The sequence below is a fragment of the Haliotis asinina genome, chromosome 3 (genome assembly GCF_037392515.1).
Source record: "Haliotis asinina isolate JCU_RB_2024 chromosome 3, JCU_Hal_asi_v2, whole genome shotgun sequence".
NCBI lineage: Eukaryota > Metazoa > Mollusca > Gastropoda > Lepetellida > Haliotidae > Haliotis > Haliotis asinina.
Genome location: NC_090282.1, coordinates 6,387,762 through 6,509,657, shown reverse-complemented (window position 1 = coordinate 6,509,657; position 121,896 = coordinate 6,387,762). Strand labels below are relative to the sequence as shown.

At 40.0% G+C, this 121,896-nt stretch overlaps 3 protein-coding genes across 3 annotated transcripts; 2 read left to right on the top strand and 1 right to left on the bottom strand.

Moving 5' to 3' along the window:
* Positions 1-506: 506 nt before the first annotated feature.
* LOC137277372 (sorting nexin-27-like) lies at positions 507-52,387 on the top strand. Its single transcript, XM_067809076.1, has 14 exons — positions 507-790; positions 8,831-8,913; positions 17,346-17,494; positions 38,655-38,847; positions 39,254-39,324; positions 40,285-40,386; positions 40,824-40,902; positions 41,413-41,573; positions 42,233-42,322; positions 45,177-45,326; positions 45,565-45,693; positions 45,858-45,920; positions 50,976-51,008; positions 51,305-52,387. The coding sequence occupies exons 1-12, from the start codon at positions 528-530 to the stop codon at positions 45,915-45,917; spliced, it is 1,530 nt and encodes a 509-aa protein (XP_067665177.1). The 5' UTR covers positions 507-527; the 3' UTR covers positions 45,918-45,920; positions 50,976-51,008; positions 51,305-52,387.
* A 14,494-nt stretch (positions 52,388-66,881) lies between these two features.
* LOC137277371 (osteoclast-stimulating factor 1-like) lies at positions 66,882-94,887 on the bottom strand. Its single transcript, XM_067809075.1, has 8 exons — positions 94,765-94,887; positions 92,197-92,243; positions 91,534-91,648; positions 89,988-90,079; positions 88,883-89,002; positions 88,111-88,189; positions 72,969-73,058; positions 66,882-72,095 (listed from the first exon to the last, which is right to left on the bottom strand). Exons 1-8 carry the CDS (start codon positions 94,814-94,816, stop codon positions 72,037-72,039), a joined length of 654 nt encoding a protein of 217 aa, XP_067665176.1. The 5' UTR covers positions 94,817-94,887; the 3' UTR covers positions 66,882-72,036.
* Positions 94,888-98,850: 3,963 nt separating this feature from the next.
* Positions 98,851-119,904, top strand: LOC137277370 (serine incorporator 5-like). The gene is made up of 13 exons (XM_067809074.1): positions 98,851-99,016; positions 102,316-102,483; positions 105,607-105,785; positions 106,078-106,154; positions 106,276-106,369; positions 107,202-107,251; positions 107,944-108,114; positions 109,251-109,346; positions 110,177-110,393; positions 110,826-110,880; positions 111,268-111,304; positions 112,325-112,463; positions 113,624-119,904. The coding sequence occupies exons 1-13, from the start codon at positions 98,993-98,995 to the stop codon at positions 114,123-114,125; spliced, it is 1,809 nt and encodes a 602-aa protein (XP_067665175.1). The 5' UTR covers positions 98,851-98,992; the 3' UTR covers positions 114,126-119,904.
* Positions 119,905-121,896: the final 1,992 nt, after the last annotated feature.

Sequence of the window (121,896 nt, the reverse complement as noted above, 5' to 3'; positions counted from 1 at the left end):
GAAAGATTAGTATACTGTATCGTGAGCTATGATATCATCATGACACCCTAAGCTATAAGCGAGGACAAAATACAGCCTGTACTGTATATCGTTTCACGTAAGGGCCAGTACACGTCATACTCAAACGTCAACATTTCATTCGTACTACATAAATTACTTTACTCCTACCATTTTGGCACTTTTTACATTCTACAATTATTACATTTCAGTCAATGATTCATCATTATTTGGACTTGCTGTTTCTTGTGCGGTAAGCGAGAAATCATTAACACGAGGCATATATTGTCTTGTGGCAATATTCAGCAACCCACTAGCATAAACTTGCTATTTACACATTTCTGTTAGTGTCGATGATGTAGAGTGTTGGCAATAAAGCCACTTGAGACATTAATTTCTGACAGAGACCATCATGCAATGACATTCAAGGATCGCTATGTTGCGGTACAGGTCAAATAATACAGGTGACCTGTAATGTTGTGTTTTGACAGGAGTTAAACCGGAAGTACACAATCAATCACGTGACAAAGATGGCGGACAGTGGCGATGAGGGGAGCTTGCCCTCCCCTTCAGACGATACAATTTCAACCGCTGTTTACGGTCCTCGAATAGTACATATTACAAAGACAGAAACAGGCTTTGGTTTTAACGTTAGAGGACAAATTAGCGAGGGAGGGGTGTTGAAATCTATTGCCGGAGTACTTTATGCACCCCTCCAACATGTGAGTGCAGTTTTGGAAGGAGGGGCAGCTCAGAAAGCTGGGATACGTAAAGGAGACCGCATCTTGGAAGTGTGAGTGTCACTTTCCAGTTGTTCATTGCTCACTAAACACCTCTGTTTTCAACTTAAGTTGAATATGTCACTCATTGTGTATGTTGACAGGGATGTTGTTCTGATGTGACTCTAATGATAATATTATGCAGGTATGGTTGATCTATATTTTGACAGCTGATGTTGGTATTTACGTTTGTTAAAAGTGTTCTAGGGCAAGGATTCAGACTGTTCTAAGTGTAAATGTCATAAAGATATTTTGGCCCTGGTATTTTAAATGGCTGTATCAAACTACATTAGTGTCAGTATGACACTGTAGAAACAAGATGATTCTTATGCACACTTAGGTAATCTGAATGTTTGTCTTATTCTCTATGAAAAGTGTTTGCATTCACCATGGAAGCAAGTGAACCATTTATTTGGTTTATGATGCTATAATTCATATGATCAGAGACATAGTGAGGTAATAAGTTTGTGATACTCTGAATCAACACCAGTCCCGTTAAGTCCATGGTACTATAATCAAAGAAATACAGGAGAAAATATGTTTTCTGTGTTCGAAATTAACTTTTTTTATTTTATAGCAAACACATGCTACCTGGTTTAGAAATAGATAGCAAATCCAAATGCATTCCCGTGCTTCAAATACTCAGTAACACCCAGAAATTGGCCAACACGTGATGTTTATCTCCTCTATAGTATCTTTGTTTGTATTAGCAGGTGACATTTTATTGCTCTTGCGCTTCCAGAAATGATGAATGTTGATTATCAAACCTATGAAGCAGTAACGTTATACTTCTGCATATGCACACTGAGCTGACTGGTTCTCTGTCACAATTATGCAATTATTGTGATGTGTAAGTAACCAAGAGAAGCTACGATGAGCATTTTTTGAAAATTAAATACCAGTATTGGTAAGTTTACAAGTGAAAATGCATAAGTGGAGATCTTTCCCTCAAAGCATTAATTTTGAACCATGTTCATGTATAATGTCTGAAAATGTTTGCAATGATATCACAATGTCAACCTTCTGTTTGCCTTGGTTAAGTATTTTGATGACAAATTCCTCCCAAAAATTATTTATTTGCATGTTGGATGAAAGATGTTGATTTTTGTCATCAATCATTCCAGGCTGGTTGAATGCCTTTGTAATACAAGAAAATCTAATAATAACTTTAAGTAATTTTGCAAAATATTTATGAATGTTGATAGGCAGTGCATTCATGCATTATATGATATGTTAATAATAATAATACAGATGTCAAACATTGGTATATTACCGTATCATGACACAAAATGCCTTTCATACACGTCCTGTATAGCATGCAAATATATTTCTTAATTCAATACTAGGAAAACTTCTTTTAATTGTTGATTCTGCAGGAGCAGGAATCAGTTCTTCAGCAACATAACGTTACATTACTTCATTTGTACAGCTTCATTTGTATCACCCTAATATCCAGAAACCATGCCTACTGGGTGATATTTACATGAATGAAATTTGTGCTACAGAAACCACTTCATTTATCCAGAAATCTAGACCTGGAAAGTGAATTTCATTTACCAACAGTGCCAAAGTCCCACTTACCACATGGCATCCACACTTGACAGTGTTTGTTTTGCCATTCAACACTTGGCAGTCAGCTATTCCACACTACTGAGCTTATGGTCATAATGTCATGAGAGGGGAGGGAGATTATTCCATTCTCAACTTTGGACGATGAAAATGTGTAGGCGACCTTAAGACATGAATATCTGAATAGGTCAAGAAGCAAATTTAAAAATATCTTCACTCTTATTTTTACACACCTCCTACATTTTGTTCTAGCACTATGCACACACACACAAAGCAAAATGTACACACACACACACAAAACAACACACACATATTTTCTTATACACATTACACAACACATGCACACACATATGCACACACAGACATAACACAACACACACACACAACCTTTCCGAAAGTTGTTGTGAATATTGTTACTTAATCAAATAACACGACTTTGGAACAACAGTTGTTCCATACATGGTAATGGCTTCAATTTTGATTTAGCCCAACCACTAAATGAAGGTAGTAAACTTAATTGTTTGGTAATTTAAAGTTTTATGGTAAAGCAAAAATGTTTTATTGGACAAGTTTGTCACCACATCTGTTAACCTGATTTCACTGAAGGGTTATAATATAATTATGCTGTTTATAATGTAATGATATCTCTTGCCTCACTAGAATTTGACATGGGAGATAACTGAAATTCATTCAGCTGCACAGTATGTTTGAGAAAATGCATGTGTCCAGTATAAGATATATTACACTAGCAGTGATAGTGTCATATATTGGGAATGTTTTTGGAAATTGTAAACATCAGCTAAAAAGGGGTGTTGATTTCTGTTGACTACCATAGCAGGTTAATGCTTGACAGTTGGATGTCAGTTTAGATTGTCATGACGTCACAGGTAGAACACTCTGAATTCACATAAAATAAAGTACATATGACTTCTTATCTCTAAACAGTCAGGAAACAGACTTTAGATGTGTAAATGTAGAATTACGGCTGTTGTTGACTATTTATGGCGAAGATTTGATAAGATTGTACAAGATTAGATAAGATTGTATCTCACACATGCATGCATACACAGAGATACTTATTATTATTCCTTATTTCCATATTTGTGCTGATGGCTTCATACTTGACCGTATGTCTGTTATTCATTATGTAAACCATTACATGTCCAGTACATATTGGTTATTATGCATAGTTTTGCCTTTCTTCTGAACGTAATAAGATGTTATTGACTTTCTTCCGTTTTTGCCATATGTATATATCTGTATTTCATTCTGTAAACATTAAGAACATCATGTAACATGCCATCATTTGTAATGACTACTTTATTAATTATTGTTTGTCTTATTGTTTACATTTCTTATCATTCTATTTAGATTTCTTCCCTCAAATGAGATTTATGTCTGTCTGTCTATACTGGCTTTGTTGTCATATTGGTGTCAGTGACATTCCCCCCACCACAGACTTGAGGCAGAATATCAGCCTCTTTGTGATCTTTGCACTTCTAGATTAATACCCTGTCTGTTAATTGTCTGAATATGATAAATGGTGCTAAGGCATCAGAATAGATATTAGATGTGCACATGCATCTTCAAGCAGGGTGCATTTAATAATAAAATAGTTATAATCAATTATTGAGGTATATTTATTATATGGCAGTATATTTTATTACATTTACAGTGTCTGTTTATCAACCACATCTGTTTACAAACCTTGTGCCACAACAAACACAATTCGTCCATTTCCAACGTCCGCATCACAATACACACATTTGTACCCCTTGTGTCACAATACATGTATATACTACAATGCATACAATACATCCATTTAAGACAAGACATACCCTTGCAACCCTTGTATCACAATGCATACAATATATCCATTTATGACAAGACATACCCTTGCAACCCTTGTATCACAATGCATACAATACATCCATTTATGACAAGACATACCCTTGCAACCCTTGTATCACAATGCATACAATGCATTCATTTACAATCACTGTATCATTGGTAATGTTTACGTGCAAGGCTTGAATAATAACAGAAATTGGTCTGCTAGCTTATGCATATCCTCAAATAGCTTAATTTCACAGTGCCCTCTGACATACATGCTCTCTGGCTTACATTATCTTGTCTTTGTTCTTTGAAATAAAAACCAAATGATTTACGTCTATGATTCATCTGGAAAAACAAAGAATATCAACTCAAAAAGGGTTGTATACAAGCCTATAGTATGAGTAATATAATGTCATTTCCCCACCTATTGTCACATTCCAAATTGCAACATGTCAAACACATTGTGGTATTTTTAGTGATAACTTCAACATGTAAGAATAGCAGGCTGCAAAACCATGAGCTGAGTAAAGTTGTGCTTGTTCAAGTATATAAGCTAATATTGTTCCATGTAGAAACCTATTGGTTAAAGCGTTCACTCGTCATTGCGAAGGTGCGGGGTTCAATTACCCACATGGGTACAATGTCTGTCGTCTGTTTCTGGTGTCCTCCATCTTGATATTGCTGAAATATTGCTAAAGGTGGCATGAAATCATCCTCACTCACCCACTCATCTCATATAATAACTAAATCTGTAGAATATGATGCTTATGTTCAAGCTAGTCCAAATGTTATTTCATCAAAGTATTTCTTGTGTATGGATAATTCATGATCCTCAGAGGCATAATGATGATAATGTGAACTATGAGCATTTTGACTCTACATAGACATAATCTAGACATTGTGTATAGGATGACCTCTTACTATGGTAATCTACAAATGAGATATTGTAAATTCACTCTAATGGACATTTCAGTAGCATTGTACTGTGGGCGATGTGGTTGGTTCACACTTTAACAAGGAAGAATATCAGATGTCACAGCAGTAGACAAACCTCAAAATCTCCAGCATCGAACATGTTGAATTTCAGCAAAGTGCACGTGACTAAGTGAATGTACCTGTACAACCTGAAGCGAGTGTCATCCACATTGCCATTACTTTCACTATGACATGCATCTGTCTCTCCTTGTTATTTCTGCTGGTTATACATAATGATCTGAAGTGATGGTTTGAAGACAATGTCAGACAGGAGGAAGGATGCTGTTTCGTAAACATAAAGAGGATGTGTATGTCAGTTCTGTTTGCATTCACAAGTCATGTCCAAAGGTTATCTAACACCATTTTAAGTTGATTGTTGTGTTACCACATGAACTGCTGTTACCATAGTTAGGCTGACTAGGCTGAAATTAGTCAGTGTCTAAAGTCTAAAGTGTGTTATTTCAAAAAATCTCTTCGGGTTTTTCCTTAGTTCAGATCACAGTTCCGTAACCAAAAAACAAAAACAAAAAAAACAAACATGACAAATGATGAGAAGACACTTTCTCCTGAAAGTCTGTCACATGGTCCTAGTTTGTGATGTAGGAATGTGTGTCACATGCATTTCTCAGCCTTAAATTAAAAGCAAACAAGGAAATGTCTTTTAACAACTGTTCATTTGTTGAATTAAACTCTTTAGCAGTTTAACAGTTTCTGATATTACTTTATTCAGTGTGGCCAAGTTGTTTATTAAGAATAACATGCACATGCTATATATACTTCAGTATAACTATAAAGTCTGGTTTCCTAAACCTGTCCTAAAGTAGAGGTTGGATATCTATATGCTCATATGTAGATCACTATTGTCTGAGTCAAGTAATGTTTAAGATAGAAAAGCATACGACTGCTCTTTAATTAGTTAATTAGTAAAATATCAGCTGTCAAAGTATAAACATCAATGTCATACAGAGGAGTATTTTCAGTGTTAATGTACTCATTAATGCAAAAAATAATCAATCCCAATGCCGTAAACAGATTTCACTAGGCATAACCAGCAAACTTGATGTTATGTACATATCCCTTTGGACACTGGAAAATCACTGACAGAGGGTGTTCATCATGTTCGTTAAAAGGGCAAGCATGTTGAATCCTATACTAGTAGATGTATTTTTTGCGCAGACTGTTAAACATGTTAAAGCAGGTGGTGTCCATACCAACACATTGATCAAATTTGTGGAATATATCACTATAATAATATTAACAATGATGAATTCAATGGGAACTCTGAATGTGTGTTTTGTGAAAATGGAATGAAACCAGTATTATTTGGATGTGTTCATAAATATATTAAGCTCATTGAAAGATTTTTGTAGTTTCTTTTTTTTAATATTGTAAATATGACATAATTATGTAACTTGTGGGAAAAGGTGTCCTTAAGGTTGATAACCCAATACATTTCATTTTTAAATTATATATGTTTCAAACAATGAAACCATTTTCACACTCACTTTAGAATGTGAACATCGTTGGCATTTTTGTCATTGACTAATTTCCCTAGATTGTTTAATGAGGCTTAATGTCTCTAGGTTTAATTACTCCACATAGGCAAAAACAGAAACACCCCGACTTGTATGTATGTATATACTACTTTGGGATCATCTCATGACTTCAGCCATCAGTCTGTCATCAAGTACTGAATCTGGCATTGAGTATTATATTTCTCTGCTAAATTACAGCACTGTTTGAAATCCAAGGTCAAGGGACTTTGTCATAGCTCTGAAGTTTTAAGCTCTGAATTTAGCTGAGGTCCTTAACGGGGGTGGGGGCTGGAAATAAGCTTATTATTGCTCATGTACTCTAGTACAGTGGCACATGTAAAATCACTTGCCCTGATCATTTTTCCACTGTCCCGGCTGACTTTCTTGTTGATTTTTTAAATAAGCAACGTAATTAACATTGGAAAGTCAAGTGGACTCTGGTACAGCGTCATATACAAATTTGCTTGCCCAACAGAAAAAAAAGACAAACACTGGACTGGGATGTTGGGCAATTTGTCATGTCCGCACCTGTCCTAAATCCTATACCAAATCAGGAATCTCAACCCCTAGTTGAGACAGCTCAAATCCCCCAATGCCTGATTTTAATGATGGCTGAGTCTTTGCTAAGGGATAAACTAAATGATGATAAGGGTATCAACGTCCTTAACATAGGAGGATAACCAGTACAGCTGCTGGTCTTTTATAGAAACCTTTCGATGTTCCAACAAAATCCATGATGTATTCTTAATAACTAATAAAAATTGCCATGCAGACTAGTCCAAGTCCAGTACAATATGTAAATAAAGTTCTTCTGTAACATATCTATATGTTTAGGACTGGAAGTTTTGTTGAAAGACAAGGTTTATCTGGCTGTTGGTCTTCAGGGCTTTGCAGCAGACAGATGAAGTGTCACATTGTATGTAATAGTTACTATTGATGTAAATCCACTTAATGTGGCCCTCAAGGCGATTTTGGTGAAAAAGTTCCTGTTACCTTACTCTTGTTGTGTGAGGCATCTTAAAGGATTGGATGGTCAGATTCTGGATGACTTGCTTCACATGATCAGTGCGAGACAGAGTTGGTATGAATCACAATATCAATCATTGGTTTGTCTGGGCCCTATAGGATTATTATCTGATTCCTCATGCTGATAAAATATTGCTGACTGCAATCTTAAACAAAAATCAGATTGAAATATTTCTGTAACCAGATTCATTAGCCTCTGGCATTTTGTGGATAGTAGTTTTTTATCCTGATAAGAGAAACACCATAGCTTTAGAAGTTTCTTTCAAGTATTTAAGATTAAATGTTTTTTCTTATTTATGCTTCATATTGAAAGAAATCCTTTACCTTCAAAGCTGTGAAGTGCATCTTGTCCAGTCAACAGTGCTGTATACTATGCATCACATGCAGTGCATTGTAGCAGTCATTGTGCTCTGACCTTCCATTGAATATACCAACTTGTACACACTACTTGGTAGTCTCTTAAACAACATTTTCCAGGGATGGGTGTAAAATAACACACAGCAGATATTGTTGTGCCTAGGGTAGTTTTATTTATCACCATGTGCCATATTGACTTGTATCAGAGTATTACTCATTTTGAGTTATTTTGCAATTCATCATTGTCACTTTGATACAGATGGACTGTAATCTGTGTCTGCAGTGCTAACAAGCAGTACTAGGGCTGTAATGATGCATCAGACTATCGATGGATTGCAGTTGTTGAATCTCCGAGAACAATTAAGCAATGGTTAAAACTAAAACCTCCAATTCATCGACTATAGTCGATAGTGTGACTATAGTTTAGTGATTACCCTCTGTTGATAAATACACAGTGTAAAATACAGGATGTTTGGGTGGAAACTTGCAGCTTCATTGAGTTTATATCTTAACAGTTTACTTGATCTGGGTTTCAAATGTCTTGTCAGTTATTAAGAGAGATTTAAACTACTTCAACTTGCTTTTATTTTATATGAACTATACTTTCATTTGGGAAATTACTTTTGAAACAATTGAACAAGGAAAAAACTATTGCAGTAGTTGGTCACAATAGTTGTTTCCCCGTCAATAGTCACCCTGACTGCTACCCTAATTGGTTGTTTCATTGCTTCATATTGCCCTGATTTTTTCTTTCAGGAACAATGTGAATGTAGAAGGCTCCACCCACAAGCAAGTGGTTGATTTGATACGATCTGGAGGGGATCGTCTAACTCTGACAGGTGAGCAAAGGCTTAAAACTATGCTGACATCCTTCATCCGTGAAGATCTGGGTTTGAATTGGTGTTCAGGCAATTCATGCTTCTCAGAAGAGGCAACTAACAGGACTGAGTGATCAATCACTGATCAATCACTTACTGCTTTGGTTGATGGTATTGACACATTTCATTGTATCCCAATTGCACAGATTGATGCTCATGATATTGATCACTGGATTGTCTGATCCAGATTCATTTGTTTACGGACTGCTGTTATCAAACCTCTGATGCTGCTTATTGTATGAACAATGGTCCAGGCTGCAGCTGTTATATTACAGTAGGACAGCCTTCAATCACTCGTTTGAAGACTCTTTCTCTAGGATTTACTAACTGTTCTTGTGCGTAAAGATAACATATAAAGAATACTTAAGATACTCTTCATTTTGATGGTTTTAGAATATAACTGAATATTGCTCTGTCATACGAAACTCCATTATTTCAGGGATGTAGTTTCTTTGAGGTCCATTTAAAGTCAGTAAAAATTGATTAATTGGGAATGTTTTTCACTATCATGCAGTCTGCAAATTTAGCCATTAATTCAAAGCCTAAGTCTCATAAAATTCTGTTTTTGGTCCAGTGGGGTCAGAAAATACTCTCTGATAGTGCTAAAATGTAATTAGGCTTGTACTAAATGTAACTTATTAGCTTGTGTATTTAAACTTCTTTGGCCCAGAATGTGGTAAGTGATTGAAATATGTCAGCATGTGATGTAAATAGGTCATTTTCTTTCATGTCCCCTGTGTTATGAGAAGATACGAGTATGGGGATCTGATGGTCATAATGACTACTGATAATGACGGACGTCAGTAGGAGAGGGGATGGCAGTTCTTACTGTGAGCTGATTGAGTTCTTGTACATATTCTACCATGATAGCCATGAGAATATTGGTTTGAAGCTTGCACTATTTAGGAGTATTGTCTAGACCATGTAATCCAGTCCTGATTACAGACAGGTTGTGTTGGAAATAACTTAAAAATCAGTATCGGTCAGCATCATCAACAGAAATAGTTAATGACTGTCGATGGAGTTTGCTTCTGTTGTGTTGTTAGTATTGTATTGCTTAAGGTGATGTTGGGTATTATGGCCGACAGCAGTCATGACAGTCAAAAGAAGCTTTTAGCTTTGTCATTATGTTGGTTTAGATGAAACAGTACCAGTCATCTTAGGATATTGTGGTAGAGATGTCTGGAATGATGGGACCCTTTGTGTCTATTGATCATGTTTTCCAAAGGTAGCACCACATGGACAAGATCTTTATCCTCTGGAACTTCATCCCACCATAGATACATGTGTCCTACAGTGCTCTTCAAAGGAGTTTTGAGAGCCAAGCCAATATCAGCGCTTGCACATGTTTGATTCATTCTTTGGAAAGAAAGACAACAGAGGTTAATCTATTCTACCATTCCTAGGTCATACAACACACTTGATAAAGGGGTATTAGCCCCAAAACGTTGTGTGTAAATAATACAAAGTTCTAAATGCCTGTCAAACATCATGATGGCAGGATTAAAGAGAGATCCCAGTAGACTGGTGAATGAAAAGAGAGTTATACACATTTCTCTGAAAATGTCCTTATTTTGAACATTGTTGTGTTTTGTTTCTGCTGTCCCTTTTGCCAAGATTGGTAAAATATGTTCGAAAAGAAAGAATGTGTAGAAGAACTTGGGAATACAGAAGGAAGAATATACGTTTGACAGTGGTACACATGGTACCAGTAGATCATTTTGTGATAGAATACAGTACTGGAGGAAGAGTGTGTGGTAGAACATTGTACCTGAGGAAGAATGTGTGGTAGAACTTAGTACTGGAATTAGAATGTGTGGTAGAACTGTAGAACATTGTGCTGGAGGAAGAATGTGTGGTAGATCATTGTACTGGAGGAAGAATGTGTGGTAGAACTTAGTACTGGAATTAGAATGTGTGGTAGAACTGTAGAACATTGTGCTGGAGGAAGAATGTGTGGTAGATCATTGTACTGGAGGAAGCATGTGTGATAGAATTATGTGCCAGAGGAAGAATGTGTGGTAGAACATTGTAATGGAGGAAGAATGTGTGGTCTAACTGGTAGACCATTGTACTGGAGGAAGAATGTGTGGTAGAACGTAGTACTGGAGGAAGAATGTGTGGTAGAACATAGTACTGGAGGAAGAATGTGTGGTAGAACATAGAATAGCAGGAAGAAAGTGGGGTTGAATAGGGTGAAGGATCCGATAAAAAAACTTTCAACATTAGGAGGAACACTCCCAATAATGTGAGTTGGAAGAATGTGTTGAAGAATGTCGTTCAGTAGGAATAAAATGAAAATAACACCACCACCCCCGAAACCCCCCCCCAAAAGCCATGCTATTACATACTGACTTTGAGAGGCATTTAAGAAGTTGTAAAGATGAAGGAGAACCAAGTTTTATGGATAGTCAACTTATTTATCGCAGTAAGTGCAATGTTTTGGTGTAGGTACTAACACTTTTATCAAGCAAGTTACTGCTTTGGTGTTTAGTTATCATTATCTATTGAGGAAAGTATTCTGTGGAATCAGGGTTTCTGATTGGTTCATTTTCAATAAAGTTTGTCATCCAAAATGTTCCACATAATGTTTTTTAATTCCAAATGGACACCGAAGAAAGTTGTTTCAAAGTTAATGAAAAGATGAAAATGTCCTACTACCATTTATCTCTGACAAAGTCATTGTACATGGCCAAATCCCTTATTTCCTTAATTGAGCTGCAATCAACCTGTTGTTTCCAGCTAGCAAATTGCTCGGGACTAGATGGTTTTTGGATTACGCACATGGTATTTATTGATTGCCAGTCCCATGTTCAGTTTAACTGCTGCAGGTTTTCCTTGTACAAGTCAACATCTCCACATCTGTGTTGCTTGCAACAGGATTGCCAACATTGGCAACATGGCATGTTTCCATTTTCATGTGATCTGATATAGATTATATATATCTTGACAGACATCTTGAATACTTCATTATCTTTGTCAAACAGTTATTATTTTGATTTGTAACATCCAAATGTCACCTCAGAATTAGTCACCTCAATAATCAAAGGTGAAGTCACTTTTGTTTTCATGATTTAGTTAGTTTCTTTCAAATTTAATTCAACTTTAGGTGACAGATGTGCTTGCATTTTAATCTGTTTATATTCCTGTATGAACACTTCACCTGCTTAAATCACATGCAAACATACTGAAGGTTGGAAAGAAATTAAATTACTATGCAACTCAAGGGAAAGCACTTGACATTTTCAGTCAACCACGCTGTAATTAGATAAATCTATGCTGTATTTGATTTGAGTTGTTGTTTGTTTAATTCTATACTTCAAGGCCACAAGTGAAAAATGATATTTTTTACTATACAAAAGGTAAGAGAACCTGAACTTGGATAGGGATTTTAAGTGTTAACAAACTTTTCAATGACAGACATCTTATGAACGCACCACCATTTCTCTTTATCGTCACCCCGAAAGGCAACACATGGGATACACCACGCAACAGCCACATACATGTACATGGGATGCCATTCCTGATTTTGACAGTTTTTGAGGTTGATAAATAACTGTAGACCGTCCACGTATATTGGTAACCCTCATCCAGCAGATGTATGCATTGTCACAGATCATCCGTCTATGTGTATTGTACCTCATATCTTGTAGGAATCCACATTGTCACAGATCACCCACCCATGTGTATTGGTAACTCACATCTTGTAGGAATACACATTGTCACAGATCACCCACCCATGTGTATTGGTAACTCCCATCCTGCAGGAATACAAATTATCACAGATCACCCACCCATGTGTATTGGTAACTCTCATCCTGCAGGAATACACATTGTCACAGATCACCCACCCGTGTGTATTGGTAACTCACATCTTGTAGGAAAACACATTGTCACAGATCACCCACCCATGTGTATTGGTAACTCCCATCCTGCAGGAATACAAATTATCACAGATCACCCACCCATGTGTATTGGTAACTCCCATCCTGCAGGAATACAAATTATCACAGATCACCCACCCATGTGTATTGGTAACTCTCATCCTGCAGGAATACAAATTATCACAGATCACCCACCCATGTGTATTGGTAACTCCCATCCTGCAGGAATACAAATTATCACAGATCACCCACCCATGTGTATTGGTAACTCCCATCCTGCAGGAATACAAATTCGCAGTCACAGATCACCCACCCATGTGTATTGGTAACTCCCATCCTGCAGGAATACACATTGTCACAGATCACCCACCCATGTGTATTGGTAACTCTCATCCTGCAGGAATACAAATTCGCAGTCACAGATCACCCACCCATGTGTATTGGTAACTCCCATCCTGCAGGAATACAAATTCGCAGTCACAGATCACCCACCCATGTGTATTGGTAACTCTCATCCTGCAGGAATACACATTGTCACAGATCACCCACCCATGTGTATTGGTAACTCCCATCCTGCAGGAATACAAATTATCACAGATCACCCACCCATGTGTATTGGTAACTCACATCCTGCAGGAATACAAATTATCACAGATCACCCACCCATGTGTATTGGTAACTCACATCTTGCAGGAATGCACTTTGTCAGAGATCACCCACCCATGTGTATTGGTAACTCCCATCCTGCAGGAATACAAATTATCACAGATCACCCACCCATGTGTATTGGTAACTCACATCTTGTAGGAATACAAATTATCACAGATCACCCACCCATGTGTATTGGTAACTCCCATCCTGCAGGAATACAAATTATCACTGATCACCCACCCATGTGTATTGGCAACTCTCATCCTGCAGGAATACAAATTATCACAGATCACCCACCCATGGGTATTGGTAACTCCCATCCTGCAGGAATACAAATTATCACAGATCACCCACCCATGTGTATTGGTAACTCTCATCCTGCAGGAAAAGAAATTCGCAGTCACAGATCACCCACCCATGTGTATTGGTAACTCCCATCCTGCAGGAATACACATTGTCACAGATCACCCACCCATGTGTATTGGTAACTCTCATCCTGCAGGAATACAAATTCGCAGTCACAGATCACCCACCCATGTGTATTGGTAACTCTCATCCTGCAGGAATAGAAATTCGCAGTCACAGATCACCCACCCATGTGTATTGGTAACTCCCATCCTGCAGGAATACAAATTATCACAGATCACCCACCCATGTGTATTGGTAACTCTCATCCTGCAGGAATAGAAATTCGCAGTCACAGATCACCCACCCATGTGTATTTGTAACTCTCATCCTGCAGGAATACACATTGTCACAGATCACCCACCCATGTGTATTGGTTACTCTCATCCTGCAGGAATACAAATTATCACAGATCACCCACCCATGTGTATTGGTAACTCTCATCCTGCAGGAATAGAAATTCGCAGTCACAGATCACCCACCCATGTGTATTGGTAACTCTCATCCTGCAGGAATACAAATTCGCAGTCACAGATCACCCACCCATGTGTATTGGTAACTCTCATCCTGCAGGAATACAAATTCGCAGTCACAGATCACCCACCCATGTGTATTTGTAACTCTCATCCTGCAGGAATACACATTGTCACAGATCACCCACCCATGTGTATTTGTAACTCTCATCCTGCAGGAATACAAATTTGCAGTCACAGATCACCCACCCATGTGTATTGGTAACTCTCATCCTGCAGGAATACACATTGTCACAGATCACCCACCCATGTGTATTGGTTACTCTCATCCTGCAGGAATAGAAATTCGCAGTCACAGATCACCCACCCATGTGTATTTGTAACTCTCATCCTGCAGGAATACACATTGTCACAGATCACCCACCCATGTGTATTGGTAACTCTCATCCTGCAGGAATACAAATTATCACAGATCACCCACCCATGTGTATTGGTAACTCTCATCCTGCAGGAATACAAATTCGCAGTCACAGATCTCCCACCCATGTGTATTGGTAACTCTCATCCTGCAGGAATAGAAATTCGCAGTCACAGATCACCCACCCATGTGTATTGGTAACTCTCATCCTGCAGGAATACAAATTCGCAGTCACAGATCACCCACCCATGTGTATTTGTAACTCTCATCCTGCAGGAATACACATTGTCACAGATCACCCACCCATGTGTATTGGTAACTCTCATCCTGCAGGAATAGAAATTCGCAGTCACAGATCACCCACCCATGTGTATTGGTAACTCCCATCCTGCAGGAATACACATTGTCACAGATCACCCACCCATGTGTATTGGTAACTCTCATCCTGCAGGAATACAAATTCGCAGTCACAGATCACCCACCCATGTGTATTGGTAACTCTCATCCTGCAGGAATACACATTGTCACAGATCACCCACCCATGTGTATTGCTAACTCTCATCCTGCAGGAATAGAAATTCGCAGTCACAGATCGCCCATACACATTACATTTAGCAATGAAAATGTCTACACAATTTCAATTATCATAAGTTATTTATTACATCGCTGATACACAAAAAGGTGAAGATCTTGACAGAACTACAGGTTTCCTGAGAAGGATGATTTAGGAAAAGTGTTGTCATCCTGTTGTTTGACTTTTAAACTTTGAAGTGGAATCTTGAGAAGTGTATTTGTACATTGTACATTTTACACAAATACACCACATATCAGAAGGAATGCTCAGTATTTGTGAACACTACATTACCATCAGAATTTCTTTCTGTCATGTCTGTTACATGATCACATAAATCAAACACAACTTGATCAAACTATTTTTGTTTCATTAATTAATTTCTTTTGTCCTTTTGATTAGAATTTACTGAAGCTTGAAAATTTCAATGATGTGGACTTTTGAAAGAATTTTTGTCAATAATTCACAATATCCTTGTGTTCTGATCCTGTGTATGGAGGTACTTCAGCATGTATTTATTTTGTTCCTCAATATTGTGGTTGCCTCTCATTGTACATCTGTTGGGAAATAATGCAAAACACATGTTTTGGATAATAGCAGTAATGTTATATCATGGAATTCGAAAGAAATATGTTTTCTCACATTAAACTTGAAGCTTATGATCATTTTATCATGTATGTCTCAGAAATGCCAACTGTTTTGATCTGGGTGGGCCATTATGATCTTTCCAGAAAATTCCACTGATGAAATTAAGTGAAACATGTTCTGGGAAATATGTTCTAAAAATGTTGACTTTCTTGATTAAAATTGCTCCTCAGGGTGGACTTGTATTCTGTCAAATAATAATTATTGATAATCACTATTTCACCTTGAAATATTGCTTCAGCTTCCTGTTAACCAACAGGTTTAGATCCGGGGTAGAATAGGCCTTCAGAAACCCATGCTTGCCATAAAAGGCGACTAAGTGACCGAGGGGATTGGGTGGTGAGGCAAGCTGACTTGGTTGACTAATGTCATCAGTTCCCAATTGCACTGATCAATGCTCCTGCTGTGGATTGTGGATTGTCTGGTCCAGACTCATTTATTTATAGACCACCACCATATAGCTGGAATATTGCTGAGTGCGGCATAAAAATAAACTCATTCTCTCACTCATTTCTGTTACTAGTGTTAGCCTGATTTTGTCTGTCAATCCAAATAGTAAACTGAGGGCCTGTGGCTCCACATTTCAGTATCAATTAAGGCTGAAATAAGACTTATAATAAGTGGCATTTTTCCTTTGATAAACTGTTTCTTTATTTACAAGATCATTAATTCTTCATTGATAACACATATCAAAATGTGAGGTCCCTTCAGACAAGCTAGACTTTGACAACATTATGTTCTTGAACCTCTGGGACATCAAGATGTCTCTTGATTTGTAACATTTGAGAGCATGTGTTTGTGAAGGCTAGTATTACATAAGTGTTGCCTGATCGCCATTAAGTGGTAAGTGTTACTTGATCAATTTTGAATAATAAGTGTTACCTCAGATTATCATTAAGTATACCTGTTACTTGATCATATCAGCATTTTTGTATATTGTAAATGGGTTTGAGAAGGCGAGTATTACATTTGTGTGTTATCTAACTGTCATTAAGTAGTAAGTGTTACATGATCGTATGAGCATGTTTTGTATATTGTAAATGGGTTTGAGAAGGCGAGTATTACATTTGTGTGTTACCTAACTGTCATTGAGTAGTAAGTGTTACATGATCAAATGAGCATGTTTTGTACATGGACCATGTGTTAGAGAGGGCAAGTATTACATAAGTGTTACCTAGTCGTCATTTAGTAGTAAGTGTTACATGATCCTATGAGCATGTTTTATGCATGGAACATGTGTTAGAGAGGGCAAGTATTACATAAGTGTTACCTAGTCGTCATTTAGTAGTAAGTGTTACATGATCGTATGCACGGTTTGGATATGGCACATGTGTGTTTTGTTCCAGTGATATCGGTGCCGGAGCAGGTGGCGGAGAAACTGGAGCCAAGTGATGACTCCTCCGGACCATCTTATATTGACTACTCAGAGCGACGATCTCTTCCCATTTCAATACCAGACTATCACACAGTAGAAAAAGATGGAGAAAAATTTGTTGTAAGTATTTCTTTTGTGTACTCACACTCAAAAGTAACAAAAGTCAGGTTTTCAAGCAATTTCATAACAAGTGTATGCATGATGCCCACATGTTCATTGGTGTGGTGCGCTTTGGTGATTCCTTCTTTTCATGTGTTTCTGCTCGAGCCTTCTGAAATGCAACAATAATTTTTGATAACACCATCAGACTTCACTGTAGGCCAAAAACTCATATCAGTTTATTGTTCCGAGCTTTTTTCATGTTAAGTTTAAAAAAAACCTTGTGTTTCTTATGCATATGAGTATATTTATTGTACCGTTTTCCAGAGTACTTTATGAACATAAGAGTAGTCCCACTCAGATATGGAACCATTACACCCATGACCTTCATTGTATACATCAGAGTTAGTGTTCCCCCTAGGGTTGAGAATGGGCAGGGTAAATTCATGGAAAAGGGCACTTCATAACCTCAAAGGGCATGTTGGTGAGGATTATTTGAAAAAACAACATGTGTAAGAAGTCAAATTGTCTTATAATTTCAGTTCTGAAGTTCGTTTTTACTCTTCTCAGTTTGTATTTTAAGATTAGAATTTGAAAAAAGCATTTCAGATCTGGAAAATACACACTCGCCATAGTAAATGATTGCGATTGAGGTGAAAAACGGCAGGGCGCGAAATAAAAAGGGCACCATTACACCCATGACTTTCATTGTATACATCAGAGTAGTCCTATTGAGGTATGGAACCATTACACCCATGACCGTCATTGTATACATCAGAGTAGTCCTACTCAGGAATGGAACCATTACACCCATGACCGTCATTGTATACATCAGAGTAGTCCTATTCAGGTATGGAACCATTACACCCATGACCGTCATTGTATACATCAGAGTAGTCCTACTCAGGTATGGAACCATTACACCCATGACCTTCATTGTATACATCAGAGTAGTCCTACTCAGGTATGGAACCATTACACGCATGACCGTCATTGTATACATCAGAGTAGTCCTACTGAGGTATGGAACCATTACACCCATGACCGTCATTGTATACATCAGAGTAGTCCTACTCAGGTATGGAACCATTACACCCATGACCGTCATTGTATACATCAGAGTAGTCCTATTCAGGTATGGAACCATTACACCCATGACCGTCATTGTATACATCAGAGTAGTCCTATTGAGGTATGGAACCATTACACCCATGACCTTCATTGTATACATCAGAGTAGTCCTACTCAGGTATGGAACCATTACACCCATGACCGTCATTGTATACATCAGAGTAGTCCTATTCAGGTATGGAACCATTACACCCATGACCGTCATTGTATACATCAGAGTAGTCCTATTGAGGTATGGAACCATTACACGCATGACCTTCATTGTATACATCAGAGTAGTCCTATTCAGGTATGGAACCATTACACGCATGACCGTCATTGTATACATCAGAGTAGTCCTATTGAGGTATGGATCCATTACACCCATGACCGTCATTGTATACATCAGAGTAGTCCTATTCAGGTATGGAACCATTACACCCATGACCTTCATTGAATACATCAGAGTAGTCCTATTGAGGTATGGAACCATTACACCCATGACCGTCATTGTATACATCAGAGTAGTCCTACTCAGGTATGGAACCATTACACCCATGACCTTCATTGAATACATCAGAACCTGCCAATAACCCAGTGGAATCATTGTGAAAATCGGTCTCATCAAACACAGGTGGTTTATAAGCATTGACCCTGAGGATTGAGTGTTCAAGTCAGAGGAATTGGTTAGTGGTATGTCATCACATACTACCAATTTGATCAGTGGGTTTCCTCAAATTTTTTCTGTCTCAATTATTTACAGGCAGTCCTTTTCTACCTGGAATACTTCAGAGTTTGGTTCAAACAGAATTACTGTTAACTCTGTCAGGATTCCAGGACTGAACTCTATCCATGTGCCCATTCCTTGTCCTTACTTGTTGGTGTCAAGGGACTCTCTCAGCTAAGACCTGACTGGCTTGATGACCTTGTCTGTAGACAATATGGAGTGCTTCTCACTTAGTCAATCCCGAGTTTACAGAGCTTCAGATTGCCAGGGGCTTGGGGCATTGACTACTGAATACAAAAAATGATTCTAGCAGTGTTTGATACCTAGCTCTGTCTTTGATATCTGGTTTAACATTTCCACATGTTTTGCATTACCGGCTTTCATTCATTCTGCAACAGTGTTGTTGGTTTAGGGGTTTACCTCTGGCACCATTAAATCTATAACTTTGACAACAGGATGAAAATAGAGTTTGCCTGGTATTATGTCATGACAATGGTTCATTAAAACCATTGCTCATTGTAAGCATTTGGTCTAAAATATGCAAGTGGTCAGGACCAAATAATTCCTTATGCCTGATACTAGTGATAGTTCATTAAACCCTGTGTTCGTTATGTATACTGCTTCTGTATGTATTTGAGTATATGAGTGTGGTGCATGCCCTCATAAGAAACTTTTCACAATCTCTCAAAAGAAAACAGATAACAACATATTTTGGCAAAATGGCTTCACATTAAGATGTTAATTCCCCCAACAGACAAGCTTGACATACATCATTATCTGCATGCTATCTCTGAACACCATTACACTATGATGAGTCTGTGTTCCTTGCTCAGGCACGGCAGTTGACAGGTGAGTCTGCTGTCTGTAATAGATTGGAATGTAGCGCAGTAGATAAGTTTTATCCTAAGCACCATGTCAAGCTCTGGCAACAGTTTCAGTGCAAATCAGAGATTACTGAACAGGTACTTGGGAGATGGAACAGTGCTTCCTATATCAGCAAGCCAGGTAGATTTGCCTGTAAGTTTTCCTGTCCATATTCCTGTGTTGACATGGCTTATTGATGATAGGCAATCTATTCTAGTATAATACATAAATGTCAAATACGAAAGACACAGACCTCAAGGAGCCCTGTGGTTGGACATGGTTTTTATGAACATGTAATTACCTTACAAAACATCCTATATTTCTATTGTTGTTTCAAAGTATACTTCAGCATGCCTGTCCATCATGTCTTTTGCCCTGAAGTAAATTTAATAGAACTTATAAAATTCTCAACACTAAGAAATAGACTCAAGGCTGTGTGTTCCGTGGCATGTCATTTGACAAGGACAGGCCATTGTAAGTATAAGGATCTCCAGTGACTGACATGAGGGTGTGATGTCACAGTGTCTGACTTCTGTTATGTGGGCCATACACATATCTAAGCCTTACTTGTTGCTGATACATGTCAAAAACTGGTTTGTTTATTTCAAGGACTGAGATTTGCTTACTCTGTTAAACTGAAAAACATGTTTGTCCAAATCAAACACTGCCTCCCCTGAACTGCCTCGAAATCACTTTCTTAGAACTTTTTGGAAGGAAATTGATCATAATATGTAATGTCCCTTTGATAACTTTAAAAAAATAAAGTACCCCTCAGGCACTATCATGTAATCTAAGCTCGACACTCAGTAGCAGCTTTTGATTTGTAACAAACTTATAAGCTAGGAAGGACAATTGAACCGGTGTGCCACAAGGCCATGTTCCTCAATGGGATTTGGCTGTCACCTTTAGTTTGATGAAGTTCCTTCTTGTAAATTTATCACTTTCTGATTGCTTCACTCAATATAGTTAAGCAAAAGGCTAGTGTCATAAAATCATATTCTATTTTTGTTTGGTTAGGAACATTTGGTGAACCATAATGTTGATATTAGTACAAACACACATTTGAAAATGATAATGGACAGCCAACATTTATAAGTACCTCCAATCGGACCTCCAATCGGAGCACTACACAAGTGATGAATCAGGGACCCCCAATCGGAGCACTACACAAGTGATGAATCAGGGACCCCAAAACGTAATTACTGAATATCCTCTGAAGTCAGAATAAATGGATCCAGGTAAATCCCTGTCCATATTAACCCTGACTAAGCAGCACCAATGTGATGGGTCTCTACGGAGCCCCAGCAGGGCATGTAATGGATGACATGTCACACAATTTCTTCCATTATCTTGATTATGTTGCTTCTCAGAGTTCTATCGGTCAGATCATAATGATGTCATTTCAAGATTTCCAATCTGTATCTCATATTAAGTAATGGGATGGTAATAATGTTCAACTGTTGCTGTGACCACTGCAGACGAAGAGAAAACTGTTAGTGCCATTCAAGTATCACAAACAAGTAAGATATATGTCTGGGCCAGTTCCTTCATTGGGTGCTCATTGCCTTGAGACTCAGTCGCAAATTGTTATTCGTTCCTTGAAGCATTACATTCTTTGAAATTTTGCAAAAGTATTTTTGCCAGTAAACATGTGACACACATAGCGAGAAGAATAATGAATCAAAGGTCGTTGCAGCATGACATACAATGTTACTGTTTGATCAATATAGGTGTCTGATGATCCGACTTCAATTCCAAACAGTCTTACTGTAGCTGGAAGAACTCCCGCAACAAATGTCTGGCTGCAACTCAGTTAGGCATATTTGAGGTAATTGTGTTCTGTAATTATCTCCAAATGGGGACAAGTTGTCTAGAGTTCGAATTGCGCTGATAACTCTCTCAAACAACAAATGAGGCAGAGCCCACATGATTACGAATTTTGTATTAAAGATGCTGCAGATCTGTGTCATTGTTTTAGGATGATACTTTAATCATTACTCACTATGCCCTAAGGTCAAATTCTTGCTGAGTTAATGGTGCTGATGTTTTGGAACCAACCAGGGGACAGATGTTAAACATTATCTGTTTTAGACATAAGCATATTGTCCTTTACGACATAAAGCAAGTTGTCAGTGTTGTCTCAGGGTATTGATCTAATGTTCTAAGTTCTGGTAATAATGTGTAATTTTCTATCAGACTGCTAATGCCATTATGACTTAGTCTTATTGCCTCCTCTGGTTCTTCGCTACTTGAGCAAAGTCTGAAAGAAGGCTTACAAGTCAATTCTTTCATTGAAGTATGTATCACATTTCTGATGCCTGTGCTGAAATATTTGATTGTATATACACTGTGTAGAACTGTATTTCTACGGCTTTATGCTTTGTTTTTATGACATAATATTCCCTAAAATGCTCCCCTCATGTAATTGGTAAGCATGCTAAGATTGAATTACATCCTATGAAGCCATGCTTTGTATGTTTTGGCTGTGAGGAAGTGTGCTGAAGTGTTAGCAAATACTGAAATATGATGGAAATTGATTCATTTGATTTGTGCACAGTCTTGAGTCATGAAGTGCCACAGTGCTTAATCAGGGCTAAGCATGACTGAGCTGCCAAGAGAATTGAATTACAATCTCATTCACTGATTGGAGTGAAGTCAACAGGTTGAAGTGGGGATCATAGACTAACATGAAGAATATGGCCCTCTCTGCAGCCAAGAATGGGGGGTAGTTAGGGCTAGGTGCCTGGGATTCTCTACTGACGCCATAACTCTTATCTTGTATCATCAGTACTTCAATGGCAGTTTGCCTCATCATGAAGAGGGATGATGCTAAAGTTGCTTCTAACAAATAACTTTTTCTATCAGCTGTTGGAAATTATATACGTGAATTCTTGAATTTTATATGGATTTTGGTTGGATTTCTGCACTCAACCTATCTTGAGACTAATGTATATTTGAAGGAAAAATTGTCTGGTTGTCAGTGTCATGATCAACTTAATGTTTCATCATTCAGTACTTCAAAATGAATTTACTGCCTTCATTTAGCCCACAGTGGCTTGCTGTGTTGAATTTATTTGAATAAATGTCCTTAGGGTCAATAGACAGACATAATGGGAATTCAGAAGGAAGGAATTCAGCATATATAGTCAGCTTCCCAACTTAACACAGTGATCAGGTGGTCCTGGCTTGGTTTAAAACCAGTGCATGAAGGTTTGCTAGGGCATTCCAGCTAGCTACATTCCTAAATTTAAATGATGAAAGGATTTCTTACAGTCTTCAGTGGTATTTAAACCCTACTGTTGAAAGTGTTATATACCAGTCTTGGAATATAGTTACAAAAAAAAATAGTTTTTCAAAAATACTTTATTGTCAGTATCTAGGAATTAGAATAACAAACATGTCAAATAATTATGTAGTTAAGTTCAAACATTTTCATGACATTTTTTATAAACACTACATTGTCAGCAGTGCCAGTCAGATGACTTCAGCCAACTTAACCCCCTGGATGCCACAGGGACATATATGTCCTTCCTCTACATACCTCACTTGGAAGTCGAATAAAATTGTAAATATACCACACATATATAAATACTTCAGAGTTTTAAATTCTGCAGAAAATTCCCAGTTTCTTGATACCATCCACTATTATCTCAGACCAAGCTAAAGTGCTTAAAATCGCCTTTCAAAATAGGCTTCATCATAAATGTCGCCATTTTTCAAACTGTACAAAATCGAGATTCACAGCGTTATTTGCAATATGTTTTGAAATGTGAAAATTGGATAATTACTGGGAGTAATGAATTTCAAAATTAGCATATTAATGATCACTGATATCAAGTTTTCATGTAACCAGGAATGATAATTCTCAAATGTCACCGATGTACCCAGAATCGGTTGGAATGTTTTCGAAAATACACTTACACGAACGCCGAAGTGCGTTTTCCGCCATATTGGATAGTGTTTACAAAATCACGTTTCGAGAAGGCCGGTATTGAGACGCCTATAACATCACGTATACTTCATAGTTAGCTGCGAAAAATGCATAATTGAATTCCCCAAGCATCTTAGAATCATATTACAAATGGTCTTTGTCACCAATACGAACTGTCTAGACAAAACAAAACGAAATATACTTTGTATGAAAAAGAACGCTGTGCTTGAAAGACAGCGCTTGACTGAAATGTAAACAAAGAAAAATTCCAATTTTACACTGCGTAGCATTTTGGGAAATTTTACAACATCCAGCCGTCTAATCATTGCTTACAGTCGCTCAATACGCTTAGTATATTCAGGGGAAGAGTATCATAGCAAGAAAAAGCAAATTGAAAATAGATACAATGAAAGCATTTGGTAATTCATAAGAAACTGTCAAACTTTTAGTGCAACGTTACGCCATGACTTACGCAAAATCACGCAGAACGACAACGGTACTTATCGGCATTTCTGGCTTCTTCCGTCATTTACAGTGTAAACGATGAGAACATATAACAATACACCGGTAGTCAGAATAATTCTGATTACTTACATCTCACATTTATATACAAAAGTCCTCGCAAAATCCTGTGTACCCTTCTCAGCGAAGCCGCCATTTTGAAAGAAGTCAGTCATCGGTAGTGATGTCACACGTCAACATTGTTGCACATATTAGGCAATTTCTTTGAGGTGAAGGTCGGTTAAACAAGAGTAAACACAATGCCCATACCATTCCGATTGCACTTTTAGTATTGTGATGTATATTTTGCTCATCGTTCAGATATTTTTTCATGAAATTGATTTCAGTATCTACATATATCCCTGTTCAACACCATATCATGTGTGGATATAAGGTATCCGTTTTTATTCTTTGAAAGCTTTTGATTGTTTGAATAGTATTTACATGGGAAATTGACTCAGTAAGTGTACTATACCACATTTTAAGCCTCTACACAAGTGTTGGAAGATCACACGTAGCCATTACTGCAACATGTGCTTTAGTTCCCGCAATATTCGATACGTTGGGACAAATATTGCAGTTTCATATGAACAGGTTAATAAACAGCGATTTAATTCCAACTTATAAGTAAAACGGATAATATTAATGAAAATGATTTGTACATTTTATGAAATGTAGGGGCACACATACTACTATTTGAAGGAATTGTCTTGTTCACTGTATTGGTTTGTGTCGTTTTTATAGATAAAACAATTATGAAAATTAATTGACCAGGTGCGAGTTTGTCAAAACGTTTCATGATTCATTATGGTCTCTGCACCAACTACATTTTCCTGGAGATTTATTCAAATTCTGAAGCAAAATTGCTGATGTGTCATTAAGCAACATTCAGTCTTTGTTGTATGTTCTAGGGGTGGCGGGATAGCCTAGTGGTTAAAACGTTTGCCAATCACGCCAAAGACCCGAGTTCAAATCCCCCACATGTGTACAGTGTGTTAAGCCCACTTCTGGTGTCCACGCCATGATACTGCTGGAATATTGCTAAAAACGGAGTGAAACTAAACGCAGTCACTGTTTTGTGTTCTGTGGGTTTTGCATGAAACATCTGCAGATTATCAAGAAAAATCAACCCAAAATATGCAGAAGATGTCGGTAAAAATCCTAAAATGGGATTCTCAAAGTTTATATCTATCTAAATATACTTGAAACTTATGTGATGGCTTGGTCAAGGTGAGTTATATTTGGTTAAAAACGGGACATAGAATAGAAGATGTGATTTAAATACACATCATTGTATTTCATGCATTGCTGCACAGGAGTGTTGATGTAACTTTAAAAATATCCCCATTTGAAACATGGTAAAAATTGTTTCCCTATTGGTCTGCCTAGGGCACAGTGTAATCCTAGATCAGTCCATGTGATTGTTCACTGCCTGACATACTCGGGAACAAGTTGAGGAGATTTAGTTTCTTGTTAGTGAACTGATATGACATGTGCCATGGTGGGCCTATTCAAACATTAGCTTTGGTTCTTATCAAGGTTGTAATTCGAAAGATATTTAAACCTGGTAATGATTTGACTGAAATGACTGTGCATCATTAGTTGAATACACATACTGTGATTGATATAGATTGTGATGAGGTAGCTCAGTCTTTGACAGTGTTTGATAAAGACAGTTATTTGACATGGTTTAGCTAAGATGTACTGCATATTGACTCCAGTTTTCTTGTGCATTAAAGACTCTCAAGTCCCCTTTGATAACAACATCTGTATATTCTGTATTTAGCCCAAGAAGGTATCTGATTTCTTTAAAAATCAATTTTGAGTTTCTGAAATGTTCTGAGTCTGACTATGGTGAATTTGATCCTAGATATGAGTTTAATCAGGGTCTGAATAGATGGAACATGTGAAAGTCTTTCTCTATTCACTGGAGCAAATAATTTGTTTGGAGCTGGGACTCAGTTCTCAATCACACTGGCTCAGTGAAGAGAGAGTCCCTTGTTGTGAAGTGTTATTAGTTGCAAGATACTGATCACTTCTTTTCAGCTGGGATGTATACCGATATCTCATTGCTTCTGCACCTTCAAGGCGTGTGGAGTTTCAAGCATCCTCTGCTACATCATATATTGGACACACCAAAACTCAGAGGAGTTTCAAGCAGTTTCGCACAGATAACTACATAATGACTACTGGATGGTTAATCAATGCCCAAATTTGCCCAAACAAGATAGAGCTTCAGATGGATTTGAATGCTTCTTGGCCATGTGACCATTACTGGGTGTAATGATGGCTAGTTAATGCTGTGAAACCAGTTCTGCCTGTAAATGAAATGTTATAGCTTTGTCCAGGTTTCAAAGAACCTTGATGCAATATGATGTCAAGGGTTAAGAAATTGTCCATATTTTATTGAACATGTTCACAACACTCTCCCAACATACAGGCCTAGTTATTGTGTTTGTCTGTTTCCCCTTTGACTCAGTCTCAGTTTGGGCAATTTGGGTTAGTAGAGGTGTCTGGCGCTGGAACAGATCCTGGGAGTTGGAGAAGGTCCCCAGCAATCCAGTCTGGGCATAACATGCAACCAGTTAGATTAGTCAGGGAGGCTTGTTTGATGACATTCATGCCTGATGCTGTGGATTCTCCTAGACAATAACATTAACAGGACTGTGTTGTCCAGACTGAAGAATTTTCATGCCATCTTTACATACTTGGATTGTATTTTGCATTAAACAACAAACAAAAACACAAACACATAAATCTGAATCAGCCTCTTGTGGCACAAATCAACATGGAGTAGTCTTGTATTTGTTGATTCTATTCCATGTTCATGTTCTGAAATAAGGCTGTGAATCATACTGAACAAATTCATCATAAGGATGGTATACGTAAAATAATTCTGTTCATTAAACTGATCAACTATTTTACAATTGTCAGTTGATGTTTAATGTGAATCACTGGAAGGCCAACCTACCATAAATGCTAAAATTTAAGTTCATGTTTTGTCGCACCTGAACAGTGCTGATTGCCAGGTGTTATCCAGTATCAAGGTGACACTATTATTGATAACCCCAGTTAGTTTTATGTGTGTATAAATGAGTATGTATGTTTGCTGTAGTTAATCAAGTATTTTCATTATAAGCAAATGATTTCATCGATGGAGTAAAGTTCAGTGGAGAAGAACGATCATTTAAAGGGGCACTAATGCGGAGCAATTTCCGTGGACTGGTGTAAACTTTTGTTATTGCTTTTCTCCCGTGAGTACCCGGATGATATCCCAGAATTCGTGACTGGTTCGTGACCTCTGCTGCGCAGTCCGTAGGCGCAACTGATAGTTTAATTATAGACAGATCAACTGAGGTGAAGTCATTTTTTACTTCATTACAAATGTATTATGAAAACAAATGAAACACTTTGAAGGTTAATCATCTGCCAGTGGTAGAAATGGTAAAAAACTATTAGAACGGAAAAATAACGAAGCCAAAGTACGTCTCTATATTTTTCCTCATAACCCTAATTAGTTTATTGTCATATTTGTATGATTCTGAAAATTAACAAAAGAACACACGATCTGCTTATACTCATAGTAAATTTCTAACATAACAGCAACATTTATACATTGTATAGATTGCCAATGTGGATCCTATTTCACACACATACGCGATCTAGTGTCTGTTTTCTGTCATACAGATTCTGCTGAATGCTACAATAAATACATTAAAACAAAATGCAAATACTGAATGTAAAACAGACTAATTTTATAGCAACAATGTCAGGCTACTACCTTGTTCAGGAGTGTATCCATCAATATCCACGTAAAAGAAATCGTATTCCATTCATCTGCAGCTGGTAAATAATCCTGCTCTGTGTCGCGTGTCTTACAACTGTCTCATTTGCGAAAAAGTAACACATCGTTTCACGTCTTTCGTTGGTGAAAACCAGATAAACCTCTCATTGGTCTCCCAAGATAGCACACCTGGCAACTAATTGTATGATGTCCACTATTCTAAGTAATTTAGTTAACCAATAACGAGCAATCAATCAATCAACGCAAGGGTGGTTAATTCTTTGAAGGGAGGATGTTGTTTTTGCACTCACACTTTACGACAGGGTGTTGTCATCTACACACTCTGCCTTTTGACAAATCCGCTAGAAGATAAAAGAAATTAATCAATCAGTGTGTTATCGGTTAATCCTTTGATCGATGTTTGCTTTTGTAACTCAGCTGATAAAACCTCTTGCATCACTTACATGCACATATTACATAACATACAATACATTTGCCATTACAGACCTTAATTTATAATGTTGAGTATTTACTCCAGACAGGAGAAATGCCAAATGGGAACCTTTGTTGAGTAACCGAAGTGGTGTTACTACTAATTATACCTGTTAAAAAATCATTAGGGGAATGATGACAAATAACACGTGTATTTACACCATCAAGCGCGAGTTACAGCAAGGAAGATGTAATCTCTGTGTCGCATGCAGCCTGAAAACACTTATGGGCCGAAACTGTTTTGAGGATACCAACGGAATTTCGTTATATAAGGAATACACACTGGCATTTGCTGTGTACCTTGGTAAATAGGTGAAATAAGGGGTTTTTACGTAAGAAAATTTTCAGATTTCTCTACCAAAGGCAAAGTCATCTTTTTTTGTTTACGAATTCAAATAAATCAACTTTGTGTTTTTATTATCATAAATAAGAAACCATTGTAGCTACCATAGTTACCATAATTTACGTATGATATTTGCTATCACAGCTCAACCAACACTCAAAACTACCTAAATATAAAGCTTTGCAATCTTCCGTACTGAAACAAATGGCTTGCTACGTGCCTGTAGACATCATATTTTGATGTAACATGATTAAATATCGAGGTTAAAAACGCAGAAATAGGATCAAATTGGATCAGTAACTATACCATCCAAGCATCCTAAAAGTACTACACTGCTGGGATATTTGGTTACGATCGGACAAGGAATACCATGGATATTTTTAAACAAATGGCATATGATGGGCATCCGGCCTCCTGACTGTTTAGGTGAAAAAATTCTGCTGATATGGACAGGAGCCCAGTTCCTTTGTCCGTCACGGTCGAAGGAGCGGGAGCTGACCAAATTGCTGTTTGGTTTCGTAATTAGACCGTTGGCGAGAAACATTATTCGCTCCGCATCAGTGCCCCTTTAATTACATAGATATGCTCAGAAGATACTTTACTGTCCCAAATCTGTATCAACTTTTCCCAGGGCATGGCTGTATTGTTGAAAAAACAAACTTTCTACTAATTATGAAGATAAACCTGTTTTGTTTTTTTTTGCACTAACAACAGGGAAAAAAGGACAGTGTTCTAATGCTTGGTTTTTGTTATGGCTTCAATACACTCTTTAAATGTTCTTTTCAGAAATTCAGTTTTGAACAAATTTAACATTTTGTTTGCATTTTGGCTGACAGGAGCCCTTAGGTCAACATTCAAATAAAACAGGTTTCTGATTAACAGGTGTGTTAACCAAGAAATTAACACATTGTTCTCTCACTAGTAGTTTTGTCATTGTATAAGTGCACTGTTGTAAAACGATCACAGGATGAACACTATGTACCATTTGGCATGTCGGCTGTATCCAACTATTATTTAAAGGTCAGATGCAACGTAAACACAACTTTGCAGATTCTGGTACCTTTCGATATGCAGTTACCAAAACAAATCATAAAAAATGCCAATTCAACCTATAAAGTTGAAAAAAACGTGATGAAAAAAAGCCAGCGAAATCGGAGTTCAAACGTTTCACTAAATTCCCCCCACCACTGGAGGGAAACTGGTTTCAACAGCTGTGCTGCGCTGCGTCCATAACGCATGCGCAGTGAATAGGTTCGCGGAGCTTGAAACAGTATGCATGCCCAGCGTTTGAGGTCGTGAGCAGTAGTCTTATCTTGGTTGTGTACACAAACAAGTAAATAATCTACTCATTACGTAAAACAACTTGTTGATTGTGGTAAGCAGTCTCTGTCTCAGAGAAAGCTCAGTGTCTGGTTTATTCACACCTACATGTCTGCCTGCCTGTCTGCTAAAGACAACATACAGTACACAGCTTCAATCATTGACCATGTGCAATTTGAACTTAACACCTATCAGACTATACGACATAAAGAAAATAAGTTGATTTATGACTCGTGCACCCGAGTCCCGTCTCTGCCACATTATGTAATTAGGCACGTGTGATACACATGGCATGTTTTTATGTCTGGGTTGCAAACAAACTACATTCATTTTTTTCGGATGACTGGATCTGACGGAAACTGGTTCAAACTCTTGTCAGTTTCAAGTCCTGCTTTGTACTTGGACGAATGACAGATTCCAGCCACGCAGTAGTTTACCATCTCTACTGACATGATTTTTTATTGGATCGAGTGCAAATTTAGAGAAGGTGTATTTTCAAAACCCAACATCTCTATATACATTCTTCATGGATAACGACTTCTTTTAGTGTATGTGATTTTGTTTGACAACAGTATATGAATCCATACTGAAATGACGCATCAAGTACACAAAAAGAAGTTGCTATCCATAAAGAATCTTACTTTCTTGTGACTGGCTATACTTCTAAAATGCCCATCAAACACACAATGAACCCTCGGCACATCAGCAAATGAAACAGCCAATCGGAAGCCGTTGTTACACTTGAGTGCACATCCACCCGCTATGACTGGGTTCGGTCCCCCGAGGGCTTCATTTCGGGGGAAGTAAGCCCAAGTACAAAATATTGCACTTTTGAATCGCGATTGTACGCTTATAATTTTGTTTATTTGTTTTTTTTAAAAGCAGCAATGTATATTATATGTCATGAATAAGTGATAAATGTGTTTTAATTATGTTTTTTATTTTTTTGTTGCATGTGACCTTTAAGCTGTAGGACTGTACTGCAGAACAAAAGGACACTGCCTGTAATATGTTCAGGTAGATGCTGCCTTGCAGTACAGTCAAGTAGACTCTGCTTTGCAGTACAGTCAGGTAGAAACTGCCTTGTAGTACAGTTAGATAGATATGGCTTTGGAGGACAGTCAGGTAGACATGGCCTTGTAGTACAGTCAGGTAGACATGGCCTTGGAGTACTGTCAGGTAGACATGGCCTTGTAGTACAGTCAGGTAGACATGGCCTTGTAGTACAGTCAGGTAGACATGGCCTTGTAGTAGTCAGGTAGACATGGCCTTGTAGTACAGTCAGGTAGACATGGCCTTAGAGTGCAATCAGACAGACATGGACGTGTAGTACAGTCAGACAGACATGGCCTTAGAGTACAGTCAAAGAGACATGGCCTTGGAGTACAGTTAGGTAGACATGGTCTTGGAGTAAAGTCTGATAGACCTGGCCTTGTAGTACAGTCAGATAGACATGGCCTTAGAGTACAGTCAGACAGACGTGATCTTGGAGTACAGTCAGACAGACATGGCCTTGTAGTACAGTCTGATAGACACAGACTTGCAGCACAGTGTGCTTGGAAACAGTTGAATATTGTTCTTGTTTTTTAGAAAAGACATCAGTTTCATATGTTGAAAGTGTTGGGAACAAGCATGAAAGCCAGTCCATGTTTCAACATACCGGTAACCCTGTTTAAAATGGTTATAGATTTTAGGGGACTCAGGTAGCGGTGAAATGCTACACTTTCAGTACGTATTGCTGTACAAGACCTTTGGTTAACTCAACACATAAGAACTGGATAGCAAATGGCATGCATTCCAGATCTCATGCAAGATCACTCAGGTTGATGACAGTTTTGCCGAATGTTCACATCTATAAATAACACTTATTTTCAGGTTAAGTTGTCACATTCATTGCTGACCAGTTGTTGAAACATACAGAGGTGTAATATGATGTGTATCAGGTAGATCATTTTGTTAATGACATGTTATTATGAATGAATTGTTATTGCTTAGAACTCATTCCATCTTAATTCCAAAGAACATGTCTGTGTAACATTAATTCAGTTGATAAGTATGAAATGTATTAATTTGGAATAGTTGCAATGCTAATTACAAGATTCTAAGATAGATTTGCTAAGAAGATATTAGATGTAAGTAAGTTTTTCCATGTCACATGACAAAATGTACCTCCCGATACAATATGTTCTCAGTAAATCCAGTGTTTATGTTTTACTTGATGCTTATTGATAAATCATGTGTGCTTGTGAGAAAATTAGGAAGTGAGTTTTTTAATGTATCAGATAATATTTGGCATTTATTCTGAAGTTTAATGTATTATACCAATTGTATTGGATAATCCCAGAGGGAATTTTATATCTACGATATGTAACAACTCGTCTTTAATGCAAATGATATGTTTACATAATGTACACAGTTACCGTAGGTATAACATGATTAAACAAATGTTTTTCATTGGAAGTAGCTGTGAAAGGAAGCCAGATACTGATGTCTTGCTGACTTGTAGATCTAAGTAAATGACATTCAAGGCAATTCCTGACTTACTTCCAGGAAAATGGCCACTGTCGAGGAATGCATACACTTGGATAACATGATAGTAGAAAAGATATAAAAGACATATCAATTAATACCATTAGTTGCCACCATGCACCATTCCATAAAAGAATCAAGGCATGGTCATGGCCCAGTGAGTTTTAAGTGTATGTTAATCAGTGGAAGGAGCCCTGATGTCCAGTGATCACAGTCACTTGACAATTATATCATTGTTTAAATGATTTTAAAAAGTCAGCCACACAGAATATATTTATCATCTAAAAACCTGATCTTAGTTGGCTGCTCTGTTTCAAACTGGTATTTGTATACAAATTACCGATACAGGTGTTTTTTTGTCAGTTTCATTCTAAAGCAACAACAACAGCTTTAAATCATTTGAAATTGATCAGGGACAAAGTTGAATTCTTTGGATTCTACTGATCAACTTGATGGATTAGTTTCATGAGAAAAAAAACCCTGTGTTTCCTGAAAAAGGCTTGTTGGGATGGATATTTCAAGAAGAGCTATTGAATGTCATGCTGCAAATCCTAATTTGATTTGTATTGACCCAGTTCCTGAATGGAAAACATAAAAACTAATGCATTTTGTGAGTTCAAACCATTTTGTTTGTCTGATCTTAGGGGTGGTGGGATAGCCTAGTTGTTAAAACGTTCTCGTCAAGCTGAGGACCCAGGTTCCGCATTGGCACATCTACAAAGCGTGGAACCCATCTCTGGGGCCCCTGCTGTGATACTGCTGGAATATTGCTTAAAGCAGCAAAGAACTAAACTCACTCAAGCCCTCTGTGAGCCTAAATTCTCTTTTTGAATGATCTGGGATAGACATTCTCATTGGATGTATTGGTAGACTGATAGCTAGTCTCTGAGGCCTGTGACTTGCTTCATTTGCCTGAAGCTTTTGTAATCTAGACTTTCTACATTTTTATCCCCCTGGTATGTAATGCAGGGGGATATAGTCGACACCTCGCTTGTCTGTCCGTCCGTCCGTCCGTCCGTCAGTCCGTAGTCATTTTGTTTCCAGAGCATAACCCAAAAACCAATATCAAGACCAAACTTGATGGATATGATAATCTGAACCTATGGTTGTGCCTTATGCTATTTACAGATTTTTAGCATTTTTATTTTTTTTTTGTTTTCCCATGGAATGTTTTGGTGTTAGTCTAATGGTGGGATGGGCTTTGTTTCTGGAGCAGAACTAAAAAAAATGTTCAATATTTTTCTGCCAAACTTGGTAAATATATCAATCAGAACCTGAAGTGGTGCCTTTTACTATTTACTTTTTTTTGTGATTTATTATTTTTTCGGTTTCCATGAAAATGTTTTGGACTTTGGAGAGGTGTGTTTCGTGTCTGGAGCAAATCTCAAAAACTTTGTAATATCTGTCAGCAGAACTTGGTAGATATGTGTAGCAGACCCCAAAGTGGTTTACAGGTTTTTGTGATTAATTATTTTCTGTTTTTCCGTGGAAATGTTTCAGACTTAGTCTCAAAATGGAGGGATGGGCTTTGTTTCCGGAGCAGAACTCAAAATCCGTTCTTTATTTTTCTGCAAAACTTGGTAGATATAGCAATCAGAAGCTAAAATGGTGCCTTTTGGTATTTGCAGGTTTTTGTGATTTCTTATTTTCTCGGTTTCCATGGAAACGATTCAGACTTTGTCACAAAAGTGAGAGGTGTTTTTCGTTTCCGGAGCACATCTCAAAATGTTCCCAGTATCTCTCAGCAAAACTTGGTAGATATATGTGGCAGACCCCAATGTGGTACCTTTTGCTATTTACAAACTTTTGTGATTTATCATTTTTCCAGTTTGCATGAAAACGATTCTGACTTGGTCTGAAAATGGGAGGGATGGACTTTTTTTCCGGAGCACAACTCTAAAACTTCTTAATATCTTCCAGCAAAACTTGGCAGATATGTGAGGCAGACCACAAAGTGGTGCCTTTTGCTGTTTTATTTTTTCCGGTTTCCATGGAAACAATTAGGTCATAGTCTTAACAATGGAAGGATGGGCTTCGTTTTCGGAGCAGAACTTTAAATCCATTTCATATCTTTCTACAGATCTTGGCAGATGTATGAGACAGATCTTGAAGTGGTGCCTTTTGCTGTTGACAGATATACGACATTTATATTTTTCATGATTTCCATTGAAATGATTCAAACTTAGTCTAAAAACATTAAGTAACTGTCAGATGATTTGTCCTTTCAAATATGTAGGGGCTGGGGAGATATGTCATCTTCTGATGACTCTTGTCTATACTTGCATGGACTTTCTTAATTATGTTTGCTTCAGGGTCTGTGTTACAGACAAAACATATTGGCTGCTTATAAGTTTATTTACTCTATGATAATTTAACCATAAGACTTTGTGTTTTGCAATATCCCATCTACATCACATCCATCTGTACACACTATTCAATGAGACCTGTTCAAGTGAGGTGGACATTGTGACCACCTTGCTTCATTTGTTGCTGTTATGATATGCTGTGTGTGCCCAGAATCATTGTGGTTGTCACACCATGGAGGTTCAGGGTTATCCCTAGGTCAGCTGTGGTTGTCGGAAAGGATCCTGTATGGACCAAGTGGTCAGTGACTAGCTTGATTATTTGACTTTGACAAGACCACATAATATCAAAATCTGTACTGTCAGGTTGAAATTTGCATCATATATAAGATGTCGTGATATAACTGGATTATGGCTGAGTGTGGGATATATTCGCGTACATAGTGAATACTTTGGAATGAGCAGCCAAATGTACTGTGAAGAGTTATTTCCCTTGGAACCTGCTTCCATTACCAGCCTTGTTAGTGTACCCTCATAACCCCAGTTATGTGTCCAGGGAGATGTGTCTGTTTTGGAGAGAAAATACCCATGTTTATGTTTTCATAATGTTAACGGTTTAATGAAGAACATTCAAATGACTTTGGTGAAGTACAAAAGCTTGTGACTTGGGTAGTTTATTATCCTGCAGTTAAGGATCAAATGTCCTATAGATCTGGTGATGCCATGGTATCTGTTGTTTGTATCCAATGAATTACAGGAGTTGGGTTTCAGCAGCTTAGTGTTTGTCACCTGATACATTGTTGCTATGATACAATGTAATGTATATCAGGACTGACAATGTATACTCACAAAGGCATTTCTTATCTCATCATGGCGGAGATAGAAATAAATCAAATGCTATATTATTTCAAATTAGATCAATTTGTGTCTGTACTTTTTGTGATTTGTCCATAAGAAGGGAAAATAGATTTATGGTTGCTTTTATTACTATTTTTGAACTTGACCAATGGATGGCCTTGCCATTGATACATTGTTATTATAGGATATTATTATTATTATAGGATATTATTATTATTATAGGATATTTATATAGCACACATATCCAGGCAACTTGTGCTTACTCAAGGCACTGACATATATCCCCTTGATCGTCAGATGTCAATATCAACAGCCCATCATATTATCAGTCTCAACTCCCTGGGGAGTAAACAACTCTTGCTGCCTCTAGGCCCACAGTGTTATTTGTAGCTGTCTCATGCTATCGAGGTACCCATTCACAGCTGGGTGGACTGGGAACCATAGTCACAATACTTTCTCCAAGTTTAATGCACATTGCTGTACCCGCAACTAGGTTTTTGCACGTATTCATGTGGCCACTATCTGGTCATATACCAACGGATTCTTTTTTAAGTGGACAGGGTTGTGTCCTGTACACTAGGGGTTATGACAATATGGAAAGAGTCTGCACACAAAGTTGACTCCAAGGTTTGTACACCCAGTCACAGGTGGGCTTGATCCTGACACCTCAACCTCATTGGATCACTGTATAAGTTGGAAGTTATCACATCATGTCTCTTAAAATACAGGGATTTATCAGTCCCGAGTTGTATGCAACCTTACAAGGGACTGATAAGACCATGTATTTCCCAAGACATGATGTGATAATGCATTTATCTAGCCGAACGTTTCTGCTAAATCAAAAGAAAACAATACACATCAAATTGACTTGTTTTTTGCTTCAATTTCATCCTCAATTATGGCCAAGCGTTTCCTTGCTGCCATGTTGACACCAGCTGATCGATTGACCTGACTGCAGCGCACGTTACTAAAGGTTTGGCGATACACGCTTTTCTCACTTCACTAGATCACCGAGGCGTGGCGGGATGACATGACATTTGTACTCCTGCTCGTGGATCATGACGGGTGTACATGGTATTTTATCAGAGTCACGTGAACCAATCAAAACTCAACATTCTAACATGAGGGTGGATAAGTACTATTTACACATTTTTGCCATTAGGCTAGTTCTGTCTGTTCATTTGTTGTTGTATGTTGTATTTTGAAATCATCATAAACCCTAACCCTAACCCTAACCCAAACCCTAATGTAATGCGCAGCCACCCATGCTGTCGAAGAATGATGGCATGATGGCTTCTAGCTGATCACATTTTGTGTACTTTTTATCCCCAGCTGCACATTTACCTGGGGATATAGTATTAGGCTTTGTCCATCCAAGTATCTTAAGAACATTGGAGATGTTTGGATGTTTCTTTTCATATTTGTTACCTTTATTCCTCTTTCTTATGAGAAAAGTCACAGTCAAGTTTTGCGACCTTGACCTTCATTTTAAGATCACAAGGAAACTATATTGTTTTGCCCTTGTCAGCAAGATGTCTGAAGAACTGTTCATTGGATTTTCTTCATATCTGACACGACCCGTGAAGGTCCTGGGTAGAATAGGCCTTCAGCAACCCATGCTTGCCAGAAAAGGCGACTATGCTTGTTTTAAGAGGTGCTCAACAGAATTAAGTGGTCAGGCTCACTGACCTGGTTCACGCATTTCATCAGTTCATAACAGCTCAGATTGATGCTTTTTATCTCTGGATTGTCTAGTCCAAACTCGATTATTTACAGACGGCCACCATATAGCTGAAATATTGCTGAATGTGGGTAAAACTAAACTCACTCTCTCACTCATATTTGACACCAAGCTTCATGGAATCAAGGTGCATGGCCCAGTCAATTTTGGTGACATCACATAATTTTCAAGGTCACAGCAACACTTTGAAGATTTCAGCATGTTCACCTTTATGTTAAGCTTAGTAACAATGCTTGTTACTGAGGAATTATGTCGCCTTAGTAACAATGCTTGTTACTGAGGAATTATGTCGCCTTAGTAACAATGCTTGTTACTGGGGAATTATGTCGCCTTAGTAACAATGCTTGTTACTGAGGAATTATGTCGCCTTAGTAACAATGCTTGTTACTGGGGAATTATGTCACCTTAGTAACAATGCTTGTTGGTGGGGAATTATGTCACCTTGGTATCAATGCTTCTTTCTGGGAAATTATGTCACCTTAGTAATAATACTTTTACTGGGGAATTATGTCACCTTAGTAACAATGCTTGTTGGTGGGGAATTATGTCACCATAGTGACAATGCTTGTGTTACAGAGATTGCTAGGACCCTCAGGGCTGATATATGGTTTAGGTTGTTTTAGACATACTAGGTGTATCTTTTCTACGTAAGAACCAGCCTCCTTTTGTTTTTTCCAGGTTTACAATATCTACATGGCCGGTCGCCACTTGTGTTCCCGCAGATACAGGGAATATGATGCCCTTCATCAGAACCTTAAAAGAGAATTTCCCGACTTCAACTTCCCCAAACTTCCTGGCAAGAAAATTTTCCATTTGTCAGAACAGCAGCTTGACCAAAGACGACGTGGACTTGAACAATACTTAGAGAAAGGTATGCAAACGCTTGTGTATATTATCTATTTGTGAAAGAAATACTGTACATGACTCACTCACAATACATTTAATCATTAGTACATTTAATACGTTTGTATGATGTTGATCTTTGGCAACTACATGTTATTCAGAACAAAATGCCTAGGTTCTTTGCATCTATTCAGGTTCCTCATTTGGTATTTAGATGCAGAAATCTGGTGTATGGCAATGTTCCCTTTGTATGTATTCTTATTTTCAAACAAAATGCATTCTCCTATTGTAACTGTTTTACTATGTATCTTTATGTAAGAAATGTTGGTGGACCAAGCTCAGAACTGCTACAGTTATTTCGCTAAGGGCAGACCATGTATTCCTCCTCTAGGTATTTTGCTATTCTCATAAATTGAATGTGTTATATGTTCTAGTGTGTGCAGTACGGGTGATTGGAGAGAGTGAGATTATGCAGGAGTTCCTGTCTGCCGATGGAGGGGAGTCCGTATGTATCAGCCAAATATAGCTTGCAGTATTTTACAAACACCAGTAACTGATGCTTTTCTCCTCCCAGTAGCTCTAGATGACTCTCCTGCAATCACTTCTCTGCCCTAGTATCATGGGGCTTTGGTAATTTGTCTCATCAATATCGGTATGGCTGCTGTTGCCTGGTATAGCATGATCATACAACAGTAGTAATGACTAAATTGGTATCTTGTGTTTTTACGAGTTCATTTTGTATTCTGTGATGGGCATTCTACATAACATGTAAAGCCCAAGTTGGTCACTTATGAGAACTTTGCAAGCAGTAGGCGCATTAAGAGAGTGCCCCCTTGTCTTTCATGATGGATCAGTCATATATACTAGTTTGGGATCACAGACAGGCTTGAAACAATACATGTATTATGTTTGCTGGCACCAAATACATTCTCACTTAACTAAGAGAAAAATTTCTGCATCATTTCAGTGTTGCCTCCCACACAAGCTTGATTATTACTGAAATCCTGTTTTAAATATTCTTCATTCAGGACAACTGTCAGCAATGTGTTGAATGTGATTGACATGACCAAGTCTGTGCAAAGTTCATCTATAATAAGAATATCTCGACATTGAATTTTATCATTGCACAGTACTGCAGTCAGGGATTTTATCCACTTATCTGTTGCCTTAAGCAAGTAAAAAAATTCACCTGGTAAGATTGGCTCTTGAAAATCCAGACACTGACTCAAAGATCTACTGAAAAAGACTTCTATTTACAGGATCAAGTCTGTAGCAGTCTTCAACTTCTGCTAGTGCGATGCCATTCTCGTAAAATTCTGTCAGGACAAGTAAAACCTCAGTTGACAGTAATGCCCATAGATCTAAAATGTCTTGAAAATGCTGTTAAGAGGTATGTTTGTTTAAGGAGATTTGAAGGTTTTATGCACATGCAGCAGTTGACACTGTACCCAATATATGTGTCCAGGATGATGCTAACAGTGAAGTGGAACTGAAGGTGCTGCTCCCTGATCGCAGTCTGTGTGTGGTCACTGTGCATCGGTCTGACAACGCTGATGATGTGTACCAGGTAACTGCAGCAGACGTATCAGTCTGGAGACCATTGTCAATCATTTGAAGACTTGATTAATTAAACATTTCAGCATTTGCCTATAATCCTTCTTTAACCAATGGGAGTAGACCTACTTTGTGTTTAAATTAAGGCATTGACAGCTGATATGACTAATTGGTTGATAGACGTTTCTTTGAATTTGAACATAGCAGGTATCTTAGGTGAATAATTATCAGTACCAACAAGTGATTAATTTCAGTTAATGTTATTTTCTAACTTGCTATGTTTTCTTGTAAGGGAGATAACTTTGGGTTATGTTTTAGGTTATGTTTGGTGTATGTAAAGAAGAACGTGTTTAGGGAAAATCTTGTGAGGTACATCTTGTGACACATTTTGTAAGGGAGATAACTCTGTTGTGTATGTTGTAAGAGAGATAACTGTGTAATGTGTTGCAGGCGGTAGTGGACAAGTTACAGTTGGAAGAGAATGTAGCAGCATGCTTCTACCTTTTTGAAACCGTTGAATACAACTTTGGTAAGTTTGGATTTTAAGTTTGGTGAGTCCCATGCTTGAAAACCTAAAAGTCTTAGAAAGTGTTGCAAGCCTTTCATGGTCATACTAATATATATTCTTCAACTTTGACAGTTGTCATTTCATTTTCTTTTAATGCTGTATGGTATAATATCTTACATTATGCTTTGTCCTTGATTCGAATGTTAAATAGCCTCTATCTGTTTAAGACTCCAACATGAAACGTGGTGAATTAGAGCATTGTTTGCACAGTTACCTACCTGAAGCAGCTGGAGTGTAGACAGTCTGTCTAGTAATTATTTATTAGCGCTTGGCTCTTTCACAGTGTAAACAAGTGATGCATTCATTACATTCTTCTACAAATAAGGAAGTCATTTACTTCTCAGTCATGTGAAGTAGGTCTTCACAGTCATCACAGAGTTATTTCCCTTTTTGACAGTCTCTAAACACATCAACATCATCTCCAAACAAATGTGGCATATACTCATGCAAGATCATTTGTCTGCATTACAGAGAGAAAGCTGCAGCCACATGAACTACCCCACAACATCTACATCCAGAACTACAGTACCGCAACCGCCACATGTATTGTCCTCAAGAAGTGGGTGTTCACACTGTCCAAGGAGATGATGCAGAACGCATGTGAGAAGGCAGTTAGCTTCTTGTACTGGCAGGTAGGTCACACTGGTACATTACATCTATTACAGCTTACAATTAGAATGGAGTAACATTATACCCCGATGACTGGAACCATTTCTAAACTATCAGTCACTGGATTACTTGGTCCAGTTTTGATTGTTTTCAGGACATCATCATGTAGCCACCATAAACACTCATAAAATAGGTAGGCAGTGAACAGACTTATGGAATGGATGAATAAACTCCATATACTTTTGTAGACATGTACTTTGTATTTAAGTGATATCTCTTTGTCTTTTTATGTCTGTTAAATATTCTGTATCTATTCCATCCCTCTCCTATCATTCACGTGCAATGTAGGAACTGTTGTAGCTGTGTGATGATCTTCATCAACATGACAAATGTACTTAAAGTCACAAAATGTAAGAACGCAGCCAACTAAACAGGTGTCGATATGTTACAATATTCACTCATTCATACGTTGAAACCTTGTGATATATTCATAGCTTTGATGATGAGGTAACTGTAGGTAACTGTGCTCATTTAAACATGATCTGTACTACCTGTTGTTAGACTTCCAGTTTTGTGAAATCAGAGGTTGCACAGCAGGTTAGATGGGAGTTTTTGTGTGTTGGTGATAATATGCCTGACTCTGAGTCTTGTCACTGACTGTTATTATTTACATTGTTCTCAGGCAGTAGATGAAGTGAACCGAGGACAGATAAAGACTGGGGACAAGTTATATGAGTTGAAAGCATTACGAGAGGCAGCAAAAGCTCATGAGGTAAGAAATATGTTTTTAACTCTTATGATTTTTAACTCTTACCTGAATGATCTTTTTCCCCTTATCTTCTCACTGTCCTTGACATATGTCAGCCCCTCCTGGATTCCACGGCAAATTTTTAAGAATTCCGCGGCAAATTTAAGCAAATGCTGTACCCCATTTTTCAATATTCTGCACAACATTCTATGGTTAAAACTTTTCGAAAAAACAACATAAACATTATACAGACCTTTATAGTTTAATCCTCAAACACAGATATAAAGGTAAGTTGACAGTATGCATCACATCTTAAGTAAGTTTGATGATAATGTACCAACACCTTTTTCTGTGTTTGAGGATTAAACACTTGCTGAAAGTTATTTGTCTCCTCTCAATCGTAACTGTGAAGCAGACGAACAACTTCCGGTTTCATCCAAATAACAATTATATAATTATGTGAAATCTAAAATAATTTCTATTTTCAAAATGATCGATTTTGAGAACGTAGTTGCAGTGTCAAATTCATATAATTTTATTTGAAACATGCCTAAAACTTATTTTATTAATAAAATATCATTAATCGTAATTATTTTGAAAATGTTGTCACAATAAATATGTCAGTTCATGTAACTGATCCTACTTCTGACATTAACTCTACCTTTCGTTTCGGCTTTCAGTCAGTTTTGACTCTATTTTTAAAATAAGCAAATTCTGCAGCAGAAAACTGGCAAATTCTGCACGAAAATGCCTTTTCCGCAGACCAGATGTTTTTCTCCATGGAAAGGTAAATTCCGCGATTTTTTCTGCACCCTGACATATCTTGTGCATGTTCTTGTCCCTGCCATATCTTGTTCCTTTTACCTGACATGTTTTGTTCCCATTACCTGGCATATCTCGCTCATGTTCCTAACATAACTTGTTCTTGTTCTGTCGATGACATATCTTGTTCATGTTCCTGTCCCTGACATGTCTTGAAGTGAGATGTGTTCTTTGTGAAAAATCAGATATTGTGTGAATGAGAAATAATTATTTACTTAGTGTCCAGGATTGTGATACGAAAACCCCTACTTCAAATTCAAGGAAGTCAGACATAATAACATGGTTAGAAAACAATAACGTACCATTTCCACATAACACAACAAAACCAAAACTTTATGAAATCATTAAAATCAACAAAAGAGCACCTGGTGTCTAGGCTAACTGCCCCCAGGCAACTGCCCCCGCCAACTGCCCCCTGGCTATCTGCCCCCCATCCATTGTGCCCCACGGACAACTGCCCCCTTGGCTAATTGCCCCCTGGGACAGGAGCCCCCATAATAACAACACACCAACTAATACATGTAATTGATAGCCCTATATACGTAAGGCTAAGGTTAAAGTTAAAGATGTGGAAGTAGTTGGTCATCTGCATGGTCACACACATGCACCAGACTTGAGAGAAGCAGTAGTGGCTAAAGTGAGAAATGACGTTAAACGTAAGGCAACTGACACTTTAGAAACACCCCAAAAGATTCTCACACAGAGCGGAAACAAAATGATTATAACAGATGGCAAACGGGGCATGGGGGATGGACGGGCGGACGGACAGACGAGGCGTCGACTATATCCCCCGACATACCAGTACTGACTTAATAGTCCCAGAGGAACTTACACAAACTTTGCAGGGAGAACCCTTCCTTCTGTATGACAATGGTGCTGAGCAAGATTATTATTTTCCACTGCCAGAAATCTATACCTCCTCTAAACGTCATCTACATGGTTAAGTGATGGTACATTCCAGGTTGTTCCCGAACTATTTTATCAACTGTACACAATACATGCTCTGTCCAATGACCGTGTTCTTCCCTGTGTATATGGCTGCCCCCTCAACGAAAAACCTACCGTGACAGTGCCAACAGACTTGCACGCGTTGTTGAGGTGTATGACTCCATGCACATTTTGGAATTTTTAAGAACCATATCCCACAATCTGTCCTTTTAAATGAATTGATACTTGTATTGAATCTAAAGATTATGTATTGTGGTATTATAGAGTGCTATAAATAAGAATAGCATCATAACATTTAGTTTGTGTGTTTTGTTATGATGGGGGGGTGCAGTTGTCTGGGGGGCTATTATCCCGGGGGGCAGCTGTCTGGGGGGCACAATGGATGGGGGGCAGATAGCCAGGGGGCAGTTGTCCCGGGGGCAGTTAGCCTGATACCAGCACCTGAGTATAAAAATTGACCAGTATCTGAAATCACAAGGTCATGATGTCTTACATTTGCCCCCTTATCATTGTGATTTGAACCTGATTGAACTGATCTGGGGTATCATCTGACATTGCCCGGAATACCACAACGTTTAAAATGATTGACACTCAAAATCTAGTCCATGGCTAAAATTTTACAAGACACATGGAAAAAATCAGTTGAGAAAGTTAAAATGCTGTGGAGCATCAGTACTGGCTTCAAAGAGGTTTACAACAGGCAACTATCAGTCCTGTTATCATATGAGAGCACTCTGATGACTGACAGAAGCAACTCCATGTCCGATTCAGGAGCACAGTGTGATGACTTTTGAAATCAACATCACATGTGCCTCACTTACCTGACTGTTACCTGAGCTACACCTATGTCACAAATCTTGCATTGTCAAATAAAAATACTTATGGTTTGTTAAACGAATTCTGTATTTTTTTGACAAAATTCTGTAGAGTTGGTGTGTTTTTCCTATTTACTTTGGCATTAGGTTGAGTTATTTACGATTATTTGTTTTTGAGTTTTTGCAATTCACTGGGGAGATGTTGACTTAAATGGGCTGTCCCCGACATATCTTGTTCCTGTCCTTAACATACCTTGCTCCTGTTAATTGACATCCCTTGTTGCCTGTTGCAGTACCTGAAGGTTGTGCGTCACTTGGATGGATATGGGGAGGTTGTGTTTCCCCACTGTGCCTGTGACTCCCGCCGAGATGGTCATGTAATTGCTATCATTGGTCTAGAAAGCTTCAAGTTGCAGGCATGCAAAGATGATGGACAGCCAGAGGTGAGTGGAGGGAACAGATAGGGAACCCCTGTGTTAGGTATTAGGCCAAATACTCAGATGTTACCGTGATTAGGGCAGATGTTATAACCTATGTGGTTGGAGCAAATGTTATAACCACTGTGATTTGGACAGATGTTATAACCACTCTGATTTGGATGTCATGTACAATTTTGAGCAGATTTATCTTTCCATATGTATAATTCATATGCATCTCCTAAATGCTGATGTCTTTTTTCAGTCACAAGTGATTGAATTCTCCTGGAAAGATGTCCGGTCATATGAAGTTGATGAGGAAGGAATGTCCTTTAACTTTGAGTATGACAGACCTGGGAAGAAACCGAGGATAGTCAAAATATTTACACAATATGTGAGTAGTTGTACATTTCCAGTGTCTTCAGCCATGATGTTGCTGGAATATTGCTAAAAGTGGAGTATAACCAAACTCACTTACTTTGCCGACTGATTATCTCTTTTTTGTCCCGCGGTGATTAAAGTGCCTTTAACTTAATCCATTTCCTGAATTTGTTTCAGAGCTATTTTATGAGTGATTGTTTTGATCGAATATATGAAGAATTGGACTGGGAGAAATAAGTTGTGAGTATTCGTCTTTTCATTACATGTACTCGGGAGATATCATTTATCTAAGGTGTGTCATCTGTGTAAAGTCTATATACACGTTTGAAATAGCTGAATTGTAATGACTTTATGTTTGATTTGATGTTCCCTGGCTCTGACAAACTGACCGATATTGAGATTGAGTGTCAGAAATGCTATATTTTTCCTTATCCATGCTTAATTGTTAATTGTTTACAATTAATTTCCTCTTCCTGGCGAAGGTAGTGGAACACCTGAAATCCCTTGAAGTTCCCTTCTAAAAGAAGAAGATGTAAAATTCACACTCACCCATTTATTACCTCCCTTCCCATGCACATGGTCAGCTGATCGGCCATGACACTTCACTTTCTCCCTATTGCCCGACAAGGGCAGCTCGAGGCATCCAGGGTCGTTATACGGCGATAAGTCTTTCATTCTAACTAAATTTGTGTTGTATGCGGTTTTTGGCTTGTTTATATATACTATTATTGTACAAATTTGTGATAATTGTGCTTTTCTCTAACACATATTTCATCAACTGAGACTTTGTCTCAGTTGATGAAATCATGTTTTCAGTTCAGGTTATGGCTGTCGACGGCTGACCCGCATTTACTTTGCCTGGCGTATAAACCTTTATGTTCTGCTCATACTCATTGTAAATTTTGTATTAATTTGTCTAAAGCAGAATTCTTATTATATGTACGGTCTGTTCACAGACATGCTAGAGGTAAGTAATGTTGGCTCACATTAGCCATGTCTAAATGTGGTGAAATAAAATCGGGTAACCGTTTAATTATCCCCCCGGCATTATATGTCGGGGGATATAGTCGACGCCTCGTCTGTCCGTCCGCCCGTCCATCCCCCATGCCCTGTTTGCCATCTGTCTGTCTGTCATAATCATTTTGTTTCCGGAGCATAACTCAGAAACTGTTCAATATTTTTAGACCAAACTTGATAGATATATCAGTCAGAAGTTGAAGTGGTGCCTTTTGCTATGTATAGGTTTTTGTGATTTATTATTTTCTCGGTTTCCATGGAAACGTTTTGGACTCTGTCTCAAAATGGAGGAATGGGCTTTGTTTCTGGAGCAGAACTCAAAAACCATTCAATATTTTTCTGCAATACTTGGTAGATATATGAGTCTGAACCTATAGTGGTGCCTTTTGGTATTTACAGGTTTTTGTGATTTATCATTTTCTCAGTTTCCATGGAAACGTTTTTGACTTACATCTCAAAATGGAGGGATGAGCTTCGTTTCCGGAGCAGAACTCAAAACCCATCCAATATTTTTCTGCAAAACTTGGTAGATATATCAATCAGAACCTATAGTGGTGCCTTTTGCTATGTTCAGGATCTTGTGATTTATTATTTTCTCGGTTTCCATGGAAACGTTTCAGACAAAGTTTGAAAAGTGAGAGGTATGTTTCATTTCCAGAGCGGAACTCAAAAACTTCTTAATATCTGTTAGTAAAACTTTTTAGATATATGTGGCAGACCCAAATTGGTGCCTTTTGGTTTTTAAAGTTTTTTGTGATGTATTATTTTCTTGTTTTCCATGGAAACGTTTTGGACTTGGAGGGGTGGGCTTCGTTTCCAGAGCACAACTCAAAAACCATTTCATATCTTTCAACAGATATTGGCAGATATATGAGACAGATATTGAAATTGTGACTTTACTGGTTGCAGATATATGGCGTTTATGATTTTCATGAATTCCATTGAAACAATTCAAACTTAGTCTGAAAAAACAATGAGTAACTCTCACATTATTTGTCCTTTCAAACATGTGTAGGCTGGGGGATATGTCATCTTCTGATGACTCTTGTTATTGATGCTGAGATTCACTCCAGCTATGTGCCAGACATACTCTGAGGTTGTGTCCAGGGTCAGGTGGGTCCCCTGACAAAGACTCAGAAGAGACTGTCTGTTGAGGCAGGGCAGTCACAGCCCAAGAAATCTAAGTCATCGAAGTTGAAGTCTTCATCTGTAAGATCATCACAGTATCATCCCTCTTTGAAGAAGAAATCGTTCGGGGAAGAGATCAGCCCCTTCGAAGAATGTCAATATTTTGACGAGTCTACATTGATGATACGGAGTGAAGACATCAGTCAGCGGACATCAGCAACTAGATCGACACAGACGGCATCATCAACGCCTCAGAACCCTTTTCATCTACAACAGACATAACAGATGTCGACTGCAACCTTGGACATCTTAAACAACTCTTCAACACTGGCGTCAGTGAAGCACCGCATGCCTTCATGCAACAATTCACAACGCAGATAATAAATCTTTTGAGCGGTAGTTGGAATCAATCCCAATCTTCTTAGTACCAAAGAAGAATTCCAGAGAGACTCATTTACAACATGAAGGAATTCAACAAAAAGTTTCTACAGAAGCCAGAACGTTTCAAGATGTTACATCTTCCTCAACTAAGACTTCTCATCCAACCAGTAAACCAACTAACCAGCATAGATCTACAAGATGCATACTTGCATATCCCGATGCATCAAGAATCGAGGAAATGTCTGCGCTTCTTTTTCAACGGCCAGCATTACCATTGGACAGTCCTTCCATTTGGAATATCTTCGGCCCCATGGCTATTTACACGTGTAACCAAACCCATCGTCAATTATCTACACCTCAGGGGGCTATGCAGTGCTTTTTATCTGGATGACAGCATACAAGCATCAACGGAAAAGTCAAGTCAGACTACAATTAGACTTCACAATCAGGCTGCTAACACAACTGGGTTGGTTAGTAAATTACCTAAAGTCGGAACTGGAACCTCAACAAGATACCAAATTCCTCGGGATTTGTTTCATCACTACGTTGAATCAGACTGTAGTCCCGGAGGACCGGTGGGTCAAGAGTCAAGAAATGATAATGCAAGCTCTACTCTCTCCGTTAACACTTTGACAATGACAGTGTCTACTAGGTCTCCTCACATCAGCGCAAGATATGACCAGAAGAGGAAGACTGCAGTTGCATTCCTTACAACGATTCTTGAATCTTCATCTCAACAACAGAGGACAGATTCCGCTCCCTGACAGCCTGAAGCCTTTCTGATGTGGTGGACTCTCCGATCAAATGTCTGCGCAGTGGAACCTACATGTTAGAACCAGTATTCAACGACCACCTCTATGTAGACGCATCTCTACAAGGATGGGGAGCGCCTCATGTCAGCGCAAGATATGGCCAGAAGAGGAAGACTGCAGTTGCGTACCTTACAACAATTCTTGAATCTTCATCTCAATAACAGAGGACAGATTCTGCTCAGAGACAGTCTGAACCCTTTTCTGATGTGGTGGACTCGCCAATCGAATGTCTGCGCAGTGGAACCTACATGTTAGAGCCAGTATTCAACGACCACCTCTATGTAGACGCATCTCTACAAGGATGGGGGCTCATCTAGGAAACAAGATAGCATCAAGAATCTGGAACGAAGAGGAACAGGCTGGAAATGAAAGCAGTCATTCATGCTATCCACCACTGGTCGACAGCAATGAGAGACAAGTTATTAATGATCCACACAGACAACTCAACAGTAGCTTTTTACAGAAACATACAAGGGTCAACGAGATCACTATCTCTACTACACCTAACGTTTCAACTGTTCAACTTAGTCGACAGTCTGAATCTTCAAGTAAAAGCATGTCACATACCAGGAGCCTGCAATGTCATAGCAGACACCCTATCTCGTCCTCTTCGTCCATCTCCTACAGAATGGATGCTGCATCGGGAAGCGTTTCAACTAATCAGTCTAGCCTTAGGATCACCGCAAATAGACCTATTTGCAACGAGATTCAACAAACAGACAAGAACCTTTGTGTCGCCAGTACCTGATCCACTTGCCTGGGCCATAGATGCGCTCAGCATTCCATGGGAAGGACTAAACGCGTACGTGTTTCCCCCTCCAGTACTGTTACCAAAAGTCATCGAGAAAATCAGACAAACAAAGAGGTTGGTCGCCCCTACTGGCCAACGAGAGATTGGTTCCCAACACTTATGGAAGAGTTAGGACAACCAACCCTACAGTTACCCGAATGGAAGAATCTTCTCATCCATCCCCACACAAAGCAAATAAACGGCCAACCATCAGTATTTCGTCCTCACGTGTGGACCGTATTAAGACTTGTTTGAAACACAGAGGATATTCTGCGAGAGCAGCGAAAGCAGTCACCTCAGCCTTACGGAAATCCACTTGCACACTTTATGACGACAAGTGGAAATGTTTTGAGGCATACGCCAGGAAAAAGGGATTTTCGGCGAAAAGATTCATCCTCAAAAAGCAAATTATTTATGTTATTTACGTCATTCTAAGGGTCTGAAAGGTTCTACATTATCTACGTACTTAGCAGCTCTCATCTTAGTCGTCACCATGGGAACAGGGACCAAGCTGATTAAAGTACCAGAGCTTCTTGCCTTACTACGTTCATTCAAGTTGGAAGATCAACAACACAGATTTAGAACTCCAGCATTGAACCTAACTACAGTTGTCCCTCACAGACATGCTGAATTCTCGTATTCTCGTGTTGGGCAATTATAGGAGAGAGTGAAGTATCATGGCCGATCAGCTGGCCATGTGCATAGGAAGGGAGGTAATTCATTGGCGAGTGTGAATTTTACATCCACTTCTTTTAGAAGGGAACTTCAAGGGATTTCAGGTGTTCCACTACCTTCACCAGGAAGAGGAGATAAGCAGTTAAGCATGAGTCAGGATAAGTATAAAATATCAATTTTATTCAGAAAATTACATTATTGTTGCGATGCCAACTATGTAACTTTTCAGTGGCATCATGACATGTTAGTAACTTTGATCTCTGCCAGTGAGATGTGGATTATAGTGAAAGGGAGAGTAGAGTTGCCTCCCCTAGCCCCACCAGGATCTGCAGAATGTGGGTTTTAATTCCTTATTGATGTGTTAGCTCACTCTGTACCTGGTTTGTGTATAGTCAGGAGTGTGATGTATAACCAGCATTGTAGGCATTTCATCAGCCATTTGTGAGGAGTGATCATGTTCCCCAACTAATGGTTGTATTCATTTGTTTTCAGAAGCTGGTAATGCTAGGCTGTGCCAACTGATGAGTGAGTTCATAGTTTTGTCTTCAGATATTTATCTTTTCCATATTCAAGATTCTGTGTTGTTCTGCCTGTAATCTTTGTTTGTCAAGCAACATTAACATAGTTGACCAAAAGAGTTAACTCCCTTTATTCACCTTCTGCAGTGCATTTCCTATGACTTTAAGAACTTTCCATACTGTTTAGAACATAATGTGATAATGTATTTAAAACAACTTATTTTTGAAAATGAGATCAAGGAGATTTTTTATGTTCATTAACAAACTGAGGAAGGTATGACATATCCAAATGTCTTCTTGTAGGTGTGAATCAAAACAGAACGTGATATGAGTGTCTGATGGTGATTCAGAAGTGTTCTGTAAACCTCAACATGTGATACCTTCGACTTACATGTGATGCTTACGTGACGAGGCAGATCGGACGTGCAGGCCAACATCCAGCGTTTCTGTATCTCCTTCCTTCATCGCAAGTGGATCATTTGACTCTCACCTCTCTTTCAGAACTTGGATTACATGGATTGGGAAGTGTCCTCAAAAGCAAATTATTCTGTGGCAATGTTTTACAAGTCAGGAGATAAACTCCAGCAATGATTTCATATTGGAACTGTTTGAAGAAGTTGGCCTAAGTTGGTATATTACAGTTAAGGACCGCCAGGTTAGTCTGTCAGGCTATGACACATACAGGAATCTATAAACATCGGGGCCCTTAACTATTTTTGAGTAGTTTATTTTTACTTTTATTCACCTTTGGGTCTGTGCTGAAATTGTTTTGTGAAGCTGATGGTGTATTGCATCCATAGTTTGCAGTGCCTATAACAATGCGTCACTGTGCTGCACACATGCACCTGTGGTGTGTGGGTATGGACTGAGGTTAGTGGATGTTCCTCTTGTGTTCTTTGATATGATCTCTTATTCTGCATGCTTTGACAGTCCGAGGGATTTTGTACTGCAGATATTAAGTTACTTGAATTAGCTTCTGGGAAGAGACCGGATATGGTTAGGTTGCTGTGGTATCAAGAGTGTCACACTTCTGTTATCTTACATCTATGCACAGAGCTGTCACAGCACCAGCCTGTATCAATCTCTCCCAAGCTTCAGGAAGGAATTATTGCTGTTGACTGTCTCTTGCTAATGTTAACTGTCTCCTGACTCCTTCCATACATTTCATTCTCAAACCATGTATAACAGTAATTCTTTTCTTTTACATTGTGGCTAGCTACTTTTTGAGGAGAACATGAATACAATGCTACAAGAATGCACTTCTTATGTCTTAGTGCCCCTGATGATAAAGTGGAACCTTTCTGAACCAGACTTTTGGGGGTGATGGAAGTTGAGTCCATTTGAAAAAGGGTCCGATTTACAGGAGATAAAAGAACAAAAAGAAAATGTTTATGAAAATATTGCACATCATAGTAAATGTGGGTCAATGTTGACAGAAATTTGGATCAGTTAGGGTGTGGTTTTGACAGATTCCACTGAAATGTGTACCTCCATGCCTCTCAGGTACATTACTATCATCTGTAGGAGGACTTATTCAACATCATGTAGTGTTCATCATAACTCAGTGGCATTTTACCATTTGCCATTAGCATTTTTGAATGTAATCTCCAGTCTCATGGTTACTAATATCTGTTTCTGTGATTTTTGCTGAAACATATAACATAGTGATATATTATAGAGCCTTATGTTGAGAAAACACTGCTGAACAAGGACATATTCATATGGGTAAACAAGTTCTGTATTACAATTACGGCAATGTTTTCATTCAGATCAACAGTTGTTGATGAAAGGGTGTGAATCTACATGGAAACATTGGCTCATCTGTGATAGAGACGTTAGCATCCATTGCAGCCTTGACCTTGTTCATCACACTAACCTCTAACCTGTAAGTGACAATCAAAGCCTTTAGGATGCTGTTGAAACTGGGTGCGGCATTCATGCTGACAACAAGCTTTGGACTTTTTCATTTGCACTTAAAGTTTATGAATTGCTTTTGTAAAGTGCATATATTTATCGTTACCTGATGAAAGATGGAGACATAGAAGACTGGTTGAGATGTTGCTGTGATATAGTAGCAACATTTACCTGGACGTAATGTGATCACATGAGCTCATCTGTATGTTCTGACGTATCTGGGAAGTGATGAAAGTCACCTTCTGCTCATTTTCTATATGTGACTGTCTTGTTTAATCTGACCCAGTGCAACACTGCAGAATGGCTGTAAAATAACCACTACGTTTTAGGGTTAGATATTATTTAGTTTCTTTTTAATTGACAGTAAATTTGATTCATGTAGCATTTGGAGTTGCTGTAGATTGAAGCGTTGGTGTAGTTGAAGTTCCATTGTCAGTATTTGCTGGCTTACCTGACATCACAATGCTCGTATTCATTAATTCTAGTCTGTTATGTTAAAGCGAACATCCTCAAAGTTTGTACACAAGACACTGGGCACAGCAACATGTGCAGGTTCCTTGTGCCGCCAACTGTGGCTATATAAAGATGGTGCCAGTCTTGATGGTAGCTGATGATCCCAACGAAATCTTTCATGCTGTATTTTCTTCTTCAGATACTTCTCACTTATTCTGTGTGAAAACATTACTTGTCCTTCTGATTGTATTGTCCCACTGTCAGCACTCCACTGGGTCGTCATACTTAGTTCCTGCATCACATGTCATTGCAAACAGATATATGTCTATTTGTCTCCTAATGTACTGAAACTGTGTCCAGCTACTTAGCTCAAATGTGCTCACTCCATGCACTGATGTTTTGAGAGGCCTACTTCCACATGACACTGATGCAGTGTGTGGAGTACAGCCTGTCAGTCCAGGCAACGTTTTGCACAGTAAATATTGTCCATGTTAGCCACTTTGTTCATCACCTCTCAGTGGTACTAGATCTTCATTTGATTCAAAATTCCAAAATAAAAATATTTGGCAATCTGTTTTCATATTTGATGAAGGAATGTAGTGTGAAGAAACATGTGAAGTTCTGATTATTATCTTGTCCTTGAGGTGATATATTGGTATATCTTCTGTACTTAATGAACATTTGGAAAGTTTACAGGATATTAACCAATTAAACAGAATAATTACTAACAAGGGTCAGAGCAGTTTGTGAAAGTAATACCTTAACACTTTTATATATTAGATAAGCAAGAAATAGAGAATTCAATGAAAGTCTGTATTTTTGTTTGTCAGTTGAACAGGGTAATTGAGATGCACCTCGTGTCAGATAATCATGAAGCCAGGCATCACTGTATTAGGATGGCTAGATTAATGGTCTCATTCGAAGATATTTTATTTTGTTTTCTGAAAGTCTGCTCAACGAGAACTTAACAACAGTGAACGAGAAATAATGTATGTGTTATGAAAGGGCAATCACATGTTTTTCGTTACATGGTATTACTTCGTGATATTACACACACTGTGAATTAAATTACATACTGCCTTATGCTGGCAGTGGACTTTCAGCCATGTCCAGGGTAGGTAGAATTGGTAATATTGAACCACAAATTATATCTTGGTTTTCCCTAGTCTTTGACAAGAGTAGTGGCCATTTCTATCCTTGATAATGAACCCTGTATATACCAGACACTGATTAACTTTCACATAGTCTTAGCATTTCAGGTGTATATTGTTTCAATATCTGTGTACGCAAACCATTCTGTGACCCCTTATTCGGTGATTTGAATGTAAGCTCATATCAGTAAGTTTTGGTATGGGACCACCATAATATGTAGGGATGTACAGAAGGGAGGTAACTGAACTTTCTTTTACAGTGGGATGTCAGTACATTTTCACCTACTTGTGGTCAATGTCAAGTTTGATTCATATTTTGATAATTCAGTGAAATATTGTATTCTTAAAGATGACATTATCTCTGAAAGGAACAAATTCTTGTAATTGAGAATAATTCATACAGCATTTAAAATATGGAATGTGAATAGGGTGGAGAATCAACTGCAGATCCAAGAGCTCATGCTGTGAGTTACAAAGCAGGAATACAATAACCTGTGTGAATCTACACAATTGTATCAAATACCATGTCTTGTACAAACTTGCTGTGAAGGGTTTAAATCCAGATCCTTTAATATTTGTTAAAATATGTATATATTAGTGTCATTATAACTTAAACAGCACTGTAAACAGTATCACAGATAAACAGATATTGTGTTGATGTCATTTGCCTGTTACCATGGCAACCCAGGCAAGATATATATGTATGATATATATGTCATCTTTGTGTTTTGTGATATACAGCTGTTCTGAATGTCTGGAGTGCTAGATGTGTACAAACATTTTATTCAAGGATGAATGGAAGATTACTAGAATCACATTAATGCAGGTTTTGAATATACTTAGATCATTGTCCTTTTAACCCATCAATGCCTCAGTGTTGCTTGCCTGGGTTTACTAATTTTGCATCATAGGTGTAATGACTTTGATTTGACTCTATGGTTGCCCTTCAGCTAAGACTGCTGTAGACAGATCTACCCCTTTGTCAACACTGTGCAACTTCAGCAGATCCAGTTAGTCTTGATTGGTATACCCTCAGTGTGTACCCTGGGTACAGACAATATAGGGAGTCGTAAACAGACTTCCGTTGTTGTAGATCATTGTCCCCAGACTATATCAAAGTGTCCCCAGTTTGAGAAGTCTCACAATGTTTTATGTTTTTAGTGCTTTGGTGGAAAGTCAAGTATTGGGTGCATCCCCTACGTGCTTGGATGACAGCTTGAATCCTCCTCCTCATGCTGCTTTAAAACCTTCTGATAAGATCAAGTGGCAATTGCTGCCATTCTTCATGCAAAGCAGCTTCCAGCTGTGCAAGATTCTGGAGAGGGGGTTCTCTCAATCTCACACAGGGTCCAAGAAAGTCCCATTCATGTTTAACAATATTTAACAGTTACTCTACTATCATGAAATATATCAGGGGGTGCTTAATTAAGTTCCAGGTATATAGATGTGACAGTGGATTTTGTGTCCAGTAGTAGACCCAGTGAGTTTTTATCAGTTGTTATCAGTTGACAGTATGGTTTGGCTTTTATCTTCTTTTACAAATTGTAGCCACAGTTTATTTATTGAAAATCATCAGTCTATTTTGACTATCATGGATACATTTGTATGGAAGTCTGTTGTGAGATTTCAAATCTGAGTCACACTTTGCTATGGTTCATTGAAAGACAATACTGCAACACCTCTCTGGGTACAGTTCAATATACTGTCCATTTCCCTGGGAAACTGGATAGGAGATGTTGAAGAGTGACCAGGTCAGGTTACATAGTAACACAGCTCATGAAGGTCACTGTGACATGTTACTACAATCTTAGTGATGGTTTGTTGAACACAGCCTACATTGGTTTGATCGTTGGTTCCAGTGGGCAAGCTTGTATATATGCATCTTGAGACATCTTTTTTGAGAGGAGATCTCTCTTTGTGAATTAGTGGAAATATTTTTGATCTCCAACTTCAGATTTTAATAACTCTTGTTTTTTTGAAAGCATTATGCCTACAGTTGTGAAAACTTGTTTGAAAAGTATGATAACATTAAGTTAGCATTGATAAAACAGCTTTACATGAAACCTTTCTATATATGCAAACTTCTTCATTCTGGTCCTGCTGACTGGTTTGTGGATCAGTGCTGCTGCACATGGTATGCTATATGCAGTGTATGTATTAAGTATGACACTATATATTTACCCTCATACACCCAGGATTGAGATCAGCAACATTCAGCAGGTCCCTTCAACAAGGCGGCACACAGAATGACAACCTTGTTTTCTGAGAAAACTACATAAAGGTATTTTGAACTGCCATTCTGGAAACTTATCAAAGTGTTTTCACTTCTTGGTTGTGTTGTTCACTGTAAAACTGACATATGTACCAAGTATTTAAATGTTAGTATACATACTTGTAAACCTGAATGCTGGTATGCGTTTCTGTCATTCCTCACCCAGCAGCTGTGTACATTTTCTGTAAGTTACCGTTATACCTGATTTACAGGAAGACTTTTCCTCGGAGTCAGGGTGCTGGTTTCTTCTGTGAGTTCAATGATGGGATTCATTCTCTGACCTCTGTGACTATGTTTGTGGTTGTCAAAGTGTCATTGGTAGTATCTGCATCACATCAGGGCCCACTTGCACAAAACGATCTTAGAGCTACAGTTATTGTAAATCCTTAAGATTGCGATCATAGGCTTTGGCTACAATTGCTATCTACTTGCACAAAGCGATTGTAGGCTAATATCATTGTAAGTTACAATCAAAACTTACAATTGGTCGGAACCAGTTGTAAGGAGCTAAGATCATTGTAGTCTCACAAAATCGGCGTTCAATTTGGCGTCGGTTTCACGCAAATAATTAATTTAACGTTTGGGGATTGCTTTTATATTGCATAAAACTGTATGAAGTCTTTGAATGTCATTTAGAAGTGAAAATACATAAGAATGAAGATTTTTATGGATATCAACTTCTTTATCATCCTAACATACTTGTGTTTGTACATCACCAATCCTCATGTAAACATGCTCACCCCCTATCGTGTGTTATGTACATCATCCTATCATGCGTAATGTATCACCATTGGCTTCCACCCTTATCCCCAATCATGTTATGTAAACATATCCTATCAACTGTAATGCATTACCATTGGCTTCCATCATTGTTATCTTAACTATCGGCTTCCTATCAGTGCTTGTTTATACTAGCTTTCGTTAACTCATTCCACTTGTTACTTTGTTATTGTTTTACCTGTACATATAAATACACCTCTGTATCCCTTTCTCAATCACCTGATGAAGGAGTAAGCATTAACTCCGAAACGTTGTGTTCTCTCATAAAGAAGTTGATATCCATAAAAATCTTCATTCTTAAAACTGTATGATTCGCCTCAACACTTCAGCAACACAGAGAATGCAACATCGATTTAATGGCAGAAATATCGTTATTTGTGGTAGTAAACAAAATCATTATCTCGTTGATATAAAGTACAATTCTCACCCGATTCAGAGTTGGAACAGTATGAACACCATATCTTTTTGATAAACATGGAAAGGATATTAACGAAAGGTGTCTGCATGTGATTACCAGTGGCCATGACCTTTTCAATAACTCAAGGGCAGCTAATCATAGCTTTTACACAAGATGGGAGTGGTTTCCCTTGGCTTATGCCGTTGCTGTTGCGGTAAAATCTGCCATGTCCAAATACATTGTATGTTATGTTGTGACATTGCAGACCTCCACACACATTTCTTTTTGGTCATGTTCGTGTCAATGATTTTGTCTTTGTTTATCATTAAACAGTCTACAGTTAGATATCGTACAAAATTATGTTTCTTTCTAATTCTTAAGTCTAAAATTGAATCTGACAAGAGACAAGAGTTTTCACCTATGCATTTTAAATGTAATACAAGTGTTCTTCAAACAGGAAAACACACTTGCTGAGGCATATGAAATTTGAGTAAAATAATTTTCATGATTATTAGGTCAATACAATAACTCAAAACCCTAATTTGATATGTATTTGTTTGTATTTCAATATTTTCATAAAACATAATTCTGTGGTTGCAGCAGCATTTCCTTCTTCCACGATATCATTTCCTTCAAAGATTTGTGGATTTGGGATGTTTTTTTTTGTTTTTATTTTCATTTTTGTTTTGTTCTTTTTTGTTTTCATGAAGATTCTACAAGGTGCGATTAAGGAAGGAATGTCAGTTGTGTGCAGTAACCAGTTCCACTTTATATTTGCACTACATGCTGTGCACACTTACATACAACTGTAGACAGGAGTCAAGTTTAAGAAATTTCTACCTCCAACTTGAAGAGTTCAAGCTTAGTTAACATTGCAATCTTAAATCCATGCTGTCTTAAGTTTGTCTTTGTGCAAGTGGATTAGGGTAATTGTATGGTGATTGTAAAGTTGATTGTAACTAAGGCTGCTGTGTGCAAGCTGGCCCAGGTTTCTTCCCGTCAGAAGCTGTTTGGTCATGAAGGTTCAAAGCGACACTGATCCATCTCTCTCACTCTCTCATTCTCCAGGTCTTATGGGGCATTTGGGAAGATTGAGACTTAAATCTTTACTTTTCAAAGGGAGCATTTACTTGGGGGGAAATGTATGTTTTTATGGAGCCAAGTAAGGCGGTTGTAATGGTTAGCCAGCTTGACAACAGCACTTGCTGGCCTATTGACATCCAGAGAGCTTTGATGCAGGATACATCCCATTTGATCATCGCACCATGGACATAAGATGTGAAACCCATTTATTCTTTTCTTTTGAGTATACCAACCATGCTGTTGGTGTATATATCCTAAGATTTTTTGCTTACTTAGTGGCTGGAACAAGCTCATGTACATACAGCATAGAACAGGTAGCCTAGCTTCTGTTTTTATGCACTTGTTAAAATTACATGATTTCATAAATCTGATTAGTAATTTTGTGGGCATGTTTTAAATTAAAAATATAAGGTACTCAATATTTACATTGCAGTATTCTAGGGCTAGCAGGATTTTGCCTGTAGCTTTTACCATTTATGTAGAAAACATTGTCAAATTTAACAGGCAACTTGTACAAACACCTTGAAAGATGCGGAAGTCAAATGGTGTAATCCAATCAAATCAAAAGACTGTGCACTGAATAAAAGTATTTTACAAAATTTACTTCAAATGGAAGCAGGTTTCATGGAATACAAGAGGCAGATTGTGTACGGGGAATGTTCCTACAAAGGACGTTTGTTAGTCTTGACCTTGTTGCTCCTGAAGAGAGGTAGCAGTGGCTGTGAAGAGGTTCTCCTCTCAACTGTTTGATTCATCATGGTACACCATAGGTTGCACAGAAATGATGAGCAGTACAATCACTTTGGTGGCAACCTGGTGGTCTACAGTGCCACAGTTCACTGTCTAATTGTATCCTTTTGGCACATGAAGCTTTAGTTCACGCTGACTTTTCTGGGTTTGTTAGCTCCATACCATGGTCATGGATTTCACAATGGCGGTGAAGGTGTGAGACTTCTATGACTCCTGGTTTGCCACCAGAATTAGGCTGACATGCCATGGTAGAACTTGAACACTGTTCAGAATTATAATTCCATCTACGCTGATGTCTGAAATATTCTTCAAATGGGTGTTAAGATGCACTCTACTTGTTTATTTGTCTTCAGTATCACCTTAATTGTACAGTGTCAAGCTAACCAAACTGTTGGATTACACTTTGCCTTGCAGGCATTATTGAGAGATGGTCTCATACATGGGGAGAAGTTTGATGATGATGTGCATGTAAGCCTCTGTCCCTGTCCTCATGTAGGCTGTGTCTGCTTGTACATCCTGCCATTGGTGGTTGTCAACATCATGTGTGCTCTGTGAAGTCATATACTGTTTTCAGTTTATAACATAATCTTTTGTATGATGTAATCAAACAGTTGCCTCCAGTACAACATAGCACAGTGTACATATATCTGTGTCCAACTGACTGCAGCTGCACACCTCAAACTACAATGACCTCAAGCCAGCAGTGACAACTTGAGGCTACAAGTGAACATCTCAAACTAGCTGTGCACACCTTAGGTGAACACCTCAAGCTGGTAGTGTACACTTGAGGCTACAGGTGAACACTTCAAGGCTGCTGTGTGCACTTTTGGTCACAGGTGAACACCTCAAGCCGGCAGTGAACACTTAAGGCTACAAGTGAACATCCAAAGCCAGTTGTGTACACTTAAGGCTACATGTGAACACCTGAAGCCAGTAGTGTACCATTAAGGCTATAGGTGAACACTAAGAACTGTAAGTGAACACACCAAACTGTAGGTGAACACCTCTAGCTGAAGATAAAACATTTATTAAACCAGGCTGATTTGTGTTTGTGGTCTCTTAAGTGAAAGGATATGTGATGTTAACTGTGTATTTGTATTGGTATTACAGCAAGTGGAGTAAAACCAACACATGACCGTCGTCATGATCAGACTATGCTCTTTGTGCCACTTCCAATGTGAATACATTTGTCCCTATCTATTCTGTGAAGCATATCAACAACAGTAGATATTATTCTGATGCAGTGAAATCAGGACAGGTCGGCCTTGTTGGTCTGACAGAAATCTCTGTTAAGGACTTCTGTTGGAAATGTAGGATTCCGTGTCTACATAGTGGATATAGAAGTGTGCATCCAGAATTGATTGTAATTAACTCAAACTGTTTGAATATTCTATATGGACAAAATACAAGGCAACTCATATGACGATATGGTTTATTACCTCTATTATGGCGATGACAGTGTATATAGTCAATGTTACCAAGTGAAGGAGATCAAGGGAAACTCTACCTCACAGCATGCTTTGGAGCAGGAATAGTTCCATAAAGCTGTCCAGGGATTATTGCAATTCACAATATGCAAGACAGACTTGTATTACATCCAGTGCACAGCATTGTGGACAACACCATATCAGAGATGTAGTGCACAGCATCAGTCATGATGCTCAGTGGGTCAGTCCCAGGCCATGTACAATGATGCTTTAAAAGATGGTACTGCTTGTTACCGAACCTGATGCTTGGCATTGCTGGAATAAAGCAGCTGTTGTTTCAAAGTCTGTAGACTGTGAGAGGGGTATCCATGTTAAATTGTGGCTTGGCATCTCGGCCTCCAGCTATGATTTCATATGTGCACAGACACAACCATAGATATACTTTGCCATCTAAGTGCAGTACCCTTGAATGATAAAGTGGTATTAAACCTCACCGTAGTGAACAATGCCCACCAGGGTGATGTATGCCAAAGTCAGTTGATCTCATGTCTAGAGTTATGTTCCCTATTCATGCCAGGATCTTGCAACATGGTTCCATCCCTAAACGAAATTTCAAACCGTGGTCTTGGGCACCATAGCCTTGCTTGTAGATTTCACCAATTATCTTTGACCTGAATCTCATAGGGCCTTCTACCTCAGTGACCTGCTGAGATGCAAATACTCTTTAAGATGATGGTATCTCTGCAGTTCATCTACTTCGAGGGACATACAAGGCTTGGGTATTTCAGACAGACGGTGTTCTTAGACAGAGTGGTGATACACTAATTGTACAATCTAGCATGGGAGAACACTGTGACAAGCCTCAGAAGTTCACTCAGGTCAGATCAGTGTAGCTGATCAGAGTAGTTTGCCAGGATTACCACAGTGAGCATCAGAGAGCACAGGCAACACATTTGGAAACAGCTGAGCAGAACTATCTGGTAAATGTCACTTGAGGCTTAGGCATTCTTACTGTTCAGTTCAGCATACTGAATGTTATATACAGCAGTGTCAAACACAACTCACCCACTCATCCAATCAGTCAGTTCTGGAGTCTTAAATGTAAACATCACATATGTACATTGAGAATGAACAAACCCATCATTTACCACTGGTCGTCCCTGAAAGCTTCAGTATCCCTCATAAGCTTAGAATCGTGTATTATCAATGTAAAGAATTTGCAATCACACTCAGAGCCTTACTGTTGACAGGTCATATGACTGTTTCCCCAGGTCTCCTTCACATGCTTTCGTGGCAATCATTTCAGAATGGAGCTTTAACACTAACTGTCACATACTTCGCTCAAAACATGCTTGTCTAGATATAATTGTTTGTTGTTCCACAGAGCATTTAAATTCAGATCATTTTTAACAATCTTTTAGAAATTGTTTTCTGCAATAGGATATTGGACCTTTCACAAAAATATCTTTATCCAATTATGTAAAGCTTTGGAAGCAATTTAACTGTCTTGCATTGAAGGAAAGCTACAGTGCAGTTGTTAGACACACGTCTACAATGGAGTCATTGTTAGGTTGTATATGAATCAACTCAAAACTAAAACAAGGCTTGGCCAGCATTGTAATGTTCTTTCTATAGACTTTCTATACACTTTATTTAAAATAATTTTGTTTTATTTTCAGCTCTTATGACTCTTATTTTAGGAAGTGCACAATTTTTCTGCACTGAACATAGGTTCTGTCCAAGGATTCCTTCAGTTTGTATTATATTTGATGATCCCTATGTGTTGAGGCCATGTTTTCAGATAGGGATATTACAAAGATACAGGGCACCTTTAACTGCATCAAGTGGAAGACACAACCAGTTGTCGCTTGATTTGTGAAAGCTAGAACATGATGTCACTTTCACATCATTTAGTTGTTGCGTTAAAAATATGTTGTTATGAAATTTAAATTTATGTTGATATTCTACTGAATTACAGAATAAAGAACTGTATCTAATATGAAAAAACTTGTTTGTCATTTCTTTCTGTGCCAGTGCCCAGATGAAAAAATCTGCCTGGAGAGCTGTATGTTTGGGGATCAACACCCAGCTGTGGTACACCAAGAGAAGTTAAACGTGGTTCTTGCCTTGTCTGGTACTCGGCATTAAAAGGATGAAATGAGAACTGGCTGACTTAGAGTATGCTTTGAGATTGCATGTTCCTATCACACTGTCATAATATACCTACTGGTATGTAGAAGTGACATGCCCTGACCAGTAAAAGCTGCCACACACAAATATACATTTTGCCTGTCCTTCCCCATCCTCGACATCTCCAGGGCGTACGTGCAGGTAAATTTATTACCTCCCTCAGCTGGCTTTTGATCCAGCTAGCTGTCTATGCTGCAAAGTACAGTGAACAAATCACAACTCACTTTCGCTTTTTAAATTATCTAATTGAAGAAACTTATAATACAAACCAGGCATAAGTTCTCAAAGAGGTAGAAAAAGTTCTTGCATATATTTTTATCCCCTGGCATGTAATGCGGGGGGATATAGTCGATGCCTCGTCTGTCCGCACGTCCGTAATCATTTTGTTTCCGGATAACTCGGAAACCGTTCAATATTTTTAGACCAAACTTGATAGATATAGTAATCTCAACCTATGGTTGTGCCTTTTGCTGTTTACACAGTTTTGGCATTTCTATTTTTTTTTTTGTTTTTCCATAGAACATTTTGGCGTTAGTCTAATGGTGGAGGGGGGCTTTGTTTCCGGAGCATAACTCAAAAACTGTGCAATATTTTTCTGCAAAACTTGTTACATACATCAGTCAGAACCTGCAGTGGTGCCTTTTGGTACTTAGAGGTTTTTGTGATGTATTATTTTCTCAGTTGCCATGGAAACGTTTCGGACTTAGTCTCAAATTGGAGAGATGGGCTTCGTTTCTGGAGCAGAACTCAAAAACCGTTGAATATTTTTCTGCAAATCAATTGGAACCTTAAGTGGTGCCTTTTGCTAGTTACAGGTTTTTGTGATTTCCTAGTTTCTCAGTTTCCATGGAAACGTTTTGGACTTAGTCTCGAAAGTGAGAGTTGTGTTTCGTTTCCAGAGCAGAACTCAAAAACTTCTTATCATCTGTAAGTGTAACTTGGTAGATATGTGTGGCAGATCCCAAAGTGGTGCCCTTTGGTATTTACAGGTTTTTGTGATTTATTATTTTCTCGGTTTCTATGGAAACATTTTGGACTGAGTCTCAAAGTGGAGGGATGGGCTTTGTTTCCGGAGCAGAACCAAAAAACCGTTCAATATTTTTCTGCAAAACTTGGTAGATATATCAGTCGGAACCTAAACTGGTGCCTCTTGCTACATACAGGTTTTTGTGATTATTATTTTCTGGGTTTCCATGGAAATGTTTCAGACTGTTTTGTTTCAAAAACTTCTTAATATCTGTCAGTAAAACTTGGTAGATATGTGTGGCAGACCCCAAAGTGGTGCCTTTTGGTATTTACAGTTTTTTTGTGATTTATTATTTTCTCAGTTCCATGAACACGTTGCAGACTTTGAAAACCATTTCATATCTTTCAAAAGATCTGGGCAGATATATGAGACAGATCTTGAAATGGTGACTTTTTCTGATTACAGACATATGGCATTTATATTTTTCATGAATTCCATGGAAACAATTCTGACATGGTCTAAAAACAAAAAATAACTGTCAGATGATTTGTCCTTTCACATATGTGGGGGCCGGGGGGATATGTCATCTTCTGATGACTCTTGTTTAGTTTCAGACCTATCAATTTGTCTACATGACTTCACCAAAATTTGGGTCACACTGCGAGCAAACCTTCACAGTTGCGACCCTTACCTTTATTGAAACTTGCAAGCTCGGTTGTAATGGTGGCCAAGCTGATTGACTACTGTGAGAAAGCAGAGCCAGCATAGAGCAGCCATAAAATTATTGGGCTGAATCGTACATGCGTCCAGGATGTAGTGGAGCCTTATCACAAGGTGTACCCTGGAGATTTCGATGATCGTGTGTCCCCCGGGTACAATGTTTCAGTTACCCATGTCATCATGATTGGGAAAGCACAAGGTGGAGCCAGGATTCAAACACATCATCCTAGGTATTTGGCATTCCTTAAAGGTCACATGCAACCAAAAAATCAAACATAATTAAAACACATTTTTCACTTATTCATGTCATAATATACATTGCTGCTTTTAAAAAAACAAATGTACACAATTATAAGCATACAATCGCGATTCAAAAGTGCAATATTTTGTACTTGGCCTTACTTCCCGCGAAACGAAGCCCTCGGGAGACCGAACCGAGTCATAGCGGGTGGATATGCACTCAAGTGTAACGTCGGCTTCCGATTGGCTGTTTCATTTGCTGATATGCTGAGGGTTCATTGTGTGTACAGAAAGATGATCTGTTTGATGGGCATTTTAGAAGTATGGCCAGTCACAAGAAAGTAAGATTCTTTATGGATAACAACTTCTTTTTGTGTACTTGATGCGTCATTTCAGTATGGATTCATATACTGTTGTCAAACAAAATCATATACACTAAAAGAAGTCGTTATCCATGAAGACTGTGTATAGAGATGTTAGGTTTTGAAAATGCATGTTCTCTGAATTTGCACTCGATTCAATAAAAATCATGTCAGTAGAGATGGTAAACTACTGCATAGCTGGAATCTGTCATTCAAGTACAAAGCAGGACTTGAAACTGACAAGAGTTTGAACCAGTTTCCGTCAGATCCAGTCATCTGAAAAAAATGAATGTAGTTTGTTTGCAACCCACAGACATAAAAACATGCCATGTGTATCACACTTGCCTAATTACATAATGTGGCAGACATGGGACTCGGGTGCACAAGTCATAAATCAACTTATTTTCTTTATGTCGTATAGTCTGATAGGTGTTAAGTTCAAATTGCACCTGGTTAATGATTGAAGCTGTGTATTGCATGTTGTCTTTAGCAGACAGGCAGGCAGACATATAGGTGTGAATAAACCAGACACTGAGCTTTCTCTGTGACAGAGACTGCTTACCACAATCAACAAGTTGTTTTACGTAACGAGTAGATTATTTAGGTGTTTGTGTACATAACCAAGATTAGACTACTGCTCACGACCTCAGACGCTGGGCATGCATACTGTCTCAAGCTCCGCGAACCTATTCACAGCGCATGCGTTATGGATGCAGCACAGCACAGCTGTTGAAACCAGTTTTCCCCCAGCGCTGGGGGGAATTTAGTGAAACGTTTGAACTCCGATTTCGCGGGCTTTTTTTTCATCGCGTTTTTTTTCTACTTTATAGGTTGAATTGGCATTTTTTATGATTTGTTTCGGTAAGTACATACCGAAAGGTACCAGAATCTGCAAAGTTGTGTTTTACGTTGCATGTGACCTTTAACAATGCCTTTGGCCTAGATTTTCGTAACTCTCTTAGCGCTAAGATAGTCATGTCATACATTAACATTAACTTATTACAATCTTAGCACTAAGAGAGCTTAAAAAATCTAGGCCCTGGACAACCAATGCCCCCTTGTAGCCTAACCATGATGCCGATTTTGCTTGATTGTTTCAGAAAAATCGCATCTGTTAAATACACTGGGGTGCATGGACTCCTTTGTTGCCTAAGATCACAAAAAAAGACACTAGTTCAGTATACACTTTTAATAAAGATAAGCTGTATTAGACAATGGTGTAAACTATAACACCTGACATGTATAGGATATAAAAATAGGACATCATTCGCCTTCAAGTGTCACACCTTCATCAACACCTGTCAAGAAACCCTCATAAACAATTAATAATTCTAGGGAATCAAATAACAATCCAAACAGTGAAACCTTTCTAAACAGGACAGAAGCCAGTGAAATCATCTGGGGTAACTCATTCCCAGATCATTGCATCATGGGTGTAGAAAAGTAGATTAAAGCTGCCATGAATACATAGTCATTTCCATCCAGACTGTCACCAGATTTGATTATAACTCCATCCTTTGGACTTATGACAACCAAAACCATAAGATTGTGGGAAGGCACCCAGCAGACCAATGAGTCAAGATTAATGAGATTTCACTTTACAGATAAAAGGCACTTTTTCATGTTTTTCATACAAAACCAGTAATTTCTGAATATAACAAACAAGTGTATATACGAGGACTCTGATGTAATATTTATTCCCTTACACAATGGAGACAATTATAGTTGACACACATAACAGTTGCCCCTGAACAAAGTGGTAATGTCCAAGGCTCCGTTTCACAAAGCTTTTGTAAACCTAAGATCTTGCAACTTTTCTCGTAGCATTTGTACATCCTAAACTGTAACATTGACTTACAAGCGCTGCAAAAGCTTTGTGAAGTTGAGTCTGGGACATTACTGCTGTTATCAATATACAAGTGAAATACCTCCATGTACCTGTTTAAGGCAATATCAACAGTGTAAGGATTTGAAACAAATTTTCCCTATTTGCATGTCGTACAACATTCCTGTACAAAACTGATGAATCATTCTTGTTTCTAAACAGTTTTCTAGTTCTCATGCAGTGTTAACAAAACAAATGCTGTAATAGGCACTTGCTTTATCTGCAAGATGTATCAAAATGTTTGTTTAATGTCTCTTTTCAGTCACTAATCAAACATGATTGTTGCCTGTACTAGTGTCTGGACCAGACAAACTAATGACTGACATTATGTGCAGTGTCAGTTCAACACACCATCAGCCAAGCTACTGTCCATCTGATTCACACTTCCCAGGTAACTACAGACTGACTGCATAATTTGGGGTGATGGTCATTGTTTGGAGGTCGTCCAATGGACCTAAATTATTAAATGCATTTGCATAGAATGTAGGATCAGTCTAAGAAAACTTATCCTCAGTACTTTTCATTACACTCCACTACTGAGTCTAACAAAACCTTATGGGAGGTTGCGTCAGGTAACCTTTGAGATTGACCAATCAGAACGCAGCTTACCAATTCATGAAAGTGGACATTCGCAAATACCTTTTGAACTTTTTATCTCGAAAAGGTTCGTACCTGAACGATTCCGAATGCTATATTGCATACGCTCGCTTCCGGGTGATGCACACGGCATACGTACAACTATCAGAACAGTGAGTAAACAATTGCTGAAAATGGTGGTTTGGCAATATTCAAAGATGTCATCTTGCAGAAATATTAGCTAATGGTAACCATGTCAACAGAAACCCCAAAGCATATATACTGCAGGTCACATTACTATGTTTTATGAGGATTTTTGTTTGTGGGCAGATCTGTGTCAGTGACCTGAATATTTTGAAAGTCCCTCCAATCCCTAAATAGTAGATGTTGTCTGACTGGTTTAAATCTATTTAACCGTCTAACATTTGATTGGACTGTCGCTGGTCGCTCAAAGGTTACCTGATGCGACCTTCTACTAGGTTTTGTTAAGACTCAGTGGTGGAGTGTAACGAAATACATGGAGACTAAGCTTACTTAGACTGAATGTAGGATATATAGCGCACTTATCCACTCACTGGTGTATGCTCAAGGCACTGGTATTTTGCCCTCGATCACTGGATGTCAATCTCAACAGCACATTGTATTTCAATGTCAACTCCCTGGGGAGTATACAACTCTTGTTGCCACTTGGCGCGCCGAGTTTATAAAGGCTCTCTCATCCTAACGAGGTACCCATTAAAACCTGGGTGGACTGGGACACATAGTCACAGTACTTTGTCCAAGTTCACTGCATGTTGCTGTACCCGCAACTAGGTGTTTGCACGTACTCAGCCACCATCTGGTCATATACCAAAGGATTCGTGGGTTCTTTTAAGTGCACAGGGTTGTGTACTACACACTTAGGGTTGTGACAACAATGAAATAGTCTGCACACTAAGTTGACTCCAAGGTTTTTACACCCAGTCATAGGTGGGCTCGATCCCGACACCTCAGCTTTGCTGGATCACTAGCCTGACGCCTTAGCCAGCTCGCCCACCATGTCCCCGATGTAGTATATACTTGTGATGTATATGAGAAATATAACACATGCTATATATACTTGTGATGTATATGAGAAATATAACACATGCTATATATACTTGTGATATATGAGAACTATAATGCTGATATATGATAATGTCATGGAATGGTTGAAGTGAACACATCACACCTCATACGTTAAGAGTGCAGACACACCAAGTACCTTATTATGGTACAAATTCATTTGCAACCATAATCTTTTCCATGTCGTTCTACTTTACAATCATCAATTTTGAGGGTACAAATATAGTTTTGATGTCAGCAATGGTAAAGAAAACTACTGTTTTTAACATCTTTCAGATCAGTCTAATTCTCTACTTTGTCAATGAATGTACCTTAAATTTTCTAAACATTTAATCTGCGAAAGATATTTTTTTCAAGAGATTCACAGTTAATTTTCATTTGTCCCCTTTGTCTTTATAGCTGTTTCCAGTGATATATCACTTGTGTGGTCCCTGAACGGACTAAGGCATGTGGTCAAGCTGTTTGGTCACTTGGATGGAGCTGACGAAGCACTGGTTCCTGACGGAGGTGGACTGACAATAATGAGAACACACAAACCTCAATACATAAATGTGTCACTGAAGATCTCTTGAGTTATGTAATGTCTTTATATTATTTTCCATATACAATGGTTATATATCTTATTTACTGATGACAAATGATTTTTCTGTTGATTGTTTGCTAGTTTGATTGAGTCTGAATACATCGTTTCAATAAACATTACAAGATCTAAGATGTCATAAAACTGCCAGGAATATGTATGTGAACATATCATAGAGGTGCTTCCACATAAATAGACAGCTGGTCTAGACTGGTCGTGTTAAAGCAACTGGGTAATATGGTTTCAGTGTCTGTAACAAGATATGGTCCTATGTGGAGCTTGAAAGTATTTGCATTTTGTATTCTGTTTTGTATATTGATAATGTGCTTGGATAAGGCAGCATGCATGGCCTCACTGTACATATATCTTTGCTGTATATCGGTGATGTGCTTGGATAAGGCAGCATGCATGGCCTAACTGTATTTATATCTGTGCTGTATATCAGTGATGTGCTTGGATAAGGCTGCATGCATGGCCTAACTGTATTTATATCTGTGCTGTATATCAGTGATGTGCTTGGATAAGGCAGCATGCAAGGCCTAACTGTATTTATATCTGTGCTGTATATCAGTGATGTGCTTGGATAAGGCAGCATGCATGGCCTAACTGTATTTATATCTGCTGTATATCAGTGATGTGCTTGGATAAGGCAGCATGCAAGGCCTAACTGTATTTATATCTGTGCTGTATATCAGTGATGTGCTTGGATAAGGCAGCATGCATGGCCTAACTGTATTTATATCTGCTGTATATCAGTGATGTGCTTGGATAAGGCAGCATGCATGGCCTACCTGTATTTATATCTGTGCTGCATATCAGTGATGTGCTTGGATAAGATGATGCATTGCCACAGTGCTAATGTCTATGTCAATACATGGAGAACAAATATAAGAGAGATTTACTTTCACTTTTCTGTTTCTCCCAGTTGTCATCACAGACTGTAAATGCTGCAGGTTTTTTAAGCTGATTCAAATTACAAATGTAAATTTAGTTGTAATACTGGCTAAGACAAACACACTGACAAAACCTCATGTGACTTACTGTAATGCATCTCAGTTTACAGTGTACATTGTTTCATTCTGTCACGTGAAACAACCTGAGCACATTCACTACTATCCGTCACATGATAAGCCCCCATTTGATGAATTCCTCCACTGAGAGAGAGTGAGGTAAGATAGGGTATAACACCATGGTCCAGATTACTACACATATATCAGGAGTGATTGCGTGACTCACTTCTGCATCACTTGAATTGACTGAGTTAAGTTTTATGCCACTTTAGCAATATTCCAGCATTATCATGGCGAATGACACCAGAAATGGGTTTCACACATTACATGTTGGAGCATCAAACCCAGGTCTTTGGCATGCTGAACGAGTGCTTTAACCACTTGGCTACCCTGCTGTCCCAGAACAAAGATGGAGACAGGCTGACACAGTGAAAGGAAGAGTGGTGAATGGGCCCAGAGTCAAGCTAACTGAATGCCAATATAACACACTGGTGACTTAAAGGTACTTGCATACCTTGAGACACTGAGTACAGTGTACACAACTACAGATGAACTGTACACAATGCCATCAGACCAGTTGGGAAGGAAACTGTACAGGGTATACTATGATGAATACAGAGTAGCAAGAGTTGTCCATGAGTCGTCCTACACTTATCCAGTGTCCAGTGTCTTCACTGAACCCGCCTGATTGTACACATATGGACAACCACTAAACTTCACAATCAAACAGCACTTCATACCATCAAATCTGAACACAACAAATTACCGAGTCCACTAGAATTAGACGTATGCAGATGTGCTCATGATGGTAATGAACTATATTGTGAAAGAAACCAGTTCTTCCCTATCATAAGTCACACCAGAACTGTTCTATTACCTACACACACCCCTTCCACCAGTATCATGTCATTACCCCTGTCCCCTTATGTTAATCCCAAAACCTGTATTCTTATCCCTCAACTCGTATCCACAATACCCCACCCCACTCAGACTGATGCTACAGCACAAACATAACAAAAATATATCAATAACAATAACCTGCTCTGAAGGAAACGCACTTGCGACTGTCCATGTACAATGATATGATTGGTCACACGACACACATCACCCATGCAATATGGTCACATGACAAACTGCACCTCCTCAGCCTGGTCACATGACACACCAGTCTGCTTCAGTCTGAATCCTCCTCATCACCATAATCCTCGAGGTAGCGAGATGATGTTGATCCCACTGCAACATCAAAAGCAATGTTCAGACAACTTCAACATCTTCATGGCAACTAACAATTATCACTACCTTGAAGCATACATTCACTGACACACTCCACTGTACCATGCCTGGGCAGCACCTGCGTAGCCTATATTGCAGACATGAGGATGTATTGACTGATGTTTGGCCTGGCTGTATCACATCCATGTTTATAGGTTTCATGAAAGCGGTACAAATCTACGATGTACATTTCAGACTGTCCCCTTTCACTGGACATCACTAAAACACTGGTGAACACATCCCAGTCTCAGGGAGGTATTCCATCTCAACCGGCACATAAACACTGGACCACCTCTCTAGTCCAGAAACATTGTAGCACACGTAGATGAGGCAAAGTGAGGTTAATGTCGTAACTGAGACTATTTCACTCATATGTCAAGGAGTACATGTGTGTGTGTGTTTGTCTGTGTGTTTTTGTGTGTGTGTGTCTGTCTGTGTCTGTTTCTGTCTGTGTATCTGTCTGTGTGTCTGTGTGTGTGTCTGTGTCTGTGTGTGGCTGTGGCTGTGGCTGTGTGTGTCTGTGTCTGTGTCTGTGTGTCACTTATGCTGGTTTTACAGTGCTAGCTCACTGAGATACCATGAGACATTTAAGTATGAATACCCCAGTCCTTGTTGCACCCATTAATGACGAGCACGATGCAGGGACCAACAAATGTCACATTTTAACACCTTTTGATATGCATCAAGAGCAACACAAGGACTGGTAGGCACTCAGCTGGCACAATGCGTCTTACAGAGGGATACACGAACAGTCAGTGGCATGGCAGCATATAACTGGACTAGTATTAGATGCAAGTACATAGACCCAAGTCGAGAAAAGAAACATCAACTCACTTGCTTCTTTTAACAACGCTGCTGTCGCAGGGTCTTTAGTTAGGTCAAAAGGTAGCTTCTTCTCGTTGTTGGCGATGTTGGCTTGTGCACCTGAGGCAACAACCAATGTAAGTCAGCTGTACGGGTGAATAAAGTCAGCATACTACAGTGCAGAACTTCCATTCAGTGTTGTGTTACTGTTGATATTGAGGAAATTGGCAACAGCTCCATCTACTAGGGGACTTGGACACTCACCACACAACTCACAACTGAATGTGTGGAATGAAAAGTGATATCTACTATCTCTATGACATCTTCAAAATATTCTCTACTTTCATATCTAAAAACACATTAGCAATTTATTCCATGCCTTCACCTCAAGACATAACATACTGACAATACATTTCCTTCACAGTTCATATCCCACACAAACTGACAGCATATTCCCCCCGTTTGTATCAGACAACATCTTAACAGGAGATTCACCACCTTTAGCTTCAGCTTACAATATAATTATGGATGACTCCCAACCTTCAACAAACAACATCTTGACAATATATTAGTAGTATAGGGAATGATAGTCCGAAAACACTTTTCAAAAACCCCTCTAAAAAGCCTCATTTACTAAATGAGGCTTTGGTGGGGCCATTAGCTCTTGCTATTATTGCCCCTACTACAAAGCTACGCCATCACGTTTACCGTGACTTGGCAGGCGGTAACACTGTGCCGTACGGTACGATCAATAATTCTTCTCTTACAAACCCCCTACCCGGCCCACCCCTCAAGTAGTACAAGTTAGGTTCGTCGGCTTTCATATCCACTTTATCTATGTTGTAAGTTTTGACCGACCATATAGGATCGGTGGCTCGCTTACGACTATCGCCCTCGTGTTCCCCCGGCTGGTATAGATACCTAACTAAGGCCCTATCTGGTATCTGTTTCTCCTTTCCACGCAATGGAGCAGACGACTCTGCTAACACTGATTTTAGTTTGATAGCGTCTGCCGGTTTCTTACCGGTGAGACGGGTGACTTCATGGTTGATTGCTGACACCACCTCTGGTAACCTCGTTACCCATTCGGTCGATCGTTTTCCAGGGGTGGTCATCTCCCTAGCATACTGATAGCCGAACAAGCGCTCAGCCAAAGTCCTATTAAATCTCTCAACTATAGCTTGGCTGCGATGGGCTCCGGCCGTGCCACGTCTGACCTTTGTATCGTGTTTGGCTAGCAGTTGTGAAACGGCACCCATGAACTCCCGTCCTGGATCAACTTGCAGCTCTGTTGGCCAAGTCAGCGGGCTGCGTTTGTATATGCGTTCTAATCCTTTGGCTACTTTGGCCGAATCTTTCGTGGTCAAGGGTTCGGCTTCCTTGTAACGACTGGCTACGTCCACTACGGTTAAGGCATACTTGTACCTCTTATCATGAGGTAGGAACAGTAGGTCTGCCTGGTGAATGCTATTAGGTATGTTAATTCCGAAACTCCTTCTAGGTACGTAGCGTGGCGCCGGCAAATAGATCTGCCACAGGGCTTGTTTTTCAAGCCACGCTTTGGCTTTCTCTGGTGATACTCGCGCTATTTTAGCTAGCTTATCTACTGCGCTAGCTCCTTTCCAATATCCACGCGGGCTGTAATAAATAGCCTCAAATTTTTTCATGTCCATACGCGTATGTGTTTATACCATCAATAGCTATCCAACGTTTCGTGTCCATAGGCGATAGGGACGTCTTGTTTATAGTCAGTCCGTATATCTTATGTCCATCACTTCTAAGCGTGTTCATCTTATGCCTAAAGGTACGGGTCTTGAACAGAGCCTCCTTGAATCTGGCGTGTTTGATGTGTTGTTTCACCACATACTTCTTAACCCCCTTAGCCTTCCGGATCTCACTATTGTCGGCTTTCAATATGGAGTACATCTTAGGTCTCAAACCTATGTACTCAGCTATTGGCGTGCCAGCACACTCGTCCTTCATCTTACCTAGGACCTTTTTATTTACCGTGCTGTGCATGGTATGGGTCTTAGGATAGTCGCTGGTGTCGTATAAATCGATGTGTTTTTTCATATCCTCGTATACATCCTCGGTTCGAATCTCCATCAGCAGGGAATCCGTGTCAGTGTACAGCACTTCGCACCTGTCGCCGTACTGTTTCTTAAGCTCGTTGTAGTAAAAGTCGTACATCAGGTGTTTGGATAAATCGAGGATACTCATCCCAACGTAAACAGGTCGGTTGAATTTTATGTGGCTTTTCTTCATGTGTATGGCAACTAGGTCGTCTGTGAATATTTTATTACGGTTGAATGCCGGACTGGCTATCAATTTCCTGAGCTTGTCTTCCTCACTAGATCTAACCAGTTTCACGGTTACACGTTTCCTAAGGTTTTCCATAGTCTTACCAAACACCGAGTTGTTCATGAGCTTGTAGAGATTTTTCTCAAAATCACTGGTGGCTTTTTTTCGTAGGTCTGTGTTCATTCTGATGTAGGGCTCCATCCATGGGCTCTGGTCGAACATGAGCACCCTGTGTATTTTGGTCAGCCTCATACCCAATGACAGGTACAGCTGTAGGTTGCGATAGTGAACTATGTACTTGGTCTTATTCATTAAGTTAGGCACGAGTTTTTCAACGTCCGCCACACGACCACCTGACAAGTTATGTTGGTACTCAGACATCCAGTCTGTGTTAACCTTCATACGTTCGGGTGCAAGGGGATAGCTGTTGTGCGATGCGTGTAATGCCTTGGGATACTCTAAGTCAACTTCGAGGATATACCCTTTGTTCGAATCTGGTGCAATGCTCATAACATCAACGTTTGGTACCCATTCGAATCCCCCTGTAGGTAGATACTGGCTCATGGCCCAGCCGTACAGGTTGTTTGCGTCGAGGTAGAGAATGTGATTGGTTGGTTTGTTAGGATCGTAACCTTTCACGTATTGATTATTTGCTTTAGCGTATCGTTTGGATGCCATGGAAATCCCACCTCGCAAGCCCTTCTCAATGAATAGGTGCATGTCGTAATCTGTGAGCAATTCCAAATTAACTCCGGTCTTTCTAAGCAAGGCGTCCCACGACAGACCTGGGCTGGTGTAATACCATGCGGGGTCGAGTTTATACTGCTTTAAACAGGTCCGCCTGAACGTTTCAAACACGTCGGCTAACAGCAGTACATCTGTCCTCAAGTACAGATCGTGATAATCGCCCAGGTTCTTACAACCCAGTTTATTCCATACGTTAATCGCGTGCGAGTAATCGTCTCGTGAGACTGACGCCTCATTCAGCTTGCTATAAAAGCAGTCGATAGGAGGTAGTCTGGTCTCTGTGAACTTAGCCCAGCTATCCATGTACTCATATGGGTATACGCCCTTCCTCATGAGCAGGTGTCTAGTCTCGGCGTCTGTGTATCGATCGGTGATAGGGAAGGTATTGTTGGCCTTGACCAGACTGTCGAGTGACGACAGGAGGAATTGAAACGAGTCAATGAACCTAAGTCCGTTTAAGCTGAAGGAGATGTATCTCTCCATGTTGTTTGGGATGCACGATATATTACCATCGATTTTCGCGATGGCCTGCATGATCAAGTGAGAGTCGTATCCTCTCAAGTTGTGAAAGACAACGGGGATGTTTATTGTCTTAGGATTGATTTTAAGCTTGAGGTTGCACGCGTTGTGAGCGGCGCCTCTATACTTACCAGTTATGTGGCAGTGATCTCTCACCGAATCACCGTTAAGTGGTGAGTCGCACACGTGACAGTTAGTGCTACTGGCGTGAGCTAGCTTGTCGGCTCTGGTCATACGCATTGGAGCGATTTTATACAATGCATTCCTAATAATTTTTTCTTCCTCCTGCAAGCACTTTAGAAACCTTTCAGCCGCGTCAGGACCCCTATACACTACCGGAGCTTTCGTTTCCCCGTCACAACAGACGACAATGTATCCAAACGAACAGGCTTTATGCTCTTGTGTTTTGTGTGTGAAACTCCCACTAGTGGATGATTCCCCAACCACTAAGGCTTCGAAGTCGGCGTATATTATATAAGGCACAGACATTTGGTTCTTGTGATTGTCGAATTTTAGGATATTTTCACCTTCCTTAGGCATGTCGACTCGTATGGCCGTCTGCCCAACACCTTGGCAATCCTCCAGGTGGGATTCTAATAAATCGGCCCGACTGAAACAGTGTAGGCATCGTACACAAAAGTGTTTTTCCCCAACGTGTTTCGACTGGTCGTGCAACAACCGGCTGAGATGTTTTATCCACGTATAGTGATACGTTTCACCTTTTTGAATCATGAATAAATTAATAACTTGACAATCCTTCACCGGGCTGACCCTGTGTATTATTGTTGTATTACCTTCGTGCCCAAAGACATTTATAGCCAGATTATTCTGTTTTTCTACTTTAGTGATCTGGGATATTGGGGTGGGTTCATCTATACCATCCCAGTTGAGCCCATCATCCTGTGGATAATTAGAAGGTCTGTTCGGATTAGTGGCAGCTGGAAATAAGGCTGACCTGATAGATAACCTCAGGCAATCGTTTCCTCTATTCTTAACGTTTACTATGGCTTGTTTGTTCTTATAGTAGGGAGGCAAGGCTAGGTATGACCCACCTCTGAACGGCATGTATTTAGCTATATCTAGATAGACATTATCGATTTTATCTACAGCCCACCCGGACCCTAAGTGTGTGTAGCGTTCTAGGTATTCTCGTATCTGCTGAAAACTTGTATCGATTGATGCGTCAATGGTCTCTGCATGTGTGACGACCTCTTGTTTACCTCGGAAGTAAGGCTGAACATACTCAGTGGTACTCCCAACCTGCTTATCGAGCGACATTTTCACTGTGATCTGAAACTTGATACTTCCTAGATTATTTAGTTCCTGGTTGACCTTATCAGCTATCAGAGGCTTAATATCTGTAATGTCTATGTTTCTATCGACGTGCATGCGCCAACTTCCCAAATAGTTGCCTACAGCGTGCTTAGTGCGCACGAACTGTAGGTCAATAGCTCTATTCTGTCGTAATAATTCTAAAAGCTGTGGTTTTCTCATACGAGAATACCCGCCTAAACCCAAATCGTGTGCCTCGGTTTTCAGTTGTTTTACAGTGGGACGTGCTACGGGGGTATGTGATAACAATGCGGTTAACCCGGCTTTCCCCAATTTTGAATAACCCGTGTATCCAAGCTGTTTCGCTTGAGCTTTTAACTGTTTTACCGTAGGAGGGACTTCTAAACCTAGTAATCTCAACAATGCTGGCTTCCGCATTCTAGAATACCCGATAACACCTCTCTGTTTTGCGACCCTCTTGAGCTCGCGCACAGTAGTCATTGTGTTTACACCTAAGAGAACTAATGTCTAATTGGTTCACAGTAAGGGGAGGTAACTCCTCCACTCTTGATAAAAAATATTTTATTTCTTGTAATCACTTATTAACCAAACTCGGTTTGTTGGCCACAATTCTCGTAAGTCTTCCAACAGCTTGTGTGAATCTATGTAGGCATCGATCAGTGTTTGGTTATTTGATAACAATTCGATTAACCCGGCTCTCCCCAGGTTTGAATAACGCCGGCATCCAAGCTGTTTTGCTATAGCTTTTAATTGTTTTACCGTAAGATAGGCTTCCATATTCAAGAATGTATAGTAGACATGTTTACACCTAAGAGAACCAATCTCTAATTGGATTTTATCTTGAGCAGTCGCCTACGTTCTTTTATGTAGTCTTTTTTATTCTCGTATATGAGTTGATGTCTGACTACGTTCGCTCCGTGAGCTTTACATAAACAGTAGTGCCCTTTAACCCCGATACCACACACAGAACACGTGTAGTTAGGACTTCCCATATGGAAACAACAGAACCCCTGATTCCTGCATTTCCTACCACAGGCCTCGGTCTTCCCCATAAGTATATATTCGCATCGGTATGGAGCGGGTCTCATGTTTACTTATATAGGTATTTTAGTTTAATTGCTTAGCAACCAACGCAGTAGCTGCTATACCCAACACTATGAAGCCCAGTTCACGATTCATTTGTCCCTTGGATGGTGTGTAGTACTGAGCGAGTGTGGGTTCATTGAGCGCTTCCAATCGTTTACCAGTTAGTAGGTAGTATTCTTTCATTGCTTCATCAACATCATTGAATGTTTGAACGGCATGGTTTTCACGCTGGAGTTGTTCGTTAATAAAATCGATCCTCTGGAGGCGTTTTTTAGCGTACTCGGCCTGTGCTCTTTGTAATTTCTCAGTAGCGAGATCGTGTCGCTTCCTTTCTTCCTGTATTTCAGCCGCGTGATCATCTCGTAGTTTCGAGAAGAGGAAATTACTCCCGGAAAATGCCAGGGCATTCACTAACGCCCCACCGACCATCATAGCTATCGTGGCCATCCCTATATTTATTTCATTATATTATCAGGTATTATTCCTTGTTTTACTAGGATGTCTTTTGTGGCCATCGCCATACCAAGGTTCATTATGAGCATACCCATATCCTGCAGGTTGAAATCTAGCTTGATAGTTGGTTGTTTAAGCACCATTTTAGTCAACCGAGCGTACCCTACTGCTAGACTGGCTACCACTGTGGCGTGGTATGCGTCGTTGACGAACGTTTTCCCCTCAGACATTATGTATATGATATAAAATATTTTAAATTATAACATGATATGCGGGTCTACCATGGGGGATACCCCCATACCCCCACTGTTGGGGGTTACCTCACTGTTGGGTTGTGGCTCACTGTGGGAGGTGTATAACCATGTTATAACCACGGCAGCAGTTACGCCTACAGCCAACAACAGTCGGGTTGGGTTAGTCACTTTATGTTGGTTACACCACCGTTTTTTACCGGCAGCTACTCTCTTAGGATTCTTCTGTCTGGTTACTGTTGGAGGTACCTCCACTGAAGGGGTCACTGTTGGGGGTGGGGTCTCCTCCATCACTGTTGGGGGTACCTCCACTGGGGTTTCCTGTGCAGCATCCATCTATACTATTATTATTATTCTTTCTCTCAAATTGGCAATGTTTTGCCGTGATAATCGCCGCCGTCACTGGAGCCAACAACATACCATATTTGTGGTACAGCCCGCAGCTGATAGAGCTCACGGCGTGTTCGATAAAAGGGTCTTTATCTAGGTCCTCCCACAGGTAAAGTCGGCGCTCTGGTGGAATGGGAAGGAATTGTGATACAATACCGGTGTATATCTGGGTCATAGCCGATCCTATTGTCTTTGTCATTTCTGCTCCGAGCCGGGCCTCGTATCTAGCGTACAGCTTATCGATTTCTTCGGCTGACATTTTGTTAATTTTATCTGGAGTGTAGTCTCCAAAGTAATGTTTGGCTTTGCCGCCAACAGCCAACGCCACCAGTTTCTCTCGCTTGGGGGAATCCCCAGTTGGGGAACCCTCCACAGACAATTGTTCGAGCAATTCCTCACACTCCATCTTATAATATAACAAGTAAGATTTAGTTTTAACTATATAATACCCGATACAGACAAAACACAGAGAAATGAAGGTTAAGTTGCACACGACAAATACTTCAAATATCATAGCTATGCTTAGCATTTGCTTAGCTTTGCTTAGCTTTGCTTAGCTTTTACTTAGCAAACTATATATGCTACTGGTTGGTCGGTTTTTAGAACGAGCTTAGCGTGTTTAGTTTCAGCGAGCTGTTTCTTCACCCGTTCCCGTTCTAATTTACTCATCACATCGTTCTCTCTCAAACAATCCTCGAACGAATCCCTGTCCTTGCAGTGAAATAAGGCCACCCATCGCGTCTGCTCCCTGAGGTCTTTCAACACCGAGTTGAACTTCTGCGTTAGCACCCAGACGCTGTGATTTGCATGCCGGCCGGAGAAGGCCAGGTACGATAGCATGTCTCTCTTTTTTGTTATCTCGCGATTAGCGCTGCAGTCGTCCAGTATAAACAGCGTCGGTTCCCCTTTAAATTTCTCGTGAAGAGCTTTCAACCAGTCCTGCAGGCGTGTTCCAGGGTCGATTTTGTGTACGTCCGGGTCCGTCATCACCCAAGGTCGCGCGTACGTTTTATTCATGCCCAGAGTAGGGCATATGATAACGATGTTATCGAACACATCCTTGTAGTAACCCTCCAACATATCCAACACGAAAACGGTCTTCCCACAGCCAGTCTGCCCGCATATGATAGCGCAGTGTGGGTCAGTGGGTAGGTGGGGGAGACCCCCATCAGTAGATGGCTTGCACGAATCTCCCATTGTCTATATTAAGTTGCGCGTCCATAATAACGTACAGATATAATTTCAACTTACCAGCGGTTTGAGCCTTCTTAGTAATCTGGATGGTTATCCCTTCGCTGCCGTTATCTATACGACGCCCGCTACCGTGCAGTTTATCATCATCCGTGGATCGCATGTCCAACCATAGGGCGTACTTGGTGGTCAGGTATTCACCGATCTGCACGGAGCCTAGGTCCAGGTCCTTTGTTATGTAATCCCCCACTGGTAGCTTTTTTATCTCATCCCACTGCTGGTGTGGTCTCATACCATGACTGAACAGCTGGTTGGGCACGCCCTCGATGGTCACTTCCACCTTTTCAATCTCGGGGTTGAAAAACTTCTCGCTGTCCCTCCGGAATGGATCGTAATCCTCCACGGGGACGACCAGGATACCTTTCATCGATCGCGCCGGCACGTTCAGGTTGATATTCCACACAGTGTCGCTCTTATCTCGCACGACTGATCTATGTCTCAGTACGCGATCGTACAGAATTGCCATCTTCCCAGAGTACTGACTTCGAACCTGCCTTGCCAGCTCCGGGCTAGTGACCATGTCGAACTCCAGAGAGATGTTGTCTATGGAATAACTGGCCTCATCACCGTTCGGCGTACGCACTACTTTGCTATAGTCGTTAAACGTGAGCTCGTATTCGAGCCTATCACCCAGTGCGGCCTGGTAAAACGGCGCGTGTCCCGTGAGCAACTCGAAGTCGAGCGGCACGCAGAATCGATTCCCGTATGCTAGAGCGATGGCCTTTTCACCGTCCGATAGCTTGTCTTGTTGGTCTTGCGTGAAGACATACCCTATGCGCGCCCGGGTTGATTTGCTGATACCCTGGTACACATCATTGACTCGTTCTCTCTCGCTTTTCCAGAGATCCTTGTAGCAGTGAAACACGTCGCTGTCATCGATGCTCAGTACCTCGTTACCGCTGATCTTGACGGTCGTTTTCTTGATGATAGCTCGACCCACGTTCCGCACTAGCTCGCGTTTGTCGTTGTCGGAGGTCAACGTGATATTGAACGCCAGTCGAACAGTGCCTGGTACAATGAGGTCATTCTCACCAAGGTTTGGAAATCTAACCAGCAGAGTTTGGTTCTGGTCTATCTTACTGGGATTATTGGTGATGGTCACCGACTGTCGCACGGCTCTGGCACCTAATGGCTCTCTCAATTTTCTGAAAGGATCTAATTTTCTACCGTACATTGTTATATAAAAGAAATATATTTTTAATACTAATGGATGAAGACATACCTATGGATGATATGTGGGACGATAGTGCCCAGGCATTCAATGATGACCAGGAGACCTCATTCTCGCAAGGTGACGAGCTCCTTAAAGGCGCCGTCGACGGTTATTACGACGTAGTTGAAAATAAATCCAAACTCAAGTCGTCGGGAAGGAACTATTCCGATTTTACTCTCGATAGCAATGGCACGCTGCGTTTGAAGGCTCACCCGGATATCGATCTCATGCACCAACACACGAGAAAACCGCTTGCCTTATCAACATTGGCCGGTAAACATGGAAGTAAGTTTGTCCAAGATGAACTAGGCTTCACAGATTACGGTGGCGCGCGACCTAAGATTCCTCCGAAGTTAGTTCAAGGCCTGGAAGGCATCAGGGACGCCACATCAGATCAAAACATGACTTATGATATTAAAAAGGTGTTGGCCGACTACGAGAACAAACCATTCCCAGGGCTCGAATTTACCGTTCGGGAACTGCGGGGGTTGGACTTGTTGATGCAAACCATTCGTGGTCAGCTCTGGAAAAGCACAGCCAAAATAAGTGAGATAGACGACCACATCGCCTATGAAAAGAAAAAACTCAGTGAAACTGAGGATGAGTCTATAAAAGCCACCATTGAGGAACGAATACGTAATTTGGAAGATGAAAGGCAGACCTGGTTGGAGACAGCGTCCGGCTACAAAGAAAAGCTTAGATCCCAGGTCAGCCGTATACGGGAAACCATCAATCAAGTCCTCCACCGAGACACCACGTTAGCAGACAGGATTCGGATATTGTTCCGGGAGCAAGGGATCACCATCGCCAGCATTCTGACTGCATTGGGTTTCATCATATCAACCCTGGTGGTGTCACTGGTGGGAGGAACCCCTGTGGGGCCTGCCGGCGGCGGGGGAACTCCAAGTGGTGGTGGTGGTGTTAAAGACTGGATCAAAAAACTCGGGGAAGGCCTAGCTAAACTGGCTGGTAAAGCCGCCGAAGCCCTTCCCGGCATACTGGGTAGCATCGTCTCGTGGTTGTTGAGCGCTCTGTCTAAAACTGCCATGTGGCTCAGTCAAAACCTGTGGGCAGCCATCGTCGCCGTGGCGGGTCTGGTGTACGTAGCGGCTAAGAAATCTTTAACCAAATAAGTCCCAAAGTTACCCCACCAACCACTAAGGCTGTTTTATTATCAATATGCTGCTGATAGGTGGTGGAAACCCCCACACCCCCCGGGGGTACCTCCACATGAACTTTAGACTCCGGAGGTGGCGCCACTATACCCTTTTCACGTGGTGGGATGTGTGGGATATAGGGGGTGTTAATATCGGAGTTGATACCCAACTTTTGATCCTTCGTGGCTATAACTATTTTGTTGTTATAACCCACCACTTTTTTTATTCTCAGTTGCATATCACTCGGAGCCATGTACAACCCCACGCCGAACACGTAATTGACTTTCGATCTGGCGTATTCTAACACGTTTTGGTAACGGTCGATAGCCCTCGGGAGATCAACTGGAGAATTGATAGCATCCTCAACGTTGGAAACGAATTGTGTCTGAGCGTCGTAAGCAGTTCCCTTACCGAGGATGTTAGAACGCGTCATCGACTGCGCACCCAACAGCGCCCACACGTACGTTCGAATCGAGTCGTTCAAGCGTATTGTACCAGCACGAGTGAATCCTTTCGATGTTTTTGAGATCATTTTAGTCCAGGCTGTGGCTGCATCAGGACTGGTTTGCTTTATACAGCTGACATGGATCTGTTCATTCGTTGTGGGGCCTGTAAATGTATGACGGTGTGGGTTGTATGAACCATCTTTAGAACCGGCATAATATTTTCCGGACCTGTAGAAGTACACGAGAACTATACCGAGACCATGGTTCACACCAGGAAGGCGAAAGTCTTTATTCGTTGGAATCTCAAACTCCCCACAAACACGTTCATAAGCGCGTCTATCATAGGGGTTATTCGTCATACTCCACGCTTTATCTTGGGGAAGAGGAGCACTTATTTCCTTCAATATTCGTCTCGTTTGATAATAAATATGAAACAAAATAACCGCCTTACTCAGTTCGTCTATACCGTAGTCTGGTTTCACACCCGACCCCGTCGTCGCACACCACACAGCAAAGTTGAGTTGGTTCTGCCAAAACTGCATTGGGTTTTGATTCCAGTTTACCACCGCCTGCGCGTTATTAACGGACACGACATACTTTTCAAAGATATCAATAAAGGTTGTTTTAAACCCCGTACCATCTGCATTCACCACGATTTTCAAGTGTGCTAAATCCATATTATAATATATAAATTATATAATATAATATGTACATAACACTTCCAGGAATAACGAGCGGTGAGGCCGTTCAGCTGACGCACGCGATCGATAACACGTCAGGTCAACTCGAAGTCGCACTCTGCGATATCACCTACCTACCGCAATGGACTAACATTAATATCAGCAACAATAAGCTGTTCGTCAGTGGAACTCGCAGTCAGATAACTGACGGTTACTACAGCGTGTGCTCGCTAAACGACGAGGTCTTCAAACCCCTGGGAGCCGAACTCAAGATGAACGACTCAAACGGCACAGTGGTGTTAATCAACAACGGAAGAACCTCCTTGAGGCTAGGCCGACCATTAGCGAGGATACTCGGTATGTCTCCTGACGAGATAAAACCAACAACAACCGTCACAGGCACGAAGTTACCCGACCTAGTACCGTACCGAGAGCTGTACATTCATCTCGGTCAGGTGAGCACAACGTATAACATTCAAGGAGGTCACCCTTCCACTATACTGAGAGCAGTGCCGGTGAAAACTGAGAAATTCAACGACGGTAGAACCGAGTCATTTTCGCCACGGCAGTATAAGAGATTAACCCAGGGCAACATACCTGAGCTGACAATATCGGTGTTAGATATAAATCATAATCCTGTTAATATAGGATACCTCAGCTTAACGCTTCACGTAACATGACCAGCGCACAAGGGCCCGGAGTGAAAAAATGCGTCAATATCGGGATCTCCGACCTCGGAGACACACGCGGTTTCGACGCTCCCGGAGTAGATGGTAAATCATACGCCTTGCAACTAAAAAACAACATTTACAAACGCGTTGAAATCCCCTCCGGTGGAGCCCTAAGTGATATGATAGATACCACAGGGGCAACAGCCAACACTAAATACGCCCTCGTCAACACCGGTGATGACAACTGGAGAATATACCCATCATTCGGAGGTAAACTGTTCGACTTAGACGATGTTGAGAGCACTACCGTCGTCAAAAACAAACCATATATGCTCGTCTTCACCGAAGATGACAAGTGGGTGTTGTTACCCGATAACAAATGGTTTCTCAATATTAGACTCGTCTCCCCTTACGTGTTCACGGATAACAAAGACAACCACCTAAACAAAGTCGTGAACAATGGAACCCTGCTCGTGGCTTACGTCCCAACTCAGAGACGTAGCATAGTCGTCAGCCCAGTCAACACTATAGCAGCCCACATGCTATCGAGTAAACCGGCCATGCAAAACGTGAAATTGCAGTTGGTGTCTGAATTCGAAGGCGTGGTTAAGATACTAGAGAGTCTACCGGCAAACTCAACACTGTTCATCAAAGTCTACCTAGGGGAACCATCGGGGAATGATGTCGAGATCGTGAAGGGGATCAAACTCGGGTGGGTGAAACGACACCAGTTTCAAGTTTGCAACGTTTACGTGCGGGTGGGTGTCGACTCCAAGACCAGTCTGCAGGGGGTCAACGTGATCGTAGAAAACAAGATATCACTAATCAATATCTTCCTGCCTGACAACATACACTTCATGGGTATAAAGTTAACCCCTGAATTATTATCAGAAAACCAGTTGGAAATTATATCATAATAGTATAATAATGACCAGTCATCATCCCAATACTACACTTAACGACCTGGGAGATACAGAGGGGTTCGATCAGCCTGGTGAGGAAGGTGAATTATACATCCTACAATTCGAAGACAACGTGTACAAACGGGTGCTGTTATCAGATTTTAAAGAACCCAAATGGCTGGTCAATTTAACACCAGCCTCACCTTATATCACAACAGGTGAACATGGGGTGATCTCTAAGATTAAGAACAACGGTAGTTGGGTCGGGGATTTCATTCCGGAGAGGTCATTAATCATGATGGCTACTGGTCCCGGGAAAAATAGGTTAAGGACTATAGTAACAAATAAATTACCATTTCGCAATAATATATATAACATACATCTTGATATATCCCCCCCTTTCACACTCATCATAGAAGTCTTCTTTTTCTATTTAGGTAATGAAAACACCTCAAAAGAACAACAAATTTTACCCGGGGTGTCAATACACTGGTTTGATGAACACACAGGTAAATATTGTCGTATTGTTATACAACAGGATACCCACGGGGCCCCTATAAACCGCTTAATAAGCCTCAGTGGGGTTTTTATTACAACAGGAAAGTCTATTAACCTCTCACCTATTACCCTGATTGATGGTCTAGATCTTGTAGGCTTCAAATACATTGAAAGATTTTTAACTGAACCCCAATTAAAATATCTTTCAAAATATATATTATAGGATGGGTCTGTACCCAGTCGTAGAGGAAGTAGCGAAGACACTGGAAACCGTAGATGGGTTCCGCTTGAGGCAATTATGTGATATGAAACGCCAACTAGAACAAGACCGTGACACGCGGAAAGCACTATGTAAAAAATATAATAGAGCTTTCAATATCGTGGACGGGGCTGACACTACCCTTATGGCAACCAGCATGGGACTAGGGGCGGCAGGCGTTGGGTTGTTAACCACCATCGTGGCTGCACCTATAGTGCTAGGTATTGAAATAACGGCTGGGGTGACAGGGTTGGTAGGGTTGGCGCTTAAGTTAGTATCACGCAGACTTAATCGTAAGGCATTGAAACACGACGAGATCAGGGTTCTGGCCGAAGCAAAGCTGAACACAGTGAGTGAGCGAATTTCCACGGCACTCTCTGACAGTAAGATCTCAGAAGAGGAGTTTAGTTCAATCCTCTCTGAACTCAAAAAATATAACGGAATGAAACAAGATATTCGATCCAAGTCTCGTAAGTCTGCTATCAGCGAGGACGAGAAAAAAAAGTACATAGCACAGGGAATACAAAAAGCCCAGCAAGCCTTTATTATGAACACCAAAGAGATCGTAGGCGGTTCACGTTAAACTGTTTCATCGATATAAACATAACATAGGGGCGATAGCCGTAAGCGAGCCACCGATCCTATATGGTCAGTCAAAACTTACAACATAGATAAAGTGGATATGAAAGCCGACGAACCTAACTTGTACTACTTGAGGGGTGGGCCGGGTAGGGGGTTTGTAAGAGAAGAATTATTGATCGTACCGTACGGCACAGTGTTACCGCCTGCCAAGTCACGGTAAACGTGATGGCGTAGCTTTGTAGTAGGGGCAATAATAGCAAGAGCTAATGGCCCCACCAAAGCCTCATTTAGTAAATGAGGCTTTTTAGAGGGGTTTTTGAAAAGTGTTTTCGGACTATCATTCCCTATACTACTATATTTCCTTGCCTCTTGGTAACAACATCTTCACAACTTATTCCCACCCTTCCGCAAACAACAGCTTCACAATTTCTTCCCTTCCTTTAATTAGCAATGTCTTGACTGTCTTTCCCTACCTTTTGCTAACAACATCTTGACAGCTTCTGAGTGGTTCTTCCATGCTGCAGAATGAAGTGGAGTGTCTCCCAGCTTGTTCTGAATCACACATCAATGTTTCTGTATAATACAGGTTGATGTACCCTTTGTATGGTTGTGTACCCCTAAATGACAGATCAATACTGTATTGTATCCGGAGCCGACAGAGAAACATGGTTTAATGTACCCTGTGTGGTTGCGTACCCCAAACTGACAGATCAATATTATATTGCACCCAGAGCTGACTGGGAAAAATGGTTGGATGTACCCTCTGTTTGGTTGTGTACAGCTAGCTGACAGAGAAACATGGTTGAATATACCCTCTGTGTGGTTGTGTACCCAAGCTGACAGATCAATATTGTAATATATCCCGAGCTAACAGAAAAACATGGTTTAATGTACCCTCTGGTTGTGTACCCAGAAACAGGATTTTATGTACGCTCTGTGTGGTTGTGTACCCAAAGCTCACAGATCAATATTGAATTATACTCTCTATTGTTATGAAATTAGATATCATTAGATATCTTTGTTGCTTATATTTAGCCTTTTACTGAAGAAAAATTACCCAGATAAGAACCATTTCAGCAGACAGAGGTGTCATTACAGAGGTATGATTGAAAGCAGAAAATGATAATTTGTAAGCATGATACAAATGATATTTGTATATAATGTAAGTCTAACATGAATCAAAGCACGACAAACAATGACTGGACCATCCTGACACTAGAATCCAGTACGCCTATGAGCCATTACCTGCACATTCACCTGGATGCTGCCAGTATCTAGCAGCTTTTGTAGACAACTTAAGTGTCCCCCATGAGCAGCCCAGTGCAGGGGAGTTGATCCAGCCTTGTCTAAGCCATTCACGGACACCTGATATAAACAATAATCTCATATAAACATTAACTGTGTGCATGCATTTGTTGTGTCACAATGTAGTCAGCATTAATCCACCTATATGACCTGTCCAGTGACTGATATTGTAAGCAATGATCCACATCACCAGGCTGTGACAACACACTAGTAACAAGGTCAACTCTCACCAACACCTGACTCATTAAGTATACTGTTACAACCAGGAAACACAGAGTGTGTGAGTGTCCTTTCAGCAATATTCTAGCAAAATCAGAGGGGACACCAGAAACAGGATTCACACATTGTACGCATATGGAGAATCGCATCCAGGTATATGGCGGCAGACACAGAGATAGCTGAGGACTACTTAAACCTGAGACCATGGACAGTGTGATGTTGGAGGAAAACCACAGAAATTTACCTCTATGGAGAACCGTAACAGTTTAGCAATTCTGACTAGTTGAGATTGAGAAGTAATATCATGCTGGGTAGACCTGGGACTCGAACCCATGATCATGAGAAAGTGAACTATGATTATGATGTACCCACTAATCTTACTGTAGTTTGTTGTATTTTATTTGCTCATACCACCAGTTGTCAGGTAAAGAAAATGTTTGACATTTCCTTCACTTTCTTATAAGAAGGTTTGCAATACTCATAGATTTAGTGTATTTAGAAGACGTTCCTCTTTGTATTTTTGTCTCTCTCCAAGAGTGAAGTAAAACCATGTTCTATGGATAGTCAACTTCTTTATTGCAATGGGTGCAACATTTTGATGTCAGTACTAACACCATTATCAACCAAGTGATAACTAAGAGCGTCTTCAAGGAAATTAGCATCAACTCAATGTGACACATTTGCTGAATGTTCTCAACACAGAAAGTTGACATGCGTACCAGCTGCCCCTAAGACCAGCACAACTTGTTGCCAGAGGATAAGACGTATTGGAGTTTTGTTATAAATTCACTTGCAGAAACACACATATGAAATTAGGCACACCTACCCTGTTACTAATACACTCAGTCATGAAGTCAATGTTTCCTCGCTTGGCCGCTTCATGCAGTGGATGGTCGACAGATTCTGTGTTGTCTTCCACTGAGGAAACAGGAGGAAATACATGAATATCTGGAGGAACTAGGACCTCTTAACTGGTAATGTCACAAGTGAATGATTTCTAGCCACCCTCGACTGGAGGATAGCTCTCATCATTGGAAATGGTTCCATATATACGAGTATCCGCAAGTCTAAAGAGACAGATGTTTGTTGCCTGTTTGTATTATATTTATGCCAGCACTATATCTATGTGATTCAGTCAACCAATGTGTGTCTTCATTGGACATACTTGTCCAGCATATAAGGATTTTTAAAAGAACAAACAACAGCTATAACCAAAGACTTGAAGAATCAGTTTGTGCCATACCTATAGCTGGCTAGTGTCTCATGGCATAATGGTGATGCAATGTTTATATCTTATGATCACAGAAATATGACACCTTCCACACATTTGGCTTCATGGCTACCATTGCCTATAAAGAAAAAATGGTATAACAAGTGGACACATCTCTACCAACATCACATGCTCTTATTATTCTCAAGCCTACCATACAAACGGTGAACAAATCATCAAAACTGAACTCATATACACCAAATCTGAACAAAAATCACCACAATCTGCCACAATATCCTCTAAAACTGAAACAAATCCCCTGTAACAGAAAACTAATCGCTTGAAATGGAAACAAAACTCACGTATCAGGTACAACAGCAACCGAGAATGGTCGCCGAACACACAAAACCGCAGTCACAGCATCCGAAAACGGCAACCATAGCATCCCGAAAAAAACTTAAACAAACCCCCTGTAACAGAAAACTAATTGTTTCAAATGGAAACAAAGCCATAGCATTCTGAAATGGCATAAATATCATCAAAAATGGTGACGAGGGAAAGCAAACAAGCTGTAGTCAATAATATTTTTAATGACCAGGATTCAAATCTTGAAAATTTGATATCGGGATGTAGCGCATCAACTCCCTGTTCAAAGTAACTCTGTGAATACTTTATAAGACAACAAAGTACCAGACTGTCTCGGCCGAATGGGATACCAAATTGTGCAGAATTGCAAGCCTGACTCTGAGAAGTCTGAACATAGGTTTGAAGCCTAATACAATGATGCGCTACATCCCGATATCAGATATTCAAGATTAGACACATGGTGATGAAAAACATTATTGACTACAACCTCTTCGTCTCCCCTCGCCGCCATCTTTGATGATATTTATGCCATTTCGGAATGCCATGGTTTTGTTTCCATTTGAAACAATTAGTTTTCTGTTACAGGGGGTTTGTTTCAGTTTTTGAGGATATTGTCGCAGTTTGAGGTGATTTTTGTTCTGTTTTGGTGTATATGAGTTCAGTTTTTTATGATTTGTTCACCGCTTGTATGGTTGGCCTGATTCTGTAGCTAAATGACTGAGAGACACCATGTTATATGCATTATTCATTTGTCAATCATGGTGACATGTGTTGTGAATGTTCCTCATGAACTGACCATAGTTGCTTGGTATGAGTCCAACCTTGCCTCCACTCTTAGCCTTCCACCAGTTAGGGTCTGTCTTGTCAATGATGTACAGCAAGTCTCCTTCGTCAAATGTCAGTTCATCATTCTGTGGCATAGTGAATGGACCTTTCATGCCTTGTTTCATATCTAGATGTGGTAGTTGGTACATGTGTCCTGCTACCCTCTTCTAGCATGTACAGGAGCAGTGAAAATGTGAGCAAGCAAGTTTAGCTTTCTGCTTCTTTAAGCAATATTCCATCAATATCATGGCATGGGGACACCAGAAATCATCTTCACACCTTGAACACATATGGGGAATCAAACCCAGGTTATTGGCATGCCAGGCAAACACCTTAGCCACTCAGCTACGCCACCACCCTAGGAGGAGCAGTAAGAGACAAACACTGTCAAGGGTCGACACATTTGCTCATATCATGGTGTCTACAGTACATTTGGGATCAGGCAGTCATGTAAAATAACAAGATCTGTGAACAAAACAGCTAGTCCTGTCATGGAAACATCAACCACTAGATTACTCTTAAAACTGCTTGCTTCTCTATATTGGCAAATGTTTAAGTCTCAAACAGTTGAGTTTCTGACACAGGTTTTGACCTGTGATGTAATATAATGAGGCCTCATACTGCTGATACAAACCTGTTGTGCTTCATATCTGTACATTGCACGGACAACCTTCACTTGACCTGAAACATCCAAAGACATATTGTACCTCAGTGTCACACAAGACATCAAATTATTGCCACATACTCAATCATGTGTCCAATTTCAGGTTGGTAGCTGAATTGAAATGCTATATAGCAATACTTTGCAGATTGATGGGTAAATGTTTCTTGTTCATAATGTAAGACCAAATACAGGCATGTGTCATGAATGAACTGTTGAACCCTCAATGCTTCATTATCCATGACGATCAGAATAGAATACTGTAAAATCATTTATTTTCGCGCGGCTTAATTTTCGCAGAAAGAGAAAAATTGACTAATTCACGCGGTTTAATTTTCGCGCATCATCAAAGTACAGAAATCACAAGAGTATAACACAGGAAACTGTAAACTCTAAAGAAAACACTGACGTTGAGACACGCAATGGAGCACTGAAGAATCCATGTTCAGATTTGTGGAAGAAATCATTGACCCATATGTGACCTCGACCCCTGAAGCGCTCGGCCAATCAGCTACTCAGAAAGCTCTGCGCATGTGTACCAGTATTGTCAAACCACTACATGCGCAATGGATTATCCAGTCCTACGACAACACATCCAACAGGAAGGATTTAATCCAAAGCGGATTCCGCCAAGCTGGACGTTTGGACTAATTCACTAGTAGCAGGTGACCTGACATTTGTAAAGTCATGTCTATCGTGTCAATCAGAGACACTGAAAATGATGTGTTGAATCAACTATTTAATTTGTTTTTATGTATCTTTTTGTTTCACTGAGTCATGAATGAATGAAGTGTACTTGTAGTCAAATCAATAGCAATACAAAACTAAAACTCAAAGCTCTTTGTTTGTTTTTATTTTCACAATTCATCATAATTATTCGCGGAGGTTTTATTTTTGCGGATAATGTTTTTGCGCGAAAAGCGCAGAAATTAAACCCCCGCAAATAATAATGATTTTACAGTAGGTCTTAAACTACCCATGTTTGCCACAAAAGACGACTATGCTTGTCTAAGAAGCAACTAACAAGATCAGGTGGTTAGGCTTGCTGACTTGGCTGATACATGTCATTGGTTCCCAACTATGCAGATTGATGCTCATGCTGTTGATCACTAGATCAGTCTTTTAGCGATGTACTGTAGACATTCCTTCAGTAGAAGTATTGCATCACAATTTAGGCAGATTCAGAGCTCATTCACAGGCTATATGTATGTCATTACTGCATTACTACTCAGCAGCGTGGTATATAGTTGAGTATTCCCTGGGTTTGCTGTGTAGAAACTCTTCACTCAACATCTGTGTATGTGGTTCAGACAATGGGTTTTATTCAACACTATGTAACTATGTATATTGCAAAGGCAACAAACTGTTCCAAACTTTGTCCAACTTTTTCACAGTGAACATTGTAGATGATTTTTCACAAGTTTTTCACAAAGGAATGAAAACAGTAGACCTGGAAGACAAGATGATGGGCGCTTTGTAAACACAAGTAGAATCCTTATTCAAAGTTCACATTCACTGAAATATATTCATATTTGGAAGTATTGGGAAAGACATTTTATAATGTACTACCAAAACAGAGGTGGATGGTATAGAGCAAATCCACTGAAGGTCTTTACAGAACTACACACAATATGTATAAGTGAATGTACATAGCCTTGTAATGGTTAGGTAAAGAAAGCTAATGCATCCCTGACAAAGACTGCCTGTGACCTAACAAAGTGTAGCCAGTATGACAGACTACAACATGTTGCAAATCATTTCATACCATCAACATCGAGGACACCTCCATGGTCGAGTAGACAGGGAGTGCTTTGATTTTTCCAAGACATTAGAGATGGTACTTGATGTCACCCTGCCTGGCACACATCATTAAGGGAATAAAACAAGGACTGGTCTGATCAAGGTCAGTATGCTGGATCCATGTTAAACCAAGGCATGGCAGGGTGAGGCAGTTACACACATGCATGGACATTGCGTTTTATGTGTAATAATATTGACTTGGATTATATATGTCACTTCACCATCCCAGTATTCTGACATATGCTATGGCCAGTGGCCTTGTTGTTGAATCATGAATGGCAGGTGTATGGGGCTCGGACTCCACCTTCAGCCCCCACCCACACGCCTTACACAAGCTGCTCGTGTACTTAGTCACACCTGTGCCCCATCTGAGAACATAACTCAAGAACTGCTGCGAGTGTACACCTTATGAGCGCAAGTTTCAAAAACCTGTATCTATATTTGGTCTATGTAAAATCAAGATAACACTGAATGCATCTCAACAGGTTAACTAAAAAAGGTGGACATTGACAACAATCATTAAATTATGTTTTTCCTTTTATATATGCTGTGTGATGTTCATAGTCACATTCTATGACAAGAGGGACAGTTTATATGTTAGCGTACTTCATCGTGTGCACGGGAATTGAAAACCAGGAAGTTAAAGTTGTGGAGGTATTCAATATCTGAAGCGTGATTACACGTCCTTGTTGTAAAGAGCTGACGCATGACAAGAACGTCCTTGCCGATTTCAATACTTACCTGGCTTTGGCACCGGAGGGGGAGGCCGAGTTGGACGAGGGGCACTAGACATCTTTGAGGGAGTAGCTCACTCTGACAACTGTAAACAGGAAGGATATGCAACAGGTCCTAGACATGCGCACTGGGCCAAAGGTGATAAATCGTAACGCGGGGAAATTTAAATAATCATAATTCGAAATGTATATTCTACCTGTGTCAGTACATACTATAGTAGCTATGTAATTCAGAGTGCATACACTGGAAAATATAGCTGCGAGTGGCTGGGTGGGTAAAACGTGATCACTCACAATATTTTCACTGGAGATAAGTTGATTACAGTATGGTTCAAAATTATTGAGAATAGCTAAACCATTTCATATTATTAAACGAGAACAAATCAGATAAAATTGAATGTATTGTAAAAGTGAACTGACCTTTTCATGTTGTGTAGGTAACAATTTAATATTTTATCAAGTCTCCTTGAGCTTCACGGCACAGTCTAAGACGGGTAGGCATACTTCCTATCAGAGAGGTTAGTGTCTCGTGAGTTATGCTGTCCCAGTATCGGACCACTTCTCTCTTCATGTCTTCAATTTTTGTCAACCCCTTTTGATTCACACATTCCTTCATCATCCCCCAAATGTTCTCAATGGGATTTAAGTCAGGACTGTATGCAGGAAATGGTAATGCAGTCACATTTGTCTCCTGAAACCACTGCTTGGCATGTTTTGCGGTGTGTTTAGGATCATTATCTTGCTGCAAAATCCAGTCATTTCCATAAAACACATGTGCACTTGGAAGGAGAAAATTATCTAATATGTTAGTGTAGCGTTGACTTGTCAGATTTCCCTCAAACTCACACAGCGGGGTCGTTCCTAATAAGGATATCCCTCCCCATACATGAAACTTTGGGCTGTATTTAGGTCGTCGATACAACGGTGCTGACGCAGACTTTGTCCATATTTTCACATTATTGGGATATACCCATATTGAGCTTTCATCAGTAAAAATCACATTTTCCCAGTCAAAGTTTTCATGTGCCAAACACCACTCAACACGCCTGTCTTTATGTTCTTGTTTCATGAGAGGAGAAGGAATTCCAGTCTTTTTCTCCCATCCAAGATCAATCAAATTTCTTCTAACTGTAGATTTTGATACAACTGTTGATCCCCTTTCTATCATTTCATACCTGATGTTGGAGATGCTTGCCCTTTGCTTTTTAGACGCTAAAATTCCCAGCCGGACGCGATCTGAGAAGTCCAATTTTCTGTGTCTCCCTGCTCCTTTCTGGTGCCCAAAATCCTTTCCCTCTTTACAATTCTTCCTAATCCTATACACAGTAGAAAGAGGAGTTCCTGGTCTCTCTGCCAATGTATTTACATCATCAATTCCTTAATTACACAACTCAAAAATCAACCTTCTTTTATCTTCAGCAGACATTGTTGACAGTGCTGAGGAAAATGACGTCTGCTACAAATTCAGGGGAGGTAACTCTAATTGTACTATACTCAGTAGGCCAAGATGAGTTACCTCCCTGATACCATTACTTAGTTTTAAGTATCAGTGAATCAGTTGAGGTGTTAGGATAGCTCAAAGTAAGAAGAACAATTCTCAATAATTATGAACCAGACTATATATACAAATGATTATATAAAACGTATGCTGCTGTCATTACGGGCTTATTATTGAAACAAATTGCTACCATTTCAAACATTATGGGGATTGGTAGGCGAGTAGCAAGCCATTGTTTTCTCGTGTAAGCCCGACAAGTTATAGATACTAGTATATTTAGACTACAATGAGGGTTTGCTGAACCTCCTCGGCAACAATTAATCATGTGTAAGTCAGGAAGTTCATTTGTAACTGTAGCTACCTTGCTGATTGGGACAAGGGTCACTTAATGACACTGCTCATAATACTGAGTGAGTTTAGTTTTAGTCCACACTCAGCAATATTCCAGCTCCATGGCGGCAGTCTGCAAATAATCGAATCTTGACCACACAGTCCAGTGATCAAAAGCTGGAGCATCGATCTACGCAACCGGGATAGCCAAGTCAGCGAGCCTGACCCGCTATGGTCGCCTCTTGCCTCTTAAGTTACGACAAGATTTACTGAAGATTAATTCTAACCCGGATCTTCACGTGTTCTGCTGATAACATCAGCCACAAGCCGATACGTTTGGAATAAGATGGAATCTGTCAAAACCGACACCTGTCCGATCCGGCATGCCGGCATGATGTCAGCACCGGGATAAAGTCTCAGTCCCATTCATGATTTGTACATTTATCATTAGCTCTACAATCTGGCACATTGTCTAAACTGGATTATTTCCTCAGTCCCACTGAGAGCCGGTTTAGACAGCTTCCATTGTTTTTACACGTGGCAGTAAACAACAAACACATACACATTCCAAACTATTTGAGTGGCCCCAGACACTGATATGTTAGACGTTTTTGAAAAGTACCATATCAAATCAGTTATAAGGAGGGTCCACAAACATTGGTCATGTCTAAGTTTCAGCACGTGACTTGACTGTCTTGCCTCTCACTGACCCCGTTGGGAAGTAGAGTCAAACATAAAACAGGAAATATGTGTTTCCCTGTATCACATAGAACGTCCTGTGTGGGACATAATGCTCAAACACATGTGACGATGTTCTTACAGGTAGAATCACACAGTCGCGAGGAGAATTCACGGGGTAAGTACCTATATTCAAAACACTTATTTGTTATACTAATACCTAAGTATTTTATGCATGACAACGTCTGTATATTCTCACAATGCAATGATGCTCAATAGACGATCACACCGGAACGTAGAATCAGAACATGAAGTTCAGTCAGTTCGGTTACAGCACGGGTAATCCACATTTTCGAAAATGGCGTGGCTCAACCGGCAGTGGGCATGGTTGAGCGAGCGTGTGAATGTGGCTCTCCCGACAATGTCAGTCGGCATGTCTTGACTGTATAGGGCCGCATCGCGGCTCTCGGCTAATCCTCATGTATCGTTTTATCATCAATGGATGACGCTTATTTGAAAATACGATGTTTACACATGACATGTGGCTTTTGTGGCAAAGGGTATTTTTTTAACGGTGGCCTTCGTTTAACAGTTCCGCTTACACGTGGCTCTGATAACACCAATGCTGCCGGACAGGAGTATTACATGTTCATAAGAGGTAAGAGAAGTCTGAAAGAGTCCTCTGGTTTACATCGACTAAAAGCACATGTCGTACATGCAAGTGTTCGAATGAGTGTGTTCCGCCAACTTAATATCCAAGAAATTTATTTTATATTCAGTACTAGCTTAATAAGAATATTAGTTGCTGCTAACTGCCATACATTGTGTAGCCTTTACAGCTTACTCCATGTTATGTTGAAATGTAGATATGAATATAATTTTGGTAACATATGAATTAACGTTGTATTTGGGACTACACTTTCGAAATGGTAACGTGTAATCAAAATCATTACAACTTATACACTGAAATTATAGTATGACGATGGTGTTAGAATAAATAAAATACAAGTCCTTCAGGAAATCAAAGCTGACGGTTTCTTTTATGGAAAAGACCCGTGAAGGTCCCGGGGTAGAATAGGCCTTCAGCAACCCATGCTTGCCATAAAAGGTGACTATGCTTGTCGTAAGAGGCGACTAACGGGATCGGGTGGTCAGACTAGCTGACTTGGTTGACACATGTCATCGGTTCCCCATTGCGCAGATCGATGCTCATGTTGTTGATCACTGGATTGTCTGGTCCAGACTCGATTATTTACAGACCGTCGCCATATAGCTGGAATATTGCTAAGTGCGACGTAAAACTAAACTCACTCACTCACTTTTATGGAAAAAGATGTTGCATGTTATGGTAGATGAACATCTATTTGATGCTTTAAAAATCTAAACATAATTTTATCTGTCTATATTATGTAAGTCTTTATTCATGTGTCATACTAGCTATCGTTCTAAATCCAGACCATGTCGCTAATCTACACCAGGAAACAGGAAAAGCCATACATTCTTATTATTCACACGACAGCTTGCGTTTACGGGGAGGAGAAAGTAATGGCCGTACATTTTCTTCATGTGCGCATGCGCAAGAAACATCAACAGCTTTGTATTCCGACTGTGCCACAGTTCGAATGTTTACATTGTCATGTGTGATACTGACATGTAAAGATGGATTCAAATTGAAGATGATCTGTACAATACGAAGTTGAAATCCTTATATAAACAACATCAGTTGAAAATGTTTGGCTGTTGTGCCTCGCAGGTGAGTGAACGGACGTCAAAGAGGTCCACATCTCGTTATGACAGAAAACAGCTGATTGTTCTCCACATTGTTACACAAACTTGACTTTCGTTGACAATATTAAATTTTAGATTTGGCAAGAGAGCTGCTTGCAGGGCGCTGTTGACTGTCATCACTCTTACTGACTCAGGGGTCACTGAATCGGGCACTAACTAAATTTATCGCTTTGATGTCAATAAGCAAGTGTCACTCACTGTTTAAAGGTAGCCTAAGCTGGTCTGAAGCATCATCATAATGTTCATAATATGTGATATAGGCATGGACAGACGTTGTCATTTACTGCATACATATGTATCAGGGATCACTAATGCTGGAAATTACATGATATATGCGGGGAGATTTTACATGTGAACTTTGGAAAAACATACAAAAAGAGAATTATCCATTTACTAGGTTTGGAGAGTGTTATACTGTAGTACATGTCATGAAACCTGATGTTCATGAAGGAAGCTATGCCTTCCTCAGACATAACGACTAGGTGTCATGCTGATTTGTAGTAAACCTGTATTTGAGATGCCACATTTGCTAATAATACAGTGATAAAATAAGAGCTTCACTCCTTACATCCTTATAACAGACTAATACTGATTAGACTAATCACAGTACCATCTTTCACAGTAACAGGAAACACACATCCTAGGTCACCAACCATTCTATTAATTAATGCATTCTGGTAAATAATTTGATCGAAAAGAATTTCTTCAAATGTTATTATCTAGAAACAAGAGTTCGATTTCATTCCTTGATTAGCCTTGCTGTGTGTTACTATTGCTGTGACCGTGGGACTGAGAGAGAACTTACCATGATTAACACAGGACTCATCTCCTTCACTGCAGCACCACTTATCCTCAGCAACATTAACTGACTGATGACATTCACAGGGGCATTTGCTCTATGTTACATTTTGTCTGGTTTGTTTTTGTAATTCCAGCTGATTGAGGTACTGGGTATTTCAAAATTTTATTTTGTCCAGAGTCATTGCTTGGCTTCAATGGCGCCATGGTGGATAGAGGAATAAGGGCATATGTCATCATTTAAATTGTTGCATTGCATTATAAATATAGAAAATACAACATAATGTTAATCTCTATATCTTGTTTTATGTTCATTGTGAATAATCCATATTATACACCATGTACACCCTCATTTCAAAACAAGTACCAAGTCAGATTGTCATTTGATATCGTTCTCACAATGGGATTTAGATCACTGTAAGATCTACTGCATCTATAGATCATAAACTGAAAATGTGAACACATGCATGTAGGATATGTGTTTATTGTTTGTGTAGGGTAATCAGCGTGGCTGACAAATACATGTCATCACAATAGTAAAAGCTTAAACTGATGATCGGGGAAGGATGCCACACTCAGATAACCCTGCTTTAGTTGTCAGTGACATCAAGCTGACATGTCGTGACCTTCAGTTCACCCACTCAGGTGAATGATGCCAGCTGCCTCAATTTGGAAGTATTATTTCATAAAGACTTTGACAGGAACAAGTGTGTGGCATGAGTAGCACCACCATCTTTAGTTTGTTTACCTATCAGTCTCGGGATATGTCTGGTCGAACATCATTGTTGGAAAACTCTGACATTATGCTCTGAAGAACAGACATTTCTTCTTAGACTTGTAGCTTGATATGATTACACAATGCCATTTAGAAAGTGGTCAAATGTAACATATGTCATATTTGGCATTACACTTTCTTTGTAAAGTAAAGTATGACATAAGTTATATAGCTTGATATTGTTTACCATTTGAAAAGGTTCATTTGATTTCCTCTGAAGTGTGTGACATTGTGTGTGTATAAAAGTTTCTCTTCATGGGTTGTTCGATCAGGCCAGAGCTCAAATATGTATAGCCATGGTATACATCACTATATTTCTCTTGTCCTTGAACATGTCCCAGACAGTAGTCTTTCAGTACATGCAGCCGTATAATTATTTAGCTGACAACTTGTGGCAGGATCTCTCAAGCAGTCTGGTGCTCTTTAATCTTTACCATACAACTGAACATGTATAGATCACAATTCAAGTGTCCGATGTATAGGTTCATATTGCAGTGATGTAACTTGACCTACGAGCAGCACACTGATATAACTCTTCATGTATCACACACCGTTACAACAGGCCCAGGATGATGTGTGCTCCTTACTGATACATCATTCTGTGTTTATCTTCCATAGTCATGATAATGTTGCCATGGTTATTACCATGAAGACCCTGTGTATCACCATGGTGATGATCATGATAATGTTGCCATGGTTATTACCATGAAGACCCTGTGTATCACCATGGTGATGATCATGATAATGTTGCCATGGTTATTACCATGAAGACCCTGTGTATCTCCATGGTGATGATCATCATGATGCTGAACATGATGAATACCGCTACACCAAGGCTGTAATGATATCTCGTGTTGTTTATGTCATGCTTTCCTCGCTGCTCCATTGTAGTGAACTAATCACTGCCATTATCATAATTACTTAATTAGGAATGTTAGCATGGTACATACACATGGCAGAGAGGTTAGTTGTTATGCTGCAAGTCCAGGTTGTGGGGATTATGTAGTGCAGGCTGTTTGTAAGCACATGCAGTTAGATCCTTAATCCGAGGCTACCATGGTTTTGTCATGTTTAAGTGTGTCAGTGACTCTGACTTGTCAAGCCAGGAGGACAGGTATAATTTTTCATCGTCCATAAGATAGTAACAGCAGTCTAGCTATCTCTGTAGTGAGACTGAACTGATTTCATCTGCAGGAGACAGCTGATAACCAGTGACTACTTTGTAAAACAACAATACTGATGTCAAGCACTTAACTGTATAATGTTACATGTAACGTTGTATCATGTTTTTGGGAGCTCAAGTGGCCCCATTATCTCAGGTGCTTCAGTGAGCTGTGTGGAGTTGCATTCTTTGGGTGAACCAGGAGCATATAATCATACTTCATAGGTTTGAGTTGGTGCTGTTCATGTTCCTAGGTCTGTTAGCACGAAAGTGGTAAATGCGGAACATCTGCATCATGTTTGGGTTTCTTCCGTCATCCAGCTGACCTACCACGATATGTATTATAAGTGTTATGCTGACACTCAGACATTTAATGGGTTATCTCTACTGTGTCTGGGTTAGACATGGTCCCAAGTTAGCATCGATTGTTGTTTCTCAAAGTGTTGCATGGAACTACAATCAATATAATACAGGCATAAGTCTACGCATATCCAAATAAGAATGTTGTTGTTTTTAATCATGTTACTAGGTGGCTTGCTGTTGTGGTCCAGCATCATGTGCTCTGTGTTGCAAATGTCTACCGAAGATCAACGAGTCAACAGGGTCGAGGATCATGTACACCATCTTCTTTATACTGGTGTTTGTGGTGGCCTGCCTCATGCTCTCTCCACAGCTGGAGGAAGTCTTCAGGGAGAAAGTGAGTAGCGTTCAGTAAACTGTGTACCAGATGTGTTTGGTTTGTGTGCTTCAGACATGACCTGTGTGTGTGACATTGTACCAGGTGTGTGTGGTTTGTGTGCTCCAGATATGACCTGTGTGTATGACATTGTACCAGATGTGTGTGGTTTGTGTGCTCCAGACACGACCTGTGTGTGTGACATTGTAACAGGTGTGTGTGGTTTGTGTGCTCCAGACACGACCTGTGTGTGGCATTGGTCCAGATGTGTGTGGTTTGTGTGCTCCAGACATGACCTGTGTGTGTGTGTGACATTGTACCAGATGTGTGTGGTTTGTGTGCTCCAGACATGACCTGTGTGTGTGTGTGACATTGTACCAGATGTGTGTGACATTGTACCAGATGTGTGTGGTTTGTGTGCTCCAGACACGACCTGTGAGTAGGGGGACGCTGTGCCAGATGTGTGTGGTTTGTGTGCTCCAGACATGACCTGTGAGTAGGGGGACATTGTATCATGCAACTAAAGGAACAGCGCAGAAAGTGGAATGCACCTACATTAGTGATATCAGAGACATGATAACTGCTGACTGACAAAGGGAGAAAAAGTGAAATTTTCTTCCACCATAAAGTCTGTAATTTTAAAAAGCCTATGATTTCTTCAAGGATGGAAATGAGGAGGTCCAAACATGCAGTTACTGTAAGTACATACAACGCACTGCCTGTGCAGTTAGGATGTCATCTCACCAGCTCAAAAAATTGTTGACAACCTGTTAAACACGTGCACATTGCATTTCGCGCTGTTCGTTTAGTTGCCACTGCACCCGTGCAACAAACTAGGAAAATGTACTAATACATGATTGCAGTATCTTAAACAAATTTTTTCATTATGTGAAACAAATAATGCCATTTTTTCTAGAGTTGGTCTGTTGTTTTTATTGCACTCTGTGTTGTTTTGATTCTTTTATGTTTATTTGTTTTTGTGTTAAAAAACTGTAGATAAGCTTCATACTGACGTTATAGATGAACGTGATTGATGTTATCATATCAAGGTAAAAATCAAAGTCTAAATGCATCAAAATAAAGCACTAACTTGCAATGGGCAAAATGCAAATGCAAACTATTTGCTGAAATTCATCTGCAGCACTTGCACCCGGGTGTCAAACCAGCATAGTGACAATCCAGTCTAAACAAGTCTTGTCTGTAAACTGTTTCCAAGGAGCTCGTGTCAAATTAAGGCTGTTGTGGCTCATAGGAAAGTTGTTATCCGTAAAGTATCATACTTTTCAAGTTAACATTTATTACCGTTCATATGGTCCAAAAGAAAGCACATATTTTCATTTCACTATCATTTGAAATGAGAAAATGTCATATTACCAAATATTAAAGTATATTCGTTATTCAAGGTAGTGTGAAGTGTTTGAAGGTTTTGATAAATCACAACCACTGTAATGTTTTCTCATTGAAGATAATTTAAGTTTGTTCCAAGATAATTTCATTGCATGTCATGAGAGATTGGTATTTTCAACCTGCTTACATGTAATTCAAGTTAATATTGGAAGTTAATCCCCTATCATGAATGGCAGCCAGTTTAGTCCAACCTGTATTGATTATATTCCAGGCAGGTAAGAACCTAGCAGAATCAAACCATGGCACCTGTGTACTTGTGGCATATTTCAGCTGACTGTTTGCTGGCCCAATATTTGCGAGTGTAGAAACTCTGCGGCCATGTTTGTGATGTTGCTTGTGATCCCAAGACTGCCTTCCCTTGATTCTGCCAGGCGTAAATCTATATCAAACACAGCACACTGGGGCATCACATGTTGGGGCATTTGTTAGCCACAACAGCTTCCATATTGCTAGTACGTTCAGTTTCACTAAAACCAGGACCCTGTTGTTTAGTTGTTTGTGTGCATGGCAACTCATGAAAGCAGGCTAAAGTCACTTACATTGTTATGCTTGTATCAACGTGCAGGGAGCATCCTGTACACTGGATGAAAGTCATGGAAAAAATGGACTGTTTTGTGATTAAACTATATACAACAGTTGTGTAATCATCAAATGGTTGTGTCCATGTGGCTGACTTTGTCCACTAGTCGATCTTTTTGTGCAGATTTAATACACTTGTGTGTTAAATTTCTCAGGCCCGTTTTTGTTAATTGGTTTTGCCTAGGATGTAGTCAGTTGTTGTGCAGGGCGTAATTATGTAATTAGAATTATTGAACCTGAAAATATGTGCACATCTTTTATGAGGTTGATGGATAGTAGACTGTCATGGCATACGTGTATCAGATCATCTAGGATTTGAGAGGACTCAGCTTGGCTTTTTGACACAAGTTGATGGATCTTGTATAGTGTCAGTCAGTCAGTCCTTCCAAAATTAATCCTTATGCAAGGTAGTAGTTCATTTCTCACAAAACCAATCCAGGTTGAGTGTTACAACAGAAGTAAGGGTGGCAATGTGGACAGGGAGAGTGGATGGAATTGAAAGTGTTACAACAGAAGTAAGGGTGGCAATGTGGGCAGGGAGAGTGGATGGAATTGAAAGTGTTACAACAAAAGTTAGGGTGGCAATGTGGGCAGGGAGAGTGGATGGAATTGAAAGCTCGGTCTAAGATCAACGTTTCCTTACATGTTTTATCCCAACATAAACTTGTCCTTAATTATCATTTTTAATAAAAGCAGGAGTGAACAGATATGGACTTTTCATCATTCAAAAAACACTTTCTACAAGGAAAGGGAACTTGAGTTTTTTCAAGCAATGCCTTACAAATTTAGTTTTTTCAACGAAACCCTCCCCCTCCTTAAAAACAAGTGATTGCTCCCTTCAAGATTTATGCAAGTCAATAATTTTCTGTTGACCTTGTTGTCAGTATAATTAATTGTTGTAATCCCATGATACTGTTATGAAAATTGGCATTAAACCAGAATCTGAACCAACCAGTTTGGCCCCAGAAAACTTAAACCAGCAGATTAATAACAATATTGCTCTAGTCTAAATCGATGAATTTTATAAGTGGTTTACTCATAGTAATATCAGTCACTGCATTGTCTGGTCCAGATATGATTAATGACAGGCTTCCATCATATAGATTGAGTACTGAGAGACTCAGATTACAATCAACACTGTGTTTTTTCATGCTTCAGGTGCCATCATTCAACGACACATGTGTCATGTTGAATGTGGGCCCCAATTGCAGCCGCCTGATGGGGTATAAGGCTGTATATCGCCTTTGTCTGGGCGTGGTCATCTTCCACTTCCTGCTGATGTTGCTGACACCCTTCGTGCCAAGCAGCAACCACTGGCGTGCGTCAGTACACAATGGGTAGGTGGTACAGTTACTCAGGCTATTTGTGGTGAGTTTCTTTTTTCTTGATGTCATGTTACAAGGGTGAAACTTGGACATGAGGAAGAGAGTAATGAAATTTCTGACAGTTACAAACACCAATTAAATTTGACAGTTTGTGCATGAAGGGCAGTTGGAGGGTTTGATGCCCAGCATGAGTACTTTGTGAGAGGTTATTTGTGTAGGTTTTCGCCTCTTTCATCTTATCTTGATAGACACAGTTATCTTGTAACAGAGCGTATTTTGTAGATCAGTGTGTTTCTTACTACAGGTACTGGTTCTTCAAGTTCCTGGTTCTGTGCGGCCTGTGTGCTGGGGCTTTCTTCATCCCTGCAACGTACAGTCTCTGTAAGTATGAAATATTGATTTATTTTTTCAACTCTTATGTTAGTTGTACTAACATAATAACTGTTAGTAGTCATAATTATTTTATCATCTGGTTGACTGAAATATTTGGTGTTGTTTTCAGACTGGATGTACATTGGCATGGCAGGGGGATTTCTGTTCATCCTCCTCCAGCTCATACTGCTGGTGGACTTCACTCACTCCTGGAATGCAGCTTGGTAGGTAGATGGTGGTGGGTAGTAGTACAGTGTCTGTCTGGTCCATGGAGGGTGGTGAGCAGTAGTACAGTGTCTGTCTGGTCCATGGAGAGTGGTGGGCAGTAGTACAGTGTCTGTCTGGTCCATGGAGGGTGGTGGGCAGTAGTACAGTTTTTTGCTTGGGTGGGCAGTAGGACAGCGTGGTGGGCAGTAGGACAGTGTCTGACTGGTTCATGGAGAGTGGTGGCCTAATCAATGCTGTCCAAGTTCTAAAAATGAATTTTGAAAAATGTTGTATTTTGAAACTGTCTAGAAATAGATTATCTCAAGTTTACTACAAAGATTAAAAGCCATTAGATATTACAAACTATTATATTACCAGTCTACCTTTTCACATATTCCAGAGGAAACACTAGAGGCACATCTGAATACTAATGAAGTGGATCTCTTCTTGTCAAATCCTGGTTATTTACAGATGTCGTTAGAGTTATCTCCCCTTGAATATCAGCAAAACCATTGAAATACCATTTCTAATTTAGTGATTTTTGTTGAAATTTATAGGTGCATGGCATGTTGTTTGAAAATCATTTCTCCTGTGAACGAGAAGATATAAGAAGTGATAAAAGTAATGATTGAAGTCAACCTTGTGTCAAAAAATACATGTAACTTGCAATAAATTGTAATTTTGTAGATAGCAAAATGACCTTATGTATCTGTTTACAGTTCATGCCTGCCCACATTTACTTGAGTGTGTTCGATTGTTCGTAAACAGTGGACATGTCCATTATCTCTTGCTGTGTTGGCATGATCATAGTGACAAGTATATAGTGGCCTTGTTTGTTTCTGTTTGTAGGGTGGGCAGGAAGTCTGGCACTGGCGCCAGGAACAACTGTGGGTATGCAGGTAAGGATAACAGTCACACAACCTGGGGAGTGTTCAGAACCATGAGCACCCATGCTGTTGCCTCCTGGAAGCTCTCGCATCGTTCCTGAATGCACACAAGCGCTTTGTTACATTAAACCATTCGTGACTAACTCTTGTTATTCCAGGACAAGCCATATAGCTTCTTGTCTTCTTGTTGGAGGTTATGGAAAGGGGCGAGTGTTGTCAAATGGCATTATAGTACCTGATGAAGGAGCAAGCATACTCTCCGAAACGTTGTGTTATTCACTTAAAAGAAGTTTACATCCATCAGTCTTTGATTTTTCCTTTTTTCTTTTTTGAATAACATTACGTATGGTTGCCATCTTGATTCACTTGATGATGTAGCTTTGAGGATGGTTCACAGGTGGTTATGTACCTATGCTTTGCCGGGCACAGGCATTCAGGATTGAGCAGTCATGGGCATTCGTAGGTGCTCATGGTTCTGAACATGCCTCTGGTGGTCTGTGTAGTGTTGCATCCCTTGTTCATAAGTTTGTAGTGGATTGAATCCCAGCGGTTGGTCATTCTCTGTCTAAACTATATCTTGGTGTGTGCAGTCACCTTGTCTGATGATTAGGCTTCAGAAGTTACTTGCTATCTTTTGGCTACTCACCCAAACATTGTTCACTGTTTAGATACATAGATGAATTGCCTGTCTATCTTCACTACAGGCACCCTGATGATTGCTGTCATATTCTTCATTATTGCTGTGCTGGGTGTTGTGATGCTGTTTGTCTACTATGCACCAAATGACTGCAACACCAACAAGATCTTCATTGGCATCAACACCGGCCTCTGCGTGACCATCTCCATCATCACCTTGCTGCCGTGTACAGAGAAGTGTATGTGCATGCCTGGGCATATGATATGTACACCTAAGCATAAGACATGCTATATGGAATATGTGTTTTTGTGTTTTATGCCCACATTTATATCTTTAACTTGCCATTCTTCCAAGAAAAATCAATTCTCCAAAGTTGTGTAGCTACATCCCAGTTCATGTTGGTTATAAACACAGTAGTAGATAACCGTCATTTTGTATTTGTGTGTTTCTCTCTGTTTTTTAAGAGTTTCTGTTCAGTAATTCAGACACCTGACTGTTGGATTTGATATAAATCATACTTACCTACGAAATGAATGTGTTGTGATGGAACGTTCCATCATAAACTTCCATCACTGTGTGTGTGGATGTCATGTAATACCTGTCATTTTCAAGTTGAAGGAAGTCATTTCATGAAGTGACAAAGTGAGTGAATGAGTCTAGTATTACATCACACTCAGCAATATTCCAGCTATATGGCAGCGATCTGTAAATAATCGAGTCTGGACCAGACAGTCCAGTGATCAACAACACGAGCATCGATCTGCACAATTGGGAACCGATGACAAGTGTCAACCAAGTCAGCGAGCCTGAGCACCCGATCCCGCTAATCTCCTCTTACGACAAGCATAGTCGCCTTTTATGGCAAGCATGGGTTACTGAAGGCCTATTCTACCCCGGGACTTTCACGGGTCTGAAGTGACAAAAAGGGTCAGCCATTTCACGTCACTTTGTGCAACAACAATCAATATACTTCAGTCATTTTATGAAATTTCATTTCATCTGTATGTAGTGGACATGGGATGTGACTGCTCCGGACAGAGCAAATGTCAAACAAACGTGTGTAAATGCTTCAAAGCCAAGCTGCCACAATAGTTTTAACTGTTAGTGAAAATAAGTGATGTTGAAGTTGTGAAATACATTTGTAGATTAACTTATTAAGTAAAATTTTATAAAATGACAAAGATTATTGATTGTTGTTACACAGAATTCTGCAAAATGGCTGACCCTCTGAGTCATCTCACAAAATGACTGAAATTTTTAGTCACTTCATGAAATGACTGATTTCACAATCTGACGGTAACATACACACTGCATATGCCACTTGTGTTCTGCATGCCATGTTCCCTGTGTCATTGTTCTGCTGTTTGTCTACAGTTAACCCCAATGCTGGCATGCTGCAAGCTTCTGTGATCAGCCTGTATGTTCTGTACCTCACCTGGTCAGCGCTCACTAGTGAACCCCCAGAGGAAGGTGAGTCTACCATCCTTAGTGAGTCAGTTGTTCCCAATCTTGGTGGGTCAGTTGTTGCCATCTTTATGGGTCAGTTGTTCCCATCCTTGGTGGGTCAGTTGTTCCCATCCTTGGTGGGTCAGTTGTTCCCATCCTTGGTGGGTCAGTTGTTCCCAGCCTTGGTGGGTCAGTTGTTTCCATCTTTACAGGTCAGTTTTTGCCAACCTTGGTGGGTCAGTTATTGCCAACCTTGGTGGGTCAGTTATTGCCGTCTTTAGGGTCAGTTGTTGCCTTCCTGGGGTCAGTTGTTGCCATCCATGGGATCAGTTGTTGATGTCCTTGGGGGTCATTTCATGCAATCTTTAAGATTTCACACTTAAGGGAATGTTGCCTCCCTTGGTGACAGTTGATGTTACCATCAGGGTTCAGTTGTTGCCACCCCTAGGGATAAGTTGACACAGTCACAATGACATGAAGTTGTTCTTGAATTAGATGTCACTGATCTACCTTTGACAATGTTAAGTCAGTGTGCATACCTGTCAGAAGACTGAAGATTGCCATGACTTGTACCACTATGTATAGCTAAACTCCCATTTAACTGGTATGGGGCACTATTCTCTGCAGTCTGGGGTAGATTGTAACTGTAGTCATGAAGCTGACTTTTCATGTGTGAGAACCGAGAGAAGTAAATATGCTGAAGATATTCCTTCACATTTAAATAGATAATCATCTGACATTTTGGTCAAGTGCTGATTTAGATGAGTGAATCCAGACATGCTGGTCGCTTTCAAAGCATCACATTTACCGGTACTGAATTCGGGAAAATTCTGACCTTAGGGCTTGTATTCCAGTGAACATCTTGGAGACCTTTGCCACAAAGACTCAGCGCCTGACCCAGCAGAAAGATGCCCATGCCGTGAAGATAGGTCAGGTGGGTCAACACTTCCACCGGGAGGCCAACATGTCTTCCATGTATCAGTGCCGACCAGATCCGTCTTTCCCAGAAGCTGATCTCATCTCCGCTTACGCAGGCCTCCTCATCATGTTTATCATGGCGGTGTACTCCAGGTAGGTCTTTCATGGACGTCTTTCAGGTGAGGAACTATCACCATCACGTCTGCTGTTTCAACAAACTCATTCCAAATAGGGCTTTCAGAGCCTGTCACAGAGCTGTAACAGATCAGAGACCTACTGCCAAACATGTTCTCACTAGCAATACTCAGGCACCAATAGTATATGTTTAGTGGTTGATATCCTTTAATAGAGAATGTGGTATCTTCACATACATGATTATTCACTCTGTCCCAGGCAATGTTGCAACTCTTTTTATCTGATGTGGACATATACTGTGTTAGTTAGGAGCCATAACTGCCTGTTGATGTAGATTGAATGGGTCATTCGAAACACCTGTATTCCATCATAGTGGTATATGGTATGAAGCTTGGTGGATGGCAGTGGTGTTGAGGAATGTTGTGCTGTACTCTTGCTGGCGTGTTTCAGTGTCAGGACATCCAACCAGTCACACAAATTGGGCATCCGGCGGGGATCAGCCGCAGTGAGTTAGCTCAGTTATCTAGGGAGATGTTTGTAAGGGCAGCTTCTTCTCAGTATGGACAATTTACTCATCTTCACAGGATTCATAAGTGTGGTTATATATCTGTGACATTCCAATCTCAAGCATTCGTCATTTTGTAATGAATTGTGTGTCTGTGACAACTCTGCTCACATCACACTGTAATGACATTTTATCAGTCATGAGTCATATCATCTGTGAAGCACCACATTGTGAGCTGATCCTCATATATACCAGCTAATCTGTACAATGAAGAAAGAGGACTACTTTTTCATCTACTCAACTTCTAGAATGCCTATCAAAGAAATCTGTACAATGTTGTCATGGCATGCTTTTATGTCTGAACACATCTACTCGATTCCTCTTCAGGGCGGCAAGACATGGTGCTGCTGTCTCATGTATAAACGTAAGTAATCTGTTTCCGTTCAACACATATGCTCCAGGGCTTTTGAAACCTGTCATTTATTGCAGGAGATATGCTACAGGTTTCTGAAACCAAAGTTTATTGTAGGACAAGTGTTTGCTATAGGTCATGGTCTGTAGAGTACAGACACAGTTGATTATTGAAGGCCATGGAATGAATGGTGACAGTCAGGGGGCCTTGTCATGACATGTCAGTCGTCTGTGTGACTGTCTGTGTGTCTGTCTGTGTGTCTGTCTGAAGTGTTGACATCTTTGTCTTCTCCAAAATGTCAGTGGCTGTGAACTGAAGCTGCACTTGGATGAGCCCAGCAATTGCTTCTTACAATATAGCTTCCATGGCCAATCAGTTTTCCCAACCCTGTTTATATATCATGCTGTGTGTGAAGATTTAACCTCAGAATTGTAACCACTGAACAGAAATTGGGTATTAAGCGGGTTCTGCCACTTCCCACAAGTTGCCTTGTGGTATGGTGCTGTCTCAGTGGGCTATTACTATGAAATGCTATGACATATCATTTGTCAATTTAGGAGATTTTTATTCCAAGCAATACTTCAACCAACATATCTACACTTGTTGATCTAGTATTAGTGAGCAGTAATTTATTCTCTAAAATTCTGGGATTATCAAGTTGAATTTTATCTATTTTATCACAGAACTATTATCTCTAAGAAAAGCTCACTAAATTCTATAGCACTTTAAGTCATGGCAACAATACTGGTATTGACATTGCCATGTATCAGTATAAAATTTGGTATACAGTTACTTGTGGGTATGTCCAGTAACACAGTATGTTTGTATTAGTTTATACAGTTTGTATTGTTTTGTGCATACCTTTGATGTGATGTTTGGTGTGATCTGTCTGGGTTTTTTTCTGCTTCAGTGTGATATTTCTCATCAAAGATACTATTCCTAAAACATTACCGTGCGGTACCACACTAGCACTGTTGTTACCTTAAGTGTAAAACTATCCATTGTTGTCCAATAACACCCAATGTCTTACAGGAGATAATCCATCAGTTCATGGCGGGCAGCAGGTTGTGCAGAATGAGGCAGACGGAGTTATCTACTCCTACTCTTTTTTCCACTTTGTGTTCTGTCTGGCTGGACTCTACATTATGATGCAGCTCACCAACTGGTACAGGTAAAATGGGAGGGTACAGGGGAGAGGGGAGGGATGCATGGGAGGCAAGGGTACAGGCACAGAGACGGAAGGGAAGCATGGGAGGGAAGGTACAGGTACGGAGAGGGGAGGTGCATGGGAGAGAAGGGTACAGGTACAGGTATGGAGAGGGGAGGTGCATGGGAGGGAAGGTACAGGTACAAGTAAGGAGAGGGGAGGTGCATGGGAGAGAAGGGTACAGGTACATGTACGGAGAGGGGAGGTGCATGGGAGAGAAGGGTACAGGTACAGGTACGGAGAGGGGAGGTGCATGGGAGAGAAGGGTACAGGTACGGAGAGGGGAGGTGCATGGGAGAGAAGGGTACAGGTACCTAGAGGGGAGGTGCATGGGGGAGAAGGGTACAGGTACAGGTACGGAGAGGGGAGGTGCATGGGAGAGAAGGGTACAGGTACCGGTACGGAGAGGGGAGGTGCATGGGAGGGAAGGTACATGTACGGAGAGGGGAGGTGCATGGGGGAGAAGGGTACAGGTATGGAGAGGGGAGGTGCATGAGAGAGAAGGGTACAGGTACGGAGAGGGGAGGTGCATGGGAGGGTAGGTACAGGTACAGGTACGGAGAGGGGAGGTGCATGGGAGGGAAGGTACAGGTACAGGTACGGAGAGGGGAGGTGCATGGGAGAGAAGGGTACAGGTAAGGAGAGGGGAGGCGCATGGGAGAGAAGGGTACAGGTACATGTACGGAGAGGGGAGGGAAGGGTACAGGTATGTGATGTTGGGTAGAGCTAACTGGAGTGGGATATGGGTACAGGCAATTTGGAAGGAATATGGATATGTGATGTGAGGGTACTGAGAGATATGATAGAGGGTGAAGGTGCATGGGTAAGATACTGGTATTTGGGCAGGGAATTACAGGAGTAGGGTAGGGTACAGTTAGTGAGGGCAACAGGTATTGGGGACTGTTGGGAATAACAGTTACATTGGGACAGGCTGGAGGTATGTGGGGTTTTTAATGAAAGTGGATGTGTTACAGTTATGAAGGCTAGGGGAGGAGGTATATGGCGAGTTACATACAAGTGGGCTATGGGTAACGGTATGTCCGAGTTACAGGTATGTATGATTGTGATTTTGGTTGGGGAAGTACACAGATAATCTAAGATCCTTTCTTGTGTTTTGACTTCAGACCTGAGGAGACAAATATAGACAAGTTTGGGCTGAACTGGTCTGCAGTGTGGGTAAAGATGGCCTCCAGCTGGGTGTGTGTAGCCATATACACCTGGACACTCTTCATCCCCAAGTGCTGCCCAGGACGGAACCTGTCCTTCCCCAGACCACGCCAAGATTCAGTAGATGGAAGGCTTGAAGAGGAACGTCTCAATGATATGCCAAGATCTGGGTCCAGGTCATCAAATATATCTTCAAGATCAGTCGATGAGGATCCACGTCCGGGATCTAGGATGTCTAGGTCAAAGTCTGCTTCCCGTGATAAACTAAACAGACAGTCCCCTGCAGGGACTCCTATTGAGGAGCGACCTAGCTCCAGATCATCTGCAGCATCTAAGTCAAGGGACAGATACAGATCACCAGCAAGGACTCCCATCGAGGACCGACCAAGTTCAAGGTCAACAAGAAGATCAAGGTCACGTTCACCTAAAAAAGATAGAGACAGACAGAGCTCAGTATGAGTGTATTTCATGTGTGTCCCAAGGTGTTGTGATATGTAACAATAAAAGTCAAAGTTCAAGGTTGTCATGAAGGTCAAGATCACAGTTACTCAGAAACTGACACAAGTGTGCAAGGCGTTATGATATGTGACTGTTGATGACACAACTGTCCATATTTGTTTGTTTTTTTCTTGTACTTCACCAATCATGCTAATACCTCAATTTCTAGCTGACTCCTATGTCCTAGAAGAATTACTTTTGATACTCAGACTTCAGGTTCACTACAAATGACCATTGTATATGAATATTCAGGTATTCACACATGTTTGTACAGTTTGTATGAAAACATGCTGTTTGTGAACTAGTTCAATTTGTTAAATGATAACAAATGGATAAGAACTGAGAGTTTGAAACCCCAAGTACAACACAGGCAAGGCTTTGGAGAAACTTTATTATTTGAATTAGGAATTGTCATTATATAACTGGTGACGGTAACCATAGCAACTTGAAAATGTTTCTTTAATCATGTTAAGTAATTATTGAACATAGTGTAATAATGTTCATCCCTTTCTTGTTGGTTCACCAATGCCTGTGTCAAGAACTTTTTGTTGTTTCTTGTGATGCGTTATGTCGGTTTGGTATCTAGCAGAATCTGTCATCAAAAGTGAGGAAAAGTATTAAGATTGTTCTGTTGTGGAATTTTATAATTGAGGTTTCATTGACTGTTCACTTCAGGACCATTTTGAAGTTAAGGATTTTTTAGAAGTATTGTCTATTGATTTGGCAACCATTTTGTGATTATAATCAAAAGTAATGACAACATGACAGTTGTTGGTATGTTCCAGAACTGAGCCTCATTGTGTGTAGGAATCTATCTACTGGGCATCTTTATGTAGGAGTCTGTGTATAGGCATCTGTGTACGGGCATCTTTATGTAGGAGTCAATGTGTAGGAGTCTGTGTATAGGCATCTATGTATAGGAGTCTGTGGTTTGGAATCTGTTATATGCACATGGAAAAGAAGCAACCCACCTTATTGCCATATTTCTAGCAATGACATTTTCTAGCATTATGTGGAATAGAATAATATGTAGTTGTGACACTGGCTGTATATTTCTCTGTACAACATGTACATTTCCCGATACTCTGTTACACTGGGATTATTTGTCCCCAAACAACATGAACTGTGAGTGACATCTATTATTTTTCCATGTAAAACATTGAGTAGACTTCCCTTTATGTGTTAGTGTTGTCAGTTGACTATTTTACCAAGCTCTTTATTGTATCTTTGCAGATCATATTGTTATGGTGATAAAACTGCTGGTACCAAACTGATTATGTAACTGGTTAAATACGTTGTATAGAGTTTGTAAAAATGATGCAAGAACATTATGAAGTTGCATGAGTTGCTAAGTAATTTATTCATGTACAGCTATCAAATATGTTGAGGTGTATGACAAAGTTACTGTAGTGATAAAGGTGTATGACAAAGTTACTGTAGGGACTAAGGTGTGTGATAAAGTTACTGTAGGGACTAAGGTGTGTGATAAAGTTACTGTAGGGACTAAGGTGTATGACAAAGTTACTGTAGTGATAAAGGTGTATGACAAAGTTACTGTAGTGATGAAGGTGTATGACAAAGTTACTGTAGGGACTAAGGTGTGTGACAAAGTTACTGTAAGGATTAACATATATAATAAAGTTAATGTAGAGATCAAGGTGTATGACAAAGTTACTGTAAGGATTAACATATATAATAAAGTTAATGTAGAGATCAAGGTGTATGACAAAGTTACTGTAAGGATTAACATATATAATAAAGTTAATGTAGAGATCAAGGTGTATGACAAAGTTACTGTAAGGATTAACATATATAATAAAGTTAATATAGAGATTTAGGTGATGACAAAGTTACTGCAAAGATCAATGTGTATGACAAAGTTACTGTAGAGATCAAGGTGTGTGACATGTATGACAAAGTTACTATTGAAATCAATGTGTATGCCAAGCTTACTGTAGGGATCAACATATGTGTATGACAAAATTACTGTAAGGATTAACGTGTATGACAAAGTTACTATTGAGATCAGTGTGTGTGACAAAGTTACTGTAGGGCTTAATGTGTTTGACAATGTTACTGTTGAGATCAATGTGTATGACAAAAGTTACTGTAGGGATTGACATGTATGACAAAGTTCCTATTGAGATCACTGTGTATGACAAAGCTACTGTAGGGATTAATGTGTATGACAAAGTTAATGCAGAGGTTACAGTGTATGACAAAGCTACTGTAGGGATTAATGTGTATGACAAAGTTAATGCAGAGGTTACAGTGTATGACAAAGCTACTGTAGGGATTCATGTGTATGAATGAAATTAATAACTAATAACTAATAACTAATTATGTAACACTGACTTTGAGATATGTAGCATGTTACTGTACCCAAGCCACCATTTTGCCACATAAATATACATATATGTTGAACTGTTTAAGGATATTCTAAATTTATATCTTGTGTGATAAAGGGTCTAGTAATACATTATTTCTAGACAGATCGGCAGAACATAGACTCTCCATGGAGCAGTGGTTGCTTGGCAGTTGTTCTAACCTACAAAGTAGACATTCCTTATGGTCAACATGCATACATGGTAGACTGTATGATTGAAATTAGATGCATGTGGTTAGAATTCTATATCTGACTTTCTGTTCCCGAAAGAATGGACGTTAAGTATCATACTGGTGTGACCTCATGTCTGTCTGTGAGAATGTGGACTATCTTGTGGACTGTCTCATCAATACATTCACCTTGACATTCCTGCATTTTTTTGTAATATTTAATGGCTTCCAAACACCTGACTTTACATGAGTCAGTGATTGAAGCATTATAAGATTACTCCAAGAAGAATGGGAACATTTCTGCAACTGAAGCCAGTGAGAGGTAAATGTGATTAACTGTATCTGTTTAGGAGAGTGTATTAACAATTCTAGTTTGGTATGTTTCCATGAGAACATTCTCTGGCCTCAGTCAGTGACTTCACTGTAGACACCCATGTAAGTTTCCACATTGTTCTAAGCCCATTCCATATAGTGTTTGTGGTAAAATGTCCTTAAAGGTCTGATTAACTTCCTCCTGTATCCTTGCCCCTGTGGTGTGGGGCACCAGGCACTAAGATACTGACATTCCTTCAGCTACAGTGACACTGACCTTTGACTCCCGACCTTTTTGCCATTCATTGTTGTTTCCATTGTTTACATATATATTTATATTGTACTACTTGTAAACATGCCAATGTAGCTGTTGAGGTGCTGAAATATTACAGATTTATTTTGTGGAGCATTTTCTGTTTGAGAATAACTAAGTATGTGCAATAACTTGCTTCTAAAGTCTCTCTCCCGAGACCATGTGCATCATGTCTGAACGCAAATTAGTGCTTGTATTTATCATGTTCGTGGTGCATGACAAAGTGTATGTTACTTATGTAAAGGATTGAAACAGAAATTGCCTTGGTGTTGCAAAGTGGTAACTGTATTTGATAAGCTGTTATTGAAGATTTTAAGTTACTTGAACCCAACTCACTCTCTTACTTAGCAGACAAGTTGCCCTTACAAGCATTTTACTGATTCTACATTACAAATCCCCAATAAGAGACATTTATGAACTATGGGTAACTCAAGTGTTAAGTGGTAACCCATGTTTAACATGGCGTCTGAATGCCATGTCATGAGAAGTTCTCGTATGTTCATAGTCTTCCATTAGCTAGTTCTGGAATATATTTGTGAAAGCATTCATGAGCACTTTGTTGAAATCTACAGATGTTTAACATGTAGGATCAGCTGACAATATATGTGATTGTTGGTTACTGCCATTGAGTGGCTATTGTATCCTGTACATCAGTAGAGGATGTAGAGAGTGTGTACGACAGGTGCCCTCTACAAGTGTCTGTCTGAGACTGTTGCAGCACCTTCAGCAGATAGTTGGTTTAAGGAGACAGTCCCTCAGGAATATTTTTCAACCCATCTTTGTCTCTAGTTGTGTATAACTGAAGGCCCCAGGATGCCATTTTGTATTTGCTTTAGTATTTTGAGCATTGTTCTTTGTTTAGTTCAAGACTCTATTCCAGTGATATTGTAGAGGTTGTAAACTATCAAATCAGGGCCAGACATACCAGGGATGAATATTGTGAGCATTATCCAGTACATTCAGCCAAGTTGATAAGACTGCCCACTTAGTCAAGTGATTCACCTCTCACAAACAGCATCTACATTTGGGACCTCTCCTAACATGAAATCCTCAAGGAGAGACCCACATTGGTTGTTAGGCAGCTGTTCTAACCTAGAATCATCAAGGAGAAACCAGCATTGGTTGCCAGCCGGCCACTCTCACCTATAATCTCCAAGGACAGACCAGCAGTGGTTGCCAGGCAGCTGTTCTAACCTACGCTCTCTAGGGAGAGACCAGCAGTGGTTGCCAGGCAGCTGTTCTAACCTACACTCTCTAGGGAGAGACCAGCAGTGGTTGCCAGGCAGCTGTTCTAACCTACACTCTCTAGGGAGAGACCAGCAGTGGTTGCTAGGCAGCTGTTCTAACCTACACTCTCCAGGGAGAGACCAGCAGTGGTTGCTAGGCAGCTGTTCTAACCTACACTCTCCAGGGAGAGACCAGCAGTGGTTGCTAGGCAGCTGTTCTAACCTACACTCTCCAGGGAGAGACCAGCAGTGGTTGCCAGGCAGCTGTTCTAACCTACACTCTCCAGGGAGAGACCAGCAGTGGTTGCCAGGCAGCTGTTCTAACCTACACTCTCTAGGGAGAGACCAGCAGTGGTTGCTAGGCAGCTGTTCTAACCTACACTCTCCAGGGAGAGACCAGCAGTGGTTGCTAGGCAGCTGTTCTAACCTACACTCTCCAGGGAGAGACCAGCTGTGGTTGCTAGGCAGCTGTTCTAACCTACACTCTCCAGGGAGAGACCAGCAGTGGTTGCCAGGCAGCTGTTCTAACCTACACTCTCTAGGGAGAGACCAGCAGTGGTTGCTAGGCAGCTGTTCTAACCTACACTCTCCAGGGAGAGACCAGCAGTGGTTGCTAGGCAGCTGTTCTAACCTACACTCTCCAGGGAGAGACCAGCAGTGGTTGCTAGGCAGCTGTTCTAACCTACACTCTCCAGGGAGAGACCAGCAGTGGTTGCTAGGCAGCTGTTCTAACCCATAATTTCCAGGGAGACGAACATTGGTTGTTGGAGATTATTTTATCTTTGGGTCTCCATGGGGACAAGAGCAATATATGATCTGTTGTGTAGCTGTAGGGGAGATGTTAGCTCATTCAGCTGGGTGAGGTCAAAACCTTTTTACCCAGTGAAGTTGGGTCAAAAGCCCCTTGATGTTAATTTCTCTCTAGTTGGCCTGTCCTTTCTGGTGATTTGACATTCTGTTATCATCAGTTCATTTATGAGAAGGGGGCGGTGGGGTAGCCTAGTGGTTAAAGCGTTCGCTCGTCACGCCGAAGACCCGGGTTCGATTCCCCACATGGGTACAATGTGTGAGGCCCATTTTCTGGTGTCCCCCGCCGTGATATTGCTGGAATATTGCTAAAAGCGGCGTAAAACTCACTCACTCACTCATTTATGAGAAGTGACTGAGAATATGTTATAGTTATATTTTTGTCATGCTGTTATGCTTGTGTTGTATATTTATTGTGTAGTTTCCCCACATACCAGAACCAAAAACTGGAAATTCCCCAGGTTTGGAGAGGTTGTATGATGGCATACACATATGTCTTACTTGTAGTGGTATTGCTCATAAAATGTATATGCAATTTATGCAATTCATTTTTGCTTTTCCATCTTAGATTCTTCGTTGAATTTTGCATTTGCATGCTATTTTTTATATCTGATACCCATTATCTTGTGTCAGTTAATCCATATGCTCTCAGTGGTCTTGGTTGTAATGGTATTATGCCTGTCACATCACATACACCCAGAAAAATAGTCCTCCTGTGATATGTGATCGCAAGACAGGTATTTATTGCAGTTAAGATGGTTGGGAAACTGTTAGTTATTTTGACATGAACCATGTATTTGAAATATCTTGTAACTAAGCAAACAGTTGTGCCATAGAAGATGTGTGTATGTGTGTGTGTGTGCTGGTGTTTGTGTGTGTGTATGTGTGTGTGTGTGAGAGAGAGAGAGATATGTGTGTATGTGTGAGGGAGAGAGAGAGTACATTGTGCTGGCTTTTTGTAGGCTGTTGTACAGTGATGTAAGACATGTTGTCAGGTTCTGTTTGCCACAATCTGACTGAATCTCTGATCATTTTGATAAAGTCCAGAACAGGCGATTGATGTTTTAAATACACTGTGAGCATTAAGAGCTGATTGACTATTACTGTCGGCACCTGCACAAGGTAACTGTAGCATCACTCATATTGTAACTCTTTCTTGATGACCTTTCTCAAGTGCTGTGTTCATCTTTTACAACTGGCCCTTAACTGTAAACAAGTACTTGCACCCTTTTCCTAAACATATATGTTTACAGTGTTCCCAGAAATTATTGAGAAAATCTTTGTTTTTTTTCTAATGATGCTAAGATTGGAAAAAGGGCTTTCACTATGCACTAAGCATACTAAATAAGGGAGACAACTCTTGAAGGCTTAGAAGGCAGCTCATTACGTCAAGAGTTATCTCCCTTGTGTGAGCAGACGGCTTCCTGTGTTGACATGGCAGAATTTACAGCAAGAGAGAAAAGAAAGCTCATTCTAGATGATTTTGAAAGTGGTGAGGCTGATGCTAAAGTGTTAGCTTGTAGACATGGTATTCCTCTGTCTACAGTATACAGAACTTTGAAGAATATTCAAACAGGAACCGGGATAGAGCACAAAGCAGGGGCAGGTCGGCCTAGGAAATTCAGTGTTGTGGATCGCCGAAGGCTTGGGCAGATTGTGAGTAGGGGCAAATTGAAAAGTGTTGAGAACATCAGAAATGAAATGATTAGCAGAGGAAGTCCTCAGGTATGCAATGAAACAGTTAGGCAGGAATTACAGAGACTTAATTGGGTGAAAAAACGTGGAATTCCCTCGCCGTTGATGAAAGATGCACAAAAGGAAAAACGTTTAAACTGGTGTCGGGCTCATGAAAATCAAGATTGGGATAATGTTTTCTTTTCGGATGAAAGTTCTGTTTGGCTTTTCCCTAATTGTGTGAAAATTTGGACCAAAGATACTGTCAAACCTATCTACCAGCGACCAAAACATAGCCCGAAGTTTCACATGTGGGGTGGCATATCGGCTCGCGGAGTGATGCCATTGTGTGTTTTCACGGGAAACTTGACAAAAAAAAGATACGCTGACATTCTAAATGGTCACCTTCTTCCGACAGCACAAACATTGTATGAAGATGATTGGATTTTCCAGCATGATAATGACCCAAAACACACTGCGCGCTACACAAAACAGTGGTTGTCGGGCGAAAATGTTCAAGTTTTAGACTGGCCCAGTTACAGCCCAGACCTAAACCCAATTGAGAATGTGTGGGGAGTCATGAAGGACAGAATAAACCAAAAGGGACTGAGAAATATTGAAGATATGAAGGCCGAGGTGGTCCAATATTGGGATAACCCTGTCACACGATTACCTACAAACTTTGATGGGTAGTGTGCCTAGGCGTATTCAGGCATGCATTGCTGAGCGAGGAGGTCTAACAAAGTACTAAAACAAGACTGAGACTGTAAAAGGATGATGTTTTAACATGTTTATGTAAGTAAAACGCCAGGAGTTAATAAACGTAATGAGTTACATGACGCAA

Coding starts and splice junctions, on each gene's coding strand:
- LOC137277371 (XM_067809075.1), bottom strand. CDS start 94,816: ATGTCTAGTGCCCCTCGTCCAACTCGGCCTCCCCCTCCGGTGCCAAAG. Junction 89,003..89,987: donor CTGAGTGTATTAGTAACAGG/GTAGGTGTGCCT, acceptor TGTTTATATCAG/GTGTCCGTGAATGGCTTAGA. Junction 72,096..72,968: donor AGCGTTGTTAAAAGAAGCAA/GTGAGTTGATGT, acceptor TTGATGTTGCAG/TGGGATCAACATCATCTCGC.
- LOC137277372 (XM_067809076.1), top strand. CDS start 528: ATGGCGGACAGTGGCGATGAGGGGAGCTTGCCCTCCCCTTCAGACGAT. Junction 791..8,830: donor GGAGACCGCATCTTGGAAGT/GTGAGTGTCACT, acceptor TTTTTCTTTCAG/GAACAATGTGAATGTAGAAG. Junction 38,848..39,253: donor TGAACAATACTTAGAGAAAG/GTATGCAAACGC, acceptor TATATGTTCTAG/TGTGTGCAGTACGGGTGATT.
- LOC137277370 (XM_067809074.1), top strand. CDS start 98,993: ATGTTTGGCTGTTGTGCCTCGCAG. Junction 105,786..106,077: donor CGTGCGTCAGTACACAATGG/GTAGGTGGTACA, acceptor TTCTTACTACAG/GTACTGGTTCTTCAAGTTCC. Junction 110,394..110,825: donor ATCATGGCGGTGTACTCCAG/GTAGGTCTTTCA, acceptor GGCGTGTTTCAG/TGTCAGGACATCCAACCAGT.